The sequence below is a fragment of the Mustela lutreola genome, chromosome 5, assembly GCF_030435805.1.
Source record: "Mustela lutreola isolate mMusLut2 chromosome 5, mMusLut2.pri, whole genome shotgun sequence".
In the NCBI taxonomy this organism is placed as follows: Eukaryota; Metazoa; Chordata; class Mammalia; order Carnivora; family Mustelidae; genus Mustela; species Mustela lutreola.
In genome coordinates this window covers 53768285-53912463 of record NC_081294.1, presented here as the reverse complement: position 1 = coordinate 53912463, position 144179 = coordinate 53768285, and the positions used below count along the sequence as shown (strand labels likewise).

The following is a 144179-nucleotide window of genomic DNA, read 5'->3' as shown; positions in this document are numbered from 1 at the left end:
ATAAGTCTTAGAGAAGAAGGAAGCATGGATTTTAACTGCCACCCCCCCAAACTTATTTTAATTTGTTGGAAGGTGACAGTATTACCATTAAAAATCAACTATGTGTGTGTCTGTGTGTGTGTGTGTGTGCGTGTGTCCACGCGTGCACGCACATAGATCTAAAATAAAATATACATTTTATAATATATAATGATATGTGTGTATACACGAATAAATCAGGAGAATTAGACATCAAAAACTAAAGATTAAGCTTTGGGGGAAGAAAAGAGGGTTATTATTATAGGTATCTTTCATTTTCCTTGTATTTCCATAATGTTTCAGTGTTTGAGATTGAGCACATATAATTTTTATATTTGGGAGAAACCAAGGTGGTTTTAATTTTTTGATCATTTCAAGAAAATGAAAGATCAGCAAAAATGGTAACAGTATTACAGTCATTAAAAAAAGGAAAAGATTTTAAAAGTTTAAAAACAGAAGGGAAGGCATTTGAGCTAAGGAAAAAGAACTAGTGTTTTAATTACCAGTATTCTCATCTTTCATTTTTAGAAAAATAGATAAGGTGCAATGTAAAGGACATAAGAGAAAAGAAAGAAGTCACTTTCTTATTACTTGGAGGAAAAGGATTCAAAAAGAACAAAGATGCTCATTGACAGGTCTAACTGTAGACATGTTATTAGAAGGGGGGGTAGTATTCAGAATCATAGGTATTTGTTTCATCTGCCACACTTCCTTCTTCACAGAGGCACAGTGAATTTGCAAGCCAGCTCCTAAAGAAGAGTGGCCAAGTAAAACAGAGAGAGGAAACAGGAACCAGCTATTCCCCCTAGGAACTCAGTCAATTAAATGCAGCCTGGAAGGGATCTAATCTAATATCAAAGAGGCTGTCAGGGGATTCATTCCCCAGAGTTTAGGGTTAATGATGTAGAGCATGGCAGCCTGGCCAGGAGCAGAGTAAAAGAAACCTCACCAAGATCAGGTGTAACTAGAAAAGATCAAAATAAAATAAAATAAGCATTTCCAGAGTAATGGAGGACACTGAAGACACGTCACAGTATCCTCTGCTTGTAGCAGTCTTCAAGGGGTTGGGTTCTCCATGAGGTAGCATGTTTTACTGTAAATCAAACTTTTTGTACGTAAAATCATATTCAGCATTGACAAGTGACCTCCCTCAATAGCATTCAGAAGTCCTAGTAGACCCAAACTAAGTCCCTTTTCCACCCAGGGATCAGTAAGCATCATATCAATCCTGAAGTTGTCATACAAAAGAGCTCTAAGATGAAGATCATTGGTAAAACTCTACCTAGAAATCTGAGTGTGAATTTATTAATTACCAGAAAATTGACCACTTGTTGAAAATCAGTGACCAACACAAATGGGGGCAAGGTGAACTACTAAGTGCTAGGCCTTCACTAGCTGTGGTCATCACATCTATCCTTTTTTTTTTTAACCTATAATTTATTTTTTTTAAGATTTTATTTATTTATTTATTTGACAGAGAGAGAGATCACAAGTAGGCAGAGAGGCAGGCAGAGAGAAAGGGGAAAGCAGGCTCCCCGCGGAGTAGAGAGCCCAATGTGGGGCTCGATCCCAGGACCCCAAGACCATGACCAGAGCTGAAGGCAGAAGCTTAACCCACTGAGCCACCCAAGCGCCCCACAGCCATCCTTTTAAAGAACTGTAAATTTGTGAAAAGTTTCCCCTATCATTTCACAGGTAAAGTAAGAAAGAAATATTACACATTAAAATAAACAGGCAGACAGACTACAGCCCATGTTTAGAATTTAATCTTCAAAAGTTACTAAAATTCATAAGCAACTTTTCTTTCTGTTTTCCTACATTTCATTGACAGCAATATGGTAGAGTAGATACACTGACAGTTCATTCTACCTGAAGGATGAACTTTCCTTTCTCCCTTCCCCCTTCCTAAGCACAATTCGGGAATTACCCTGAAAACTGGTATTTCTTTTAGCTGGATACACTGGGGAAAACACACACACACACACACACACACACACACACACTCCAACATGCCCCCTAAGCCTCTGACAGATGCTATGCTTTTCATCTTACCTAATTCTTTTATTTAACTATTTTATTAAACACTTTTGTGATGTACATTTTCCATAACCTGTAAATTTTAAGTGAGATAATAGAAAGGCAATATGAGAGACAGAAAGAGGACTTTGTTAGCCTCACTGGAATTAGCCTCTTTGATGAAATCAAAGAACAAACAACAGTGACAGAGCTGTAATAGGCACTTTGGAGGGAAAATAGAAAATATCTTGTATTCCTAAAGCAGGCATGGAAGCCTTACCATTACTTCAAGTTTAATGGGTCTGAAAAATAGTAGTGAGAAAGAAATAAACCATTTTTTCCTTTTGAAAAAAAAGTGTTAACTCTTTTAGGATATCATTCAGAGAAAGCTAAGAGAGCTAGTTTACTCAATGATGCATCCATCGCCTCTAAAAATTAATAGACCTTTCAGGGGTTGCTATTTATTACCTGATGCTGAGGTCTTGACCTAAGCATTTTTGAGTGAAAAAAAAAAAAAAGGTATAGAAACACAAATGCTCACATTGGCAAATTAAAATGACTATGACTTTTGCTATAGCCTATTATCCAATTCTGAGAGTACCAATGGCTTCTGTGGATGACATTTATCTAGCACTTACTAAATGCCACACATCAGGCTCATTCCCTTAAGTACATTAGCATATTTAATCTTCACAACAACACTACGTAGTAGGTATTGCTATTATCATTGCTTTACAGAAAGAAACTGAGCCTTAGATTAAGAAAGTGGCCCAATAAATCCCCACAAAGGAAAATTTATGGGCACAAGGGGGAAAAATTATATACTAAGCATTTCTGTTTCTGGACAGAAATTTCTGAACGGAAGTTTCTGTTTGCTCAGAGGCTAAAAAGCCAGTATGCCTCTCAATATGATACAGAGCAACTCAAAAATCCACCTCAGTGCACAATCTCAGGAACACCATGAAATCTAACCACAGAATTCAGAATAAACCACAAACAGCAATGAAGAATTTAACACTAAGGGAAAAACAGAAGCAATTAATATTAATAATTTCATATGGACATTATAAAACCATATTTATAAGACTCAGAATCACAGACCCTCAGGTGCATGACCCCAGAAGTTTTTGTAATGGCAATAAAACAGGATCTGATTAATGTGAAACTAAATTATCACATTCATACCCTTTTATTTCACAATCCATCATGTAAATGTGACAGAACCAAAACACAAATTTATCAATGTTTATGGTGTTTGGCTTGGAACTTCCCTACAGACCAACACTTAAAAGAGCTGTCTGAAGTTTCTAACAGCTATCAAGCTCCCAAGTTCTTAGCCCAAGTAAAGTTCTGAACAAAAAGGGTAGTCATTACAGTTGATCCATTAGATTTTCACAATCACCAGCAAAGGTCCTTTGAACTCTCCTTGGTTTATCTTTACTAAAACTATCACAGTACCTGCACAAGGGAGATGAAATTACTTTTCAGCAAGTGACTTAAAAACAGGATGGGGACATCTGGGTGGCTCAGTGGGTTAAAACCTCTGTCTTTGGCTCAAGTCATGACCTCAGGGTCCTGGGATCAAGCCCCACATTGGGATGAAATACATAAATCTCATTAAGAAAAACATATCAAGAAATACATATTAAGGAAAATATGATGTCTATTATTCAAGGTTGAGGGGTGCCTAATTGTTTAAGTGTCCAGCTCTTGGTTTTGGCTCAGGTCATAATCTCCAGGTTCTGGGATCAGCCCTGCAATGACGGGTTCTGTGCTCGGCAGGGGATCTGCTTGAGATTCTCTCTCTCCCTCCCTCTGCTTGTGCTCTCTCTCTCTCTTTCAAATAAATAAAAAAATCTTAAAAACAAAAACAAAAAAGGCTCATATAAGTCAAGAACACTAAGTGGGTCCAACCATTCCTTGGGCTCTATTAGCAACACCACTCTAGCCTGTGAAGATTATAATCTGACACAGAACAGATTGGTGGTTGGGAAGTAGGGAACTGGGGTGGGAGAAATAGATAATGTGATCCACAAGGTACAAAATTCCAGTTATAAAATAAATAAGTCATGAGGACATAAGGTACAGCATGACAACTATAGTTAATAACACTGGACTGCACATTTGCAAGTTGTAAAAGAGTAAATCTTAAAACTTCTCATCATAATAAAAATATTCTTAACTCTGTATGACAAGAGATGTAACTAGACTTATTGGTGATCATGCACAATGTATTCAAATATTTAATAAAGGTGCTATATACCTGAAATTAATTTATGTTAAGTATACCTTGATAAACCCATAAAAAAGAATTTTAGATCACTTACTTAATGTTATGAATAAAAATTACTGTTTTGTTAACTATACTACAGGGTGTTTTGAAGTCATTGAGACCTGGATTCAAAACCTGCCTCCATTCCTCTACCCTTCCCCATACCCATTCTTCTTGCAAACAGTAATAAGCACTAATCTCTGCTAAATATTGTGCTGAGCACTGGAGATATAGCTATAAATTAAGACAACTGATAGTTTAGTTGTATGACTAGCTGACTAGCTTTGAGTCTCAGTTTCACCACTGGTGAGATAAGAATAACACCACAAGATGGTTGATAAATAAATTACAAAAAGTCAGATGAAGTAAAGGCTTATTATGTTAACTTATAAAACATACATTAATTGTGAGATTGAAACAAGATGATTATAATTCCTGGTATGTGCTCAACAAATGCTAGTTCTCTTTAATTTCCCTACCTGAATGAAGTCTTAGGAAAGTAAGAGTTGCATTTCCCCTTCCAAATTTATAATACTTCTCTTAGATCCTTTGGTAGGTTAAGAAGAAACAAAAAATGAGAAAAGTTAAATGATTAATCAGAGTTCAGTCAGTAAATAATGACATCACTGAATAAAGAGCCTAGTTTTTCTAAGGTCTACCTCCACCAATACTAACCTATTTTTTCATTACATTTCAGACTATAGTATATGCATTATGAATGAGCTCAGAGTAATTTGAAGAGTATTTATTTATAAGGGTTGATGCAGAAAGATATGGGTATACAGAAGGAGAAAAGTAGTAATCTGAATCTAATAGCAGTGGAGATATTACCACTCTGAGGTCAAAGAAGGACTGGAAGCAGTTACCAAAACCTGGAAGAAAAGAGGTGATATAGCAGAATCCTCCTTGAGTGACCTGTATTTGGGGGACATATCTAGCTAAAAGTAACCTTGCAAGAAGAAAACCAGAACCATTCCTCGGCCTCACCTTCTCCAGCTCTCTAAGAAGACTGTATTAGCTTAATCCAGCTGGAGGCCAGAGAGCAAGGGATCACTACTTCTCTATAGATTAGTCTCCCAGACACAGAGGAGAGAACTTGAAGAATAGATTTAAAGAAACAAATGCAAGATGTCCAGCACAAATTCCAAAGTACTAATTCAAATGTTCACCACGGTTGTTTACAACTCTGAATACAAATTTTTAGTGGTGACTGTTTTTTGTAACTAAGCTACAAAAGTCTATTAAATTCAAACATACCTCAAGAATAAAACTGTAGTGGTAACCCTCTCCTCCAAAGCAGTTGGGATAAATGGTTGATAAATAAATCACAAAAAGTCAGAAAAGGAAAGGATTATTATGTTAATTTATAAACATACATTAATTGTGAATCTTTGGTAAAGGGCCAAGGCCTTTTTTTTGGTGTGAATCTACGAACAACTGAAATTACACATGGTCTTTAATTCATATGGCTCTCATAGCACATCCCCTTCATTTCCTTGTATTTATTTCTTAAAAGTTGTATGAGAACTTAAAAACAATTGTTTAGCATTGCTGGCATAGAACACTTACAGATTTTTAATAAATTTTCCCAATATTCTGTAGTCATCTTGCACACCCCAATTTAATAGACATCTTTTTTTTTAAGATTTTATTTATTTATTTGACAGACAGAGATCACAAGTAGGCAGAGAGGCAGGCAAAAAGAGAGGAAGGGAAGCAACCTCCTTGCTGAGCAGAGAGCCTGATATGGGGCTCGATCCCAGGACTCTGGGATCATGACCTGAGCTGAAGACAGAGGCTTAAGATACTCTCTTGGGATTTTATAAAATAGCCAATGTAGTTTTTAACTTACTGTCTAATTTCATTAATTTGTATAATATTTACTTAAGTGATAATTATAGTTATATTAATATAAGTTATAATTTAATTATAACTATAATATATAATATACAAATCATAACTTTATAACAAAGTTATAATAAACATAAGTTATATTATTATTATAATTATATAATTATATATAATTATATTTTATATATAAAATATATATATGTGAAGTCTTAGGAAAGTAAGAGTTATTAGTTAGTAGTTAGTTAAAAATATATATAATAAAAATTTTATTTTTTATTATATAAAAACATATAATTGTAATTATAATAAAACGAAAAATGTCAGAGAGATACAGAAATAAAAACAAGTGCCTTTCTGATGATTCACAGACTTGTACTCTTGAAGCAAATAATACATTATGTTAATAAAATAAAAAACTAAAAATAAATTTTAAAAATTTAAAAACTGTCTTTTATTATACAAAACTCTAATGGTAGAAGTAAACAGACATAAGTATAATTAAGAACTGCCAGCTTCCTGTGAGTCTTCAGGAAGCAAAAGAAACTTACAGTGAATTTTACAAGAATGGAAGTTAGATTAATCTGGCAAGTCAGCTAATAGAATCAGGTTAAGAAACAGTCTACTATAATAAATAGCACCAGTTTATCCAGATCTACCATTTGCAACACTGCCTCTTAGAGTCAATGTGCTTCACTTAGCTCTACAAATATATATTTACTGGATAAATGGGTAAATGAATGGATGGTGGAATGGATGAAGAAAAGGAAGGAAAGCAGGGAGGCAGGCATTTAGAGATTCAACTCAAACCACCTTCAAATACATGTGCTCTGTGTCAAGAAAACAGGAGAGGGGGAAACAGCAGGGATGATTATTAAACCACCATGCATATATACTAGAATTGAATAATTCAGTAAATAGATGGAACATAGTAGAAGCCAAGTCTGTCACTGCACAAATGGGAGGTTACAAACAAAAAGAGACTAGAATGATCATGTAGTAATGGATTATAGTTGGAGACATCAGTAGTAACATGTTTATCTTGATATAATATTAATAGATATATATGTATAAATATTTACAGATATGTATGCGATTATGGTCAGTATATACAATATTATTTTCTCACTCTATCAGCTAAGAAGGCCTAGAAGCAAGAACATCCCTGTAGCAATGAGTAAATCTAAGGCTCATGTCTTTCTTTCTAATGACATTCTTCAAAAAAAGGAACAAGCTATCCTTGAAGAAATGACAGCCTCAAGAGCTGAAGTAGGGAATATACAAGACAAGCCTGAAGAATTTTACAGTGCCAAAAGATAAAGTGCTAAAACCAAATGAACAAACAAAATAAAAAACAAAGAGAACATAATAATAAGGACAAGTCAAAGGACAGAAGCCAACTGAAGTGGGAAAGAAGACCCCAAACCTCAGGGGAAACCCCAGCCCACCACCTGGTGAGACCCTGAGCAGAGACCCCAGCAAAGTGCACATGGACTTCTGACCTACAGAAACTGTGAAAGAATAAATTTGTCTTGTTTAAAAAAAAAAAAGCCAACTGAAAGGGCTCCAATGGTCAAAGCTGGAACAGTTTCAGCAATAAAATGAAGTCAAATAAATGGGGGAAAAGAACTAAATCTCCCATGCAGAATTCTAAATACTTTATTTATGTATAATATTCTACCCTCAAGAAAGTAAAGTGTAACTCCCAATTCTTAAGTGTAGGCTACTTATAATGACTTCTTTCCAAAAAGGATGGTATGTAAAGGGGGATAACCACACAATGGAGAAACCTGACAAACACTATTTCAGCCAGAAGATAAAAGGTAATAGCAGCAGTGAAAAGTTATATTCAAAGTATGTGCCTTTTCATAATGTGATGAGAATGGCACTGGACATTCTCTGCACTCTTCCTCTCCAGAACCCATAACTCTAGTACAATTATGAGGAAAAACACCAGACAAATTCCACTTGAGGGACAATCTACAAAGTACCTAATCAGTGCCCCTCAAAACTGTCACAATCATCAAAACAAAAAAAGTCTGAGAAACTGTCTAAACCAGAAGGAATTAAAGAAACATAACAATTAAATATAATATGGTATCCTTGACAGGATACTGGAATGAGAAAAAAAAGTATTAAGTAAAAACTAAGAAAATCTGAATCAAGTATGGATTTAATAAATAATGTATCAATATTGATTTATTAATTGTGACAAATTCACCATACCAATGTTTAATACGGTAATAATAGGGAAAAGGGGGTATATGAGGCAGAACTTTGCAAACTTCTACAAATCTAAAGCTACTCTAAAATTTAAAACTTTTCTGAAAATCTTATTAAAAGGGATATGTTTTGGCAACCATGAACCTATAATCTCTACACTTGTCTAAAGCAAGGAAAAATAAAGCTTATCTTACTTCCCAAGCTCATCTCAAACAATTATTTCTCCCTTCTAACCATTTTGGACTACTTTTCAATCTTCAAGGATGACATTTCCTAAAATTCTGGACATGCTGTCCTATTGCCAGAAAAACTCCCCAATTTTCACTTATCTGATACTTTCTTTTCTGTCTGAAGCAATCCACATGACCTATCTCATACACAAAAGCTATCCAGAAAGAGCAGAGTGGCATATGTAATCTTTCTTTGAATTTGGTAGAAAACAGCAGAAAAATAGCCCCCATTCATAATGCAAACAGGTAGTGAGAAATTCAACAAGAGGTAAAGAAGAGGTACTAATGTTATGAAATGCTAACTCCCTATTCCCTTCGCAGTTTCACTTTTGATGCCAACAAGGTTTTCCGCCTACCTAGAGCTCAGAAGTTCATTTGCTCCAGTTTGCAGCTAGAGAAGCAATGGAAATAACAAATTAAGAGGCTAGGGGCCATTTGAGGTGGAAGATTTCAGTCTGCTGAAACTACTAAATTGACCCTAACAACTAACTACAAGTAAGGACTGTTACTGGCAGCATGCACGGCAAAATCTGTATGACCTTTTCTTGTTTAAGTGCCAGCTGGTAGACAGCAATACTTTTTTGCCCACAAGTGCATAAAGAAAACATAATTCAAACTTGTCTAAAGGGATATAATCAAGATTTAAAAAACTACTAAAATTATACCTAGCCACTTGGCAAACCAGGACTTACTAAAAAAAAAAAAAAAAACAGGGATAGTAGTAGAAGAAAGATAGGCATAATTTTACATGGCTTTTCTCCCTTTTAGGACCTGGAATAGGTAAGGGTCAAATTAAAAATTTTGTTGGGGCACCTGCGTGGGGCAGTCAATTAGGCATCTCACTTTTGGTTTCAGCTCAGGTCTGATTGCAGAGTTCTGAGACTGAGCTCCACATCTGGTTTTGCTTGGGTTTCTCTCCCCCTTCCTCTACCCCTCCCCACTGCGCGCACGCTCGCGCACGCGCGCGCGCGCTCTCTCTCACTAAAATAAATGAATCTTTTCTTAAAAAATTTTGTCAATTTCCTTTTCTTCTTTGTAGCACTCATTACTCCTGTAATTATTTAATATCTGTTTCCTGCTATAATATTGCAAGGATCATTCCATTTTGTTAACTAAATCCCCACAATTGCAAGGATCATTCCATTTTGTTAACTAAATCCCCACAACCCCACAACAAAATACCTTAGTGTTGTTACACAGTAAATGCTCAGTTAACAAACCACTTGAGTGATAAAATATTTATGCCTCTTAGCTAGTTTCTGAACTATTTAAATGCAACCAGATGTATTTTTTTTAACTCTACTTCTTGATCCTAATAAAGTACTTAAATCAATTTTCCTTCAGGGGCTCAGCTATCTTACTAATGAAATTAAAAAACTGTTTTAATTATAATTTCTCAGTCTACATTATGCCCAATGACACAAGAGTTTAAGCAGAAATTTATTTATAATTAATTTGTCCTATTTCAAAAAGGCATAGAAAATGTCTGTCACTCACCTTTGAAAGACCTGGCTAAATGGTTCCTTAAACCTTCTGGTTAATCTAGCCTTAGGGAATATTAAATATTTATGAGTGAAGTGGCATCTAGTTTGTCAGAACAGTTCCATTTAAATCATACTCCCTTGTAACCAATTGTAACTGATGATTTAATTAGGTGTATGTAGTGAGTTACAGTGATCATTAATAAGCTGTGTTAATGTCATCAAAATTCCTTTCCTCCAGAGTTGAAAGAACAGAAAGAAAGAAGAAAAAACCTACCTGTAAGGAAGATGGCCTATTTTACAAAATTCACGGGTTTTTTTTGTCTGTCCAATAATTAGCCTTGTTTTGTTTGGCATGTTCCATACTAATTACAGCAACAGCCTTATTTTACTTTGTATAAAAGACTGCTTCACTTTATAACATTTGTAGAAAAAGTATCCATTGTGTAGCTATTCAGCTAAGGTATTCATTCATAAAAGCTGTTCTTTTTATTAAACCTGGGTCAAATAAATAGAGTGTAAGAAAACTAATAGGCATATAAAATCATGTCCTTTTTTTTTTAAGCTTTTATTTTTTTATTTGAGAAAGCAAAGTGAAGTAGATCACAGAGGGAGAGAGAGAAGCAGACTCGCAACTGAGAAGGAAGCTCGATGCAGGGCTAAATCCCAGGACTCTGGGATCATGTCCATGACCTGAGCCGAAGGCAGGAACTTGGAACCACCCAGGTGCCCCCAAAATTATGTCTTTAGAGACTATATACTTCAATACCTTTTAAGACACTTTTTTGGGGGGCCCATATGTACACTCCAAAAAAAAAATTTTTTTTTTCATTCCATCTTCTAAACAAAAAAGACATGGAATAATGTCTGTGAAGAATATACTGTAGGACCCTGGATTTACTTCAGAGGCTAACAAGATCAAGAAAACTTCCTTCAAAAACAAAGCAAAACAAGAACTTCCTTGAATTTTGCTCAGACAGCAGGCAGACAATGATATAGAGTGGGAAGGTGGAAACCTATATCCAGTGTGGCAGGACCCATTATGATGTGCTGATCATACTAATTCCACATGACACCAAAAAATAAAAGAGGCTTTCACTTCTCATTTGTTATGTTGAAAGGGATCTCAGCAATGAAGAAATTCTTTTTCAAATTCCCCAGTTATCTAAACGACAAACCCTATTCCATTTGCTCATAGGAACAAGAGGAAAAATGGAAGTAGGCTTAGTCCCATGAATAAGAACAGCAGCCATGGTGGATCCTTTACTTAAAAAAAAAAAAAAAAAAAAAGTGCTTATATCCAAAGTAACTGCCTTTAAAACTGACAAGAAACCCCCACAAAGGATTCATTATTTATAGGACTCTCTGCACTGAAATGGGTTAAGACTTACTTGTCCTCAAAGAAAGAAAGGTAAGACAACTAATTCAATAGAAAGGATTAGTTTATCTCTTGAACCAATTAAAGCCACTATCATCTAAAAAAGTAAGGTAACCTGAAAAAATGTACCACAAGCCTGCTAGGTTTTATTTGAGAGGAGAAGGGGGCAACATTAAGAAAATCCCAAAGAGGGCGCCTGGGTGGCTCAGTGGGTTAAGCCGCTGCCTTCGGTTCAGGTCATGATCTCAGGGTCCTGGGATTGAGTTCCTCATCGGGCTCTCTGCTCAGCGGGGAGCCTGCTTCCTCCTCTCTCTCTCTCTGCCTGCCTCTCTGCCTACTTGTGATCTCTCTCTATCAAACAAATAAATAAAAAATCTTTAAAAAAAAATAATACTTGCAGAACACATTGGTCAAGTCTACCATTGACAGAAACAATGGGCCTTCATTCACTCTTTCAACATCTTCTACAAAATACGCAATATATTCAAAGTCCTGCACGCATATGAAGTGGGAAGAAAACAGAATGTAGCAATGGATGAATACCACTTAAGTGCCAGCAGCTTTACATGTGTTACCTTATTTCCCTCTCCTTATAGCCCTGTGAAGTAGGTTGTCATCTTCATTTTATAAGAGAGAAACAGACACTACACAGAGCATTAATCAGGTTGCTCAAGATCACATACCTACAAAGTGACAGAAGCAACATCTAAAACTTCTGCTGATACAAATTGCCACACAAGTTCTTGAAGAAGAAATAAAGATATCATCTACCCTCCAAAAATTGATCCCTGAACCAAAGAGAAAGAGCACAGATAAAGACCATGGTAATAAATACATCAGCAACAGTGCTATAAGGAAGAGTACATGTAGCACACTAGGAGTTGAGAAATAAGGGAAGATTTGCAAGAAATTAAATTTAAGTTGGGCGCATGGTAGACTGTAACATGAGACTCATGAAGCATTGCAGAATAAAGAGTGTAAACAAAAGAACAGAAACAAAATTGTATAATGTAGATTTGGAATACAAGAAAAGCTTGATTTTGGCTTCAGAGTAGGGCATAGGTAAGCAAGACGCTTGATTTACAATGCGAAGTGGTGATCTGCAGTATCAGCTCTAGAGGGAGACTATCTGGATTCAAATTATTACAGCTTCACCGCTTGTTAGCTGTCTGAACTTGGGCAAATTATTTAAGTCCTCCAAACTTCAGTGTCCTCATCTATAAAATAAGGATAATGGTACATATCCCTAGATTTGTTCAAAGATTACATGACATGAAATATGTCAAGCTCTTAAGATGACACCAAGCACATAAAAAGTGCATTAACTATTATTAGTAACTATTGTTATTATATGGGGAAGTAGTGGGAGATAAGCTTGAAAATAAAGGTTGGGCCTATACTGAAGACTGGTGTGAATGCCACAGAGAAGAGTTTAAATATGTATTAAAGGAAAGAGAGAAGTAATACTGAAAGTTTTTGAGTCAAGCAATTTTATAATAAGAGCCTACTTCAGAAAGAATGTGTTGGTGGTATTCAGGATGGACTAGAAAAAAGAGAATAGCATTAGTGAATAAATTAAGACAAGTAAGCAAAGGTACAGGAAGATACCCACAATCCAACACTACCATCTAAAGTGGTAGAATGGAAATAAATATAAGTATAGACAACAAAGATAAAATAGACCTGGCCCTCACATCCTACTATAGAAGCAGTCTGGGGTTACTGAGGCAAATATATTGACCCTTTAAACTTATTGAGTCTGCATTAATAAGAGATGCAGTAATAAGATCTTATGGCAATAACTGACTGTAATTCTACAAATATTAATTGACTTTGTCCAGTTTTTTCTGCTCTGCAACAAATGTCTGTGATACAGTACTGAATATTAGCTTACATTATTCCCATCCTCAATGCACTCAGAGTACAGTATGCTATCTAATGAAACATAAATTAGTTGCCCAATAAATAGTGAATGGTAAAATGAAATTTGATCACATCAATGGCATTTCTGAGGTTAAACAAACCAGCATTAAAATCTCAGCCTAAGCACTTACTAAATTTATGATTTGGATGAATTACTTAGTATTCCCGGTCCCAGTTTCCTTATCTAGAAATAAGAATACTGAGAGTTATAGAGTGACATAATCATGGGGAGGATTAAATGAAGTCGTCTTACATTTGAAGACTATCAAGACTAGAATTATATGATCTAAAATGTAAACTGAGAATATTTAGAGGCACTTGGGTGGCCCAGTTGGTTGAGCATCAGACTCTTGATTTTGGTTGAGGTCATGATTCAGGGTCAATCGGATCAAGCCCACATCAGACTCCATACTCATCAGGGAGTCTGCTTGAGATTCTCTCTCTGCCCTTCCCTATCATGCTCCCTCACACATTCTCTTTCTCTCTCTCTCAGATAAATAAATCTTCAAAAATAAAAAAACAATGTGTTTAAGGAAATTAAAAAAGGGAATTGGGAGCACAGAGGGAAAAAATACTATTAAAAATATCAAGAACAAAAAAAATAACAAGAACCCTTGAAAAAGAATCAACGAGAAGTATCAAAAATAGAAAATATAAGTAAAATTTAAAATATATTGGATCAGCTCACCCCTATGAACTAAAAAAGACAGAACAGAAGAACTAACTCAGAATGAAGTACACAGAGTTGAAGAGAAACAAAAAAGAAGAGAAAAGATAAGGTGTAAATTCCAACACAAATTTGGTATTCCAGAAATAATGGGAAAAGCAAAGGAGAGAAAACATTTTGATAAGAACATTTAAGATTGCTTAATACAACAAAGAAAAGAAAAGTCTAAAATCCAAGAAGAAATGTTAAAAAGGAGGGATAATTATGGATAAATATTTACTCTAACAGGCAGTGATGATGATGATGATGTCATCTACTTGTGTGGCTGGAAGTAAAATATTTGATAAATATTAAGAAGTAAAAATTTGATAAATAATATATTAATTAAGAATGGGCAGGGGCGGGGTGCCTGGGTGGCTCAGTAGGTTAAAGCCTCTGCCTTCGGCTCAGATCATAATCCTAGGACCCTGGGATCGAGCCCCGCATCGGGCTCTCTGCTCAGCAGGGAGCCTGCTTCCTCCTCTCTCTCTCTCTCTGCCTACTTGTGATCTCTGTCTGTCAAATAAATAAAAATTTAAAAAAAAAAGAATGGGCAGGGGCACCTGGGTGGCTCAGTGGGTTAAGCCTCTGCCTTCGGCTCAGGTCATGATCTCAGGGTCCTGGGATCAAGTCCCGCAGAGAGCCTGCTTCCTCCTCTCTCTCTCTTTGCCTGACTCTCTGCCTACTTGTGATCTCTCTCTGTCAAATAAATAAATAAAATCTTTTTTAAAATTTTAAAAAATTTAAAAAAAAAGAATGGGCAGTACGTGTTGAAGTATCTTTAAGTCTTTATAATGTTTGGGGCGCCTGGGTAGCTCGGTTAAAGCCTCTGCCTTCAGCTCCGGTCATGATCTCAGGGTCCTGGGATGGAGTCCCACATCAAGCTCTCTGCTCAGCGGTGAGCCTGCTTCCCTCTCTCTCTCTCTCTCTCTGCCTGCCTCTCTGCCTACTTGTGATCTCTCTCAGTCTGTCAAATAAATAAATAAATCTTAAAAAAAAAAGTCTTTATAATGTTTGTAAAATGACAAACTGATTTAAGTTAAATGGCAAAAATAAATCCAGCCTCTTGTTATTCATAATAAATGTAAATGAACTATGATAAAAAGAAACAAAAGGAATAAAGTTGGATATGCCAAGTAACTAATTATAAACTAGCTATAAAACTTATAACTATATAAGTTATATAAACTAACTATATAAAACTAAATAAACTCAGGGAAACAAATTTATGTAAGATAACACACAGCCTGACCACATACCTTAAGCGGAAAAAATATTCTAAACAGACAAAAAAGGGATAGTATAAACACGCTAAAGGAATAAAATAGAGAAACAAGAAAAAAGTCATAAAAGAAGGAAGAACAAAAGGAAGGAACAATAAAGATAAGGACAAAAATCAATGAAACAGAGGGGTGCCTGGCTGGCTCAGCTGGGAGAGCATGCAGCTCTTCATCTCAGGGTTGTGAGTTCAAGCCCCACATTGGGTACAGAGGTTACTTAAAAATAAGTCTTAAAAAAAAATTTTAAATCAATGTAACAGAGATGACTAGCAAAATCAAAGCTGGTAAGTTAACAAACCTTCAGAAAGACAAATCAAGAAAAAGAATTAAAAATGTATGTATCAGAATTAAAGTGGGTAAATTATTACAAAATGACAGAATTTAAAAATTTTTAAATGCTATGGAAAACTATATGATAACAAACTGAAACCTAGACAAAAATATATTTTGGAAATATATAAAATACCAAAATAGCAAAGCTGAGCAGGCCAACAGCCATCATAAAACCTAAAAGTGGTAATTATGGCAGTTTATTTATTTATTTGTTTTTTAAGTAGGAGTCACAACCATGAGGTCAGGAGTTGCAACAGTCTACTGACTGAGCTAGGCAGGCACCCCTATGGCAGTTTATTTTAAGTTAAACTAAAAACGATGTGTTAAGCTAGAAATAAGATTCCCAGAATCCTCTTCCCTGAATAGTTGAGTTAAAGCTGGCCAAAAGAGAAATGTGTAAAAGATTTGGAAGGCAGAAATGAAGCAGCTGCCATTACTCTCTGAAGGTTGTCATAGTCAGATGTGGTGACAGACTAGTGGTATGCTGGAAAGAGCCTGTGCCAGTTCACAGGAGCTCATTATGCATATTTCTTCACAACTTCAAATATGAAGACTTCACATTGGTAGCTTTAAATCAAACATGGTGGCAATATTTACACCAACGAAATTGGCAAATACTTAAATCAGTAAGCTCCCCCCTCCTTTGCTCCAGCCTGTTGTTAAATATTTTCAGCACAACACTGTAACAGATAGAAAAGTGTCAATGGGTTTCTTGCTCATCAAGGGTAACCCCTGGGCCCACTGTCTGATGCTTTGAAAGCAACAATGATCTTATTCAAGAAATTCTAGGAAGTAAATACCCTGCAGCGTGATCATGGGATCATAAAGTAGTTCTATTTTTAACCTTCTAAAGAACCTCCATACAGTCTTCCACAGTGGCTGAAACTAATAGAATACTTAACTATACTGGAATCAAAATAAAAAACTTATTTAAAAAAAAGAAATTCTTGGGACGCCTGGGTGGCTCAGTTGGTTAAGCAGCTGCCTTCGGCTCAGGTCATGATCCCAGCATCCTGGGATCTAGTCCCACATTGGGCTCCTTGCTCTGCAGGGAGCCTGCTTCTCCCTCTGACTCTGCCTTCCACTCTGTCTGCCTGTGCTCGCTCTCACTCGCTCTCTCTGACAAATAAATAAAATCTTTTAAAAAAAATAAAAAATAAAAAAAAGAAATTCTAGAGAGTATAAAAAGAATGTAAACTCCCTGATTATACTGGAAAGCTAAGTATTAACTTTAAACCCAATCTGGATACAAGAAATGACATTATAGGATCATTTCAACATAGAAACATAGATCCTAAAATCCTAAATGAGACATAAACTAACTACTCTAAGTCGATATCATGACCAAAGAGGGTTTATCACAGGAATGTAGCAACTGTAACATCCGAAAATCTAATCACCATAATGTACCACATTAATGAACTAAGCGAGAAAAAAAGACCTGGTCATTTCAATAGATGCAGAAGACATTACACAAATCTCAATAGTTTATAGATTATTACAAAGAAAAAAAAAAAGTTAGAAAACCAGAAACAGAAGAGGACTTTCTTAATTTGATAATTATCTGCCCAAATTCCAAAGCAAATACATAATCAATGGCATAAGTTCAGACATATTCCCTATAATATCAGAAACACTGCCACTCTTAAACATATATTAAAGGCCATAAGCCATTTTTTAAAAAAGCAAGAAGCCAATGTCATAAACCAAAGAAAAGAAACAGAAGTATAAGGATTTTAAAGAAAACCAAAATCTTATTTTTACAAATAATATTATCTCTTGCACAGCCAACCCAAGAAAATCAACAAAATACTTTTTTAACTAAGAGTTGAGAAAGGGTTGCAAATAAAATATTACCATGAAAATACATAGATAGATCTGTAATAATAACAAACTAAATAAATGTAAAGAAAACAAGATATTAACAAAACCCTTACAAAGTACCTATCAAGTATCTAGGAATTACCCTACAGTAAAAGGCCATTTGCAGGGGAAAGAACTCTATTAAAAATGTTTAGAACTGGGGCTCCTGAGTGGCTCAGTGGGTTAAGCCTCTGCCTTTGGCTCAGGTCATGATCTCAAGGTCCTGGGATTGAGCCCCTCAGCAGGGAGCCTGCTTCCCCACCACCACCCTCGCCTGCCTCTCTGCCTACTTGTGATCTCTGTCAAACAAATGAATAAAATCTTTATTTTAAAAAAATGTTTAGAACTGAGTAAAAAGTCATATTATGTTCATGGATGAAACAAATAGTTAAGATACCAATTGTCTCCCAGACTACTATTCAAATTTCATGTCATTCCAAGAAATAATGAATAAAACCGATTGCAATTTAATAGGCACTCTCTATAATTTATAATGAAAACAGAATCATTAAGTAGGTAGACAATTTAGAAAAATAAGAAAAAAACAGAGGACTTGCTCTAGCAAATATTATAAAGCCAAAAAATAAAGATAAGTGGCATAACGATTAGACAGATAGATAAGCAGACAAACAGACAGTAATTAATGAGTTAAAGAACAATTAGGTCAGAGGAAAAGAACTGAGGAGCATTGTAAAAGATATCATAAATCAGTAGGTTTGGGATGCATTCTGGAGGTAACTGTACGGGACAGTGCCTCAACATAAAGAAAAAACAATAATGCAAAAACATAAAGAAAACATAAAGCTAAAGAAAGAATATGTAGAAGAAGGTACTTGAGACCTTCGGGGTAGAAAAGGAAATCATTTCTTAAAATAATCAAAAGTATATACCATAAGAAAAAATTAATTTTCATGTAAATTTCATAAAATGTTCCTGTTCAATGAAGAATTTCACAAATTATGAATGACAGATTGAGGAAGGGATTCAAAGTAAAGAGAGTCAAGGATTAATTATAATAAGGTACATGGAATCCCTATACAAATCATTCCCCCCAAAACTGGAAATCTATAGGTAAAATGTGCAAGACTATGAATAGACAATCTATAAAAAGGAAAACCTTTAATGGCTAATAAGCGTACGATGCTTGACCTCATTAATAATCAGAGAAATGCAAATTAAAAGGACGAGATGACATTTTAGCTACATTAAAATAGCAAAATTTGAAAGATCAGATAATACCAGTTGGTAAAAGCCTCATGAACTGTTGGTGGAAGAACATTTAGTATGAATACATCCTGAACCAAAAAGTTGTCATCAAGGGGACACCTACAGAGATAATTACTGAAGCATTATCTTTCATACCAAGATGACAGAGGCCTCTAAGGTTCCCATCAGTAAAAGAATGGGTAAATGAAATATAGTAAATGTGTGTGATAGAAACAACAAAAAAAAAATCAAATAATATACTGTAGTAACAAAATATTTTTTAAATGTTGAAAGGGAAAATTAGCAGTGCATTGTATAGCATAACACCATCTACATAAATTAGAAACACACATACACAAATAGTGGGTTTGTTAAGGAATGTGAACATAAGAAAGGCAAATGTTAAATTCAGAAAAATGGGTGCTTATAAACACAGTGAAATGACTGTAAGTAATGAAGACAAAGGGGAGGAATCAAAAAGAAGACAAAAGATATCAAGCAGTGAGGAGACTGCCATGAACTGATTAAAACTAACTCAATTCTTAAACTTGAAGTTCACACTAAGAAAAACAAAATGGTCTATGGGCCTCATCCTCAATATCATCACATATTAGAAAAGAAAGACCATCTGTGTCCTGTAACTAAATGCCAACTGACAGATTACATTCCACCCAACTGATTTCTTAGGTCCAAATGATAAACTTGCACATCCAAACAGAAGGGGAGAATGTTTTTTCTCCCTTCTGCCCCACCCACCACATGCAGAGGAAGAACTGATAGTGGCTTAGAAAAAAGCTGCCATCTCTAAATAGTATGCAATTTTTCAAATCATGGTTTTATTATCTCTCTACTTCTGCAAACTCCCAAATCTCCAAAGAGGAATAACTCATAGATACCAAACTCATTCAGGGGATAAGCCTAAAACAGAAATAAAATAAGGCATAGCTTGTCTAGAGACATTTTCCTAGAAAACATAAACTACTCTATGCAATTATGTTGAGAATTAAAAACTGCTACAGATGGCTTACTAAGACTATTAATACTCTAAGACCATTATATGCAATTCTGTCATTAATTGCTAAAATCCCATTGATTTTAATTTACAAAAGTAATAAATCCAACATACCATAACTGCTTGTATTTTTAAACCCGAAGAGATTAGACATTTTAAATCTTGTCTCTGCCCTTAACTAGGGAATTTAAATATCAGAAAATAAATCTGAAGCTTCTGCTTTCAGGATGAAAACATAAATTTTGTCAGGAAAAACATAAAAATAAATGAGTTCAGCGTGCACCACTTGCCTCACTATAGGGTTTCCACAAAAAGAGGGAAAACAAAAAATTAGTACAATTTAACATCCCTGACTCAGAGCAAGATCAAACATGGTTCTCAGGTCAAATAATATTGCAATCTTGTTATACTTTAGAACACATTTTCTTAATTGTGATTATAGTTACATATATCTTATGGTACTTCTGTTTTAAAATATTATTTTCATAAAATTATTCTCAAATATACAGTCACAATAATATAAATACATTTTAGTAGGTTTTATCTTTATAATTTAACACTAGCCAAACAAAAGTCTTAAAAGGGTTCTAGAACACACTGTACACTTAATGTTAAAGAATATAAGAAAGTGGGGATTGAGAAAGAGCTAAAAATTTTTAATCCTAAATTATCTTGAATTATTTTATTTCCATATATTTATATGTACAATTTTGAAAATCAAACAGAGAAACGAAACTGCAGATTATAGTTGTATCTGAGAAGTAAGATTACACGAGATATTTTATTTTCTACTTCATACTTTTATATATTTTTCCAATTCTCTTCCACGGGAATATACTTCTTTTTTACTCAGAGGGAGAAAAAACCTTAAAAGCAAAACAAATAGGGGGCGCCTGGGTGGCTCAGTGGGTTAAAGCCTCTGCCTTCAGCTCAGGTCATGATCCCAGAGTCCTGGAATCGCCTGCATTGGGCTCTCTGTTCAGCGGGGAGCCTGCTTCCCCCATCCCCCTTCTGCCTGCCTCTCTGCCTGCTTGTGATCTCTATCAAATAAATAAATAAAATCTTTAAAAAAAAAAAAAGGGCAAAACAAAAGGACTTTCACTACCAACAATATAGCCAACCAGATATATAGTGTACAAACCACTTAAAATTCTATGTAAAATATTTTTCAATTTTATTTATTTATTTATTTATTTATTTTTATGGACATATAATATATTTTTATCCCCAGGAGTATAGGTCTGTGAATCGTCAGGTTTAACACTTCACAGCACTCACCATAGCAAATACCCTCCCCAATGTCCATAACCCCATCTACCTTCTCCCAACCCCCCTTCCCCCAGCAACCCTCAGTTTGTTTTGTGAAATTAAGAGTCACTTATGGTATGTCTCCCTCCCAATCCCATCTTGTTTCATTTATTCTTCTCCTACCCCCTTAACCCCCCATGTTGCATCTCCACTTCCTCATATCAGGGAGATCATATGATAGTTGTCTTTCTCCGATTGACTTATTTTGCTAAGCATGATACCCTCTAGTTCCATCCACGTTGTCGCAAATGGCAAGATTTCATTTCTTTTGATGGCTGCATAGTATTCCATTGTGTATATATACCACTCCTTCATTATCCATTCATCTGTTGATGGACATCTAGGTTCTTTCCATAGTTTGGCTATTGTAGACATTGCTGCTATAAACATTCGGTTGCACGTGCCCCTTCGGATCACTATGTTTGTATCTTTAGGGTAAATACCCAGTAGTGCAATTGCTGGGTCACAGGGTAGTTCTATTTTCAACAGGTAAAATATTTTTTAAAGAAGATTGCTTTTTAAATCTTTCACCTTTTACTTTAAAAAAAAAAAAGACTTTTTTTTAAATTTATGACTAAGAATTTTTTAAAAAGAAAATAGGGGCACCTGGGTGCTCAGTCAGTTAAACACCTGCCTTTGGCTCAAGTGATACATGATCCCAGTGTCCTGATATCAAGCCCTATGTCCAGCTCTGTCAAATAAATACATAAAATCTAAAAAAAAATTAATAAACACTTGTTCCCATCTAGTTTATCATCGTATCACCAGTCTTACTGATAGTCTTATGATCTCTGTACCTAACTTTGTCAGTCACATTAATTTCTATAAATCTGGTAGATATGAATGTCGTGGCCAGCACAACAAATTGACCAGGAACATGAGGGTAAGAGGATGAAGAAAAGAACTCGAGAAGCAGAGAGATGGGGGCAGGAGGAGCACTTAGGAGGATGTTCAGCAGTGCTAACTTTATTCAAAGCATTAAGGCCATATATATAGTGATAACAGGAGAAGCAATACATCTGTGTCTAGTTAAACAACCACGAGTTCCCATAATAAGTTTCACATTTAACTATAAGCAGACCTCGTGGCGCCAAATGGCTGATGCCAGTACAATGGTTCTGTATTGATACAGCAAACCTGAAAGTAATTTATGGGCTATACCAGGGCAGCAAGGACCAGCAACGAACTTATGACCCCAACCGAATTGTTCTCATTTGTTTAGCAAGCGTGTGGGAAGTCACGTAGGCGAGCGCACAACACATAGCACAGACTCTTTTTCAGTGCTACTCAACTTTTCCCGTCCTAAACCTTTTGTTAGGTTATTTGGACTTTAAAGAAGGCACAAGTCAGGGCCTGGTTTGGTCCTCGTCTCAAGCCTTATTGCAGCTTCCCACATATGAAATGGTATCAAGTTTTTAATTTGAGTATCTCTAAAGAGACTTAACTTCATTTTACATATTTATTGACCCGTCATGTTTGCACTTAAGTAAATTGCTTATTTTTATCTTTGCCCATTGCTTGATTGGGTTGTCCTTTTTGATTCATAGGAGTTTTAAAATATTCTGGATATGCATACTTTGTCATTTTATATCTCAAATGTCTTTCTGTTGGTTATAATTTTTCTTACCACTCTGATATATCTTAGAAAAAAGGGAGCTCATATTCATTCATCTTTTCAATTATAATTTTTATTTCTATGATTGGTTAAAAAAATTCTTTTCTACCCAGAAAACACAGAATTATTTTCTGGTATTTTTCCCCCAGAAGGGGTTTAATGTTTTGTCTTTAACATTTAAGTTTTTAGCGGCGCCTGGGTGGCTCGGTCGGTTAAGAATCTGCCATTGGTGCAGGTCATGATCCTGGGGTCCTGGGATAGAGCCCTGTAGGCATCAGACTCCCTGTGCAGTGGGGAGTCTGCTTTTCCTTCTGCCTCTCCCACCAGCTTGTACACTCTCTCCCTCCTTCTCACCCACTCTCTCTAATAAATAAATGAAATCTTTTAAAAAAATTGAGTTTTTCAGTCATATTAAAATTATATATATACAAACCTATACATTTTATTGTGGTGTAATTCACATAAAAGAAAATATACCCAATTAAAGTATACAGTTTGGGTTTTTTTTTTTAAGATTTTATTTATTTATTTGACAGAGATCACAAGCAGGCAGAGAGGCAGGCAGAGAGGCAGACAGAGAGGGGGGGGGGGGAAGCAGGCTCCCCTTGGAGCAGAGAGCCCGATGTGGGGCTCGATCCCAGGACCCTGAGATCATGACCAGAGCCGAAGGCAGAGGCTTAACCCACCAAGCTACCCAGGCACCCCCACAGTTTGGGCTTTGATAAAAGTGTACACTTACTTCACCACCACCACAATCAAGATGTAGAACATTTTCATCACCTCACAAAATTCCCTTGCATCTCTTTGCTGTTAGTACCTCCAGCTCAACCACTGATCTGTTCTATAACTAGAAAGTAGTTTTATCTTCTCTAGAATCTCCTATAAATAGAACCATACAGTATGTATAATTTTGCATCTGGCTTCTTTCACACAGCAAAATGCACCTGAGTTTTATCCATGTTATTGTACGTAGTAGTAGCTGGTTTCTTTTATCTTTTCTGCTGAGTCCTATTCCTTCAATTATATGTATAGTCTAAAATTTGGGTATCTATTTACCTGTTGATGAACTCTTTCCAGTTTTTTTACCATTGTGAATAAAGCTGCCTTAAACATTTGTATTTAAGTCATTTTGTGGACATAGGTTTATCTTGGGAAAATATCTAGAAGAGGTAAATTTATGTTTAATTGTATAAAAACTGTCGAACTGTTTTCAAAGTAGTTGTATATTTTTGTGTTACCACCAACCAATGTGAGAATTTCAGTTACTTCACATTCTCACCAACACTTGGTATTGCCAGTCTTATTAATTTTATATATTGGAATATGTGCATAGTAACATCTCATTATGGTCTTAGTTTGCATGAAACTGATTTATGTGAAAGATTCAATTTGATTCCTTTTTTCTGACCAACAACAAATGGTCTTGGCACCATTTATTGAGTAAGGTAAAAATTTCCTTTTTAAGGTAAAAAATTTCCTTAGTAAATGCAGTGATAGTTCTGTCATGTTCTGAGATGATACCAAAATATTTAAAATCTGGTGTGAAAATGGGTACTCTGTTTTTTAGAGCTTTCATTATTATATTAAAGTTTAGCATGTATATTTAACTTTATGCTTTGTTAACCAGTATTTTAATAAGCTTCCCTTCGAATTTGGAAGGTGATCAGTTATCCAACCCCACTTTACTGTTCTCTCACCCACAGTCTTGTTTTCTTTTAAAAAAAATATATATATATATATATTTATTTATTTATTTATTTATTTAAGACAGAGAGTACAGGCAGGGGAAGGAGCAGAGAGAGAAGCAGGCTCCCCACTAAGCAGGGAACCCTGTCATGGGGCTTGATCCCAGGACCCCAGGATCATGACCTGAGCCAAAGGCAGATGCCAAACTGACTAAGCCACCCAGGCACCCCAAAAAGTGTTTATAAAACTATTTAGCATACCTAGTAAAGTTGAGTATGTCCATACCCTGTGACTTAGCAATTCTACTCTCTGGAGTAAAATATTTTAAATTAAAACAACCTAGGTAATTTGGCTACACTAAATTTACTTTAAAGCAGTAGTTCTTGATCTTAGCATGCATCAGAATCTCCTAGGGAACTTCTTAAAGTACAGAGAGATCCCTGGGCTCATCCCACAGTTTCTGATCCAGCAGGTCTGGGAAGAAGCCCTAGAATTCACATTTCGAACCAGATTGCAGGTGATGAAGATGTTACTGATCTGAGAACCACACTCTGAAACCACTGCTCTAAAGTAATGTGCTGTCCCAGATTTACACCTTGAACTGGCATACAGAAAAAAAAAAAAAAAAATTCTTCTTTTGCTTGAAAGAGCTCTTGTGATATTTCATGAAGAAGCATTATCTTTAAGAAATTAAAACAAAATTGAAGAAACACGGACACACGTTTACTCCAAAAAAGTAGTGTATCTGAAAGGAACGAGCAGCCTCTTTGATTTTAACACACAATAGATACTCCAGGTTAACTTACCTGCTTTAAAGTCTTAGGATCTGAAAATTCATGACACTAATCAGCCTTAACAAACTAATCCATCACTTTCTAATTGGGAGTTTTTTCTGTCAACATTTCTAGTTTTTTACTAATCCGTATACTGTGTTTTACAGAATATTTAGTTAATTATGCAAGAGATCTAATTATACCTATTTTTCAAGAGACGAGAGGAGTAAACCATGAACTTAAATAGCAAGAAATGAACATCTCATTTTAATTCACTTGCTCTCAATAACAGGAATATGAAGGAAATTCCAATTACAGATTACACTGACAAAATCTAGTACAGACTGACAACCAAACAATTTATTTCAAAACAATTGTTCTGCAATTCCCAAAGATATTTCCCCTGGATTTTCCACCTCAGCTTTAAAATCATAAAATTATATAAAAATTATTCAAGCCATATAATGTGAACCAGATTTGTCATTTTAAGTTATGGCATCATCAAGCAATTTAATAGAACCTAATAACCTTCCATGACTAATAAAACAAGATACAAAATTATTCAAAGAGGTTTGAAATTTTTTTATGAAGAATTATTTTATCATACATATGAGCTTTTTATGTGTCTGAATAGGAACAAACTCATTCATATAGGTTGCTAGTAACTAGTCAATTAAAAATTAATGTAATAATTATCATCTAAACCTAATCTCCACTAAAAAGATAAATATAATTATACTAGGTTCCATGAACAAACAGTAACTGTAATAACTAATAATATAACAACTGAGAAAATTATTATATGTGAATAAATCAATGAGAGAGATAAACCTGAATAAGTATACGAGAATGGGTAAACAGATAACTGGAAGGAAGCAAAACCTGATGAGGAAATACAAGGAATTGTTTAGTCAATGAAGAAACCTACCAAAGTTGTTACTGAATAAAATCCTGTTGTCAAAAGCCAAGATATGCTCCCAGCTATATAACCATGAATAGGCCAATTCACTCCTCAAAGGTAATGTTTTCATATCATAAAATGGGAACAACTGATAAGGCTGCCTCATCCAGATGCAAGGTTGATGGACCCCATAAAGGGGTTCAGTTTAGAGAGGCTTTCTTTTTCTACTTCACACAAAGGCATAATATAGACTAGAAGCAGTCCTGCTGATACAGCCTATCCCATCCTGTTGTTTCACGAATTAAACTATGTATGTCAAATATATATGGAGGTTAAAAACAGTTAAATATGTCAAATAGTGTAGTAACTAGCACATTTAATAAACAGTAACTATTACTATAATGTCAGCTTTCATTAAGATCTCAGGATCAGGACTATGAAAATATCATCATGGACAGAAGGATTTTAATACTACCAGTTAAAAAACTACTCCACCTGGATCCATTAAAAAGAAACATCTCCACTTTTTTGGAATGATGTAAAGATTCTGTGTCATGATTATGGTGTTGATTACATGACTGTACCACTGTCAAAACTTAATTTGCACCCTTAAATTTGCTAAATTGTAAGTCAATAAAGCTGATTTTTAAAAATAAAATAAAATAAGGGGTGCCTCGGTGGCACAGTCAGTTAAGTGTCTGACTCTTGGTTTCAGCTCAGGTCGTGATCCACTACAAGGTGGTAAGATCAAACCTTGCATGGGGCTTCATGTTCAGCATGGAGTCTGCGTGAGACTCTCTCTCCCTCTCCCTCTGTCCTTCCTGCTTGTGCTAATTGTTCGGTGCCTGACAAAAAGCCAGGAGAACATAAGGCGATCTGCCTCCCTTGCCATCCTGGCAGATCTTCTTCTTCCTACCTTGAACCTGGTCATGTCAGGACCAGGTTCTATATATTTGGCAGTCATTTCTATATATTTGGCAGCCATTTGTGACCAGGAGGTAATACACCCCAGAAAGGAAATAGGCAATTGTAGAAAAGATGCAGAAAAGACAAAATGCCCCTTTAGTGACATCACTGAGCTATGAAAGCCTCCGTGTGCGTCTGTTAATGCAATAGGCAATGACGTTAAAATATGAATATTCTGAGACTTGCAGAAAAAAGCATTCCAAACTCAGAAAGAAAAATTATGTAGGGAATATCAGGTGTTGCAATGAACATAGTCTTCAAATACAGAGTAGTGGGTATTTACTGTTGTTTCTTTCTAGTACCTTTCCCTTCTTTCAGAAACAACATGCTTTTGCAGACTTGGTCCTCTTCCACTGGACCAGTGCCCTCACCACTGTGTAAATTAACCATTCAACAAAGTTTTTGTATTGTTTTTACTATACTGTAAGTAAGTTAATAGTTTATCTTAATCCCTCAAAGATAAATAGCATTTTTTTTTTACCTGGAGAAACAAAAGGAACTTCCTTGGGTCATTCCCTCCTAACTAGAGCTGAAGCAGGTCCCCACCATACAAGTCTAACTAAAGCTGCCTCCCCTTGAACTTTTCAGCATTTTACTATCTATGAACTATGTGTGCAGAGATGTATATTGTGAGAAAGTCGGTCTGAATGCTGATACTGGCATGACAGCTGATGATTAAAGTCTGAGCCATAACTTGTTGTAAACATGTAATTTCAAGTTAAAATAAATAATACCACGGACAATTCCTAGTGCAAACTTCATATTTACATTTCCACTTAACTCAAATTCTTCCCATCATTCAGGATGTAGCTTGAGCCTCCTTTTTAAGGGAATTGTCTCAAACTATGACAACCCATATGATTTTCCCTTATCCTAAACACTACATATATATCTGAGCTATGCATATCAGTATTTTGATCATTTCAAATTAATTTTATTTCCCAGTCTCATTTCCAAATATAGCATGAAACGCTTGACATATAGTAGCTTCTTGGTAAATACTTTGAAACTATCAGTCTGTTATCTAACTAGATAATGGATAGCATGGTAAACACCGACTGTTAAGTTTATACTTAGTACTTAAATAAATATACCAAATACTAAATTAACTCCTCCTTTAAAATCTTTCTTTTTAAATTAAAATATCAAATCTTAAAAATAACACAGTTTAAAACTTGTAAAATATTGATCTTCCAAATAAACCAATGGGTTTCTCCAAGGCCTATGAATAACATATTAAAAATAGACCTTTACGCATTTTAAGTATTCAAAGTATTTTTTTTTAATTCTGATTTCTCACATATGCTTTGAGAGACACATTAGATAGAGATTATTAAGCCCTATGACATGAGAAGATACTGAAGCTATATGAATAATAATTGTGCTTTCCTAAATCTCAGCTCTCTACCTATCTCTCTAGAGACAGAGCTATAGAAATAGGATTCTCTCATTATCCTAAAAAGGGTTATATTCTCAATAAAACACAAGGGATACAAAACTACTAGGTGCTAATAAGTTGTAATCAACCTAATGAGTTAGCATGTCCCTTAAAAGCTTCCAGTTTTTAAAAACCCATTTTTCAATGACAAAATATGATTAAAGTAATGTGTGAATAGAAATAGAAAACAAAAAATCAATTCTATATATTTACAATAAAAACAATGATACATTCATAAATAAAGCCACAAATTTCTATACTGGAGGTCCTATTAACAATTAAACTGTTAAAACTTAAGTGTTATAGGACATACATGCCCATCAGCCTTACTGAAGAAAACTGAAATGTAGGTGATGTGTCCTAGTACAAATATCTGCTCTCCTCCTCATCTGGAATAATTACTGTTCAAAAATAAAAGTAACAGCCCCCAAAATGCCTATATCAAATCTTAATTTCTCCTTAAATCCTAAACATTTCATCCACCTCAGCATTTATCCAGATCTAATCTATGTTCTTCCCACTAGTCTTAGAAGAACTACCATTATTTTCTAAAAAGAGACTTGAGCTTTTTCCCCCCTCTCTTCCCACCTGCATATTCTCCTCCACCTGAAGTTGTTTCTTAATCTACCAAGCATCACTCAAGTCTACTTTTCTTTTGCCTCCCTTCCTCTCTTCACCAACCAAAAGCTTAAAGAACAGCTCATACTTGCCCCTACCACTTAATCCCAGCAATGGATGGCAACTGTCATCCCCAAAAGGTTTCTAACGACCACTTCATCACAAAGAATCCTAAATCTATTTCTCAATCCCCCTGCTCTTTGATCCCTAGGCAGCCATTCATAGTCTTGATAACTCTCTTATCTCATGAGACCATTATTTTTCTGTGTGTCTAATTCAACGTAGGTCCTCCAGCAGCTCTTTCACTAAACCCTGATGCTCTTCTCTGTTCTCTCCTCTTCTCCAACTACCCTTTTTCCATTTCTTGATATTTTAATACAGTCTCATAGCTTTAAATACCATCACATGCAGAAAACTCTTTGATCCATATCTCATCTCTCTCTTTCCAGCCCAGACTCTTCTATCAAATTCTAGTCTCTTTCCTGATCTGTTCAAGTTTTAAACACTTCAGTCACTATATACTATAGTAAATAAAACTCTATTTTGAGAAATATATACAATCATGCTTCTGCTTTCAAAAATCTTTATTAACATAACTACTGAATATCTTATTTTGATAAATACTGAATATATCAACTTGGTTAAGTCTAAAGATGAAACCATCTTCCTATTGCCCAGACCTGTCACCTTTCTCTTCTCCCTCCTTCTGGGCTCCTCACTTTGGTTAATGACACTGCTCTTCTTGCTAGTTTAGACTATGTGAAACAATTTCCTCTCCTCTGCTTCCTACTAATACTTAGTTTTGGAATCCACTCCTCCACTCTACTCCCACTAGAACCTGATTCAGGTGATCACTATTTCAGGGAGGAAGTGCAGGACAGACTTTAAAAGTCTAAGTACTGCAATCAAAATGCCCAAATTCCTCACCTTACAGTGGAACAAAGCTGGAAAGCAACAGTAATGAGGAACCCACAAAAAGAGAAGGAGCAACATACATGGCCAGTCTCCTGAAGCTTAGGACAAAGAGAAAAATGATAGGTGGAGATCATTCTTATCAGAATAAGGGCTCTGATGGGCACTAGGAAGATGTTTGGGTTGTTTGTTTGTTTGTTTGTTTTTTTAAGATTTTATTTATTTATCTGACAGAAAGAGAGACAGTGAGAGAACGAACACAAACAGGGGCAGTGTGAGAGGGAGAAGCAGGCTTCCCACTGAACAGGGAGCCCAACTTGGGCTAGATCCCAGAATCCTGGAATCACGTCCTGAGCCAAAGGCAGATGCCTAAAGACTGAGCCACTCAGGCGCCCGGTAAGAGTGTTTCAGTCATCAGAGTACTCACCAGTGAAAAGGCAGGGAGTAGGAGAGAAGGAGATAGAAGGGAGGACACCTACTCCAGTGACTGAGGCTCAGAGTAATACTATTTTCATCAACTTTTTTTATTAGTATGCACAATATCTGCCTTCTACCATAATTTCTCTTCCCAGTACCTAGCCCATATATAATAGGTATTCAAACATCAGTTGAGTGAAAATTAGCAAACAGCACACATTTATTAAGCACTATCAAATTTATTAAGCACTAGTTATCAAACACTAGTCAGAAAAAGTCAATTCACATATATTGGGAATTATGTCATGCTACTTAGATTATAAAAATGAGGTTTCAGTGACTAAAATATTTTGCCCAGCATCCCATATTTTGTAAATGACTGAGTGAGAATTAAAACCCAGTCCTATTCAACATGAAAGTTGTTTTCTTTCCACTGTATCATACTTAATTCTTTGAAGTATTAAAAAGTATTCTGGGGGCGCCTGGGTGGCTCAGTGGGTTAAAGCCTCTGCCTTCAGCTCAGGTCATGATCCCAGGGTCCTGGGATCGAGCCCCACATCGGGCTCTCTGCTCAGCAGGGAGCCTGCTTCCTCCTCTCTCTCTCTCTCTCTGCCTGCCTCTCTGCCTACTTGTGATCTCTGTCTGTCAAATAAATAAATAAATAAATCTTTAAAAAATAATAATAATAAAAAGTATTCTGAACATCCTCTAAGGGCTTTGACCATGATTTAATGTTTGCATGACACTTCATCATAAAAAATAGAATTCCTCTTGAAATACATAAAAGTGGGGCACATGGGTGGCTCAATGGGTAAAAGCCTCTGCCTTCAGCTCAGGTCATGATCCCAGGGTCCTGGGATTGATCCCTACATCAGGCTCTCTGTTCAGCAGGGAGCCTGCTTTCCCCTTTTCTCTACCTGCCTCTCTGCCTGCTTGTGATCTCTGTCTGTCAAATAAATAAATAAAATCTTTTAAAAAATAAATAAATAAAAAGATTGGGCGCCTGGGTGGCTCAGTGGGTTAAGCCTCTGTCTTCAGCTCAGGTCATGATCTCAGGGTCCTGGGATCAAGTCCCACGTTGGGCTCTCTGCTTGGCAGGGAGCCTGCTTCCTCCTCTCTCTCTCTCTGCCTGCCTCTCTGCCTATTTGTGATCTTGTTCTGTCAAATAAATAAATAAAATCTTAAAAAAAAAAAGAAATACATAAAAGTAAAGTTTTTCTGTGAAGGAAAGTGTTAAATTTAAGTCATTTTTATTCCTTTTATTTGTAAGGGGGAAAAAAACAGAGAAAGGGTCATATGAGTAAGTAAAAAGAAGGTGAGAAGATAGAGCAAGACCGAGAATATCTAAGATTCCTACCTCAACATACTTTACAATTTTGCCTAAGGCTGGCCCTCAATTACCATCTCACATATCCTAGAAATAAGACCTAACTCAAAAAACCAGCAGCCTTCATTAAATATAGATGAACAGGAAAAGAGAGTATGTGAGAAAGGACTAACCCAAGTTCTACTTGCCCAAGGCAAAAACTTGGGAGAAAAACAATATGAGACCTTTTTTTTCTCTGACCTGTTAACATAATTCCAGATGCATGCACTTTAGCTCCAAAAAAATTAGGATCAATATGTTGAATCTTGGGACGCCTGGGTGGCTCAGTTGGTTAGGCAGCTGCCTTCGGCTCAGGTCATGATCCCAGCGTCCTGGGATCAAGTCCCGCATCGGGCTCCTTGCTCAGCAGGGAGCCTGCTTCTCCCTCTGCCTCTGCTGCCATTCTGTCTGCCTGTGCTTGCTCTCTCCCTCTCTCTCTCTGACAAATAAATAAAATCTTTAAAAAAAAAAAATATGTTGAATCTTACCATTTTAAGTAGTTATGGTGAATTACTTATACCAGCTACCCCCTTAGTCTCCAATACTTCATGTAGAAAACAACACTAAAGCACAGTGGTTCTCTTTGGACTAAAAGCCCCACCATGTCTTAACTCTACATTCTAGCAAGTAACTTATTCTCTCTATATCTTAATTTTATTCTCTGTAAAATGTGGATAATTATAGGATTACTATTACTGAATGGTTTGTTATCTGTAGTAAAAGAAGAGGGTTTAGCATATGGTAAGCATTCAATAAATATTATTTTCATTATCCCCACCCCGGCAAAGGTTAGTCTCTTTTTTTGTTTTGCTTTGTTTTGTTTTAGGGAAGAGGTGACACAGGAAGAGAGAGAATCTTAACCACGCTCAGTGGCCCATGTGGAGCCCAACATGGGGCTTGATCTCACAACCCTGAGATCATGACCTAAGACAAAAAACAAGAGTTAGACACTTAACCAACTGAGTCACCCAGGTACCCCATGTTAGTCTCTTTTATACAGTGCTATGTGCCTTCAAGCCTGTAAAATATCTGTCATAGGGGACATATCAATAAATTGGTCAGTGAGTGAACTTTAAAATAAATTAAAAAAGAAAAGTGAAAGTTGAATGAACAAGTCAGTCAAGTAATCCTACTATTGCTCTACCAGATTACTGAGTACTGCTTTAAAGTCCTCTGGGGTAACAGTCCTCTGTTTCATAATTAGAAGTATTTTAGGCAACTTCAGCCTTCCTCCTCATTTATCCTTTTGGTACTTAATACCTCCCATCTGTTCATCAAGTTCATCATATCAGCTGTGATCTCTAGGGAAAGAAAATACCTCTTTCATTTGGGGCTCTGACTTTTATGAGGAGAATGCTGCAGGAACTAAGATAATAATAATTAATGGAGATAAGTCATCATCATTACTTGCATTATGAATCCCTTTATCCCTGACTGGCCAGGTGTTTGATGGGCAGTCACTTCACTGCTCAAAACCCCACTGCCTAGAAACTCCTACAATGAATGCAAATATGTCTCTACCCGCCTCCTGGGGCAAAAGGGAAAGCAATTAACAAATGTTCACAAAGTACTTGGAAAGAGATAATAGCACCATATAAATGTTACAGATTATTGCATCATGAAGCTTAAAATCATAATCAACTCTAAGATGGGTTAATTGGAAAGGTAACAAAAAAGTCTCTTGAGCCTCCTTTCAAAGGAATTTCAAAAAGGTATCACCTTCCTGTGGCTGAGAAATCACCTTCTGGCCCTTTGCCCCTCACCCACATCCTTTACAGAAGAATGGTAAGAAAATACCTGGTTATGACTGGGCTTGGTGGCGGGGGCGGGGAGGGGGGGGAGGTGGATTAATAAAACCAAAACTAAACACAGAATCACTTCCAATTCAGAATTAAGCATGAGATAAAATTTGAGAGGCCTGGCTTTAACCTGGGTTACAATTCTAGGGTACTGCAAACACAATTTTTATTCAAGTCACAAACTGCACTTCGCAGAAGACAGTGTGCACAAAAGTGGACAGAACACGCAATTTGGCTCTGATTGCTCCTAAACTTATGCCTCCAACCTGGGCCACCCATTCCCAGTATCTTGATTATCATCTCTATTGGATATCTAATGGGCAAGCACCCCAAACCCTATATATTCAAAACCAAGCTCCTGATCCTCTCCCAAAACCTGCACCCTTGACAGACACCATCCTCCTACTCTCTGCAAATAACAACTTTATCATTCCAGTTGTTCCAGGAAAAACCTTGGACTCATCCACACCTCTTTATATTACCTTACATCTGTCATTCACCCCAGCAGTAAAACCTGTTGGTCTAATTTCAAAATATCAAGATTCAGACAACTTCTCAGTGCCTTTACAGCTACTGCTCTAGTCCAAACTACCATCTCCTCTTGCCTGAATTACTGAACCAATCTCCTAATTGGTCTAAACTCTACTTCCTCCCTTGCTGTCCTTAGTGTGCTCTTATGAAGTCAAATCACAATATTCCTGTGGTCACAATTCTGAAATAACTCCTCCCTTGATTCCGACTAAAAGCCAAAGAGTCTTTATAATGGGTTTTACCAATCTACGTAATCTGGATCTCTAATCTACTCTCAGCATATGATCTGTAACTCTTCCTTTCTCTCCCCTTACTCTAGCTGACAGTTTCCCTACCATTTCTCGACCATGCTAAGTATGCATGAGCCTCAGGGCCTTTGCACTTGCTGCTCCCAGCTACTCAGATATTCACATTGGCTTGCTACCTCACCTCCTTCCCTCTATATTAGAAAGTTAGTGAGATTTTTCCCAAGCCAATTTTTTTAATTTCTAAAATTATAAGCCTCGCCTCCCCCTGATGGTCTCTTTATCCCTTCTCTGCAATTCTTCTTAGTTATCTATCACCATCTGGCATTATTTGTTTATGGATTTTCTAATGTCTCTCTCCATCTGAATGTACTCTACATGATGGTAGTAATTTCTGCCTATTTCTTTTCTCTTTTTATTTACTACTGTTTCTCCATCCCCTAAAACAGTTTCTGACATATAACAATGCTGAATATGTATCTGTTAATTTTTTCCCCTTTTACTTGTCCTTGAATCCCAGATGTCATATTTACCACACTAATAATCTGTGCTAAAGAAATGGTACTATCGGGGCGCCTGGGTGGCTCAGTAGGTTAAAGTCTCTGCCTTTGGCTCAGGTTGTGATCCCAGAGTCCTGGGATAGAGCTCCCACATTGGGCACTCTGCTCCAGGAAGCCTGCTTCCTCCTCTTTCTCTGCCTGCCTCTCTGCCTACTTGTGATCTCTGTCAAATAAATAAATAAAATCTTAAAAAAAAAGAAAAAATAAATGGTACTATCAAGTAAAGATCCCAGGAACATGGTCAACTTTCTCTCAAACTCCTAATTATATAATTTCTGGGCATGGACATACTAAAGAGTAATGCTGGAATTTGATTCTTTCCATAGATATTAATATTGAACACTAGCCCTCTAATCATAAAAACACAAGACTGGTTTTTACTCATGCATCAGGCCGGAGGGGAAGAAATGAAACCAAGATGTGCATTTCATACTCTGGCACCATCCCTTGGTGAAGAGACAGTTTTGTTCAACAACTAAAACAATGTTTTGAATGTGTAAATTCTAAAAGAAAATTAAAACTGGCAGCTACTTGATATTTAGGAGGGGGAAAAAAAAAAGAGCTCCTGTTCAGTAATCATTAAGATCTGGAGCTGCAGTAATTCCCTCGAATGAAAAATAATTTATGATTTTCTTGGAGCTGGAAAAATGATGGCACACCTGAGCCTCTGATTTATAAAAAATGCATTTCCAGCTCTTTTTTTAAACTGCATCTTTATTCCAGTTTTACAGCTCTTCAAAGCAAATCATAATTGTAAAGCCCTCTACAAGAAGGTAAAGGCCACAGAAAGAGGAAAGATACTCCAAACTGCAAAAAAGGAGCAGACTTGCAGAATTATCCTGGAAGTCCCTCTCAAATGTGACAAAGAGGACTTTCCTGACCACTCAATCTGAAATGTGCCTCCCTCCATCTCCCAATCACCAAATTTTAATTGTTGGCAGGGCACTCATCTCTCTCCTGCTATGTATTACCCTTCCCCCAGTTTTAGAAGCTCCCAGAGATAAGGACCTGTCTGCTTTACTAAAGTACTCAACAATGGCAGAAGTGACACCTGCCAAAGATTAGGTGCATAATACAAATTTGCCATATGAATGATTACAGTAAACATCTGAATTTTCTCCCTAGTGCTAGATCCAAGTAGGAGGTATGATTTCAACTCTTGCCAGTTAATGAATTAATCTCAATAGCTAAGATTTGAGAGAAATACATTCTTTTATAAGGTCTAAGTCCTCCCCATAAAATTAGTGCCATATAAAAAAAGGCCCATAAGAAGAAGCCCATCCCTTCTCTCCTCCCCAATTCCCAATACAATAAATGAAATGTACATTTCCATTAGCTTCCATTCACTGGTGACATTTAGTTTTAATCTGAACTAGTCTTCATAAATTCTGGTACTGTGCACACATCTTAAATGGCTCTATTCTTTATTCAAAATCATCCTTCTCATTCCCAGAATTGTAGTAAATAGATCTTCTAAAGGGGAAATAAAACTATTTCAACAACAGGCCTATTTCAGCAGTTTCTCAAAGGCATTTCTTTCATTCCCTTGGCTAGAGTTTTCTTTTTATGCTTGGAAAGTTGTGTTATATATACATGTAGTTTAGCCCAAATGGATGTGGCTTTTTGTTGTTGTTGTTATTGTTGTTGATTTCAGCTTTTCTATTTTCCACTTCAGTATTTTTATAAAAGCAAAACTTCGTATTTCTCTTATTCCTCCATTTGTGAGTCTCCATTATTGAACCATGTTCTCTTTTAAAGAATACTCAAGATGCTCTGTGATTCATATCTTCCCCAATGAAAAAAAATCAAATTTATAGATCAGAATATTTATAGCATATAATAATCTCAAATAACCTTTCATTTTTCTGCATTATTTTTAGGGAGTGACCTATATGCATACGAATCTTTCTCAACTTTTTCGTCCCATATACCCAAAATATCAATTAGGGGTCCTCTGAATTGTAATCTAGCCAGAAATGATTCCCTGCTATCCCCACACAGCTGGGAGAGATTATTAGAAGGGAAGAAAATACTGCAAGAGCCATGACTTCTGCCCTCCTCCAACCAACAGCTTCAATGTCCCCAATCCCAATCTCCAGCCCCATCCCCATGGTGACTTTAAAACTTCAGAGGAAGTTAACATACTCTTAACTCATCCTAAGGAAACAATCAGAGCTGTATAGAAAATGTATGTACAGAAGGGTTTATCACAGCATTATTCTATTACAGTAGTAAAAATAAACACACAAGTACCCATGATGGAAAGAAAAAAAAAAAAAAAAAAAGACTGGAATTAAATAAAACTATTTAACATTGACATATCTCTTAATTGGGGAACTATTGATTACTCTTGCTTTTACTTTATTTGTATTTCTAATTTATTTTCAATCAACATGTACTGCATACAAAATTCAGAGTTTAGAAATCATTTTTTAAAAATTTCAAAAATAAGGAAACAGACTGCACAAACTACAAATAAAATTGATATTTGGGGGAGGGGGGAAATGTTTAAGAAAAATCTTAAAGTCCTCTGACCAAAACTGTAGCGTGTTTTTGTATCTGCCTTAAAATGATCAGATTAAAAAGAACAGGGTGTTGGCCTAAGAGATAGTGAGAGATCCCATACCATACGAAAACATACCCCCAAAGGCCAACTACCACAAACTTGTGGATGCAAACAGAAGGAAGAGGAGGAAAGCTAGAGAACAAAGCATTTTACAACCTTCACTCATTTTTCTTTTCTTTTGTCTTAATAACCCTATGGAACAACCTGAGATTTCTGATTACATTTTAACAGTCAATATGATAGTGCTCGCTTCAGCAGCACATATACTAACAGTCAATATGATAAATGATTACTTTGCAGCCAAATATTTTGATAGATAAGCACCAACTCACAGCTTTTTGGAAGCATTCAAAAAAAGATCTTACCTAAAGCCCTCTTTGCCTCCATTTTAATTTATTCTTTACTAGAAACATGCATCAATTTTACCATCTAACAAATCAACTGCTTTCATTTTTGTTTTTTTCGATCTTCATCAACCGCCATTTCCATCCCATGGGGTTGTAAATATGTTAAAAGATTGTGCATTCTGTTCTCCTCATTTAAATTTATAGAGGAGATTCTTACTTTAAACTACTGTATGTTTTTAATTCAAAGAGAAATAATTCTATGAGATTTTGACTAGAGATAGATTTGACTAGAGGTATCTTCCCGCCAAAGTATAAACCCTAAAAGTAAATACAGCTATTAAAATTAATTACACCAAATTGCTTGAGCAAGGTAAACAGCAAACCCAGGGCCAAGTGCTAAAAACTTGAGAGAGTCAATTATCAAGCCATCTAGTAAAAGCCTCCAAAAATCGATAATCCTCCAGCCTTACTTTTATGAGGACATTAGAAATAACATTTAATTTTTTATATATAAGAAAAGATCTCATGGAAACCAGTCTATGCTAATCTTTTTAAACCTATTACCAACATTTTATGCATCATAATCCTCACTAAACCAGAGTATATGTATCTATTTAGGTTCTCTCAACAACTCCACTTTCTAAAAGGGTCCCTGCCAGGCAGTAACACCATTCATTTACTAACTATTGCCTGGGTACCTAGCCATGCGTGACTCTTATAATGCAGATGGGAGTTTCAGTCATATCCAAGGTCTGTGGAACAAATGGAGTAACCCATTATTGGTTCTTCTCCCCTCATATCTATTTAACATGGATAATAAAAAGAATTTGGTCTGCTATGCCTTACTCAAATACCAAATACCACTAAGTTCATATTTTTAGAGTCAGTTTTCTCTTTGAACCCACGTATCATTTATGAGTCCACAGGGGAAGGAAATTTACACCTAAAGCCATTATCTTAAGAATATTTCTTGATCAGCTTCCTGTTGTTTCTCAATTATCTTATCAGCATAATTACAAGTATAGGACATTTGATAACAGGAATTATTATATAAGATTACATCTGTAGCCTAATAACAGGAAATACTGTATATACTCACACAAAGGAGGATGACTGTTTTATAACAAAGAAGGGTATCAATTTGATTTCCTAACGTTAATATTTACTTACCCAAGTAATAACGTTCATTTAGGGCATACAAACAATTAAATAAATGAAACTTTTTAAGTTTCTAAGCCTTCAACAATAGGATAAAATAAAGTACAGCCTACCTATCCACCAGGACATGTCAAAGCTATCAAATATGACATATAGATCTCTATTGTCCAGGACATATTACCAATGAAAAAATAAGTAACAGGTTATTATGGTATGTGATCCAATCTTATATCTTTACGCATGTGTTAAAATGAATCACAGAAGAGTATACACTAAAATCTTATCAGTGGTTATTTCTGGGTGGTCAGACTGTAGATGAGATGTTTACTTCCTTTTACCTCTCAGTATTTTCTATAATGATAAATATAATTCTATATGCTAAAAGCCTTGGAAAAAGTGCATTAAAGAGGAGAGGTGGGTGGGACCAAGAGACAATCAGTTTGCCCTTCAGTCTAATATCAGACATGTAAATGCTACTTCATATAAATGATAACTTCACAGATTTTGGTTAGGAGTCCAGAATTGAACAATCAGTTTGCAACCACCAGGATACACACAGTTAAACCTCAGAATGCCAGAGTGTCTTTGCCATTCTTTGTCCTGTGCCGCAGACTAGTTCAATTTCCTTACCCACATGTCCTCCATTAATTGCCTTTTCAATGGATTACTAATAAGTTTTTGATGTTAAGCAAACATCAATGCTCCTATTAAAGTGAGACCAAACACTGTGACTATTTGTTTAATAACACAGTCTGAATGAAGGACGAAGTTCAATTAGCACTGGAGCTGATACAGGCTTCATTAGGAAGGAGAGGCAATTAAAAAGTGGAAGGCTGCAGGAGGCACTGATGTGCACATCATGCAGCAAGCAGAAAAGGACAAGCAGCACAGAGTTCCTTTGAAAAAACTGTAACCTGAAGACTTCAGACAGAAAGAAGGATCATTAGCTCAAAATTAAGCACCTTAATAGGGTGATCCTTACCCCACTAGCTCCAGAAGAAATATGAGGCCAAATCACGTAATCTAAATAAACTGCAGGGTGTCAGGACAATTGGAAGGAAGAGGAATTATCTAGCGGGTAGAACTTGATTTAGCACAGAGCTTGGTTCAGAGACACTGTCCAATGGATGCTACTGAGCACTATTTGGGGAGTCAGAAGACCCACCTGTACCATTAACTAGCTGTGTGACCTTGAGTAAATCACCTAAACTCTACAGACTTCTGTTTTCCTTTTTTGTAAAATTAGGGGATTAAACAAATGAGCTCTTCTAATTCAAAAATTACATAATTTTACAATTCCAATTACTCACATTATCCTTGTTATCCTAGTGATACAGGAGACAATGCAAATCACAAATTATTTGACAATTAACAGTATTCATACTATTTTCTTAAAAGGAAAATAGTAAAGATATGCAAAAGTACTTTAATTTTTAAAGATACATGTGGACATGGATTTAATTTTATTTTACTATTAAAATCTTAGGGTATCTCTCTGATTATCCCAATTTCAATGTAATAGAAATTTTGAAGCCATACAATAAATTGATCTTTTTTTGCAACTTTCCTTTGTAGTATTGAGTATTTACAACTTAGTGCCAGACATTTGGGGAAAAATAAATGTGGCTGAAGGATGAAAAGGAAATTCTTTCATCTATTAAATTGTTTAATGACAACTCAGTCATACCCCAAGGTCACTCCTGAAATCACAGCCTTGTGAAGAGGCCCATGGGGATCAGACCAGCTGCCTAGTGCCTGCTTTTCCTCCAGAGCTCCCAGGAGGGAGAGAAAGCAGGCCAGCCTTCCACAGTAGAGATAGCAGCAACAGACCCACAGAACCACTTTGAAGAGAGGCATGAGAATACTAAAACAAACAGGCATGGGTGTGGAGCGGGGAGTCAAAGGATTTTTTAAAAAGAACAAATGCGCTCAGTGCAAAAGTAAGCAATCTCAGTTCTAGAAATTTATTATACACAAGCACTTATTCAAGTGGATAAAGATATGTTCGTATAACACTCATTTGGCAAATATGGTAAGAAAACATTTGAACAGACACCTAAAGGAGAAATGCAGGTGTGAATTAGATAAATATGTGGGAGTGGGGAAAGGCCTGAAGGTTTCTTGGTAGTGAAAACAAATGCAAAAACCCTAAGGAGAAATTGTACTTATTACACTCAAGAGATAGCCAATATTTTAACATGGTTCATGTGTAGAGAATAAGGAGAGTAGTAGAGGTCAGTGTCAGAAAAGTAGTAAGATGCTGGGTCATGGGGCAGCGAGTGGTCTTAAAGACCATAGCAAATACTCTGGATTATAGTGAGTTAGAAAGGGAGTCACTGAAGAACTTTGAACAGAGGGATTTTTACCTGCGTTTTAAAACATTACTCTTAACAAGTAGAGAGACTGCTAGAAGATGATGATAATCATCTTGCCTTAATCCAGATAAAAGGCAATGATGGTTTGGACTGATTAGTGGTGGTTGAGAGGTGCAGTGAAATCACTACTATCTGCATATACTTAAAAAATAAAATCAATATGATTTGCTGATGAATTGAACGTGGGATATTATAAAAAGACAGGGGCGCCTGGGTGGCTCAGTGGGTTAAGCCGCTGCCTTCAGCTCAGGTCATGATCTCAGGGTCCTGGGATCGAGCCCCGCATCGGGCTCTTTGCTCAGCAGGGGGCCTGCTTCCTCCTCTCTCTCTGCCTGTCTCTCTGCCTGCTTGTCATCTCTCTCTGTCAAATAAATAAATAAAATCTTTAAAAAAAAATAAAAAATAAATAAAAAAAAGACAGTATCAAGGACAACATCTAGGTTTGGTGCCTCAACTGAAAAATGAAAAATGAGATGAGTAAGACTAGGATACTCAATTCCATATAGTTTCCTATTTTCCCACAATTACAAATAATTTAAATATCAATGATTTTAAATTATCAAGTAAATTATGGTATATTCATACTACATAGCCAATAAAATAAATTAAGATAGACACATATCCTAGTATGAAAAGACATCCATAACACATAGGTTAGTCACAAGTTACAAAATGTGTTTTTTACTGTGATGTCACTATATATAAATATGTTATCTGAAATAAAATACAACAAACTTTAATGGTACCTGTCTCTATGGAAACTGGTAGATGAGGGGAGACTATCATTATCAATTATATCAATCTTATCATTGTTTGAGGTTCTAACAACTTAATATATTTTTGTTGTCATTAATGACTAGCAGGTATTACTTTTTTATAATTAAAAAAAATTATTTTTTTTTAGGTAAGCATAAAGAAGAGCACCTAGCCAGTGCAGGACTATATCAAAGTCATTACAATGGATTCTGAAGTCACACTCAGAGTTCAAATTCTGACTCTGCAGCTTATTAGCTATGTGACTTAGAGAAAACCACCCAACCTCTCTGTGCCTTGTTTGTTCATCATTAAAAAAGGCGTTACACTAATACCTATCTGAGAAAGCAGTTGTGAGGATTAAATGGGATAATGATTGTATTTTTTTATATTGTTTTTTAAACAGAATTATGAATAAGACTCTACCCTGATGGGGAGGGTATGTGCTTTGGTGACTGCTGTGAAGTGTGTAAACCTGGCGATTCACAGACCTGTACCCCTGAGGATAAAAATATATGTTTATAAAAAATTTTTAAAAAAAGAATAATTAATATAAACTACAAAAAAAAAAAAAAAAGACTCTACCCTGAGATAAATCATCATGAATTTACTAAGGGGTTTTTTTTGTTTTTCTTTTTTCTTTTTTTTTTTTAACACTGTGAAGGGGGATGTGTGTGTATCATTATGTTTGTACTTAACATTGGTGGGTTAAGACGGGAAGAAAAGGAACACTAAGAGTTTTAATTTCAGTCACAGTCTGTGTTTTGAGGAAGATATCATTGTAGACTCTAGTGCCCAAGGAAGATGTGATTTAATAACTTAAAAGGTCAAGAGAATGGGTAATTGTAAATTAAAAGGAAAAAAAAAGTCCTTGTAGGGACAAAAAAAAAAAAAAAACCTGAAAGAACTATTTCAAATTATCAAGTTGATTACTTTAAAAAGATCCAGTCTTTAAAAAAATATATTGTTAGTGATATTATTATGACTTATTTCTTAAAACTTATTACCATATCTATCCAAACAGATGGTGACACCACATAGAATTTTCCCCATTTTCTCAGGAAAAAGATTCATAAAATATTTTTAGCCAATTTGAGTATATAAAGTTTTACGTTAAGACAGAAGACTTAAATATTTACTTCTAATAACTGATTTTCCAAATTTTTATACTCAGGCTTAAAAATCACATCTTATATGAAATATATTAATTCAAAATTACTCCACTTTACTACCTTGATGTTACTTGAAATAATTTTATTCAAGTTCTTCAAATTTATCTTTTTCATCACATCTTTATTAACCATGAATTCACTCTGAGATGCCTTAGTCTTCCCGAGCTCATCATGTTCACTTCTGCCTAAATTGTCTGAATTTGTATATATGCAATCAGTAACAATACTCTATGCCTACAGTATTCATCAGAATTACACTAGGGCACTTACACTTCTCATCATCCTGTAGAAATATATTCCTAATGTCCACAAACCCAAATACAGAATTTTCCTTCCTTCAAGACTCTTCAAAAGTTTTGTTTACAGTGATATACAGTCAAGTTCTGAGGCCAAACCTCTGGGAACAATTCCTATGGCTGTGTTAAATTTTTCTGCTTCTTTTTTAAAGTTATCATGGCAGATGATCTTTCTAAGTAACTAGCATTCACTGAGGTCGTGAGGACTTTCGTGTTTTCCACAAACTTTGACACCGCTTTAGAATGCATTCCTTATGAGAGGCTTCATAAGAACTTTTTATTAAATGCCATTCAATCTTCTAGAGAATAGTATTTGGGGGAAAAGAAAACCTTTCTTGTGTTTAAACATCAATCAGACAGTATGCAAATAATCTTATATGCAGTGTCTTTTTTGTAAAATCCTCAGAATAACCCCGTAGGGTTGGTAACAATTTTGTTGCCATTTTCCAGATAAGAAAATTGAGGCAATTATGTAACTTGCCCAAGGCAGTTACATAACTTGCCCAAGCTCACAGGACTAAAAAGTGATGGGTATTTGAAATTCCAAATCTCGAGCTCTCAGTCACTACTTTGTGTGGCACTCCCAGTCAAGATTACTGGCATAACAAACATTTTGAAGAAAGGCTAAGAAACCTGAAAGGGAAAGAGCCAGAGAAAAGCATGAATCTTTTAATTATAAAAGACCAAGAATTCAACAGGAAAGGAAAATCTGGTCAAAGCTATGATTTTTAAAAATTAATCCTTCATGGAACAAAGAGAGAACAATTTTTCAGAGATAAAGACCCACAACTGTTTCAAGATATTTTTCTCCAGAGGACATTACAGAACCACAAGGGATTAAACTTGAGTGAAATTTTCCTAAAAGTGCAATTTGTTAGAACCTGGAAGCTTTATGTAAGTATGGGAATTTATTCTTTCTAGTTTCTTTTAAAAAGATAAAGGGCAGGACTAGGGAAGTGTGATTTTTCCTATGACTAGAGCTGCTCCATAACAACCGTCTTTGACAGCAGTAAGCAGAAAACTTCATATTGGACAGTCAGCTGTGTAAGAGAAGAAAAGAGGAAGCTGAATTAAACAGGCAAGTCAAGAAAATGTGATTCAGGGGCGCCTGGATGGCTCAGTGGGTTGGGCTGCTGCCTTCGGCTCAGGTCATGATCTCAGGGTCCTGGGATCGAGTCCCGCATCAGGCTCTCTGCTCAACAGGGAGCCTGCTTCCTCCTCTCTCTCTCTCTGCCTGCCTCTCTGCCTACTTGTGATCTCTCTCTGTCAAATAAATAAATAAAATCTTTAAAAAAAAAAAAAGAAAAGAAAATATGATTCAACTCCTTTGTAAGTTTGTTCAACAGTATTTTTGTGGAATGCACTTGACTATTCAGTAAAGGTACCTTCAGTATTTATTACCTGAATAGCACTATAAGTTTATAAAAAAGTGGTCTCTGGCCTCAGTCTATTTAAAATTTAAGAGTATATAATTATGGTTGCATGATAGGATTATGTCTTTATTTTCCCTTTTGGACTTTATTTTCCAGCTATATCAACATAGGCAAATTAATCTCTCTATGGCTCCATTTCCTCATCTATAAAGCATGAATAATAATAGTTGTATCCATCTCATAAAGTTCTTATGAAAAATAGACAAAATAATGACACACAGTAAATGTTTTCAATAAATATTAGCTATTATTTCATTTTTATTGTTATTTTAAATGCTTACTATTTTTTAATGGGACCTCTACAATCCAACTGTGGTTGAGGAACAATATAATACTTATCCAATTCTAAATAGGTCTTATTTAGGTAATTTATTGCTATCACAAAGCAACTGTAATTAAGTACCTAATAAGTGTCAAACAGAACCACGAACTGAGAGGAGAGATCACTTGCCTAGACTGGTCAGAAATAACTTGAAAGACAATTCAAGTTTCTATAAATGAAGAGAAAGCAGGAGAGAACACAAACAACCAACGTCAGAAGCCAGGAAAACACTGACGTTCAAATCATGGAAACTGGAATAGAAGCAACCAAATGTTAAGAAGGAAACAACAAAGAGCATGGAGGCCATTTGTTCGTCCAAATCTAAGATTACCAAAGCCTTTCCCTTCTAAGTTTTTTCCATCCTGATACTGGAACATTCACTTCTTAGTTGAAGAGAAAAACTATCCTCCCTTCTCCAATGGCTCATGCTCTGGGAATTTCCTCTTCATTCTTTTACTAACTGCAAGTCTTCTAAGAACCAGTAAGCTCACCCATATCACTAAGTGTATGAGCAATAGGTAATCACATCCAGCCAGAAACAAATGTAAAGAAGTTTCTCTGTACCAGGTACTACAGTAGAAAGATCATAGGCTGAAAAATCAGCCTTAAGTTCTAGTCCTGGCTTTGCTTATGTTACTTAAATTGCAGTCCTTAGTCCTTCCGTCTGCAAAATGGGGTGGTAACAACATGGTTGTTAAGAATATTAATTTGATAAAGTTGGTAAGGTGCTTAGTAGAGCTAGCATACAATTAGAAGTCAAATAAGAGATCTGATGGTTACAAAAATAAAAGACAAAGAAGAAAAGAATAAGTGAATGTAAGGGAGAAGTTCATTACAGATTTTTTTTTTTTCTGGCAACCCTTGGTTTGAAGAAAGTCAAAAACAAATGGATCACTCGGAAGCTAAAGGAGACAAAAAGTGTTTCAAAATTGATATATCCTGGCTTCTGGTCTATCTGAACATTTTTGGCAGTAGATGCCTACATTATATATCACAGCTTGAAATACAGAATCTGTTAACACCTATACTAATTTAATTGCCCTTATATTTTAGTGAGGCTCCTATACCTAATGATATGAAAAGTGCTTGTACAACCCTTAAATTTTTTTCCTGTATACAAACGTTCATACCACCTTTATTTGTAAAAGCAAAAACTAGAAACAACCTAAATATCCATGAACAGGTGGTATATTCATACAGTGGGATACTACTTACCAATAAAAAGGACAGAACAGTAATACAACACAAACAAATCTCTATAATGTAATGCTAAGTGAAAAAAGTCAAACAAAAGACTACATACAGTAGGTGTCCACTTAGTGCTCTCATTCTAAATAAAATTACAAGGATAAAAATCTGATCAGTGGTTACTTGAGGTTCCGGGTCAGGATCAACTGCAGAGTCCTAATTAAACTAAGGGTGATGAAATGTTCCTGTATCTTAATTGTGGTTGTAGTTACACCATAGTATACAGTTACCAAAATTCTAACTCTACACTAAAATGGGTGAATTGCATTATATGAAAGTTTTTTTAAAAGATTTATTTATTCATTCAACAGAGAGAGAAAGCACGAACGGGGGAGGGGGGGCGGGGGGGGGGGGAGCGGGGAGCGGCAGGCAGAGGAAGAGAGAAGCAGACTCCCTGCTGAGCAGGGAGCCCAAGGCGGGGCTCAGTGGGGCTCATTCCCGGGGATCACGACCTGAGCCAAGACAGCCATTTAACCAACTGAATCACCCAGGCGCCCCTATATTATATGAAATTATAACTCAATAGTCTGGGAACATTAAAAAAAAAAAGTCTATAAGGTAAACTACTGCTTTCCTAACAAGTAAAAAGAACCTTCTCATATACAGTTGTAATAAGCAATGATGCAATTCCAGCGAAACAAAATAAGGCCCTGATACTTTTTTTTTCAGTCATTCCAAAAGTTTATACTCTATTCCAAAAAAAAAAAAAAAAAAAAAAACTTGCATACCTCAAATGTGAGGAAAAACACCCAATTCACCTGTGCCTGGCTTCAAGGGCTTTGAGAGTTTCCAGCATTTGTGTAAGCTCTGCTGCTTTCCATACACTGGTTTTCTTCTTCTCCTAGTACCATTAACTTCGCTGCCTACGTGACCTCAATGAAACGACGAAAGCCCATATGACTAACACCCTCGAACTCTGCCAAAGTTTCCTGAGTAAACTCCTGAAAGAATTTTAGAACTTACTGCAAGCAGCCCAAACAGCCTGATGGGCCTTAGAAGGGTGTCCGTTGACAATCACAATGCTACAGTAAACGGGTCCTGCTCCCCTGCTGACGCAGCAAACCCAGGATCATCTTACAACCTCCAGAGAACTCCTGAAGAGACTCCACAGTCTCGTCGGCCTCCACAGCGGCAGAGACGCTGCAGACACACTGCGACTACGCCAAGGCCACGTGAGGTGGCCGCTTACTGGGCGAGGACCAGGAAGCGGACAGGCCACGCCCACATGCCCCTTCCTGACTCGGGGATTTGGTGTTCCAGAGAACTAAGCCCAGGGAGGAGGAGGAAATTGGGCCCTGGAGCGGTTGTGTGCACGCAGAGCCTGGCTGTGCTGGGAGTAGGGATTCTAAATTCCCACCCTTACCTTCCTCCTACCCCCACCTGACTCCAGGTGTGAGTGCTTCTGATCCGGACCTCAGAGTTGACCCTTAATTTTCATATGAAGAGGTCTAACCTTTGTCTCAGAAAGTCAAGTTTTCCTCACGTTTATAGTGCTATCAGCCAACATATCAAATAAAACTGTCCTTATTCATTCGCTATTTCGCCTTGACCCATTCATATTTGTTTATACACCCAATATTTTTTAGTAAGTTCTGAGCCAGTTGCTAGGACTGCAACAAAGACCCCTGGAGACGCAGGTCCTGCCCCTCCTGGCTTTAGAGTCTAGTGTAATGACACATGGTGCTCTGTCTCCCGGGAGGGCAGGGAAGGGACCATCACTGAACACCTACCATGCACCAGACTACAGGAGGCACTTAACCTGCACCCTCATTTAACCCCACAACAACCAGATGAGATAGGATTCTCACCATTGCCCAAAGATATGAACAAAGACCATGAAGCCAGAGGTTAAGCAATTTTTTTCAATGTATGCGTAGGGTGAGCCCTAGGCAAAAAATAAAGGTGACTGTGATGTGGTACTGCCTTGCCCTCACCTCACCACAAAGAGCCTCTGATTGGCCTTTTTCTATTTTCCTTAAATGACACTGTATGACGGATTATCCACTCAGCCAGATTAGTGCTCATTAAAATTTTAAGCCAGTGAGCAACATTTCCCTCAAGTCCAGTGACTCTCAAACTATTGCAGCACTAAAACTGTTTGAGTGGCTGATTAAAACACAGCTCACTGGGCTCCACCCCAACATTTGATTTAGTAGGTCTAGGGTAAGGCCCAAGAATTGACATTTCTAACAGACTCCTCCAGGGATGCTGATACTGCTGGCTTAGGGACATTTTGAGAATCGCTACTCTAAACTAAAAGAACAAGTGGGGCTTCTAGCCCATATAATCTAAAGAGTTCAAGGTTAACAGCAAGAATAATCGACAAAACTTATCTTGTTACCTACTTAAAACATGGAGAGTGCTGTGAAGTGTGTAAACCTGGTGATTCACAGACCTGGGGATAAAAATATATGTATATAAAAAATATATGTTTATAAAAAATAAAAAATTTAAAAAAAAAAAAAAAAAAAAAAAAAAAAAAAAAAAAACATGGAGACAGGAGAATCCAAGCACATGGGAGAAGTTTTCTCACTTAAACCATTTTACAGTGAAGCAAATGAGGTTCAAAAAAGTTAGATGGGTGTGCCTGGGTGGCTGGCTCAGTCAGTGAAGCATCTGCCTTTGGTACAGGTTATGATCCCGGGTCCTGGGATCCAGCCCCTCAACAGGCTCCCTGCTCACCACCGAGTCTGCTTCTCCCTCTCCCTTTGCCTCTCCCCCTGCTCATGCTCTCTCTCTTTCTCTCTCAAATGAGTACATTTTTTAAAAAATCTTTAAAAAAAGAGTCATGTGGATTCCAAGGTAAACTATGGACTTTCAGTGATAATTAAATGTCGGTACAGGTTCATCTATTGTAATAAATGTACTACTTTGGTGGTAGATGTTGGTAATGGGAGAGGCTGTGCATGTGTCCAGCAAGTCATATGAGAGAAATCTCTGAACCTTCCCCTCAATTTTGCTGTGAAGCTAAAACTGCTCTAACAACAACAACAACAAAAAGTTATGTGGTCCTTGATTATGCAAAAAGTGACAAGGCTGAGGCCTAAAGTCAAAGGCTTCAAAATATATAGACCAAAGAATGTGCTTACTCCCATGCCAGAGTTTTGCACATGGAGAGCAGTAAATACATTACAGTTATTAGCTATGGCTCCCTTTAGTGCCCAGAATGGCAGAGTGGGGGAAACTTAGGATAGCCTAGACCTCATGAACAACTTCTTCCAGACAAAATTCAACTGAATCACCCGAGTTTCTCTTACACCCTGCCTCATACCTGCCATCTGCAATATGTAGATTTGATCTGGAGTTGGACCCAGAAATCTGCATTTTTCCTATTATACTGAATTTTGAGAAAAATTAGACAGGTGTGAATGCCTCCGGGAAATATTAACTATGTCCGAAACATCCCTTCCATTGTCACTTCTTAAAACATTCTAAGTAGGCATTAAATACTGGGGTCAACAACAAACCCCAGCAGGCAGCATCTTGCTTTCCATTGCTCAATTTCCCACATGGTCAATAAGCTCTGCAAATCAGGCTCGTACTGGATCAGTAGATCTTTAATCTCCTAGATGATCTGAACCAGAAAGATGGCCTAGCAGCAAGCCAATACTGAATTAATTTCCCTTAAAATCTATATTCCATATATCTGGTCACCCCTAAATTTCAGTTAATATGACCTAGTTTCTTCAGAGTATCAGCTCTCCCAAAATTATTCTATTACTCAAGGAACCTGAACTTGATTAAGCTTTTAAGTATGTGTGTGAATTTGAACAAGAGAAAAAAGGGAGGTTAATTAGTATGCGTTAGGGGTTAAGAAACCGTTTTCCTACTCATGTCCTCATTAACCAGATGCCTACCCCATGCATGTGCTCTGTACTAGACCCTAAGTCCCAAAGGAGCATGAAATCATGGTGTCTACCCTTGTAGAGCCTACAGTCTAGTGAATAAGAGTCTGCTAGCCAGCAAAGCAGAAGGGGAATAATCCCTGCCTCAATTGCACACATATGGATACCCAAAATAAAACCAAGCTGGGGGAAAAAGTGACAAATTACAGTAATAAAACAGATGGATTTAACAGCTTCCCTTTAGAACAAAGGCACTGTATACTCTTCCTCAGCAACCTCAGCATTTATCCTGAATAAATGGTCCATGTTTTCCATTCTGAATAAGAGTCAGGACAGCCCTAATCGAATCACACCCCATAGTGGCCCCCAAATCTCTCCCCAGCAAAACCTAGGGTCCTTCAGTTACTCATCCGCTCCTTTCGGTTATGTTATTTCCCTTGATGCTTTCATAATGACAGTTACTCTTCAGAGATATATTCCTTAAGCCACGAGTTCTCAGACTTTGGTGAGTGTAAGAGGCCTCTTAAAAGTACATATTCCTGGGCCTTTCCCTCAAGATTCTGAATCAGTTGTCTAGAATAATACTCAGAAAACTTCATTTTTAACAAACACCTTAAATGTTTGACTATTCCAATGCCGGAGCCAGAGCTTTATAAGTGATGTTTCATTTATTGCTCAAAATAGCCCTACTTACAGATGGGGACATGAAATGCATGAAAGTTAAATAATTTGCCCAAATTTACACAAGAAGGAAGTGGCAGAATCGAGATCCAAACAGAGCTCCCAGACCCCCAAACCCAAGGACAGCCCAAAGTTGGTAAGCCAAATGCCAGAGGCAATTAAATTAAAAACCAATAAAGTTTAAGGGGAAGTGGAAAGAAGTTTTAGGTTCAGAGAAGGGAAAAATAAGCAATGAAATAAAAAAGGGCTCAGAAACAGATTTTACCCACCCCTCAATTTTGCCTAGTGCCAGCTCCACTCATGCTAAGGCCACAGTAGTACCCTGACATAAACAAGGCAAAGCACCTTCTATAAATGTGTAAGGAAAAAAAAAAAAAAAACTTGAGATTTTACATGCAATTAATTGCAAAGACATTTCTTAATGGCAGCCTTCTCTTGCCTTTCCAAATTAATGAGTCAGAAAAGCACTGCTCTCAATAGCATCTTTAGAAGTGGGCAAGCCCCCCTCCTGGGCTCCCATTAAAACAGAACACAGGACCTTCAGCTAAATGCTGCAATGTCCTCCAATTCAGAAAGTCATCTCAAAGCTGTAAATGCCTTCACACAGATTCTTCCTCGAACTCTTTTTGGTCCCAGAAGGAAAAAGAGGTGGGGAAATGAAGATGCATAACTTGGATAACATGTCATTTGTGTCACATTTTGGACAACACTAGAGGTAGTTAACTTATGCTGAAAGATGGTTCTTTCTATAAAGGAAAATGTCCTTTTTATTGATAAATAAAAAGTTGTGCACATAAAAAGGGTGGAGATGGAAAAAGCATTTTCAAGTCCTTTCTATTTTCACTATAGGGGTGTGTGTCTGTGTGTGTGTGTGTGTGTGTGTGTGTGTGTGTAACATGTATCAGAAGGAACTAATATTAAACAGATTTTCTTTTTATAACATCCAATCTATGAATAGACCAGGTCTGATGGGTGCCAGCCTATTCCCAAATTAAACTCCAAGTTAAAGGCCTGGGTGGCTACCTGGTGGTTTGCATTCTGCAGAGCCTTGCCTTTTTAATGAACCAACAAGGGCCCACCTGTGTTTGCTACATGTCCCTTGGATAATTAATGCTGGTAATAACACCTAAGTGTTAGCACACAAAGCACCTGGAATGCGCCTCGCTGTACACATTCTAATCACATCAGCCATCGAACTCTCCAAATGACCTTCTTCAAAACAATGACTGTCTTTGAAACCACAGCAGCCAACGTAGGAGAAAGCAGTTTCCCAGGATTTGGCTGCGGCTGAGCAGTTCTTAAAGCTAGAGTGGCACCAAGTGGTCAGGAAGGGAATTGGGCTGTCAGTTTGTATTCGCGTCCTCTGGCCAGCCTGCATGCATGCCAGTCCAATACTGTTTCCAGGCAGCCAGAGGTTGCAGTCCATCTTCTCAGAGAGGTGAACGAGGCTGGGGAGGAAAAAGGAGCCCCACATACCTCTGACATTTCAAAGGTGATTCTGAAATTCACATAAGCCTTGAATTATCCTAATTTTAAGAAGGCTTATGTTTTCATGAACACACAGCCAGGGATGGGTTTGGGGATAGGGAACAGCAATGAGGACCTATTCCTTAACATTGTTTATAATATTTACATAGCATTATATTTTTAGTGAAGTGTGTTTGTATCATTGTGCCCCACAAAGATGGTGAGAAATACTGTCTCATATTACAGATTTAAAAGGAAGGTGACATAACAAGAACAATGGGACAATAATTACTCAGAGAACACATAAGTGTTCCATGACTTTATAGTGGCTTATTTAACCACTAAGATAGTATTTCCTCCTGTAATTAGTTTCTTATAGCCAAAACCAATATTTTTTTCCTTTCTCATACACAGTCTTCTCCTAAACCTTTATTGCTACTACATATTCTGATTTTTCTCTTCTTATATTTGTCTTACATTTTTAAACTTTTTTTCCCCCCTAATGGCTTGAACTCAGATAACTTGGGTAGCTTCAAAGACCATTATCAGAAAGGGTTTCTCCCTCCTGTGGCTTCATATAATTATAGACATACCATTTTCCCATAATGCTGCGGCATCGTTAATCACTTCAAATACAGAGAGAGTCAGGCAAGCTTTCCTGTGAACAGAGAGCTCAGGGTCCCATTTCAATTTGTGATTATATCAATAATCTTGAAACTGTTTTATTTGAACTAACCCATTATTTCTGGAGAAACTGGAAGGAAACTTGAAATCATGTAGGCATACCCTTGCAGAAACACAGAGTATTTGTGTATATGATCCTAAAATTCCAAATGACATTTGTCAGCTGTTTTGTCTTGCATTTCTAAGTGGCAAAAAGACAATTTTGTCTTTTCTGTCAGTACATTCATATAAAGAATTGTGAGAACCTTTATCGTTAAAAGCACAAGTTATCTATGGATCTCTACCACACATAGCAGAGGCTAGTGTGAATTTAAACTGCTTATAGATCAGAACAAAAACAACAACAAATTAATCCCGATGTACTTTTCTAAAATACTCTAGTGTAATTTTCATGCTGCAGTCCCTACACCCTGAGACCACAAGCAAATCTTGTAGCAATTTCACAGATAATCTTACGGCAGATTGGAAAGATTAGAGGAAGCAACATTTCTAAAGAAATTATTTCACAGGGGAAAAAAAAGAGCTGAACACAAATATTGTCATTTGTATTGATCATTTCTCATAAATACATCTTTAAACAGGAAATCTCCAAGTATAGAATAAGTATATAACACATCATCTCCAATCAGAACAACATTTTATTTGGGATAACAAATGGGGAATTACATATACTGCTATGGTCAAACAATAGAACCATGGGGCGCCTGGGTGGCTCAGTGGGTTAAAGCCTCTGCCTTTGGCTCAGGTCATGATCTCAGGGTCCTGGGATCGAGTCCCGCATCAGGCTCTCTGCCAACAGGGAGCCTGCTTCCTCCTCTCTCTCTCCTCTCTCTCTCTGCCTGACTCTCTGCCTGCTTCTGATCTCTGTCAAATAAATAAATAAAAATATTTAAAAAAACAAAATAGAACCACAAGACTGCAGGAGGGAATGTTAAGATATAATTTGCCTTTAAAGAAAATATATTCATTAGTCCAAAAAAAATGTTTACTGAGCACCTGCTATGTGCCAGGTACAATCCTCAGGACAGGAAACAAGGCTCCTGCCCTCATGGACATTACATTCTAGTAGAGGAACTCTGAAAATTGTTCGGTGTAAAAACAAATAATATAAATGTCAGATAGGGATAAATGAAAAAGTATGAAACAAAGTATACCATTTGAGAATTACATCAGGAAAGCTGCCACTGTAGGGTGGTTTAGGAAGGCCTCTCTAGATACATAAATTTGAGGGCAATGAAGATCTACAAACAGATGTGCACTTTAGGATTTAACCTTAGTAGCAGCCAATAGGAAGTACCAACGAGAGAAAAGAGTGGAGACACCCAGTAGCTGGGGCATGCCTTTAATTCCTTTCGGGTCTGGGGTAAAGAATAGTCAGCCATCAGGCATATTAAATGTATATTCCTAAACTTCTTAAAATCTAAGTGTTTATCCAATGTCTTCTACTTTGGCAAGTGAAAGGAACCAGGGTCACACTATAAACAAATCATCCTTGACATTTCACAGTGGATGGAATTAATTGCCATGGGATAATAGCATCAAGACTTAAGCTTATAACAAATGTTACTTTCAAATCAGTTATGCAAATGCAGCTTTAAGAAGCCTAATATATGTAGATTTATGACTAGTTCCTTAAAGGTAATGATCTAAAAAAAATTTTTTTAAACGCCACGAAATTCTAAAAGGAATTTATAATATAAAATAAAAAGAAAAGGAAAACGAACAATGGACCTCTCAAGTTTTTAATAAACAAAGAAATGTAGCCGTAGCCTCTTCTACTAGAAATAATAATATAAACCCACTGATTTCTTTTCTCACATTGCATATTTTACTGAGCTTTCGCATATATCAGAAGGCAAAGGCAGCCAGCAATCTGGAGCTCTGGCACATAGATTTCATCTCATTTTGCATATATAGGGCCTCATGCTGTGGAATTAACAACTTTTAGATTGTTATAGTGTAACCATTGAGCTGTTGCATTTGAATATGATGTATATTTTTTAATTTAAATAAAATACATTTAATATTGATTTTTTTCATCCATATTCAGTATGCTATCCACACTACAAAATATAAATATAAAAAGTCCCTTCCGGAGCTTAAGAAATCTTCTATGATTCTATGATTCTGTATGATGTTTCATTTATACAAATTTGCCACTCCAGAATTCCTCAACCTTCTCTAGTTCAATCAGTAACTGTTGATAGTTTATAATGTGAAAAGTTTTCCTTCACATACTAGCGAATTATAGTACGGAATAGTATAGTGCTTTTAGAGATTCTATAAAGATATAGAAATAATTTATTAGATATGAGGCTATTGAATTAACAAAGCACTGATATACTACCAAAACAGCAATTTTGGGGCGCCTGGGTGTCTCAGTGGGTTAACCCTCTCCCTTCAGCTCAGGTCATGATCTCAGGGTCAGGGCATCAAGCCCTGTATGGGGCTCTCTGCTTGGCAGGGAGTCTGCTTCCCCCCTCTCTTTGCCTGCCTCTCTGCCTACTTGTGATCTCTCTCTCTCTGTCAAATAAGTAAATAAAATATATTTTTTTAAAAACAGCAATTTTTATGAGGAGACACAATAAACATCATGTTAGCCTATACACTAAGCTTAATTAAAGATGAATATGTTCAAGACAGCCTTCCTCTTCACATTAAAACCATGGCATGGCAATTCCCTAGAAATGCCTGAAGGACCTACTACTGTGGAAAGTTTTCCTAACTCCTTCTGAATGATTTGGGAAAGCAACTTAAGAATCTATTAGGAATTAGCAAAATATATTCATTGTTGATGTTTATGGAATTTTACATAATCCCATCGAGATTACAGATGAGCAAACTTGCAGACAACTATATGAACAATACCCCTGTGTCACACAGGTCATGGGTAGGTTTCGTTTGCTTGAGGTGGTGATATTCTATACAACGACCAAGAGAAGATAGATAAATAATTTAACAGTTACAGTTCAGTTGAGACCATCGACCATCTCTATTTTTTTGCACCAGAGATTAAAATTTTTTTCAAGATTTTCAATTTAGTAAAAGTACAAGAAATAATGCACACACTGTTATTTATAACTATAGCTTCTTTCTGGGTTTTATGTGAGCTCAAGTGAAAACTTTTATTAAAATGCAGAAAAGTCAGTTCATATAGCACAGAGAAGCAAAAAACATTTACTTTAAAATGAATCTCACAAAAAATTTATAATTTCCTGATAGATCTTCTCCCGTCATCTTCAAAGACTGTCAGTGAAAGTTTTATTTTCATCATTTTTAAGCAGAAAATCCTTAATCATTATCAAAAGAATTTAAATTTGAGGTACCCATCTGTTGCATTTTTTCGAGGCTCCAAACACCCTTCTCAGAGAGAAACCTTGGTTTTGAACTTCAGTGATTAAACAGTGGTCTCCTTTGTACAATCTGCTTATACTGCTGTTAGATAGCAAGTATTTTAAAGCCAACCTTCAGTCAAGAGCCTCTTGTCCTACAAGACACTCATTATTCAAGGAAAAAATATCTTCTACATTTAAAAAATGAAAGGAGGGAATCTGTGTTCACACAAGTGTTTTATGTTTGGGGTTTGTTTTTTTTTTTTCTTTAATCTCCAATTTCGAGGCTTTGCAATCACCAGAATTGTGACCTTTTTTTCCTCTCTGAAATAATAAAGATACCACTTAATTATCATCTCATGGTCATTTTGCCTGCCATGTGCAGATTGCAAAACTCAATAACAAGTCTAATGAAAAGCATGTCTTCATGGCCACAACCTCTTTATACCTGGACTGAAGCTTTCAGAAGATGATTATATGGTTGCTGCAAGAAAATCACCGCACAAGGCCAGAGGAACAATCCAGATGCCTGAACTCCTCCCAACGTTACTAACACACTGCTGACTGAACGGTTCCAACTGATGGAGTGGCTTATAAAAGAGACCATTTTAAAATATACTAATAAAAATGCTTTGAAAAGACAATTTTAAATAAACATAATAGTACAACAAGGCTAAGATAATGGGCTGGCTTTATTTAAAAAATAACCAGCTTGTCATTTGAATTAAGAGTAAAAGGAGATAAAAACTGATATTTTACAGTAATTTTCATCAGATGAATGAAACAATGCTTGGATAGGAGAATCTAGGAAGAATGCAGAATTCTACCCATCAATTTGTAATAAACGACAGCATATGTTGTGTTTTATTTTGAATTCTCTGATAAATGAAGGTTTATCCTGGGATCAATGGCTCTGGATGAATGGCAGATTGCAGCAGCAATTGCTTTCTTACCAAGAGAATTATCTTAAATCAGATCTCCTTTGTTTGATGAAACCTAAATTACAGGGGGAATATTTAAACATCTAAGGAGAAAATCCATAGATAAGCTAACACACGGCTCCAAGATGCATTTAGCAGAACTAATTGTCTCTATTATTCCTGTATTTTAAATGCTAAGACAGAATGTACAAGTCAAATACAAAATACTGCATCATTATAGGTGCCCTGATAAGGGACCATAGGCCACCAAAACAGTATATTTACTGCAAGTGATATTGGAAGGTTGGAACAAATTAGACAATTATGTGATAGTAAGTCTAGCTTAATGAGTGGATTAAGAACATAAACTCCTTCCCGGTGTTGTCACATATTTTTGTGAGGCAAGTAAAACATGGCAGCTATCTCTTTTGAACAGCATCTGTGGCCACAAATGTGCTCAACATGCCCTGGGACCAAGAAGACTTTCTATTCCAGGGTAACCACATACCCATGGCCCTGATGAAAGTGGTAGAAAAATTAACTGCAGTTAAGAGTTCAGTACTGCAGGGAAGACATTTATATGTTTGAATCCTGTGTCTGCCACTTATTACATGTATAGTCCCATTTAAAGTACTGAACCTTGGGGAGCCTGTGTGGCTCGGCTGGTTAAACGTCTGCCTTCAGCTCAGGTCATGATCCCAGGGTCCTGGGATCCAGTCCCGCATTGGCTCCTTGTTCAGCGGGGAACCTGCTTCTCCCTCTCCCTCTGCCCCTACCTCTGCTTATGCTCTCTCTCTCTCTCTCTCTTAAATAAAGTGCTGAGCTTTTCTGAAGCCCTTTTAACTCAGTTGGTTAGCTATGGGATAATAAGAATATGTAAAGCAGGGGTGCCTGGGTGGCTCAGTGGGTTAAAGCCTCTGCCTTCAGCTGGAGACATAATCTCAGGGTCCTGGGATTGAGCCCCGATCGGGCTCTCTACTCAGCCTGCTTCCTCCTTCTCTCTCTGCCTGCCTCTCTGCCTACTTGTTATCTCTGTCAAATAAATAAATAAATAATCTTTAAAAAAATAATAATATGTAAAGTATCAAATAGTCATCTCACCACCATATGCTTGCTCCTTGCACACTTTTCAACCCACTTCATCATGGCTTATTGCCTCCCCATTCCACTGAAACAGCTCTCCTTAAGGTCACCAAGCCCAAAGGCCACTTATATATCCCTTGTCACTAAGCCCAAAGGCCATTTACACATTCCCTATTGTTGTACTACGATGCCTCAGAAGCATTCTCCATTCTTGAAACACCCCCTTCTCTCTGTAGGGAGAGAGAGACAGGCAGACACACAGAAGAGAAGCCACCATGATCAGAGAGACAGAAGCCACCTGTGCTTCTTGGTGCTCTTGGAACCTGACCTTCCTAAGTTTGAGTTCTATGACACTGCCATGAATTTCCACTGTGAATTTCCTTTGGGGGCACCTTAAAAGACCAAGGACACTATGCAAATGGAAGACAGGATCACCTTTAAATCTTTTTTTAAGCTATTCTCTTCAATATCCAGCACTAGGCACCTTCCCCACCTTGATTTCTGGCAACGGATAAGCATACAACACACGCATTTGACAGGTACTGAGAAGCAGTGAAAAGAAACATGAAGGTCCATGGCTCAATGTGATCCATTCTTAAGCCCCTTCACCAATTAAGTGGTGTCCCTGGAGGGCTCTTCCAGGTCAGGTGTTGGAAAGGTTTCCTTGAATTTAGAAGAAGCTAAGGTAGGACAGCCCCAGGTCTGTGATTTCTCTTTACCCTTAAGAGACTTATTTAAAATAAATAGCCAAGGCTTTGTCTCTTTGCCATACCCTTCCTTGCTATGAGCTGAGGTCAGGACAAATAGCTCATGTCCCTGACTCTCAGCTGAGGATGAAATGGCTCCTTTGAGGAATCACTAAATCACACAATCCTCCTGGCAAAGGACAAATGAAGTTTGCCATTTGCCACCGGCTCAAACAGGTATCAACAGGACTTGGAACCAGGTCTCTTATGTTGCTGCTTTGCTTGAGGCCCTTCTAACTGCCCCTTGAATGGGTCAGTCCATCTCTCCTCCATCCCAGCAACACAAGGGTAGAGAGATTCAGGTAGAGACAGTCAGTGTTCTGTGACTGTCAGCGATGCGTTTGCTAAGACAAAGACTGACAAATTGCACTCCTCACATTAATTTTCAAGTACATTTTTAAAGCACATGCCTCTGATGAAGTATTTTGAATAGTTCTGTGGATGTCAAGGAGACATTTAAAATATCTCACTCATAATTTTTGAAAATCTTCCTCATTCAAAGTTGTCACAGCTTGACAGCTCAGCTCTGTTTTGAGTATATTCTTTTACAATGTACTACAAACTGATTGAAGAGCTGACAAATCTGACTTAACCCAAACAAGAATCTTTAATATATCTGATTGAAAAGAATGTTTAATGAAAATGCATATACAGACATTACATCTAGCATCCTATTTTTAAAAAGTCAAATTACACAATTAAAATCTTTACTGAAAATATGCCTCTACCTCCCCACTAGAAAAAAGAAAATCACTCCACCATCTATTGAGACAAAATGCTGAAATTATTAGAAATCACCGTGATTGAATATTCATTTTTTTTGTCTAAAGAAAATCTAAGATTTTATTTCCTGCATGCACATTTAAACAAAGTTCAATAAAGTTATTTTCCAATTATCCATTCCTTTGGATCCAAGGATTGATCCTGGTTTGCACACACAACCTATAAGAAAGAGAGTAAAATACTGAAATAGGGTTATATAAATATACACACACACACACACACACATATATATATTCTTATATATATATATGTAATGCATATATATGTATAACTATATGTAATTCTTCTTCTCTAATTCAGGCTGGAAAAATTAACTTATGATTATTAAATACAAAAAAGGAAGAGAAGAACAAAAGGGATCTGTTGCTAGATAAAGGGAGAAATTGGTTGTGTAATATAAGAGGCAACCATGAGTTAATATTCTTAGTGCAGTGACGATTCTACCCAAACATCCATAAGCAAGGCAAGTCCATAAAATGCCACTGGCAACAGTAGAATAAGAAACAGCCATAAGATTACCTCCCTAAATATTTTTTTGGTTTTGCTAAAATACACTTGGTTTCCTGCATCCTTTTCTTGCACTGAAATTATGTCACTAATAAGGAGTAGAAAAAGAATATACTACAACATAAGGCAAAAATTCCTGCCAGACAGAAGGATGAAGAAAGAACCTTTTCAGTGCTAAGAAGAGAGGAAGAAATAAAAGAACAAAAGAGAAAGATGGGAACATCCCAGCCACCTACAGTCTTCAGAGTGGAAAAGGCACAGAAATATCCGCCTCGTGTTGTTGGAGTTTAAGAACACTGGGACTGGGTGCCTCATTTCCACAGGTATCGCTGAGGAAGCCAGAAGCATCTCAGAGAAGCCCAAGTAAGTTCACATCACGGCACTACATTCCAGGTGGCATGAAAGTCACAGAGCAACATCACGCCCTCCAAGCCTGGCAGATATTTAAACAGGGTACTTCTGGGGCACCTGGGTGGCTCAGTGGGTTAAGCCGCTGCCTTCGGCTTAGGTCATGATCTCAGGGTCCTGGGATCGAGTCCTGCATCGGGATCTCTGCTCAGCAGGGAGCCTGCTTCCCTCTCTCTCTCTCTGCCTGCCTCTCTGACTACTTGTGATTTCTCTCTGTCAAATAAATAAATAAAATCTTTTAAAAATAAAATAAATAGGGGCGCCTGGGTGGCTCAGTGGGTTGAAGCCTCTGCCTTCGGCTCAGGTCATGATCCCAGGGTTCTGGGATCGGGCCCCACATCGGGCTCTCTGCTCAGCGGGGAGCCTGCTTCCTCCTCTCTCTCTGCCTGCCTTTCTGCCTACTTGTGATCTCTGTCTGTCAAATAAATAAATAAAATCTTTAAAAAAAAAAATAAAATAAAATAAAATAAAATAAATAAATAAACAGGGTACTTCTGTGGGCATTTCAGAGCCTCCTTCCCTTCTGGGCAGTTCCAATGACATGGAAGAGATTTCTGATTCAGTGTGGTTCTCCAGTGGCCGCTCTATATACAGACTTTCACAGCTGGAAGCCCTTTGCCCTCCTCCTGGGTAGAAACGAAAGCAGTTCAGAGATAGGTCTGATCTGGATGTGGCCCACATTCCTCCATGGGAAAGATGCATTATCTGTTTGGTTATTAGTGGACATGTAGTTTTCCCTAAACGCAGGCTTCTAGCTTTTACTTAGGCTTCTATAGCTCTTTCTGACATGAGTTGAGTTCCCAAAGTCCACAGAGGTCCCCACCGTAGCTCTCCTAGCAATCCTCCCAACTGCATGAGACAATTTCTTAAAATAAATCTCTTCACTCACACACACACACACACACACACACACACACACACCCTATTGGTTTTGTTTCCCTGGAGAAACCTGACTAAAACGGGGTTTAGCGTAACATTCTCTAAAGTAAATCTCCTCACCAAATCCTCTCCTGTCAGGATTTTGACCCCTTTCTACAATTTCTATTTGACTGAATGATTCCTGTCCTTTAAGTAGCTGTTTTAATCTGGCACCTTACTTAGTTAAGGAGCATCTATAACATCCTTGAGCCTTCGAAAAATCCCATTGCAGAGTTCTCTTATAGGTATTAATAGGTCTAGCAGAACAGAAGAGCTATGCTCAGGACAAAAAGACTTCACAGAGGAGGGACCTCACAACCAGAGACAAGGATAGGATCCATGGCGATCCAAGGCAGATGTTAGCATTTTGGGGACCAAAGCAGCAATTCAACACCATGGGTATCAAACTGGGACAAACAGCCCTGAGAGGTTAGTGCCAACCCTAAATTGACTGCTTTGTAGCTACAAGAGATGGTTTCAAACTAGAAGAGTCCCAGTTGAAGTGTGAGTGACAGTTTGTGAGGGGTTTTTTCTTCTACTAGAGGGAATAACTAAAAGAATAACATGAGAGCAATATGAAATTGGTTTTGAAAAACAAAAAAAACCTATATGTTTATTCACATCTGAGTCATAATGAGAATTTTGGCTTTTCTGATTTTATTTCAGAGGGAAGGTTGAGTAACTGCAGGCTACTTGATAGTTTTGACTGTCATAAATCAACCACAATATAAGTTATGCATGAGTGTATCATGAATTCGCATAGATTGTGGAAAAGCATGGAACACAAAGATAATCAGCACCCAAAGGTGAAGCAGGACAGAAAATAATAACTACAAAATGATGTGGACTCAGGCATTTCCATTAACTTATTCTTGGATTACCTGGAAATGTCCGAATCTTTGGAGAGGACAAATTGTAAGGAAATCATGGAACAATAACGTAGTTAGAACTGCATTTTTATTGTTGTGTTTGTGTGTGTGTGTGTATGTGTGTGTGTGTGACATGCATAAATGCATATTTATAAAATATTCATTATATATTCCTGAGGTAAGAGAGATAGGTCATAAAATTCATTTATTTCCAGATATTAATAGCCCCAAACAGTGATGGGTCCTGGAAGTTGACATTTTGAACACTTCTGTCTTTCATGCAACCAAGACTGACAGCGTAGTATAATAGTTGAAAGCACATAATCTGGTGTTTCAAATCACAATTCTTTCATTTAATAGTATTGTGACCTTGGGAAAGTTATATAACTTCTCTAAGTCTCCTTTCCTGATGGGTAAAAGAGGAATAACAGTAACTACTTTATAGGGGTGTTACAAGGATTAATGAAGAGACATAATATCCATAGGTATCCTAAAATAGTGCCTGGAATATAGTGAGCTCTACATAAAGATTTGCTAAATAAAACTAGATAGTCACACATATAAAGATCATAATAATAAATTGTGTAAATTGTGTATTTTGTTTTATTTTGATATTTCACTTGCTTTTGCTCTTCTAAACCAATCATTTTTCTTTATCACAGTCAAAAAGGGGGGGGGGGGGATCTCCATTTTAAAGTTGCTTAAATAAAATGTCACAACTATAATTAAAGTTGAGGGTTTAGTACACTTTTAGAAGTTTGGGAACAACACTAACATCAAGGTATTGTAAGACTGGAGATATTAAATTGATATTTAAAAAGAAAATAAGTGAACTGAGAAATGTCAGTCTTTCATAGAGAAAATAAAAAAATATAGTGGGTTTTTGAAATTCAAACTACCAAACTTTCCACTCACTAGTGTTTTCCCATTTGACTGAAAGATTCCTCTCCTTTAAATAGGATGTTTTATTTGGGCACCTTACTTGCTAAGGAGCATTTATCACATGCTTTGAAAAATCCTATTTATAAAGCTGATTTTTTTTTCTTAATTCTAGATATGGTTTGTGATCCAAGGTTTGATCAATCTTCTATCTATAATAATCAAAGAAAATTGATAAATTGGAAGGGTTTACCTAGTACACTATTGGGTTTTTAATTAGAAGTGGGTATCATTAGGTTTAATATACTGTTTTTAATGACAGGGGAGTGAACTCAAACATTATTCAAGATTTCCAGAGTTGGGGGTGGGGGGAAGAAGTTGCCTAACTTTCAGCTAACCAAAACTTTAAAAAAATTTAATTATGCAGGATACCCCATCATTCAAGTTTATCCACGTTTTATTACTATGTCCTGATTTTGTTTTTGCCGTATTGCTTCTCATATCCTCCATTCTAATTTTTTATGCTGGCAAAATCAGTGAAAATGAGTGTAATTCAGTAATGTGCTTGTTAACAAAAACAAGACACATTTCAGCTACTGGTAACACAAAAAATAGCCACTCAAGGGCATACTCATAATAAAAGTTCACCAAGTTGTTCAGTAGCTTAGTTCTTTCTGTGAGGAGAGTGTCTGGTTTTCCATACAAACTAACCCAGAATTGAGAAATGGGAATATAAGGGCCCTCACCAAAAGCATTCAAAATGAGGTAGATCAGGACATGTGTGAAAAGATATCAGGACATCTGCATACCTGGCTTGAGGGACCTGGAGTCTGTGATCATCGCCACTTGTAAACTTTGGGATTTCTCACAGTTATTTATACAAACAGGGCCTCACATCATTATATCCTCATCAGTGCTGCCACTCTCTGCCTCTGGCCACCCAGAATGATAAACAAGGAAATGATGTTTCAGAGCTTCATCTTCAGGAGACTGAGAAGTTATAATTTTCCTTCCTAAGGAACCCTGGCTCGAGGCTGAGAATCTCCTGGAAATTTGTTTTCAGTTTCTCTTGTTTGTCCTTTGTCCGGAAAGGTCATCATCTGCTCCTCAGAAGCATCATGCTAAGCCTCTTCTTTGAAATATATACATACAAATTCTCTTGTGAAACCCGCAAAAGAGGCAACCTTGAGCACAAATGCTTGGAGAATATTCCTGTCTTAGGTTGGTTTCTACAACAGAATACAATAAACCAGGTGGCTTCAACAACAAACAGTACTGGAAGCTGTTCTGGAGGCTGGAAAATCCAAGATCATGGTACAGGCAGGTTTAGTTCCTGGTGAAAGCCCTCTTGCAGATTGCTGTCTTCTTGTTTTGTCTTCACATTGGAGAGAGAAAGAGAGAGAGAGAGAGAAATTACTCTCTTTGGTTTCTTCTTACAGGAGGTCTTAATCTCATGTAAGAATTCTATCCTCCTGGGGGTGCCTGGTGGCTCAGTAGGTTCAAGCCTCTGCTTTCGGCTCAGGTCATGATCTCAAGGTTCTGGGATCGAGCCCCGCATCAGGCTCTCTGCTCAGCAGGGAGCCTGCTTTCCTTCCTCTCTCTCTGCCTACTTGTAATCTCTGTCTGTCAAATAAATTAAAAAAAAAAAAAAAAAAAAAGAATTCTACCCTCCTGATCTCATCTAAACCTAAGCACCTCCCAAAAGCCCTACCTCCTACTATTATCATATCAGGGTTTTGTTTCAACATAGTTCAAATAAAATAGTTTGACAGGACACAAATATTTAGTCCATAACAATTTTTCTATCTGTTCCTACTTCAATATCACTAGATGCTATCCATACTATCACTCTTCTTTTGTATTATACTCTCTGGCCTGGCAAAGGGACAGTTTTGATAACACGGGTAAGTAGCTTCTCTTTAGCATATATGATTCAGAGAAAATCAAAGATTAAAATGGGACAAAATGATTTAAGTAAAAAGATCAGATTTTGAAATCAGTATCTTCTTTATCTTATGTAAGTTGCTTAATCTTGTTTCCTCCTCTGTCAAATGAAGTAACAAGGATATCTACTTCTCAAATTGTGCTTTGGATATTAAATAAGATCCATTTGGTGATTCCTCTCAGTACTTCTTGACTGCCTACTCTGTGCAGATACTGTAATACACACTCAGGATAGCACAGTGAAGAAGACTGTCAAAATCCCCACATCACTGAGCTTCCATTCTAATCAGTGTGAAAAACAAATACATGCACTCCACAGTTAGGTAGTACAGAAATTTTCCCTCTACAGTCCTCAGCTCTACCAACTGAGCTACCGAAGGGCGCGCTAGTACAGAAATTTTGTAGAGAAACAAAAGCAGTGTGGAAGGCTAGAGAGTGACAAAATGTACTATTGAGGATAGGGTGGTCAGGCAAGACCTCTTTTTGGAGACGAATTTAAGTAGAGATCTTAAAATGACAGAATAAGCCATGCACAGACATGAAGCAATTTCTAGACAGAGAATAGGGAGAGCAAATTCCAGAAAGATGGCAACTTCTTGGGGTCTTCAAGGAATAATGAGGAGGTCATTGTGGCTCATGTATAGTGGTCAGTGGGGAGATAAAGGGAAAATGAGGTCTGCAAAATAAAGGGAAAGGAATCGAGACAGATCATAGAGAGTCTGGCACAGAGTGAATAATCAAAGCATAGCTATTCCTGACAGATTTTGTCCCTGTATTATTGATGAAGGTTGGGATTAGATGATTTCCCTTCATATTGTCAATGAGTCCTCTTTCAAAAGAAGAGGTGATGGTCCTGTCACTTTCCCCCAATACTATCAGTACCATATTTGGGTTCTCATTGACCCTGGGCTTTCAGCAAATGATAATTTCTTTTCCTCTATCCAAAGTCATGTTCATCCTAATGAAGATGCATCATTGGCACTTGCTTCCTGCATGGCTGGGAAAGAGCAGTAGAACCAAAAGGCCCCATCCAGATGGAGGAGCTCAGTAGAACATCTGCCTTGCGTGTCTGTCACCTCCCTACCTTCTGCTGCTGTGTTAGCTGCCAGCCATTGCAGCAGTTCCTGAATCAGGGGACCCTCCTCTTCTGGTGTTTTCTTAGAGCTTTGACAGATTATCTGTACTGTTATTCCCAAAAGCATCACGCTATCTTTCTTAAAACTGTAGGAAGATCCTCATGGAAATCTGTGCTTTAAAAAAACTACACTATTTGATCTTTAAAACAGATCCATTAAGCCATAGCCACACCTGCAAATGTCCTATCAGCTGGCGTCAGGCAGTTAATCCATTGCATCAATTACATGGATGACCTATACTGGTCCATATGAGACTGAAGAAACAAAACAGCTATGGAGAACACATTTGTTCCTCTCCAACTCCTTGTGCTTCTCAGCCAGGTCCACCACTCTCTAATCCTTGCTATAGCTCCTTTTACTCTACTTTTGAAGCTCTTCTAATTCGTAGTTACATGTCACTGAGATTGATTATTTTATTAAATATCTATCTCCCTCCACTAAGCTGTACTAACTAGGAAGCCAGGGAAACTTGTTTTTCTTATTTCTTGAATCTTAGCACTTACTATTCCAAAGCTAGTACTTATTCTACTGCTTTCTGGACCAACTTGTCAAAGAGCAGATAACCATTTAAACCTAAACATCTCTTAATATAAAGACTGCCTATATGGGTTTTTTAAACCTATGCCATTTGCTTCTTTTTATATAGAAGAAGTAATAACATCAGTTCTTTCAAGCATGAGTTTGAGCTAAGAACAGAAAGAAGGGCTGAGACACCCATTATACATGTTTTGAGCAACACTTTTCAAAACCAAAAACTTTGATCTTTTCTTCTCATTGAAGGTATATCCAAAAAGCTTGACTGTGGACATAAACAAAAGGTAAAACTGGACCTCGTCAATCTACTGCTTCTATGAGCCTACCTAATTTGTTCAGTGAAAATGAATATCTACTTGTTTACTTATGATAGGTTCTACTTGAGCTCCTTGGTACCAATTCCAAATTTTAAGTGAATAAAAAGGCAAAACCTTGCTGTGTTGCAACATCATCCCTTCCTAAAAAATAAATAAATAAATAAACTATTTTTATAAATGTACTTAATAACACTACCATAAACTCATGAGTTTTTTAAAAAGCATTACTTCAAACTTGAGGAAAAAAATAAAAGAATATCATTAATCTCCCAAAATTATAAATTCCCATGAAAAAATAACAAGAAAGAAGGAAAGACCAAAAGATATAGAAAGCAAAAAGGGAAATAAAAAGAAAAGTGGAAAAGACGTAGAAAGATAAGGCACCATTGAGAAAGCAGAGTACTCAGTCATAAGTCTTAGACTTAGAAGTAGAGATTCTGTGTGAAATCATCACATAGCTCTAATGCAGATACAGGAAAATGTAATAGTATTACCCCCTACAACTAACCTCTAAATTAGTAAGGATTTAAAACACATAAAAGTGATGTTTGATATTCGGATCACAGTGGAAAAATTCTATCAAATGGTGGGCAGCAACTTTATTTCTTTAATAAAAGTAATACTTTTAATATTTATTATATTTAATAATTTTATATTAATATTTAATAATATATAATAATATATTGATATTAATATATTAATATTTAATATTTTAATCCACTGTATATAAGCCACTGAAATCCCTGCCTCCATAAAATTTAGATATTAGCAGAGAAAGGTAATCAACAACTAACAAACATAATCAGTACATTATATAATCTGTTGGAAGATAACAAATGCTTGAAAAAGTAAAACAGAAAGTAGTTAAGACTGCAGGGACAGACAATTGCAATTTAAACATGATGGAGATAGTAACCCTCATTAGGGTGGTGACATTTAGTAAAGTCTGAAAAAGTTGAGAAAGCTAGCATGAATATTTGGGGAAGTACATTTTAGGTAGAAGTCAGGACTGTGTCTGGGATATGTGTGTGGTTTGATGTGAAACAAGTGAGGCAGGAAAACATGGGAGAGGAACTCAGAGAAGTATTAAGGGGCCAGACCACATATTTTCATTTCCCTGCTATTTAATGGTGTTGAACATCTTTTCATGTGCTATTTGTTTATATTATTTGTGAAGTACCTGTCTAAGAATTTCCCAATTTTGAAATTAGCTTGCTTGTTTCTTCACTATGGAGTTTAAAGAGTTTTTTTTTTTTAAGATTTTATTTATGTATTTGAGAGAGAGACAGTGAGAGAGAGCATGAGCGAGGAGAAGATCAGAGAGCGAAGCAGACTCCCCATGGAGCTGGGAGCCTGATGTGGGACTCGATCCCAGGACTCCAGGATCATGACCTGAGCCGAAGGCAGTCGTCCAACCAACTGAGCCACCCAGGCGTCCCAAGAGTTTTTATATTTTTTGGATACAAGTCTTTGTTGGATATGTGGTTTGCAAATATTTTCTCCCAGTCTGTAGTTTGTCTTTTTATTCTCTAATTAGTCTGTTGCAGGGCAAAGGTATTCAATTTTGATGAATTCCAATTTATCAACTTCTTTTATGAATCTGGCTTTTGGAATTCCATCTATAAATACTTTACATAACCCCAGGTCATAAATACTTCCTTCTAGAAGTCTAATCATTTTGAAATTAGATTGGCAATTCATTTTGAGTTGATTTTTATATAAGGTAAAAGGATAATATTGAGTGTCATGTCTTGTAAATGGGTTCAAGTAGTTCCAACTTTGTCAAAATAACTATATTTTTCATATTGAACCACTCAGGTGCCTTTGTAAAAACCAAATGGCAATTATACAATGGAATATTATTTAGGAGAAAAAAAGAAATGAGCTATCAAGTCATGAAAAGACATGGATGAATCATAAATGCATACCTTTTAAGTGAAAGAAACCAGTATGAAAAGACCACATACTATCTGATTACAATTATATGGCAGTCTGGAAAAGGCAAAACTATAGACACAGTAAAAAGTTCAGGGGTTGCCAGGGGTTCAGAAGGGAGAGTTGAAGCATGGGTGATTTTTAGGGAGAAGTGTAACTATGCTGTATGATACATAATTCCTGACATATGACACTATGCATCTGTCAAAGCCATTCAACATAGAAAACTTTATAATGGACCTTAATTTATGCAAAATTTTAAAAATTACTTAGGATGACATGTGATCCCAGGAGAGAATATAGAATGTGATTGTATTACAAATATATAAAACACTTCACTGGAAGAGGAGATGCTGACCTAAGAGGCTTGGAAATTAGTGGAGTTTGTAAAATTAAATGTAAAAGAAACTCTATTGAAATGCTATGCTCAATCACTTCTAAGTGATTTTGGCTAAGATGGTGTGTAAACACTATGCTATGGTTGATAAAGTTTTTCCCATGCCAGAAAAGATTAACAAAGCTAACTCAGCTATGCAAGTATCTTGGAATTAAACAATTAAGTATATAAATGGTGAATGATGGGAGCCAGAGTTCTCATTGTTAGAGTAGGAGTTTACAGATAAGCAAGAGACCTAGCTAGAATGATCCATATGGTAATGGAAATAGAGTTGGAGACATCATTATTAACTTATGTTTAGCTTAAAATAAATTAAAATGACTCAATTTGCTGAAATAATGCTGAAATATCTATAGACAGATGTATAGACACTGAATACACACATATATTTCTCTGATCCATCAACTGAGAAGGCCTAGAGTCAGTGACATCTCAGTAGCACTGAACAAACCTAATGCCCATGTCTTGGTTTCTAATACTATTGTCCAAGAAAAAGAACCAGGTCTTTTTGGAAAATGGGGAAATAGGGGGTTTTAGGACTGGGATAGAAAATACAGAAGAGGTGCCTAACAGGAAATACACGATATGCCAGAAGCATCTTGTAGTGCCAGGAATTAAGGAAATACTTTCAAAAACAAAAAACACCATCAGGGCACATGAAAGTGAAACAGGAGCCAACTGAAAGAGAGCCTGATTATTCCAACTTGAAAGAATTTGAGCAACAAAATAAAATATATTAGATTATAACCCATAAAATAAATATCCATAGGCCCATACTGATCGAAATAAATAAATTAATTAATAAATAAGGAGAAGAGCTAAGTCTTCCACACAGAATAGTTCCAAATGAATTACATACTCTTCCTTTAAGGAGGGGGAACATAACTCCCTGCTCCTTAAGTGTAGACTAAGTATAGTGAGTTGCATCTAAATAGTAAGGTATAGAAAAGAAGGGAAATGAGCTACTTCTCAGTTGAGAAATGACAAAACACAATTTCAGCCAGAGGATCAAAGTCAACAACAACAATGATAAGCCAGTTGGTAGTATGTTCTCTTGATGATGAACATGATGAAAAAGGCACATTACCTCTATGGTCTTCCTCCCCAAAAAACCTAACTCCATTCTACGATAGAAGCATCAGGAAAATCCCAGTTGGGGGGAATCTACGAAAGATCTAATAGTACTCTTCAAGACTGTCAAGGTCAATGAAAACAAGGTAAGTCTGAGAAACTGCCACAGCCAAGAGAACCCAAAGTACACACGACAAATAAATGTAATGTGTATCCTATATGGAACCCAGGAAGAGAAAAAGAACTTCAGGTAAAAGCTGAAGAAAATCTTTTTAAAAAGTTGCGGGGGGTGGACACCTGGCTGGCTCAGTCAGTTAAGCATCTGCCTTGGGCCCAGGTCAGGATCCCGGGATCCTGGGATTGAGTTCTGCATTGGACTTTCTGTTTAGTGAGTAGTTTACTTCTCCCTCTACCCCCATTCTTGCTCATGATCTCTCTCTCTCCCAAATAAATAAAATCTTTTTTTTAAAAAAAAGCATGAACTTTAGTTAATAATTATGTATCAATATTGGAACATTAATTGTAACAAATATACCATATTAATGTGAAATGTTAATAATAGGAGAAACTGTGGGTATGGGGTGTATAGGAACTCCTTTATCAGTTTTTCTGTAGGTCTAAAATTGTCCTGAAAATAATTTATCATTAAAATAAATAAGATGCTCAAGTGCAAATAAAATCAAATGGTCATACTTGTGTTGATCTATTTCTGGACTCTCTTCCAATCCATTGATCTATGTATTTATACTTTGGGCAAAGGAAAAAGAAACTATATAAAATTTATGTTAATTCTTCTTTACATGTTTACTAGTGAAACTACCTGGGCTATAGATTTCTCTTATAGTTTTTTTTTTAAGATTTTATTTATTTATTTGACAGACAGAGCTTACAAGTAGGCAGAGAGGCAGGCAGAGAGAGAGAGAGAGGAGGAAGCAGGCTCCCTGGAGCAGAAAGCCCAATGCGGGGGCTCCATCCCAGGACCTTGGGATCATGACCTGAGCTGAAGGCAGAGGCTTTAACCCACTGAGCCCCCCAGGCGCCCCTCTTTTACAGCTTTTTAACAATGTATTCAGCTTTTTTTTTTTTTTTTTTTTTTTTTTTTTTTTAGATTTTTTATTTATTTATTTGACAGAGAGAAATCACAAGTACACTGAGAGGCAGGCAGAGAGAGAGAAGGAAGCAGGCTCCCTGCCGAGCAGAGAGCCCGATGCGGGACTCGATCCCAGGACCCTGAGATCATGACCTGAGCCGAAGGCAGCGGCTTTACCCACTGAGCCACCCAGGCGCCCCTGTATTCAGCTTTTTAATAGTGAAAGGACTATTCAAGTTACCCATTTCGTCTTCAATGAGTTTGGTAATTTGTATTTTTTAAGGAATTAGTACATTTTACCTCTCTTTGAATATTGAATTTGTGTGCATAGAGTTATATGTAGGATTTCTTTAATGTCCTTTTAATGTCTGAGGGTCTGTAGTGATACCTACTTGTTTTTTTTTTTTTTTTTAGTGCCAGAGGTAGAACTTAGTGATTCATTAGTTGCCTACAACACCCAGTGCTCATCACTTCACAGGCCCTCCTTAATGTTCATCTCCCCATCGGTCTCCCCTCCAGCTACCCTCTTTGTTTCCTATAGTTAAGTCTCTTATGATTTGCCTCCCTCTCTGTTTTCATCTTTTTTTTTTCCTTCCCTTCCCCTATGTCCATCTGTGATACCCACTTATTTTATTCCTAATATTGGTAGTTGGTGTCTTTTCCATATTTTGTTTGGTCAGTCTTACTAACAACATCTGTATACTTTTGACACTTCAGAGATTTCCTACAATAAACATTTGTCATTTTATAATTAGAAAACATACCATTTAAAAATTGCTTGTTTCTTCTTTTAAATTGAAGATAATGTTTACAACATGGGGTTGATACATGAGTTAAAAGTGGTAATGCATATAAAAGTTCTGTGCAATTTATAGACAGATGCTCTTCTAAGTAAAGGAAGAGAGTTGAGTAACTAAATTAGAAGAATATTATTATCCAACTTAGGAATAGATGGCAATATTTATATTATGACTTTATGGGTTTAAGAGAAGAACCTACATTTTCAAACATGGTTTCCCACAACATTTTGAATAAGGTTCTTCACAATTATATGCATGACATTTATTTACTTGAAATTCTTAATCACTTTTGAAAGTGACTAGTCACAACTAATAATTCAAAAATCTATGTAAACAAGTATAAAAGAACAGTAGAAGATAGCCAATTGCCTCATTAATTCTGAAATAGCCAATGTATTTCTTTGAAGACCAGTCACCTAAACTAATCCCTACTACATAGTTAAATAATTTATATTATTTAGGTCCCCAGGTAGATTACCTGTGGACCTAGAGCATGCTGGCTTATTCATCCTATGTTTCAGATTAAAAAATAAAATAAAATAAAACTAATACAATCCTGCCCTGAAAAAAAAAACAACCTAGTTCAAATAATATAATACTACTAAACCTCACCTTTTATATTAGTATAGATTTTAGAGGCAAATAGGAGGGTAGGGCGAGAGGAATTATACCTCCCTTTAAAACATTTAAGGTGAGATGGTACAAATACTCTATTCCCAAAAAAGATTTGCTAAATTCCCCACTCGGCGAAGTCCAGAAACACTCTACCTGACATTTGGAAGATGCCACTCTATGAAGAAGTGATCTCCTAAATACTGAGCTCTCAGAGCCCCATGAATTTGCAGATAAGAATGAGGAGAGAGAAATGACAAGATAAGAAGGATTTCAATTGTAGGAGAAAGAAGAGCATTAGATGAAGCCAACACATTCAGCTATGATTTATGCAATACCCAAGTACTAACTCAAGCCAACAGCATACTTCCAGGCTATATGTAACTACCAAATTACCATAAATTAAGCTCAGGCAAAAATAAGGCCATAAAATGGACATTTTACAGTGGCTATTGACTACGATGTTCTGTTTGCATTAAATCTTCTGAAACATTGTTACTTTGTCAACTGAATTAGTAATTGGTGTCTTCTTGGGAGGGAAATATATAATACTTCAAACTTCGTTTATATTACTCACCACAATTAAAGTCACTCGCTGTAAGAAGCTGCTATCTATATGCATCAGACTAATTATTTTGTGCTTTTTTACTAAGATAATGGGACACTGCTGCCAGTGGGCAAATCCTGATCATACATTATACCACACTTCCTAGCAATTTTTGATGAAAACTACAGGTGGAGACAGATTATAATGGGAACATCTAATTGAAATTCATCTCCATTTTGCTTCAGATGGAAGACATGCTGCTTGAGCCCTGAAACATATTCAATTTCATTCAAATTGGATGCAGATTTTTCCGGCAAAACTAAATTCAAAAAACATATATTTCAAAAGGTCCTGGAAGAGAGAGAGGAGTACCACAAATGTTGACCACTCAGGTTCATTAAGCTACTGCTTTCCAAGGTAGGAATAGAAAACTGAACTTCTGAAAAAAGCTATTATCTTTGTGATACCACATTGCACTAGCAGTTAGGAAGTCCAAGGCTTCACAAAGACCATGAGGAATACTGTCCAACCCTTTAATAAATTTCTCTAACAGTCCAAAGTCAGGTCTCTTCATTCATGTGCAGGGCCTCACTGTCTCCTTTTTCCATGTCCACCTCTGGCACTGACTCCTAGGGTAGAAGACGGAGACTCTCCAGTGAGATATTGAGTAGGAAGACGTCTCTTTCCTGGGCCAAAAAAAATTTATATACAAACAAACTCATACTCATACACATACACATACACATACACACATTCTTCCACACACTCATACATTCATACATATATGAACATACACATTCATATATAACATATACACATGTGTACATATACATGTGGGGGGTGTATGAATAATATGCATATTTCCTTCCTTTGCAGTAAACCAAAACATCTCTCATTGGCAATAAGGCTGATAAGATGCTTATCAGATGAGTACTCAATACAATGTTACTTAAGGTGAAACTCATCTGAGTTGTTTTTGCTAAATGCTAGATCATACTCTTCTTGAGAATAACTGATATACTCACAAATCCATGCATTTACTCCACCAATATTTGATGAGCACCATCTATGTGTCATGTACTAAAACACAGGCCAGAGACAGAGCAGTGAACTCCACAGTCTTGGTCTTTAAGAAGCTTTCATTCTCAAGGGGATGAAACAAGCAGGTAAATACGTCTGATTGTGATATGCACTAAGAGGAAAAATAACGCAGTTAAGAGAGTGATTCAGGTGGGCACTCTATATATGGTAATCAGTGTAGTCTTCTCTTACAGGGTCATATTTTAAGAGATCTGGATGAAATGAGAGAGTAAGCCAGGCAAAAAACTAGAGGGAGAACCCAGTAAGAAGAAGGAATGGCATATTTAAAAACTGGGAAGCAGGAGCATGCTGTTGCTGGAATATAGTGAGTGAAGGGGAGAGTGAAAGCAGATGAGGTCAGAGAGACAGCTGAGGAAAAGCGAGGGTTCAGCCTTATAAAGCTTTGGTAACGTCTTTGCCTTTTCTTCTGAGCGAGATGGGAGCCACTGGAGGACTATAAATAGAGGAACTACATGATAATCTTTACAGGGCTTCCTCTGCTTGCTCTCTAGGAAAAAGACGGAAGGGAGAAGGAAGAGACAGACAAAACATTTAGGATGTGACTAACTAATCCAAGGGAGAGATGATGGTGATTTGAACCAATGCCCTGCACTGCAGGTCGTGAGAAATGACCAGATTCTGAACATATTTTGAACATATTTTGAAAGTAGTGGCTTCTGGAACTGTTGACAGATTTATGTAGATATGTGGCGAGAAAGGACCCAAAGTTTACTCCAAGCTTTCTGCCTAAGCAACTGGAAGGACTAAATGGCATGTAAAGTGCCTAGGATGCAGTAGGTACTTAGAAGATGTTGATGACTGGTATGCATATTATTCCCTTGGTGGGAGACCAAGACGTGCCCAGGTGGCCTAATGAATTGCTGTAATACAAGTTTTTGGTTTTGAGTGGTTAGTTCCCATCAGGAAAGGGGACTCTAAATGCCCAAAACTTCTTCATTGGGGGAAGGGGCTGGAGTCTTAAAACAGAAGCTACAGAAAAAAATCTCCAGGGATTCCACGAAGAGTTTCTATAAAGTTTCTTTCACTGCTGTATTTTAAAATGTGCTCAAATCTTCATAGGCAACATACTAAAATCAAAATTAATCCAATCCTTCTGATGTGGAGTTATAATTACTAATGTGCATTAAATGTATGCTTCAAACACAGTGAAATGAATGTTTAACATAAAACCAAAAGAAAGCGGGGCACCTGGGTGGCTCAGTGGGTTAAGCCGCTGCCTTCGGCTCAGGTCATGATCTCAGGGTCCTGGGATTGAGCCCCGCATCAGGCTCTCTGCTCAGCGGGTAGCCTGCTTCCTCCTATCTCTCTCTGCCTGCCTCTCTGCCTACTTGTGATCTCTGTCAAATAAATAAATAAAATCTTAAAAAAAAAAAAAAAAAGAAAGCAATACCACTGAATTCAATCTTTTACGAAGTATAATAAAGTGGTTTCTTTAAGGAGACATTCAGCATGAAGATCCCGTTGGTTACAAACAACTTCCTCCAGAGTAAAAGTCACCTCAAGAATATAGATGATACAGATCCACAATTACTTAATAAGAGAGAATAGAACATCCTAAAAATATATTACTAAATGTAAAGTTGACAACCAGGTAGACAGTTATGATCTTCCAAAAGATTCTCCTTGAAGCCCTTTCAAAAGAAGGAATATGAACTGCCTGAACCGTGGGCAGAGTACAGGAAGCTAATTCGAAAGATGCCACCTCTATACTTTAAGAGTTTCCAGTCTCTATGATGAAATTGTGGAGGAGGCAATTTTATACCAAGAAAAAAAGCATCTCTGTAAAACAAAACATACCTGCCTATTTGTCATTCACATATTGACACAAATGTGTAACTAGAAAATGTCATCTGTACCAACATGAGCTAGATATTCTTTATTTACCCCTCCAGGTCCACTCTCTAGTTTCTCCATCTTGTTTGGTGTCTCAAGAGTCTGACTTCTATAGACCGCATTGCCAGGACTCTCTGGTCATTTTAGTTTAGACAAAAGCACCAGGAAGAGATCAAGGGGCAAAAGGTGAGAGAGATTTTTTTCTCCCTGCTGGACCATGGATTGACAATGGCTGTCCATTGTTCCCCTCCACCAGCCCTCTTTTACACCTACAGGTTTCACCAGGGTCTGATAACTACTTCTTCCCCTTGCGCCTATTTCCCATGACCACTGGCTATGGATGCCTTGTTATCCCTTAAAAGTTCCTCTTAAACTTGGTCACACACTTGTATTAACATTTCTTTAATAATCCCTTTGAGTTTGTTGTTCCCCTGCTACCCAACTGACATACTGATCTCTAAACTTAATTCACAATTATTTGTAGAGCTAGGAGGAAACACAGATTCCCAGAGCCTATCCAAGACCTAATGAATCAGAATCTCTATGCTTAGAGCTAAAGAGCAAATAGCTTCAATAAACAACGTAGGTGATTTTGATGCAGCCAACTTGGCAACCATCAACAGACCAGCATGTGGGAAACCCTGCTCTGAGAACCCTTCCATGCCAAACTGAGGCATTTGAAAACACATGTGATGCTTCCAGAATACAACCTCAGCCACACTTCCCTCTGACACCAGAGCAATCAGTACACAGAAAAAGTGGATTTTCTGTGGGGACATCAAAAGCCAAGGAAAACAAGTATATGGTCTAAAGTGAAAGGAGATACCCATGAGCACATTCAGTAAATGCTCAACTACTCCCTTCACATTTTATTAGATTCTCAATTGAAAATCACTTTTCAACCATTTTACAGGAAATGAAATGCATTTACACTTCTATCTAGTGCCAAAGTGAACAAAGTGGAAAATGCCTACTAGTTTAGGCCTGCCCAACTGTAGTTTAGAGTGGACACTGGAGCACCTAGAGCCCTTCAGCTTTGGGGAAATGTGACCTGTTTATTCCTGAACACCATGATCCTCTGGTAGGACCAGCAGATAAATAGAATCAAGAGCCTAACCTGCTCTGGGCTCATGAGATCTACTCTCCATTCTAAAGCCAAAGGCACCAGGAGATGGGCTAAACTGACCATCTGTTCTTCTCTCTGATAATATGTAATTAAGTAATTTATTTATTCAGCACTTGAACCCCTTCCTCTCACCTCCCATTAGTCAGGGCTGATTATGCCAGACCCAGCTGTAGGTAACATATTGCACACTCAGACGAGCTCTGTGCTACAAAGCACTCTGCTAGCCTCCTGGCTATCGCCACCTCTCAGACCTGACCATAGGAGTGACTGCATGAGGCTTGCTGCTCTGCTAGCTTTGCTTTCTTCCCCAATGCTTAGGCACCAATTTCCTGCTGTGCAATAAACCATTTACTGTGCATATTTAATTCATTTGTTCAAAGATGAATTTACCCACATCCTCTGATCTCTTCCACCAGGCCAGCTAGGCAACACCAATGGATTTCTCCCATCTGGTAAATTTTATCTAAAATACAAACAAACACAAATGTAGACAGAGCCTGACACACAGCTATAGAGCACTGGGATTGATTCCACAAGCCTCCAGCAAAACATAAACAGCTAAAACTACGATTATATATAGCATATGCAATGTTTTGCATATTACATGATGTTTTACATAGCACATCTGTTTTTGTAGCCTGACCAACAAGTATTTCCTTTTTGCTGATAGTGGCTTTTTAAATATTTCATTGGAGACTCCTTACTCTACGTCCCTGCAATATCATTGGGGCTGGCTCGATTCAAGGTTAGGCCAGCCCACTGAATGCAAATTCTAGAAATTTTTTTAATAGAGCTCTTTCCATGGATGTCTAAGAAGATAGCAAGGTTGCCTAGGTCACTCGTGATCATCCTGTCATCCTAGCATTATCTTACTAAATAAAATCAATTCAACAAAACTGAAATTAAGATATGGAGTGACCAACTTCTAAGCAACCAAGACACCATCTGAGTACCTGGATCCAGCTGAAGCTACACTTATTCTGGGATTTCTCTGGTATATAAGCCAATAAATTCCTATCACCGACTTAATCACACAGTTATTTTTTTTAACACTTGCAAACATAAAGTTTTTATTAATATACTTTCCTTATTTTAAATGTAATAGGTCACATGCTCGCTTCGGCAGCACAAATATTAAATGTAATAGGTCACTATGAAACCTCAATAACTTCTCAGATATGGATTGGGTAAATTCACCTGAACTTAGCACATTATTTTTTTTATATAGATTGCACAAATGGAAAGTAAGCAAACATAAATGAGATTGCAAAAGGAACTTAAAAACAAAAACTTCAAAACCATAGATTCTTAGAAATAGGAAAGGGTTAAAAGTTATTTAAGTACAATCTAAAGGCTGTTGTTATTAGTTCTCTAACACTGACATTACTCAAGAGAGGCTAGAGGACACTTGCCCAAGAAATTGTAGAAAGTGTTCTTAGAGCAAAGAAGATAGTTTTATGTTCACAAAGCTAGCTTTTGTAGGCTGAATAACAGACCTCCAGAGATATCCATGTCTTAATCCCTGGAATCCATGAATATTACCTTATATGGGAAAAAAAATAACATTGCAGGATATGATTACATTAAGGATCTTGAGATAGTGAGATTGTCCTGGATTATCCAGGTGGGTCCTAAATGCAATCACAAGTATCCTTATAAGAGAATGTTTTGCCATGCTAACTGTCCCTCTCATAACACACCACAAGTCTATTATTCTGGAAAGTGATGTATCTAGAACACAATGCCATGTTCTAGTTAGATCTTATCCTCACAGAATAGAAACTATTACCTCTACTAGTTCAGTCTCAAACTCCTTTAGGCCACTTTAAAAATACATTCTTAAACATGAAAAGGCGCTCAATATCACTAATCATCACAGAAATACAAATGAAATACCATCTCACACCTGTTAGAACGGCTATCCTCAAAACAAGACAGAACAAGTGTTGGCAAGGATGTGGAGAAAAGGGAATCTCTGAACACTGTTGATGGAAATGTAAATTGGTGCAACCACTATAGAAAACAATATGAAGATTCCTCAGAAATATTTGAAAATGTAACTACCACGTGATCAAGCAATCTCATTCGAAGTATTTCTCCAAAAGAATTGAAGAGATATATCTGCCCTCCCATGATCAGTGCAGCATTATTCACAATAGGCAAGATATGGAAACATCCTAAATATCTATCAATGAATGAATGGATAAAAAGATGTGGTACATATACAATGGAGTATTATTCACCCATGAGAAAGAAGGAAACCCTGCCTTTTGTAACAACATGAAAGGACCTTTTTATGCTAAGTGTAATAAATCACACAGAAAAATATAAATATTATATATTACTTATATGTGGAGTCTAAAAAAGGTAAACTCACAGAAACAGAGACTACAATGGTGGTTAGCAGAGGCTGGGTGGTAGGCAATGGGGAGATGTTGCTAAAAAGCATAAACTTCAAGTTATAACGGGTGCCCTGGGTGGCTCAGTCATTAAGCGTCTGACTTCAGATCAGGTCATGATCCCAGGATCAAGCCCTTCATCAGGCTCCCTGTTCAGCTTCTACTTCTTCCACTCCCCCTGCTTGTGTTCCCTCTCTCGCTGTGTCTCTCATTGTCAAATAAATTAAATCTTTAAAAAAAAAAAAAAAACTTCAAGTTATAAGGTAAGAAAGTTCTGAGGATCTAATGTCCATCATAGTGATTATAGTTAATAATACATATTATATACCTGAAATTTGCCGAGAGTACACCTTAAATGTTCTCACCACAAAAAGACACAGTAATTATGTGATACAATGGGTGTGTTAGCTAACACTATGGTGGTTGGTGATCATTTTGCAATTTATAAATACATCAATTTGACATGTATGTATCTTAAATTTACACAATGTTATATGTCAGTTATATCCCAATAAAGCTGGAGAAAATAACATTCCTTGACTTAGCAGCGATGTCATGGAAAAAATCACACATACTTTCAAAGTGAGGATAACATTCATGGGGTATACATGAAATAATTCAACAAAAAAAGTTAATTTTAGGAACTGCAGGCAACAATAGCAAATCATTAACACAAAACCTTTCTCTATAAAACATATAGATACTCTGGTTAAAATATCACAAGTATCCTTTTAAATACATATCTGCACTCAAATAAAAGTAAGAGAAATCCCCAAGGGTCAAAAATGAAGACAAAGGAAACTCAGTAATATATTATCATGTTGTCCTGGTTCGGTGATTGGGGAAGGGATTGGTCTGGTTTCAGTTAGCCCACAGGCTTTGATTTTAATAGCTACACACATTGTACATAAGACCTGGAACCTATGAGATGAGGAGAGTTGGAAATGAGACCCTCATGCTTAATCCACAATCTTCGGAGTACTGTTTTTTCAGTGAAATTGTGTTCTATATGCTCACTGGCATAGAAAAGGAACATGGAGGCTGGTGCACTTCTAAATTTCAGGCATGAGGAGTGGGAGGAACCTCCCCTAAAAATTCTTAACCAAAGCTCATCTTCCCATGAGCTTCGGTTTTATTTCACACTCTCTTTGCAGAGTCCTATATTCCCAAGGCATGAAATTAACATAAAAAGACATCGTGGAGCACCTGGCAGAAGAAAATGAGAAACATCTAGATGGAGAAAAACTCAGCCCAAACCACACAGAAATAAATAGATAAAGCCTCCACTTAGATAAAGCCTCCACTAAGGATAGACATGCAAGACAAAATTATAGAGCTGGATAGGAAAATTTTAGTGTTCATGTTAAACCAGCAGATAGATAGAAGGAAGACCTTCAAGAACTTCACATAACAGATTTAAGATAGGTAGATAGATAGATAGATAGATAGATAGATATGCTTAAAATGATTAAACAGGCAGTGTATTGAAAGCATGCATTTAGTGCTGGTTCTTCCCAAAGCCCTACTAAGATGATAGTAAACCTTTTATCTCCCTAAGGCATAAACTCACAGATGTAAAACGGGAAAAAAAAATGAGAACAAAAACAGAAAAAAATGTGGATGATAAAAAGCTAATGGACTAGTGATAACTGATTACCAGACAAGAGAAAGCTAGGAAGAGAAATTAGAAATGAGAAAAGCCAAGAAGTACCCAATTTACCCCACAGATGACAGCCACACAGTCAACAAGCCCCACCCATATGATCAGAATGTTCACAACCCCACTGGTACATAGAAGCAGATAACCCAGGGATGAGCTACTTCAGAAAGAGGAGGTAGAAGTCAAACTATACCTGAATTCCAACTCTGCAATTTTATACTATGTAACTTCAAGGCAAGTTATTTACTTCTTTATAGCCCAGCTTCTCATCTGTAAAACGGAAGAAATGATAGTAGTCACCAGTGATATTTAATGTGAGAAGAATGAAATAAGTTAATATATATTAAATAAGATAATATGTATAATCTATTAGAAGAGTGATGACCACATAGTAGATGCTCAATAAATGTTTGCTACTAAAGTTGCCATTATTGTCTGAAGAGAGTTCTAACATAGAATAGAGGACAAAACAAAGAAGTTAAACCAAATTGGAAGAAACAGAGATAATATAGGGCAAAAAATTTTTTAACTTTTAATAGTATCTTCAGAGAGAGAAAATATCCCAGCTATTATGACCAAGAAACAAGAGCAGACACTTACTTAAAAATAATAATAATAATAATAATAATAACAGAGAATGAATTTTGCCAAAAGAAAGAATGGAAAATAGACTTCAAGAAATCTCTGAAGGCACTTCTGTAATGGTGGAAAAAGGATACCTGATAATCCACTCCCCCATAAAATGGAATACTAGCAAAAATTCTCAAAATGAACTTATTCTGAACTTTGGAAATTAGCCAATGACATAAAACTATTTGAGCGGTGATTATTCAGGAAAAACACTTGAGTTTAATTGGATAATCAGGTCTGTGGTATTCTAACTTGGCCTATTCCCAACATTCTACCTCGTTCTGGAATAGCTTTGAAAACCAGTAGTCTAACAAAGATAGTAACCTTAGGGAGTTCATAATGGTATACTAGGAAATACCTAATTAACACAAAGCAAAACAGCAGTGGAGGAATAGGGAAACAAAAAGACAAAAAACATAACAGATATAAATAGCAAACTTGCAGACATAAATCACTTGGCAGGAATTGCATTAAATGTAAATGTATTAAACACTCCAATCAAAAGTTAGAGAGTGACAGATGAAGAGATACAAGACATACACTTCAGAGTCAAAGACACAAATAGGTGGAAAGTAATAGGACAGTAAAAGATATATCAGGCAAAGAGTAACCAAAAGAAGTTAGAGTGATACTCATATCAAATAAAATAAAACTTAGGACAAAATTGTTGCTAAAGACAAAGACATTTTATAATGATAAAAAGTAAATCTATCAAGAAGACATGATTATAAACATATCAACTAACAAAACCCCCAAATAAATGTAATCAAAACTGACATAATTAAAGTGAGAAATACACAATTAAACAAAAATACTTGTGACTTGAAAACCCCCCTTTAATAATGGATAGGATAACTAAACAAAATATCAACAAGAAAACAGAAGAGGTGAACAACACTATAAACCAGCTAGACCTCCCAGAGATCTATAGAACTCTCCACCAACAAGAGAAAAATATAATTATTGGGGGCACATGGAATATTCTCCAGGATACTCCAGGTGTTAGGCCACAAAACAAGTTTCAGTGTATGTATAAGGATTTATATAATACAAAATATGTTCTCCAGGAACAATGGAATGTAGTTAGAAATCAATAACAGAAGAACATTAAAGAAATTCACAAATATATGGAAATCACACAATAAAGTCCTAAATAACAAATGGGTCAAGAGAAATCACAAGAAAAATTAGAAAATATATTAAAATGAATGAAAACAAAAACACAACTTACTAAAATTTATGGGATGAAGCTAAAATATTCTTAAGAAAAAAATTTATAACTGTAAAAACCTAGACTAAAATGGAAGAAAGATCTTAAGTCAGCAACCTAACTTTCCACTTTAAGAAACTGGAAAATCAAAGAGCAAACTAAACCCAAAGTAGTGATAAGAGAAGAGAAGAGAAGGAGAGAGTAAAGAAGAGACCTCTCAGAATATCAGAATATAAAGATGCAAAAACTGAAAAAAGGAAATTAAAGATAATAACATTAGAGATATAGTCCAAGAGATCCAACATCATAAAATGAATTAGAGAGTGAAGGAAATAGATATAAATGAACCATCCAAACAAGAACCTATATTATTATTATTATATTATTATTACTCAAGAAAATCCCCATAATGGAAGGATATAAGCTCCAAATTTATCTTTTTAAAGAGGTATGTGAATTTTATTTTTTAGTATTGTATTTATTTACCTAGACAGAGCAAGTAAGAGACAGAGAACATGGGCAGGGGGAGGGGAAGAGGAAGAGGGAGAAACAGACTTCCCCCCCTGAGCAGGGAGCCCAACCCCAGTACCCTGAGATCATGACCTGAGCCAAAGGCAGATGTTTAACTGACTGAGCCACCCAGTTGCCCCATAAGCTCCAAATTTAAAAGGCACATGAAGCTACCAGCAAAGTGGATGAAAATAAATGTACACTAAGACACATCAATGTGAAATTTCAGAACAATAGAAAAAATACATTATAGCATAATTCATGACTTGATTGTGAATAGTGATTATAGAGCCATAATAATATAGACATTGACTATAGGAATACCAATCTAACAAATTTCTATTAATTCTACTGAAAAAAAACAGGGAAATGGGAAGATTTTGTTTTGTGGTAGGGATCAAGCATGAAATAGAGCTAAATCCTCTCATTTGAAATTGCATAGATAACACTGAAAATTTAAAAATCAACAAAGTGCAGTGAAAGCATGTTATGTAGAAGCATGCTGTTAAATTCTAAAATAAGTTCAAAGAGTTAAAGTGGTTTCTCTGGCAGAGCAAAACAAGGAGAGAAAAGAGGGAAGCAGGACAGAGTAAAAGAACACACCCCACTTTATTTTTATTTTTTTTTTAAGATTTTATTTATTTATTTGACAGAGAGAGATCACAGTAGACACAGAGGCAGGCAGAGAGAGAGAGAGGGAAGCAGGATCCCTGCTGAGCAGAGAGCCTGATGCGGGACTCGATGTGGGACTCGATCCCAGGGCCCTGAGATCATGACCTGAGCCGAAGGCAGCGGCTTAACCCACTGAGCCACCCAGGTGCCCCAACACACCCCACTTTAAAAGGGCAGGACAGGGCGCCTGGGTGGCTCAGTGGGTTAAGCTGCTGCCTTCGGCTCAGGTCATGATCTCAGGGTCCTGGAATCAAGTCCCGCATCGGGCTCTCTGCTCAGCAGGGAGACTGCTTCCCTCTCTTTCTCTGCCTGCCTCTCTGTCTACTTGTGATCTATCTCTGTCAAATAAATAAAGTCTTAAAAAAAAAAAAAAAAAAAGAATAAAAGGGCAGGACATTTTGAAAAATCCAAGGACAAGAAATATCCTTGCAGTAGGAAAGTCAACATACCCACAATGAAAGGTGAGGCATGATCATTGACGAACCGACATTTAAGCCTTAGCAATATCCTAGAAGACATTCTTTTTTCTACATAGAAATCATGGAAGCTCATTAAATCTGTCTCTCCAAGGGAGCGCCAAATGAGAACATTTAGAGACATTCAAACACTGACAGTGAGGGGGCTTTACCTCCCTACATCACATCCTCAAATAGCTGCTAGGAACAAAAATTGTTAAAACAATAAAAATTCAGCTAAGCTCTGTGCAGATGCAAACTTCAAGAGATGCAGCAGAGTTTTCTGTAATTATCATAACACTTGTGTCAAAAGAGAGACTAGACTACCCTGGCCACTGACAAAGACAACACAGGCTGATGACCTGGATCAGGATAACAATAGATAGGACCAAGAGGAAGAACAATAGACTACTCTAGCTGCTTCTGAATAGGGCACGATCTACATACTCATAATGGGCAACTAGCAATTAACACCAAAGCTATATGTGGTTACATATGTATGTTATTTGTAATTTCTTGTGGGAAAGTGCATATATTTGCATAAGATACTTAGAAATTGTGGATAGTTGAGTATGCAGCATCAGTTCACAGCTCAATAAACGCTTTTGCTCTTTTCATGAAGTTCTAGATTAGAACTTCTTTTCATCTGGAATAAAATAGTAACCGTATTCATTCACTAGCTGGGCTCCACACTGAATAGTAGATTGGTAACTACTTCTTAACAAGTATTATCCATACACATTTTACATACCAACAAAAGAGTGAACTATTAATGATAGCTCTCTAAGTTTTTCTTGACAGGCAGTATTTTACTTCATTTGGGATTACAATACATACTTGGGGAAAAAGAGCTGCTACTTTTTCAAACTATTCTTTAATACAATAGCTAGAAACCTTCCCTTTGTAGCCTAAATTTGGCCTACAGACCTCTATTTACTTTTTAAGTGTTATTATTAAATTGGGTGCCAAAGTATAAAACTTGGAAGATTTTGCAATCCCCTCCAAAAAAAAATCCAAATTTATGGATTCTCTGATTCTAAAAATGTTGTTTAATAGTTAGCTAGAGGTGGGGCACCTGGGTGGCTCAGTGGATTGGGCCACTGCCTTCGGCTCGGGTCATGATCTCAGGGTCCTGAGATCGAGCCCTGCATTGGGCTCTCTGCTCGGCAGGGAGCCTGCTTCCCTCTCTCTCTCTCTCTGCCTGCCTCTCTGCCTACTTGTGATCTCTCTCTGTCAAGTAAATAAATAAAATCTTAAAAAAAAAAAAATAGTTAACTAGAGGTAAGTAGAGGCTGCCCCTTTCTTTACTCCCACCCCCAGCATCCTCCCTTGTCTACCTGGCCCATGGGCATCTAAGATTGGGAGCATGGCTCTAACTGCAGGTACAGCCCATTCTCATGAAATCAGCTTTAGGCCAGACAGATCTTCTTTAGAACCACAGGTCTAGCTGACTCTACTGATGATGGGCAATTCACTTACTACTTTAAGCCTCAGTTAGTCCATTTTTGGCAAAATGGAAATAATTTTGTCTTTATCATAAGACTATTGTGAGGATTAACAGGGAAATTGCAAGTATTTCAAATGGTTGACAAATTTATTCAGTAAGTGATAGTTCTTCCCCTCTAACGGAACTCTTAACCAATTCAAAGACATTCATCATCTTCAATGTTTTGGCACACTTCTGAGTGACTTTACATGCAAGTGAATACACTAGGAGTGGTTGAGGGTAAAAAGCTGTGCATGACCCTTGCCTTCAAGAAGCATGTAAGCTAGAAGAGAAGGTATAACCTAAGAGCAAAATGAGGTGGAACATGATACCACCATACACCTACCTAAGAATGGCCAAAATCCAGAACACTGACAACACCAGATGCTGACAAGGTTGTGAATCAATAGGAACTCTCATTTATTGCTGGTGGGAATGCAAAACGGTACTGCCACTTTGGAAGATAGCTGGTGGTTTCTTACAAAACTAAACACCATTCAGCAATTGCTCTCCTTGGTACTTACCCAAAGGAATTGAAACTTATGTCCACACAAACACCTACACATGAATGGTTATAGAAACTTTATTCATAATTGTCAAGACTTGCAAGCAACCAATATTTTGACCCTCAGTGGACTAAAGGATAAACTATGATATACAGAGGCAATGGGGTATTACACAGTGACAATAAGAAATGAGCTATCAAGCCATGAAAAAACACGGAGATACCTTAAGTACATATTACTAAGTGAAAGAAGCCAATCTGAAAATGCTACATACCTGTAATTCTAACTATATGACATTCTGGAAAAGGCAAAACTACATACACAGTAAAAATATCAGCAGTTATATGTATAGATAGAACACAGATTTTTAGGGCAGTGAAAATATTCTACGTGATACCATAATGAATATTTGTCCAAACCCACAGAACGATACAACATCAAGAGTGAGCCCAAGGTAAACTATGGGCTTTGGGTAGCTATGATGTGTCAATCAGTTAGGTTCATCAATTATAACAAATGTAGCAACTCACAAGAGATGCTGATAATTAGGAGGCTATGCAGGTTTGGGGAAGGAGGTATATGGGAAACCTGTATCTTCCCCCTCTGTTTTGCAGTGAACTTTAACTGCTCTTAAAAAAAAAAAAAAAAAAACAATAAAGGTGACAAGCAAAAGGGAAAATAAAAGGATAGAACATGATGGATGCAGAAGTAAAAAAAAAATGAAATGACTGCGCTGAGATAACATGTGATTAACTAGTGTTACTGTATTTTGTACAAACCTTGGTGGTACCTTTCCTTGTGTTACCACCTTCCTCACCCTCACTTCCATCTCTGCCAGTACAGTGCAGAGAGAGGGTGGAGAATCAAGTCCAGGCTTCACTTAAAAAACTGAACATCACCAGTCTTCACAGATTCATTCACTATATATCCAGCCATGTTCTCTACAAAAAGAAACAGCAGCTACTGCTGCTGTTTTAAGATAGGATGTCATACTTAGCTGTGGAATAACATTTAGAAGACTCTACTTTCGATCTGAGTATACATGGGGGGAAGAAGAAGGAGGCCAATTTTTAAGAACAATCTTACTTGTCTGATGGGACTCACACTTCATCTCAAACACAAATGTGCTATTAAGTGAATCTAAAATAACTGATACAAATCTCTCCACTGAGCCAGTGGGAAATTCCAACCTTTATAAGTTGGGAAGTGCTAAAACAGCAACCTTTTAGAAAAGAGTATCTATCTTTTTGAGCTGTTTCTGGGGAATTGCATATAAAGCATTCTGAAAACAAAAATACTTTCCTATTTTTCCAAGATCTGTTTTGCCAGCTTGATATGAGGCTGCCCAGGACAGATATTGTCATGGCTCAAAGTGTTTTCAGAATTATATTCGCAGTTTAAATGTTTTCCAATATGGTGTTTGAACATCAAAACCAAAACAGGCCTTGAGGAAATGGGGTGGGGGGAAGCATTCCTTAATTCTTTAGTTCCTATAAGATGTCTAAAGGAATTTATTTTCTCTACCAACATTCCTATCACTTAATAACTTGACAGAACTTTCTGAAAAATGTCTTTAGAAGATTTACATTTAGAAGAATGAGACACAACATTTTGATTGACTATAGTAAGCCACAAAGTGACATATTCTGATTGATTTTATACAGAAAAGAAAAACCATATGCTAAATGTTTCTGTCTTCCTATCGATGGAAAGAGTAGTTATTGGTCAAGTCCCAGGACTTTCAGAAATGGTTAAGCATCCAAGCTTCACTTTCTAGTTAAATCTTTGAGTCATTTGTCTGATGATTAATTCAGTTTTGTAAAACGATATTCTGGGGGCAACTAACTTAGAATAAGAAGCCAATGACAAAATTTTAACTTTACTGGGTTTATATTTTGGCATGGCTATCAAAAGATAACATTTAGAAGACTGTACTTTAGATCTGAATATACATGGGGGGAGGGAGAATTAAGAACATTTGAAGGAGGGGCACTTGGGTGGTTCAGTGGGTTCAGCCTCCCCTTCGGCTCAGGTCATGATCTCAAGGTACTGGGATCGAGCCCCACATCGGGCTCTCTGCTCAGCAGGGAGCCAGGGTGCCTGCTTCCCCCTCTCTCTCTGCCTGCCTCTCTGCCTGCTTGGGCTTTCTCTCTCTCTCTCTCTCTGTCAAATAAATAAATCTTTAAAAAAAAAAAAAAGAATGTTTGGTGCATATCCCTAATATTTGGGTCTGTTATGGACTGAATGCTTTTGTCCCTTCTAAATTCATGTGTTGAAGCCCTAACCCCTAATGGTATTTGAAGATGGGGAGGTAATCAGAATTAGATGAGGTCATGAGGGTGGGGCCCTCATGATAGGATTATAAGGAGGAGACATCAGAAAGCAAGCATTTAGAAGACTGTCCTTTAGATCTGAATATACATGGGGGGAGGGAGTCTTCAGGGCACCTGGTGGCTCAGGGGGTTAAAGCCTCTGCCTTTGGCTCAGGTCATGATTTCAGGATCCTGGGATCCAGCCCTGCATTGGGCTCTCTGTTCAGCGGGAAGCCTGCTTCTCTTTCTCTCTCTCTGCCTGCCTCTCTGCCTACTTGTGATCTCTATCAAACAATTAAAAAAAAAAAATCTTAAAAAAGAAAGAAAGAAAGAAAGCACACCTTCTCTGTCTCCCACCCCACCCCCACTCTGTGTGCATTCTCACACAGAAGGAAGACCATGTGAGGACACAGTGAGAAGGCAAAAGCAGTCCTCTGTAAGCCAGGAAGACAGTCTCTCCCAGAATCTGATCATGTTGGCACCCTGATTTCATACTTCTACCTAGCCTATGGTATTTTGCTAGGGCAAATTCCTAACACCGAGTCCCAGAAGAAAGTATCATGCTCTAACATCCTTGAGAGACATCTTTTGTGATGTGCGTGCCTGGCCCACATCCCTACTGATGACAAGGGACTCCTCCACCCACAGAGTACTGATGGGACGCACTTCCCTATTGGTAACTGACTGGCCTACAGGTAGACACCTCGTGAACTGCGCTGCTCTGAGCCATACTGGAGCTTGAGACAAAAGGAAAAATCAGTAATAGTGATCCTGTCTACACTTACAATTTCAGAATTTGTTTACCATGGAATTTTTTGCATTAATTTTTATTTTGTTAGAACATTTGCATTGAAATAGTATTATCTGGATTATTGATCTTTTTAGGCATTGCCTTAAATTTTGCACCTGCAGCTTTATCACCTCACCTTAGTCTCATCCCTGCTGAAAAGCTAGGTGACCCCTAGCTTTGGGAAATGGTCTTAGAAAGACTGGCAAGGGATCTTAAACTGGTAGCCTTAAAACTACATTTGACCATAGCACTGTATGGGTATGTTTAGTTTTGCCATTAATAATGTTTAATTCAAATGTTTTTAAGCCAGAAATGCATTCTGCATATTGGCACTCCCTCACTCACTGTTAATCAAAACGAGGCCCAGCTCCTGAAGGCCTTTGGGCCTAACTCTGGCTAGTGAGTTGGAATGGTTACTGGGATTGAGAATGTGTAGTCTGGGACCCACTGATGCCACCGTATTCTGCACAAGGGCAAAGAGGCAGGAAAAAAGCCAACTACAGAAAGAAAAATGAAGCAGATGTGCAGAGAGGAGCAAAAAAGAGACCTCTAAGAGAGATTGGAGTGTAAGCTTGACTGTGCTGTCTTTGAACTTCCTACTCCCATCGCCCATGGGCAGCTCTAATTCTACCTTTGGTCTGAACCAAAAACCCACGTCCCCTCTCAGTCCCCCACCACTCCCACCTCCTTCCTTCATGATGGCTCCTGGCCTGTGGGAGCTACCAATCCAAATCAAGTCTCCTAATGAGGAGAAAGCATTTTCCTTTCTTACCTACCATATATTTACTCTGAAATGAGTAAATAACCAATTCACCAAGCAAATTCTGACCTGCACAGAGTACCCAACCTGTAAAAACAGCAGCCATTTGGGAGGAGGAATGCTTCTCCACTCCAAGTCTTTGTTGTGCAGTTCATAACCCCGTTGCACAGTGAATATAGTTAACGCTGAAAAACTGGCAAGCACGGAGAGGCTGGATGATGACAGCCTCCAGGAGCTATAAAGAAGGCTGCCCAGGCTCCCGCTGTGAATTACTGTTGTTACAATTATTCAGAATCAATTTTAATCAGGAAACAACACACCCATTTAAATAAAATGAAAATAAAAGCACCAGGAAGAAAACCAAAGTTTGATTCCAAGCAAAACTGAAGACTTCAGCCTCTACAAAGAAAACCTAATTCTGCCAAAATTTCGTACATTTTACATTTAATTTTGCTCTGATTTAAGACTGAATCTCCTGGGTACCAATGGTATGTAAAACACTGTTAACTCTGTGGAGGCAATTGTTAGTTTTTATAATAAAAAATGCATACTGCTTATACCATTATTGCTTAGGAAATTAGGGAACAGAGCTTCTAATGCCCTGAGCGTGGAATACTGTAGCAAACCACTTAACTTGCAATAATAGAGTATTGACTAGGTACAGTGATCTGTGAGACATGGCCACGGTCAGATTAAGCTACTATCACACTGGGCTCAATAGACCTTCTCCTAGAATACATTTATTCCACCTTAGCCAAAGAATTCCCAACAAATTAGCTATGAAAAAGCTTTCCAAATGGCTCTTCCTGTAAACTATATATCATGTTCCCTTTTTCACTTTGTTTTCAAATACTTAATTTAAACACTGACTTCTTTTCCCTCCTACCTACGAAATCTTTCAGACTTTGTAATTCTAAGCCTTTGATTTAAACAATATCTGAATTAAGAGGAGGTGTTTCTAAGGCTAATTTCATGTTTACCAAAGAAAATCACCATAGAAAATGCATGGGTTAGCATTTGCAGGTCTTGAAAGTATGAAAGAATAAGTTTAAGAGCGTTACAAGCCTTTCACGTGAACTATACTAGCCCAGTGGAACACACAAGTGCACAAGCTCTTTCTGAATACGGGCTGCAATCTATACCCCTCTCCCTCTCCGTCTCTTTTCTCCTCTTCCCCTCTCTGCCTCTCCTTTCTTCCCTCTCCTTCTCACACACACATCACATACAGTCACTCACTGACCCGCAGACTCTTCCTTATTCTCCAGTTAGTCGGCTGAAGCAATCTAGCATATTATACAGTGATAGGATATGGAAAGATATCTTCTGGTCCCTGTCGCTACTCTTTAATGGACACTGGAACATTTAATCTGAAGTCTCTCCTTTGCATTCCAATGCTGAAACCTGTTAGTGCTGTGGGCAGATCCTGAGCACCTGTGCCAGACGAGTTTAGGTAACAAGAAAAGAGATATCTCCCTGGAAAATGTGTCCAAGTTACAGGTCACAGGAGGAAAATCGTCAGTGGATATCACAGGAAACAAAAACAGGCTGCTCACCCCATTAGGCATCTGCCTTTGGCTCAGGTCATGATCCCACCTGGGATTGAGACCCATGTCCAGCTCCCTGCTCAGTGGGGAGCCTCCTTCTCCCTCTGCTCCTCCCCCTGCTTATGCTCTCTCACTTGCTCACTCTCTCAAATAAATAAATAAAATCTTTTTTTTAAAGGGAGGGGGACAAAAAACTAGCATGCCCCCAAAACATTCCTGATGTTTTATTCCTTTGACTTCAGGCATTATCTACCTTCAAAAATTATAAAAATGTGAATCTTTGGAACATATTATTTGGGGAGAATTCTTCATGAGTCTCTCACATTCCTGCAAGTTTTCTGAGCAGAGGCACTGACAGTTTTTTCCCTAGACTATTTTGTCAAGGATGTTTGAATAGCAAACAGCCTTGGAAGGTGAACTCCGTTTTCCTCTGGGTCAGAGAACATATTTGTTTCCTGACCACTTTAAGAAAGAACGTCTCCCTCTAAGGCAAAGGTTAGTCAGGTTTCCCAACAGCCCTTTTAAAGAATTGGGGTTTCCTAAGCTTGGCATTCCTCAACTGTGACATAAGCCCAGTGCAAGGATAACATTTCCCTAAGCTATCCTCTGCATCATCCTCTTGGATGTGGGGTCTCCAGGAGCCAATAAGATCCTGGTGCTCTGCCTGCCGAGCTATAAATAATAAAGTCTTTTGTCTCCACCCAGGAGTCTCACATTTTCAGCTAACGTCTATGAAACTGCGATGGGCTGACTTGTTACTTTGCCAAGAGGGTAAAACTTCAGACCATCATAGTCCTTTGTGAATTAACATGTCACTCGAGTATAACCAACTCTACCCTCACAAGATTAACAAATTGCTTGACTCCTAAATTTCAATGGGTCTAAGCTGCTTAAAATACTCCCCAAACACTGTCACCACCAAGGAAATGCCTCACACGTGTCCATGAACCAATCTGTCAACTGCAGCGCTTACAGAGAATTGAAATGTTCTCCCTCTCTGTGCCAAGGTGTTTTGGGCTTCCCATCATCAACTGGTGCCCATATCCACCCTGTGAGTGGCCATGTCCATGCAAGGGCACATCTCCAGAGAATTCTCCAAGATGCCAATTCCAAAGGTGCCACAACGGTGCTTAGAGACTTCCTTCTCTTCTATTCTGTGCCATACTCTGACAGGTAGGCAGGAAGTACCAATGCTGGGCATGGAATCCCTGAAGCCTCTCATCAGGGGAAAAAAATAAAAATCACAGCAACTTCTGACCATTGACCCATTAACCAGTGAACTCAAACACATTCCGTTGTATAAGGCAGAAAGGCAAAACAACACCCTCATCATTTTGCCTCTCCTCCTCTGTGTAACCTTTATTATAGCCAAAATCCTCCCTTCAATCAAACTAACAATCCAATGTTCTTAAATCAAAGGGTAAAGACAGATTCTGGGCAAGTATCTAAATCCTCCATTCATCCTATTAATAGTCTCATTACAAACCCATTTAGTTCATAAAAATACCTGCAGAGAATTATATCATTGAAAATGAGGGTGCCTGGCTGGCTCAGCTAGTAGAGCATGTGACTCTTGATCTCAGGGTCATGAGTTCAAGCATCACGGTCGGTGTGGAACCTACTGAAAAAAAAAAGAAAGAAAGAAAAAGAAAATGGAACACGAGTTGGATAACACTGTAAAAGAAAGCAGAAAGGGGGTGAAAAAGACAAAAAGAAATGGTCCAGACTTTATAGATACATGGAAAGAATGCACCTATGCACTGAATGAGCTCCTGGCAGAAAGGACAACATTGTCAAGGTCATCTTCAGCCTTGAGCACCTATGGAGGGCAATAGTTTTTTGCACGTGTACCCCAAGCTTTGAAACTGATCGTTCTTTTATTTAAGTGGTGATGCTCATTTGTATATTCAAATATGCTAACCAGTGAACATGAAAAGCAGTACATGTGAAACATAGGTGGAATAGAGTAATTGCTCAACATGAAGCTAACCCAAAACTGAGCTTTGTTATCTCTTGTTTTCTGTCTTCTTCCTTAGGTAAAGAAGAAAATGTAGACTTTTGAGGAAATAAGAGAACCATCTGGATCAGAACGCCTCCCAACCTTCACATTCAGTTCTGCCATCCAAACAAGGATTTAGAAGCACTTTTCTTAAGTCAGTAATTGAATGGTGCCTACCAATTTCTCCCAGAACTTGGCTTTTCTTAACCAGCCATTCTCCTACCTTTGTCCCTTTTGTTTTTTCCAATGAGAATAAGAAAAACTGGATGAATTGTACACAATCACCAGGATATCATGGGGGTAAAAGGTGTGTAATGAAGTATAAAAAATTAAAAAATAAAATACTGCTCAAGTCATGGCGTTTTCTGGGAAAAAGCCACAAAAAAAAAAAAAAAAAAAAAAAAAAAACACCATCTAGAAAGCTGACAGTTTTATAAATTGGTCCATAAGACAATAATGCTCATTTTTTCTTACTAGCCTAGAAATTGTTTAATTTTGACAGAAATGACCCAAGTAGCAAGGACTATATTTCTATAAGGAAAGTGATAAATATGGAAAAGTTAGCCAGGATGAATTTTTACCAAAAAAAAATCAAAGGAACTAAGTTACTTCCAGAGAATGAACTGACATCTAACACAACTTAACAGTGATTTCTTGATGGAGATTTCTCAGGAAGGAGGTACCATCACCTAGACTTCTGGATCTTTCCACTACCCTGGTCCATTTCCTTTAACTCCCAGTTTGAGCCTAGAGCAGTCACTGAAACAATGTTCAGAATATACGCTCTTTGAGATTTAAGAATATGAAAATTTCCATCTGAATCTTAATCCTGAAAGAGGAGTTTTGAGAAAATCTCTCATCCTGATAAAATGGATTCTCCCAAGGCTGAATCTTTTGGGGGAGTAAGTTAAACGACTACAGAAATGCTGAGTACTCTGCAGGATTATGTATCATGAAGTCAACAGCATAGTTTGGGAGAGGTCAGTCTCAGATTCAACCCCAGCTCTGCCGTTCCTGCCCAGATGGCCTTGGGAAAGTTGTAAGGTAGCCTTAAAGCCTACTTTTGCTATCTCTGAAGGTATGAATAATAATATTACCAAACATGTTCCCCATGAAATAAAACTGGAATGATCAACCATAATATATAAACTAGAACTTAGCTATATGGCAGAATTGTCACAGGTCTCAAACAACTTTAAGACCAGCAGAAAGACCACCAGCGTGGAATAACAGCTACTTTGTGATGAGATAAAAAAAAAAATCCTTGCAGAAGAAAAAAAGGCGTTAAAGAAGAAAACAATTATTCACAACTACTCCTTCTGGATCTATTTTACTTCTCCAATCTCTAGAAGCTGTTGAGGCTTCAACTCCTACAAACAGGAGCTGACAGGTGATGAAAACAGGCTGAAAGCAGCAGCTGCAGGTCATGTAATCAGCACCGGCTGAGAAGCCCTAAAACCTTGCCCTGGCTCCCTGATGATCGGCTGTGCCTGGGGCACCCACTTAACCTCCCTGAGACCCTGAATCCTCAATTGCAAAATCAGAGATTGAATGGCATAGGTTCTAGGAGGTACTTTGGAGCTGATGAAAAACATTCTCAATTTCCACAATTCTACTAAATTAAACACACAGATGATCCAAAAAAGATTGCAAGTCAGGTTACCTTTCCCCCAGAGAAATTGAGCTTGCGTTGCAGAGAGCTCATGCCTTGTTTGGTAATAAGCATCCAGATCCACTGGGCTAGGCATCCAGGTGACCCACGTTTCTGTATAAATGCTTCTGCTGGTGCCAAGGGCTGCATGCAGCCTGGAACTAGAAAGAAAGAGATTAAACTGAAGGCACAAACACCTGCCTCAAAGCCTATAGGGAGCTCTAACCATCCTGACAGGCCAGTTGTGGTAATTGTCCTGTCTTATCCAATAAACCAGCTATTCAACCACTGAAAGGTTGATGCCTCCTGTCAGTTGACCATAATTCCAATCACCTCCATTGCACATATATGTTTTATTTGCATCACACCTGAGCCACCACAGAACAGGAGAGACCAATTAAACTATGATTAGCACATATGCCACCTAAATCTGACAAAGGGCTGTTCTCAATGAAATCAAAGAACTGTGTTAGGGAAAGCCAGATGATCACTTAGGTGTGAGAGGGTAGTACCAATGACATTGAGAATATGACACATACAGAAATAAATCTAAAAGAAATCAGACTTGTTGGTTATGTTTTCTATTTTAGTTAGTATTTTTAGTATTTTTTCTATTTTCTATTTTAGTTATATTAATTATATATGTTACTCTATTTAGTTGTATTTTCTAATTATGATTGCTATTGATATTGATGAAGAACTTTGATGGTGCATGTTCAGACAAAGGAGAACATTTCATTTTTTAAATTCCTGTTAGTAAATAAAGTGGCAAAGGAAGAGGATCATGTAGTTTCACTTATGTATCAAGTGACAGGTCATCTGGACATTAGTTTCTGGATACAACATCATCTGGACCACCAAAGGCCAAACACAAATATAGGCAAGGTCTTTACCCTGACTGATACATTGTTCCAACTTGTCTCCCCAGCTGTGTTAATTAGGGCAATGCTACTTGTTCTTAAAAATACAACCCTTATATCAGTGAAAGTGTTCCTGCTGAGTAAGACACTCTCCTCCACGTGGAGATTTAGAAATCCAGGGTCTTTTCATCTTGTGACTCCATCAACTTCTAGGCCTCTGGAGTCTCCTGTATCCAGGCAGACAGAGGTAAGGAGATTAAAAGAGATACTGCCATCTTAAAACTCTGGTTCAGGCAATAATACTTCTGCTCCTTTGCCTAAACAGTAACATGGCCACAACTTCATGCAAGGAGGACCAGGAAATGTAAATCCCCTAGGCAGGGAATTTCCTCCCAAGGTTGATCCTGTACCACACAAAGCACAAAACTAAATTTTGGTGGAGAGCTCTTCTCTCCTATAATCACAAATTCTCTTATGTAAACGGTTCTATTTAAGAACTGTTTTTAGATCCCCATTATTTCAGCTTCTACTTTATCATTGACTAGAAGTGTTATATCATAACCTCCTGCTTCCTCATCATCACTTATTTTATGTAGTATCGTGCTGAATGTGTTTTTCCAAGATATTGGGAGTTTATCCAACCAGATAATAAAGATACCTCACAGGTGTACCATTAGGTCCAGGTGTTACTATTAGGAACAGGAATACAGTACCATTGCCTTTCTCATGAGGAAAGAGAAACTACTGATTTGTCTTCACTTTTTTGGTTATCCTAGCTTTACATAGTATGGTGACAGACTGGTTAAAGTGTCTAACTTTGCCTCAGGAGCTTAGATCATCACCAACTGAGTTGGCAAACCAACTCTGCCATCAACACCAAGGGGTGGTCCACTCTCATGCCAAACTCAGGGTTATGGCTCACGGCTACGTTAACTGTGGGGGTATAGATGATACTCAGAGACTGTGGTACAAGATGATAGATGGCATGTGAAAGAAGAAAGAGATGGATTGACAATGCCTTACTCAGCATATCACTTAAAATCTCAAACTCCTGAGGTACGTGGGTGACTCAGTGGGATGAGCATCTGACTCTTGATTTCAGCTCAGGTCATGATCTCAGGGTCCTGAGATCAAGTCCCAGGTCAGGCTCTGAATTTGGTACAAAATCTTCTTGTCCCTCTCCCTTTGCTCCTCACCTTCCACTTCGTGATCTTAATTTCTCCCTTTCTCTCTCTCTGTCTCTCTCAAATAAACAAATAAAATCTAAAAAAATAAAAAATAAAAAAAAGTCAAACACCTGCTGGGCTTACATTTCTTATTCAAAGTCCATCTTTTGTATCACCTTGATGAGTGATGGAGCACCCAGCGATGGCTAGACTTTAAGGGAAAAAGACCACAGACTGATAAATGTAAAAACAAATCCCAGGGGCACCTGGGTGGCTCAGTGGGTTGGGCCTCTGTCTTTGGCTCAGATCATGATCTTAGGGTCCTGGGATGGAGCCCTGCATCAGGCTTTCTGCTCAGTGGGAAGCCTGCTTCCCCCTCCCCTTCTGCCTGCCTCTCTGCCTATTTGTGATCTCTCTCTGTCTCTCTTTCTCTTTCTGTCTCTCTCTCTCTCTGTGTCAAATAAAATAAAATAACTTTTAAAAATATATTTTTTAAAAATCCCGAAACTTGTCTTTCATAGGCACAGCACTGAAGGAAGCAAGAGAATGTTCACAGACTAGGTGCTAAGAACCACCACTCCCCAGTTTATTAACACATTGTAATGGCAGTGTCCCTTTTGACCCTGAGTATAGCTAAGATCACCACGAAGACGCGTCTCGTGAACAGCACACTGAAGGAGCTTATGAAACAGGGAAGCAGGGAAGATGAGACCATATGACATTCAGCAGAGAGGGTGAAAGTCAGATCCTGCAATCATAAGTTATCACAATTTAAAAAAAAAAAACGATTTAAAAGGAGTATTCTGATAATATTTGTTTTGATGAGATCATAATATTTGTGCCATAAAGGACAGACTCTGAGCTGCAGCTTTTGTCCAGGGTAGTAAATCATTAAGGATCTCTGAGCTTAGATTTTTAACTTCTAAAATGCATAATGTAAAGTTCTGTTGATTATAGAGAATCTGATTTTCTAGTCAGCATCCACCAAAAGCAGCAACAGAAAATGCCTCTCTAGCACAGTTCTGCTGACTTATGATCCCTACTTCGCCGACTCTCATCTGCTTCTAGGCACAGCTGTTTCCAAATGGAACAGCACTTTATGCAAACAGTACCAGCCTGGCTTCAGAACAAGAAAGCCCAGAGAATAGGAGTTGGGGAAATTAGTATTTTACAGTTGGAGCCAAGAATCTGGACCATCACCTGCGACTTCAGATACCTGTGATCTTCCATGGCTTGCTCTTTGCTGAAGTGCACTGCCTAAAGTAGATCTTAGAGAGCTGTTACGGTAACTCAGTTCTCTGGACCCTTGCAAACTTCTCTGAGCATGCCAAGGAGAGAAGCAAATCGAAGGATAATGAAGAAGGCTGTGGCATGCACAGCAAGCACTCCTCTATCTTTGCTCAACCTCACGGAGAAAACTACACCCAAGTTGATAATTATAAGATTAGAATCCATGGGAGTTTTGTTTTTCTATAGAGTTCAACAGTGCAACAACAACTAAACTAAGCCCAATGAATCCACTCTGTAGGATACTTGGAAGACAGTAGTAGAATGTCAAAGCCAACAAGATATGAGTCATCAACTGGAGTAGAACCTTTGGAAAACTAAGAGATGCAGACCCGTTAAAGAACAACACTCCCTTTGGGACCCAACAGAATGTTTCACAGTCACCAACCTCCTCCATTCAGCTCCTGGTTGCTGGCTCCAAACTGCCACAATCCTACATCTTCCAAGACTTCCTAACGCCAGGATTTGATCCATAAGGCAAAGTATAAATTGTAATGTTTAAGAGCAAAGGCTTTGGAATAAGTTTGCCTTGTTCCATAACATGGCTTCACTACTTACTGTGTGATTGTCAATAAGTAACCTAATTTCTATTAAGCCTAATTTCATACATGGGAGAAAAAGAGCTGAAGATACACATTTTTTAAAAGATTTTATTTATTTGACAGAGATCACCAGTAGGCAGAGAGGCAGGCAGAGAGAGAGGAAGGGAAGGAGGCTCCCCGCTGAGCAGAGAGTCTGACACGGGGCTCTATCTCAGGGATCCTGCAACCATGACCTGAGCCAAAGGCAGAGGCTTTAACCGACTGAACGATCGAGGCACCCCAAGATATACATATTTTTTAAGTTAACAGTAGTTATCTCTGGATAGAGGGATTAAGCATTAAATTAGCTTTATTTAGGGGCACCAGGGTGGTTCAGTTTATTAAGGGTCTGTCTTTGGTTCAGGTCATGATCCCAAGATCCTGGGATGGAACCCTGCATCGGGCTCCCTGCTTGGTGGGAAGCCTGCTTCTCTCTCTTCCACTCCCTCTGCTTGTGTTCCCTCTCTCACTGTCTCTTTCTCTGCCAAATAAATAAATAAAATCTTTTTAAAAAGTTTTATGTATCTGCATTTTCTAAAAATGTTTGCTATTGAACTTATATTATCTTTATAACAAAAAAAGCAAACATTATATAATAGTAAAGTTAACTAAGGAAATTAGAACTTAAGTGAAGTAATTTTTTTTATTTTGTTCTGTTTTTAATTTTTTTTAATTTTTTTAATAAACATATAATATATTTTTATCCCCAGGAGTACAGGTCTGTGAATTGCCAGGTTTACACACTTCACAGCACTCACCAAAGCACATACCCTCCCCAATGTCCATAACCCCACCCCCCTTCTCCCAGCCCCCTCCCCCCAGCAACCCTCAGTTTGTTTTGTGAGATTAAGAGTCACTTATGGTTTGTCTCCCTCCCAATCCCATCTTGTTTCATTTATTCTTCTCCTACCCCCTTAACACCCCATGTTGCATCTCCACTTCCTCATATCAGGGAGATCATATGATAGAAGTAATAGTTTTAATAGAGTAACTCTCAATGAATCCAAACAACAGTCAGATTCCAATTTTGTTCCTCTAAATGTTATAAAAAATGCCAAAAGTCAATTCAAAAATCAGTAAATAAATGCAAACAAAACCACTGCAACAAAGTAATAAATTAATAATAATTCCCAAAGAAGGGAATCAGCTTAAGTGGGCAATCTCTGGCAGACACAACATATCTTGTGATTGTCCATGAGAAAATTAATTAAGCACTGGAAAACAACTGCATCAGTCCCTGCTTTCAAGGTGACTTCAATATATTTTGAATGACAAGACTCAAATATATCATTCTAAATAAAGTGGAGTATATGCCTCCAAAGACAACTCAACTGAGCATGGGAACAATGGCAGTGTTGCATGAAAATAATACTAATTCAACTAAAGAAAATGTTCCACAGCCAAATGTTGCTCTGTTCTTCTGCCCCACATAGCTGTAGAGCCACTCATCCCATAATCATAACTCAATTATCTACCAGAAGAGTTATTATATTCACTTGTGTTGAAGAAATCCATTCCAACTACTAGTGTTTCTCAACCTAAACTCCAAATTAGGGGCGCTTGGGTGGTTCAGTTGGTTGGGCTTCTGACTCTTGGTTTCAGCTCAGATCATGATCTCAGGTTCGTTGGATCAAGCCCCCTGTCCCTGTCAGACTCCCTGCTGAGTGAGGAGTCTGCTTCTCTCCCTCTGTCCCTTAACCTGCTCATGTGCTTTCTCACTCACTCTCTCTCTCTCTAAAATAAATCATTTTTTAAAAGTTAACTCCAAATTATAAATATAAGCAAGAACACCAAATAACAAAACTTATGAGGAAAATTAACAAATGAAAGAGATACTAGGTTGAAAGTCAAAATAGCCAATCCCTGTAAACAGAGCATATGAACAGTACTGAATAGAAATTTAAATATATAATAATTATCACTAAGAGATTTGATATATCAAAAGAGCTCTGTGAAAAGCAATCATCAGTCTGAAAATTAAAAATATGATTCTTAAGATTTTTTTTAAAACTAAATCAGCCAAATACCAAAATGGAGATCAACTAAAACTGAATTAACAACTGAAAATCTACCAAAGAAACAGAAATTATGAGACAACAAGAGTCATAATAGAATTTAGATCTTACTTCTTTCAAGACAGACTTTAGAAAAATAGGATTTGTCATTCTAGAAGAATGACAAACATGGAGAGGGAATACAATGAAAGAAATAAAAGTCCGTATTCCTTGACCTAAAAAAATCTTCCACAGGACATGGCCCACTGTGGAAAAGATAGCTGGTTGTCTACCAATACCCATTCTCCTTGTCTTCTTTTAATAGAACCCCTGAGAATTTTAGCTAATCACAGAAGACCTGGTGAAATAATTTTTCACCCTCTCTTGCAAACTGGTCTTGTGACAAAATTCTAACCAATAAGATGTGGATTAAAGTGATAATATGCAATTATTAGTCATTCTCTCCCTTTTTTTTTTAAAAGATTTTATTCATTTATTTGACAGAGATCACAAGTAGGCAGAGAGAGAGAGAGGAGGAAGCAGACTCCCCAGGACCCTGGGATCATAACCCAAGCAGAAAGCAGACGTCTTAAACCACTGAGCCACCCAGGTGCCCCTTTAAGTCATTCTCTTAAAGAAAAGAAGAATGCCACTTTGCCATCCCTCTATCTATTAGCTTAAATATAAATATAATGGACATGGTTGTTTTAGACCAAAGATCACCAAAAATAGCCTTGCCCATTTGTTTACTGATTGTCAACAGCTTATTTTTCAGTTCAGTGGTAGAGCTTCAAGGTTGCAATAGAAGCCCTACGGGCAATTAAGTCTAAAATACTTATTATCTGTCCAGTTACAGAAAAAATTTGCCAACACCTGGTTAAAATTCAAAGATTGACAACGTATGTGTTGGTGAAGAACAAGAAACAACTAGAATGCTCAGGCATTGCCCGTTGAAGTGTAAAGTATTACATAACTTTCTAATACTGTTGAAACACAGTTAATAATGTTTTAATGTTAAAGCTATAATATAATAATATATTATATTATATACATATAATAATATATTATATTATATACATATAATATAATATAAAGTTATAATATATAGCTACCTTGGGTTTTTTTTAATATCTTATTTATTTATTTCAGAGAGAGAGTGTGTGTGAGAGAGAGCATGAGAAGGGAGAGGGTCAGAGGGAGAAACAGACTTCCCACTGAGCAGGGAGCCTGATGTGGGACTTGTTACCAAGAGTCTAGGATCATGACCTGAGCCGAAGGCAGTTGCCAACTGAAGTACCCATGTGCCCACAGCAACCTTATTATACAGAAATTCCACACATCTGTATATTTTCAAGATAACTGGGGGAAAAAAAAAAAAAAAATATATATATATATATATATATATATATATATATATCTCCACAAAAGACATGTTCAAGACTGCTCAGAGCAGTTTTATTCATTATAATCAAGAGTGAATAAATAAACTGTGATATATTCATGCAATGAAAAACTACATAGCAATAAAAAGGAAAAAATTACTGCTACACCAATGACATAAATGGACCCTAAAACATACTGATGAGTAGAGGATGGACACCAAACAGAATTTACTGCCTGCTTTCACATATATGAAGTTCAAGAAAAGGAAAAATTAATTCATGAGGCTAAAAATCAGAATGGTCAATATCTGCAGTTTGTGTGTATTGACTGGAAAGGACACAAGGAAGCTTTTTGGGGTGTTAAGAAGCTCTATAACTTGAGCCTGGTGGCGCTTACACGCATCTACATTTGTAAAACTTCAGCGAGCTATGCATTTAAAATTTGTGTACTTTACTGCATACATGTTATAACTGAATAAAAATAAAATTTAAAAAGCTGAGGTAAACAAACAAGAAAGATCAATGTATCTTTTGCTTAATACAAGAGAGTTATTGTTAATGAATTTTTTCAAAGCAACAGACCAAAGCAGTAGATTGAATACATTTTCTGAAAATGCAGACTTAAAAATATAATAGGTCACAGCTACTTCTTTCAAGATATGTCTCCAAAGGCAAAGGAAAAAAAGTAAAAATGAACTTTTGGGACTTCATCAAGATCAAAAGCTTCCGCACAGCAAAGGAAACAGTCAACAAAACAAAGAGGAAACCCACGGAATGGGAGAAGATATTCACAAATGACACTACAGACAAAGGGCTTAAATCCAAGATCTATAAAGAATTCCTCAAACTCAACACACACAAAACAGATAATCATGTCAAAAAATGAGCAGAAGACATGAACAGACACTTCTCCAAAGAAGACATAAAAATGGATAACAGACGCATGAAGAAATGTTCATCATCATTAGCCATCAGGGAGATTCAAATCAAAACCACATTGAGATACCACCTTACACCAGTTAGAATGGCCAAAATCAACAAGACAGTAAACAACAAGTGTTGGAGAGGATGTGGAGAAAGGGGAACCCTCTTACACTGTTGGTGGGAATACAAGTTGGTGCAGCCACTTTGGAAAACAGTGTGGAGATTCCTTAAGAAATTAAAAATAGGGGCACCTGGGTGGCTCAGTGGGTTAAGAAATTTAAAATAGAGCTATCCTATGACCCTGCAATTGCACTACCGGGTATTTACCCCCAAAGACACAGATGTAGTGAAAAAAAGGGCCATCTGTACCTCAGTGTTGATAGCAGCAATGCCCAGTCACCAAACTGTGGAAAGAACCAAGATGCCCTTCAACAGACGGATTGATATAGAAGATATGGTCCATATATACAATGGAGTATTATGCCTCCATCAGAAAGGATGAATACCCAACTTTTATATCATCATGGACAGGACTGGAAGAGATTATGCTCTGTGAAATAAGTCAAGCGGAGACAGTCAAGTATCATATGATTTCACTTACTTGTGGAGCAGAAGGCATTACATGTAAGACATTGGGAGATGGAGAGAAGTGAGTTGGGGGAAATTGGAGGGGGAGACAAACCATGAGAGACTGTGGACTCTAAGAAACAAACTGAGGGTTTTGGAGCAGAGGGGGTGAGGGGTTGGGTGAGCCTGGTGGTGGGTATTATTGAGGGCACGTATTACATGGATCCCTAGGTGTGGTGCATAAACAATGAATTCTGGAACGCTGAAAAGAAATAATATAAAATGAAAAAAAAAAACATTAACAGCCTAGAATAAGAGATGAGCACTTCTAACTTATGAATAAAAATAAATCCACCACAGCAATATTCAACACATATTACAAAGTTTAGTGAGAAGAATAAGACACCAAAAATGCACACAGAAAGTGCCCATTCATGTAACATTCAAGAACAACCAGATTTTAAGTATGGATATCAGGAACGCATGCTTAGATGATAAAGACGTGGGAAAAGAGAGAAGCAAGTCTTATTAATTCAGGAGAGTAATTACCTTAGGCAGTAATAAAATAAAACTTCCCTGTGATAAGGAGGTGATGGAGGAGAGGGGCTTCTGGCATGCTGGTTATGTAATTTCTCAATCTACATGAAGAGGACACCGGTGTTCATGTCATTACTATGTTAAATGGTACATGTATTTAAGCATATCTCTCAATGTATGCTCTATTTCACATAACCAAAGGGTTTAAAACAAAGTAAAGATATAGAGGATTAGAATGGCAAAATGGTTCGTTTGCTATTACTTGCATGTTATTTCTTCATATATAAGTATGAATATTATATTCATAGACACAGTATTAGAGATACGTTACATATGAATTGCATAATACACATTTTATATATATGTATGTATGTGTCTGTGTGTACATACCAAACAGAGAAGATGTAATGTATTCAAACGCCTATAAAACCTGTTTTCAAAAGTCCATCACATACTTGACTAGAAACGATTTCATCTTTGTTGCAGATTAGTGATGGTTGTGAGTGTCCCACGTTTTCAGTTCCCAAGATGAAGTTTGCGTGTGTATGTGGTTATACTGTCATTATTGGGTGTATGGTAAGGGGTGGGGAAGACAAATCAGCTTTTGGTTCATATGTAGCCAGGCATAAGGATTCACATCCATCCACACCCAACATAGGACAGCACATTACCCTGAAAGCCTAGACTTTGACGTGGATTCAGTAAGTGAATGGAACTCTGGATTGTCTTTCTTACAGAACAGTATGAGAAGAAGGGTGCTCTGAACTGTTCGGTAGCCAGTGGATGAAGTAGGGCAAAGATGGCTAGCAGATCACCTTTTTACACGTCCTCCCTAGTGTGGAGTTATCTCAGAGAACCCAGGGACTACATTTCCCAGTTCCTCTTACCCTTAGTGGTAGTCATGCGACTAAGCTCTAGTCAATGAAATGTGAACAAAATTGATCACCATAACTTCCAGACCTGACACATCGAGACCCACACACAGTACTCTATCCATATTCTTTTCACTTCTCAGCTGGCTGGAATGGAGGTGATCCATCAGGGTGACCTTGAAAACTATTTGTTGAAGAGAGCAAAGCTCCCAATAGCCCAGGTCTCTGAATAACTGTATGGATGCAGGTGACCCCTCCTCGAAACTTTTCAGCCACACAGTATTCTTATGCGAGCAAGGATGAACTTCTATAGTATCTGAGCCATTTTGGGTCTATTTGTTAGGCTACACTAATCAACACAGGGAATAGTAATAGTAACAGTATCTACCCCACAGTGTGGTTGTAGAGCTTAGATGAAATCATAAAAAAAAGAAACTTGGCCAGTGCCTCACACGTCGTAAGTGCTGTGTGTGTGTTAGCTTAGTAAGTACCCAGGAAATTATGACAAGGATTTTCGTCTTCGAAATGATTAAGTTTAAGGAGATGTGCTGTTCAAAATAAAGGAAAGTGATGGATGACAGTCTACTCAGCCCATTTCTTCCAGTTAATCACTCCTTCCTCCAAAAAATCCTCTGGGCTTGGACATATGAGTAGCACAGTAGGCAACATTAGCACATTGGAGCAATAAAGCTGTGGAACAAGCTCAATATGCTAACCATCAGGGACAATAAGGAACCAGCTGGAGGCTCCGAGATTAGTCCCTAACATGAGTGAACAGAAAGAAGGGACCCCTATGTATATAGGTGTGCAAAGGTGGAGTTATTTTCTGCATTCTGCTTTCCTGCTTACAGCGAGCACATGGGTGGGTACACATGTGCACACACAAATACACACTGACACACAGACGGCTGCACTGCAAAGAGTATTGGTGATGTTATTGATGGGTCTCTCAAATCATCACTAAAACAAAAATAAGCTGTTCACTTCACAGCTGGAGTCAAATGGAGTGATGACAGTTGTCTCACCCTTCTTTGATGATAAATGAGCCTTCCCCTGCTTACTCGGGTCCTTGACCCAAATTCACAGTTATTCCAGTGACCCAGGCAGACCTTTGAGAAGAAAAAAAGCCACACTCACAAATGCCTAATGAAGCTTGTCCCAACTATTACTATTGTACCCTGTCATTCTAACTATAATTGATTTGCTAAGGTAGCTTTTTTTTTTTTTTTTAATAATCAGGCTAGCAGACAAAAATACCTAATATAAATTAAACACATTTCTCTCTCTCATTCTCATTTCACCAGCCCTACTACCCCATGTTTCTTTTAAACTTTCTATGAGAGTACATTCTCCTCTTTTATCTTGGAGGTAAGCAAATAAGCGTCTGGCCTTTAAGAAGATCTTTGGAAGAATCACGTAAAGAGGACTTCATCCCGTTGACAATCTTTATCTTAAGGCACAAATTTTGGTAGATCGAAGGTGACCATCTAGAAAACGGTTTGGAAACCGCATCAGAGCTTAGTAGGAGAAAACACCATGATCAAGTAGCAATGCCTACACAGAGTGCGGTGGCGTGTAAGACTATATTCCATGCATTTATCCTCCCTAGGAGTTAAAGGAGACTAATACATCAAAAATTTCCAGAAAGCAAGATACCTAGCCTATTGTGTAGGTACAGATACAGCTATAGGCAACAGATATTAAAATCTGAATCCTTTGAGGAAGATAATAGCAACCACATTTCAAAGTACATTCCCTGAAACTGCTTATACTTGTTGGTTGTTCCCCACAACCATCTACTTTAAACTCCTTGTGCTGCAAGACACAGGGATAAAATTCAACAACTTACTCAGGGAAAAAGGGAAAAAGGGCTCTGAGAAGTAAGGGCCCGAGATTTCTATGTTCCTTTCAAGAGCCAAACTCCCTGAGAGATCCTCGAGCCTGAGATTTTCCTGGAAGCCATGTGCTTTGTGGTTGCCTGGATGTCTTTCTTCAACAATGGAAGGGTGTATGTTAACAGCCTGTAGTAACAAGACTCCATTATTGCCAGAACATAACACCTCAAAAGGACTCCCAGCTACCCAGAGGTTGCAGAGAGTTCCATTTAGCACCATCTTTGTGAGGCGTGAACACCTGACACAGGATGAAAGTGGAGGAGCCGGCCCTGGGGAGGAAGGGCTTTTTCCCTTTCAAGTTTCTGAACTCTTCTAGGTCTGTGGAGGTCCAAACCACAGAACCAAGGAAACTCAAAAGCAGAGCAACAAAAGGAGATAAAATCAAAAGCGCCCTCTCCAATGTACAGCTCCCGCTGTTCTGCTTTCATTACACACCAGCATCGTCTGAATGGACAGCAGCACCTCAGCTTCCTCATACAAAGTCAACACACTGTATTGAGGAGTGTGTACAACTTGCAAAGGAGCAGACTGGCTGCTGGCTAAATTCTCCAGTCCTTTTCAATCTCCCTCCAAGCTTTTTTCCCTCTGTGACGCTGGGAGCCAGGGCGTTTTCTTTGTCCGATGACTATTAGGTTCCTTTGGGATCTTTAGGAATACCGTAGACCCAATCGCCACCTCCACCCATCCCCATATGGCCATGCTCTCCCTGAGAACTGTCCTATAATTGGGACCTTTCTTTGCCCACATAGCACACACATCCTCTTCTTTCCTCTGGGTCCCATTCTACCTCTAATTCTTTAAAGGTATTTATGTTAGCCAAAGCTCTCTGGGTTGTAGGAAACAGAAACTCACTCCAGACTAATGGAAAGGAACTTCCAGACATCATGGAACTAAGTTAGCTCACAAAAATAAAGCAAGATCCAGGTTTTCCGGGGCCCACAGATTTAAAAGTAGAGAAAGGATGTCTTTTCAATTTCAAATGCAAAATTAGGCATGAAAGTGAGTATCAAAAAAAGAAATCACAGCAAACTGCAAATTTTTAAATGTTGACAAATGTCACAAATATGACAAAACCCAGAATAATATCCTAATGTTTTTGTTAATTAACCGGCTGATAACACTTCTGTAATAACTTTGTCCTACTCCTTTTATCTCCTTGCTCTTTGATCACCTCTCCATATGACAATAATTTTTTACTATAACTTTCAAGGGAGTTAAAAAGGTAGTTCAGTCTTTCTTCTAGCATAGTGATCAAAATTCATTACTGAAGGGGGGGATGCAGAAAACAAGCAACAACACACACAGGTGTACTCCTGTCTGTCCTGACTCTTTTAAGACAGACACTCTGACAAATCATAGTTTGCATGATTCACAAAAGAAAAAAAATATATGGTGCATTTAAATTGTCTAAATTACATAATCAAACATGTTCCTCCATATTTCCATTTTGATTAAACATCAATAAGTACTGAATCTTCCTTTTATAATTTTCTATTTCTGATCACTAAAATGTACAAAATTCTTTCAAGTCTTCCTTCTTCATTCCCCTCATACATTGGATACTAGGAGCTACCCAGTATGTTTCTGTAATAACCAGATCACATTCCCCCCCACCCTTGTCTTCCCTGCAGGAAATTGTGGACTGAGGGGAGGGAAGGAGAGGTACAGAGTGGAAGCAGAGAGCGCAGCATGGAGGCTCTTGAAACCATCTATGCAGTAGGTGATGTGATTTAGACTGAGGCAGCGGTGGTAGAGACTGTAAATGATCAGACTCAGACTTACTTTGACAGTAGAGTCAGTATGATTTTCCACTCTGATATGGGAGACAAGAAAATGAAGGTGAGGGGCACCAGGCAGACTCAGTCAGTGGAGAATGTGACTTTTGATCTCAGGGTTGTGAATCTGAGGCACACGTATAATGTGCAGAGATTACTTAAAAATAAAATCTCCAGTGGGGTGCCTGGGTAGCTCAGTCTATTGGGCAACCCACTCTTGGTCTTGGCTCGGGTCATGATCTCAGGGTCCTGGGATGGAGCCCCGTGGTGAGTTTCATGCTCAGTGCAGAGTCTGCTTGGGATTTTCTCATTCCCTCTCCTTCTGTGCCTCCCCCTGCTTATGTGTTCTCTCTCTCTCAAATAAATAAATGAATAAAGCCTTTTTAAAAAATAAATAAGTAAGTAAAGTCTTCAAGAAAAGAAAGTGAAGTTTAGGGCAATGCCAAGTAGATACATGACCACTTCCACACAGGGTTATTCTGAGCACTAACTGAATGAAGGCTTGTAATCATGCCTACCATGATGCATGGAACAAAACTGGAGCTCAATAAACATTAGTTAAATCTGAACCTTGTTTAGATTACTTTAAAAAGAAATTTTTTAAAGACCTTGAGGAGAATAAATTGTATAGCAGGCCCTGTATCATTACTAACTTGACTATTAATGATGACAGCAAGGATCTCTGAAAATTTCTCTCACTGACCCCTGCAAATCTGCTTAAGACAAGATAGGATAACAAAGCAGGCAAATATTTAAAATAAGATATTGCCCCAAAAAATCATGTAGAACACAATCCTATATTTACCTAAGTAAACACAACTCACACAGGGGCACCTGGGTGGCTCAGTGGGTTAAAGCTTCTGCCTTCAGCTCAGGTCATGGTCTCAGGGTCCTAGGATCCAGCCCCACATCAGGGTCTCTGCTCAGCAGGGAGCCTGCTTCCTCCTCTCTCTCTCTCTCTCTCTCTCTCTCTCTGCCTACTTGTGATCTGTCAAATAAATAAATAAAAATCTTAAGAAAAAAAAAAGAACACAACTCACATAAAAGAAGATATCTAGGGTGGTCACTTCAATGAAAATGAGGAGCTACCAAAGTCTAATTCCGATGAAACACGCTGGGGATTTTGGATTACCAATCATGGTGACCTCAACCCTCATCCCTACACCTTTTTTAATTCCTATTGGCTATCCAGCTTTGAAATTATACCCTTGTAGACAATAATTTTTAATTTGAGAAATTATCTTTTATTACTTTATTATATTTTCATTCTTTTTTTAAAGTAGGCTTCATGCCAAACATGGGACTTGAACTCATGACCCTGTGATTAAGAGTGTTATGATCTACAGACTGACCCAGTCACTAATTTGAGAAATTCTTATTTCAAATCCAACATTAAATGAAACATTAACGGGGCACCTGGGGGGCATCTGGGTGGCTCAGAGCATTAGGCATCTGCCTCCTGTTCAGGTCATGATCTCAGGATCCTGGATCAAGCCTGGTGCCAGGCTCCCTGATCAGCGGAGAGTCTGCTTCTCCATCTGCTCCTCCCCCACCCCCCGCTCATATTTTCTCTTTTTCCCTCTCAAATAAATAAATAATCTTTCAAAATTAAAATAAATTAATTAATAAATAGGGTGGCACCTCGTTGGCTCAGTCAGTTAAGCATCTGACTTGATCTCAACTCAGGTCATGATCTCAGTGTTGTGAAGTCCAGCCCCACATTGAGCCCCACATCAGGCTCCACACTGGGCATGGAGGCTGCTTAAGATTCTCTCTCTCCCTCTGCCCTTCCCCACTGCCCCCCTCTAAAAAAATAAATAAATAAATCATGCAACATTAATATTTGCGCTGTATCATTTCACCATTTACTTAAATTTGCACAATATAGTATCTTATTATACAAGAAAATATTTCAAGCATGTAAGGATTTGAATATTTTCTCTTTTTTAAATCTGTATTTTGTAAAATTTTTATAATGGCCATACATTACTTTGAGGTAAGAAGAAAGTAAATATTTTTAAAACATTAAGGGAAAAAAAGGCTAAGAAAAACTCAACTGGAAATATTACTTGATAACATCTCAATATAATCGCCTCTTAGTAAATATAAATAAAGTTGAGCCTAAAACTTCAATTAACCAGAATAATTGTGATAATTAAGGACTGGAACATTCTAAAGGTACAGTATAATATTTTTCTTAGTTATATGTAAATAAACACCACTTTTGGTTCCTGCCTTCCACCTCTCTTCCTAATTCTTCCCTTTTCTATTTCTTTCTCCCAAGAATGCAGCATAATTTATCAAGAGTTTCCAATTTGCCATATGCAAGGCTTGTAGAACACTGGGCCTAAGGAAATCTTAAAGGGCTTTTATTCTGGTAGGAAAAATTCATGTCAGTGTTTACTACAAAAGAAGGAAATTTCCTTAAAGAATATGGCAAATATTGTAGGTTGGCTCATGCAATACTTATTCAAATTTCCTTTCTTTTCCTTCTGCTAGAGAGACAAGAGAGATACAAACCCACCTTTCTAGAGGCCCCTGCAACTAAAAGTACCCTTGTGACACATTTATGACCAATGAGAAGTAAGTGAGTGTCTCCTGGGAATTTCTTGGAGATATTACCACTATCTGCTGGCTCCTGTCTAGAATGCGAACAATGGTTGGAGTGGCAGCAGCCATCTTGGAACCTAAGAGAAAAAGTAAAAGAATGACAGAGCCTTTGGCTCTCACATCCTCATACCACTGATCTAAAACACAACATCACATACCTCCAAAAAGAAGTCTTTATTTAAAAAAAAAAAAATTTTTTTTTAATTTATTCAACAGAGATATCACAAGTAGGCAGAGAGGCAGGCAGAGACAGAGGGGGAAGCAGGCTCCCTGCTGAGCAGAGAGCTCACGGGGCTCGATCCCAGGACTCTGAAATCATGACCCGAGCTGAAGGCAGAGGTTTAACGCACTGAGCCACCCAGGTGTCCCAGAAGTCTTTATATATTTATGCCTATTACGAGTCTATTTCTGCCACAGAAAAAGGCAAGTCCTAACGGGTCTGTAGCCCACTTCCTAAAGTAACTTAATGCCTTTAGCTAAATCTCTACTACCTTATGTTCCTAAATTAGCCACTTAATCCTGATACCACAATTTAGGAAAATACCAATCACCTCATGGTTCTAGAAAATTATAATTATTTAACGGGGGGGAAAAAAAAGGATCATATTAGGCTTCTTAGATCCAATGCTCCAGTTCATATATTATGCATTTGTAGAACAGAGAAATGTAAAAGAGGCAAATGAAATAAAATCACAAACCTAAGGAATTTTATAAATATTAATTGGTGGGAGAGTCAATAGTCTTCACATTGTACCAGACTTTTGTTGTCAACAAACCTGAGTCAAGCAACCAGCTTTGCCATAATAGAGGTTACTGAGTGTTTGAAACATGAAAAGGCCACTAATTCCTAACTTAGGGGGTTTTTCATCTAGTCCATGACCAAGAAAGTATCTGTACCTCCCAAAAAAGAAGAGTACAGGAGAGATTGAGCCAATGAAAAGGTAATGGGCAGAAGACAATCTTACCAAGATTACATTCCATAAAACAGAATTGGCAACATCTGCTCAATCTACTGTAGATAAACAGTGAACTATTTTCCATCTCATTAACTAAGAGGATGAGATATTAAATAAACCCCAGGGGCCTCATGCTTTGTTATCACATTTAAGGTTTGGCCCAGACTTGCTGCATTAGCTAATCCTTATAATGGTTCACAATCTAAAATCCTACACAATTTCTCTCTCTCCTTCTCTCACTCACACACACACACACACACAAATTCCCAAATGGCTTAAAACCAAAAGTTCCTGCTTACTCTGACTGTCTAATTACTAGTCACTTAGCTTAAATTATTAACCATGTCTTCAACTGTGATATATGATACCTGTAGGTCTCCAAACAGGATTCTAATAGAATTATCTAATTCTATTAAACTGCAAACAACTGCCCATTAAATATTTATTAGCCAGCTTGCATTCATTGAAGATAGATTGGAGTGTCAGTAAACCTCTGGGTTCCCTCCTCCCAGGTTTGTCACACCGAAGCCTCGGCCAAACCAGCTCATCAGAATCATGCCTATTGATCAACTGCCAATTACCTATTTAATCAAAATCAATAGGGAAAAAAAGCTTAGAAGAACTTACAAGGTATGGTATAGATTTTTTTTTAATACTTGGTTAAATAAGTAAATTGGTTAAAATCTAGCTAACTTGATTGTAAACATTTAAGGGTTATTTTACCATGGGGAAAATGGCTAGCAGTTAAATAATTAGATTTTCTTTTTCAGGCTGGTGAATTGTATTTTTAATAAAGGAGTTGAAGCACTGTCAATTTTAGCCACCCAGGAGAGATGCTTTTTGATGCCATGCTTTCAGGCGAAAATGTCTTCTTTCTTAAAGCCGTATGAAAGATAACCTGACACCTTTGGCAGACAGCACTCCTTCAGATGGTAAGCATGTGGGCAGTTTTAGACAATTAGATTATGCAAGATGGCAAGTGTTCATTCACTAAAAATGCAAGAACCATCTGGATTCTCCCAGAGGATCTGGAGAAAATGAACAAGGAAAGTCATTCCTCTAAACAAACCACTTTAACATGAATTGTTCAAAACCCAACCTGTAAATCAATTCTTAATAGCAAAAGGCCATCATAAAGAATAAGAAAGAAGGAGATGAATGTCATCTGACCCCTTTTCAACTAACTTCTGAATAGAGAAAGTCAAGCCAAAGAAAACAGGACTTGCTATAGCAAATAAGTAGTGGTATATATTTTTGCTTCCTGTTTGCTGTGATTAAGGATTTTTCAGACAACCGACTGTCCAGAAGCAAAATAATTAAGACAGACATGAAAATCAGCACTAGGAACCTCTAGTCATTAAAAACAAAGCAATGGGGAAAAAATAAATTGTGTTATATTCACACACTGGTATAAAGTATTGCAATGCAAATGGACAGACTATAGCAACATAGAAAACGGATTAATTTTGTAGACATCATGTTGAATGAAGAGCCAGACCAAAAAAAAAAAAAGAGGAACAGAGTCTGTATGATTAAATTTACATAAAATTCAAAAACAGGCAACATTAAGCTATGTTTTAAGTAGAATAATAGTTATATTTTGCAGTAGGGAAAGGGGGAGTGATTAGGAAAAATTTTGGAGTGCTTTCTATACTTGATCTACAAGCTAGTTACAGAAATCTAGTCCCTTGGGGAAAATGTTTGCACTTTTCTTAATGTATGTTATTCTTCAACAAAAAGTTTACTTTTGTAAAGTAAAGCAACAGGATAATTTATTTGTATGTCCTTAGGCAAGTCACTTATCTCTGAACCTCCAAGTTTCCGTCACGAGTAAAATAAGAAGTTGGACAAGATAGTCTTCAGATTTCTTTAGATTGCAAAAATGCTTTGATACTACAAAAGATCACTTGTCTCACAAGGACAAACTGGATTGATATATCTATACTGATATCAACCTCATTTTGGCAGTCAGACATATCCCTCCCCCTTTACCCAGTTCTTCAATCCTTACTTAAATAGTAAAAAGCAAGTTTTTTGGTAGCATATGTACATAGAGAATCCTCCCTCCAGATAAGTAGATTGATATATATAATGAGAGAGAATTTTTTTAATAAAATAAAGCCAAACAAAAAGGAGGGATAGGGAACCATCTCACTCTCAAAAACCCCCCTTGAGTTTCTTTCAGATTCTCATTCATAAAGAAATATTCAATCTTTGAGCTATTTTATCCCCAAAGAATCTATAGTTCTGAAATCATACAGGAATGGGCTTCATAGGAATGTAAACAAAACAAAACAAAACGGGGCACCTGGGTGGCTCAGTGGGTTAAGCCTCTGCCTTCGGCTCAGGTCATGATCCCAGGGTCCTGGGATCGAGCCCCACATCGGGCTTTCTGCTCTACAGGTAGCCTGCTTCCTCCTCTCTCTCTGCCTGCCTCTCTGCCTACTTGTGATCTCTGTCAGATAAATAAAGAAAAAATCTTTAAAAAAAAAAAAAACTGCCCTAAAATATGTCTTCAGCACAACTACCTAAGCACCCAATGCTCCCACCATTAGAGGATCTTCTTAGTTGATCAGCCCTTTACCTCACAGAGAACTGGCTTTTGAAGACATGAGGCATAGGAAAATAAGCTTTGTGCACATGGAAGAGAATGGTAGAGATCAAAAGCCTAGTGCATCTCTAGAAGAGGAGGCTGACATTTGGTACCAAGATGGCACCTGATGGTGCTCGCTTCGGCAGCACATATACTAAGATGGCACCTGATGACAAAATGACCAGCCCAGAACCAAAAATCAAGAAAACATTGTAAGGGAATGGGAGCCAGGTATCTTCCCACTACTCATTTTCCAACTAATACCAACTTATTTCTGATTCTCCTCATGTTTCTACACACACACACACACACACACACATCTTTGTGAATTTCACCACATAATAAGAAAATAAAATTCCACGAATGGCATCCTTTCCCTAAACGACCATAAGACAACCAGATGAACTGTTTTCTTTATAAACTATTAGTTATATATCGAAATCTATAGGAGGACAGCTCAAAACTGCCCTCCATTCACTGTAGAAACCAAAGCATAGATCTCTCTGCTTATGGAGCTCTATAAGGAAATACTGGAGATTCATTGGGGAATGAACAAATGTCACCAATTCACAACCCAAATAATGGGCAGAAAAAAAACCTTAACCTCTCATGTATGAAATATTACAACTCTTAAATTCCCTAGTAGTGTATCTCTTAAAAGGACAAAATAAAATACAAATCAAGAATTGTTCTTGGAGGAATATTCCTAGATCATGTTGTCAGGAAACAGATAATATGTCATTTCTCCTTAGCTCTCAGGGAGAATAGAAGTGTTTAGAGAATATGCAATGAGCAAGTTACCTGCTGCTGTCTTTTACAAATTTTAAACAGAGACCAAGAGCAGTTTGGTTGGTTTTTCTTAATAAGGCACATGCATCTCCAGAGAACACATCCTCACTAAGCAAAAGCTGCCTCTAAATGTCTTTTCATGCCTTCCCAGCTGGGACCAGGGTTTTGCTCTCTCCTTTAGAGGCAAAGGGCTCTGCTACACAACTGGGAAAAAGATAGGGCAGAATTACATTTTGAAGGCAGTAGTTTAGGTATCAGTCTACTTCTCCAAACTGTAAAAACATAAGCAATTGTACAAATACTACTTCATTTGTAAAAACAACAACAACAACAATAATCCACTGACCTCAGCCCAGGATACAAAGATGCTGCGGTAAAATGGGCTTTTCCACCCCTACAAGGAAGGGGTAGGTTAGGAGAAGAGACGAGAACACAAAGAAGGAAGTATGAAAGCAGAACCAGAGCTGTGACCACGGCCAGAACCATTCCATAACGAATTCAAAGCTGCCCAGATGCTGGGGCTCACCAAGAAGCCACTCCTGCAGCCATCCCTGAGGACTACTATGCCTGAGATTTCTAGTCTCCCAACTCACATCTATTTTGCTCTAAAAATACAAGTCTTTTCTGCATATATGAATGCCATGTTAAAGACCACATTTCTCCATAAAGTTAGAGATGGCACATAACCAGGTACCAGCCAATGGGAAATACAAATACAAGTGACTTGGCAACTTTCTGGTCACATCCTTTACAAAGAAGACGCATTAAATTCTACTATTCTTTCTTCCTGTTTGCTGGAAATCAGACATAGTGGAGGCACGTGCGAAAAATGGAAGATCTGCAGAAGGTGCTCAGAAGCTGCTGGGTCCCCACACCATGGATCCACTGTGTAAGTTCTTACACTCACTCAGCAGCCATACCAATGTCCTAAAATTCACAACCACCAATTGCTATTGATCAGTTCACCACCACTTTCGGTCCCATCGGAGTGATGATTATCTCTGCTTTCCAGAGGTTGCCCAGTGCCCCATCAAGCATGGATGATCCCCCATGGGGATCTGGCACAATGGCAATCCCACCCCATCGTTACTACCAAGAATGTTGGGTTAGCACAAACAGACAACTTGCAAGGTCATGGTAGTTTGAATCAAGAGCCCGTCCTAATCAAAGTGGGGCCACGATGAACCAGTTTCGAATCAGCAGTGGCTATAATATCTCTGATGACAGCTCAATAGCCTTTTTTCTCCAGCCAGGAAATTTGAGGGGTGAGCCTGAGCAGGGTCACCTAAATAGATTGCACCTGCCAAGACCGGGTGATGGAATAAATGAGTGCATGTGGAATGGAAATTAGGGGGCTAGACCTAAAATAAATTTAACAGATTGTCTCCTCTTTAAGGGCTCCTTTTAATCAGCTGATTTCATGAGACTTTGCTTTGCAGAGGAGATGTGACTCATGAGCTGCTTGCCAGAGACAGATGCTTGTGGGTTTTGTTGTTTTTTGGTTTTTGTTTTTTAAAATTCTATCAGACAGGGATCTGCAAGAAATTTGGATGAAGAGAAAGGCCAATGATAAATATGATTTGAATCAAAGCAGATTTGGGGGTAAGACATGCAAAATTTTTATAGACTCACAGTTCCTGAAACTATGTTCAAAGACATAAAAATAAAAGGTGAATCAGAGTTTTACAAATAAAGGACCTTAGAGATCACCTAGTTCAACTCTGTTTTCCCAAATAAAAACTTAACATAGTATATAACACACAGTTGGCAATCAAATATATTTTTTTCTTGTTGTTGAGTGAATGATTGCCTGACTAGAAAATAAGAGAAAAGAGTGATTCCTCCTAAATTACACAAGAAATATTCAGGTAAACTAAGATGTCTCAACCCCAAGCTCAACACATTTTCTATGCTGCTTTCTCTCATCATGTAGCATAGTCCTTCTCATTTTTTAAATAAACCCCAAATTTCATGCACACAACTTTCCTTTTCCTAGTGTCTCTGTCAATTAGGATGGTTTTAGCTGCAGGTAACAGAAAACTTAGCAAAAATAGTTTAAGCTAGAAGAGTATTTTGCTTTACAGAAACCAGAGGGGGGTTGTCCCAGGGTTGATTTTGATGGCTCCACATCATCAAGGACCTAAGAATGTTTCATATTTCCACTTTCTCATGCTCATGTCTTGCCTTTATTTGGGGTCCTATTTTCTCATGGTTGTCAAATAGTTGTAGCATTTCTTTTTATGTCTATGAAAACATCCAAGCAAAAAACAAGGGACACAGGTAAAAAATGTCTTTTCACACCACTCTATTAATAAAAAGAAAAGTTGTCTCTGGGGCACCTGGGTGGCTCAGTTGCTTAAGCATCTGCCTTCGGCTCAGTCATGATCCCAGGGTCCTAGGATCGAGCCCCACATCGGGCTCCCTGTTCAGTGAAGAACTTACTTCTCCCATTCCCTCTGTTGCTTGCCCTGCCTTGGTGTTCTCTCTCTCTCTCTCTGTCAAATAAATAAATAAAATCTCTAAAAAAAAGAAAGACAGAAAATTATTCTCCAAACCTTCAACATATTTCCCTTTACAACTCACTACCAGAAATGTGTCACACGCTCACCAATCACTGGCAGAAAAAAGTGAGGTAGAGATAACTGGCTTAGGCTAATCATGATTCACCTATGGGAGCTGGGCACATTCTATCCCAAACAAATGTATTCACAAGGAAGAGGAGGAAGAGGCTCTCCAAAGACTTCTATGAGATTCTGCTGCATCCACAGGTTGCCTTAGCAGGCCTACTCAAACCTAAGCCCGAAGGTATTATATCTCACCAATGTTAGATATAGGAGTATGAATTCAACTCAACAAAGACTGGTCAATCACTTTCTATTTACCAGTTTCCACACAGACCCTGCCATTAAAACAGCAAGGGGAACTGATACTTTTCTTACCCTCAGAGAGCCCACTGAACAATGGCAGAAGAAGACCACTAAGTAGGCTATTACAATCCAAAATATGATGTGTGTTCTTATGGGGAGAGTGCCCACACACATGGGATAATAAGGAAGCCATAACTAGCCCACATACGGATGGTCAGGGAAGGCTTCCAAGAGCAGGTGTCATCAACAGAATAAGTAGAAGCTAGCATGGAGATGTTATGGGACAAGCAGAGTGTGTTCCAGATAGAAGTTTCAGCATAAGCCAAGTGCAAGAGACAAGTGAGAATATGATGAATCTGAAAAAACAATTCAGTATGACTAAACCGCTGAACATAAGGCAGGGAGATCAACTGAGACTAAAGAGGTAAGAGCTGGTATTCGAATTAGCCTATTTCAAGTTTTTGCCAGTTTGATAAAGGATTTGCCATGACAGCCGTAGGTGGAGTCACATGTGTGAAAACAACGAAAAGGCAGCAAGCACAGAGGCGACCCCCAGAGGAAATGGATCACGACACTGCTACTTGGTGACTCGCAATTCCCTTTGCCGACTCTCCATCTATTGAGGCTATTACAGACCAGGCTTGAAAATAATGGACCAGTTCAGAGTGTCAACAGCTCCCCAGCAGAAGAACTAGTGTGGTAATGAGTGTGATTTGACAGCCCAAGGTCAGATATTTAACAATATTCCAGAGTTTAAGTATGATACACTGAGCGCTGTTTTAGCTCCTAACTTGAAAGGCTCACAGCTGCTAATATTTACAGAAATAGGAAGCAATTACAGTTCGCTGCCACAGGAGGAACTTAAATAATTTAAGACTCATAATGCCTCTGATTCTTTTCAAGCCATCTTTTCTCCAGAACCAGCTGCTTCTAGCTCTCAGAAAGCCCTCTGTTCAGAAGGCAGAATCGCCCTGATGCACAGCACTGCTTTTGCTCGCCCAGAAACCCAAGCACACAGCTTTTTGGCATCCACAACATTTCTCCCACATTTGTACTTCATCTCTGGAAAGGGCCCCTTTTCTCACCAGCAATGAAACCCCACAGCCATCTGCCCAGGCTAATCTGGGTAAACTGGCATGAGCAGAGAGAACCATAATGTAATTTCACAAATTAAACTAATTTATTTCAGTAGCCATTTTCATGACATGGATGTGGTAGGACAAGAATAGCGAAGAAAGGGGAATAGGGGTGGGGGGGGGGGGATTGATGGTGTTCAATGCCAAACAGAAGAAAATCAAATTTTAAGTGCCTAGAGTTAACATGTGAACTACCCCCAAGAGTCTGTTCTTATGATTCTCTTGTGAATTCAGCACTTTCCCCCAGGGGTCAACAAGCTGACGAGTGGGATAAGAAAATGTAGACAGTTATAAAATTTTTTTAGTTGAAGTTTAAATTTAAGAGCTTCTAATATCAGCCTATAGAACGATCTTTGCAAGAATTAGAGAACACGGAGGTATCTACTCTCATTATAAAGTTCTAAAATATGACCAAGAACATAACTGGTTAAGTTACCTCACCTGGGGATAAACACTTTTTATATGAAAAGTATTCTAGGATCTTTGGGTTCCACTATCTCACATTTATTGTCACAGCTTTTCTTGGGAGGACATCACACTAGAAGGGAAGGAATATGTTTTCTGGCACCCAATATATTAGCTCTTAAATTCCAGCGCTACCCATTTATGGCTCCCAACTCTGGCTGGTTATTCCATGTTTCTGTGCCTCAATTTCTGCATCTGCAACACAGAGATGATCTTGTAAATAAATTTTAATCAGGATTAAATTATGGTAAATGAAATAACTTGGACAAGAACCTAATAGTGTCTAGGCTATAGAAAGTATCCCATGAAGCCTGGCACTATCGCTTCTCTCCCAAGAATTGCTCTTCCATTTTTCTCATCAGGATAATATATATACCTTTCCAGTGTCTGTAGTGTTTGGGAGAAATTTTAATCAGTTGCTCCTGTCTGTTCTTTGAAAAATACTATAAAGAAACACTTTTTTTAATGTGTTGAATTGTGTTCCCCACAAAATTCGTGTGTAAAGTCTCCACCTCAGTACCTCACGATGTGACCTTACTTGGAAGTAGAGTTGTTGCAAATGTACTTAGTTAATATAAGGTCATTCCAGAGTAGGGTAGGCCCCTAACCAATACACCTGGTATCCCTGGTATCCTTCCTTTTTTTTTTTTTTTAAAAGATTTATTTGTTTATTTGAGGGGGGAAGGGGCAGAGGGAGAGAGAATCTTGAAGCAAACTCCCTGCTGAGCATGGACCCGCCTCACCTACCTCGGGGCTTGATCCCAGGACTCTGAGATCATGACCTGAGCTGAAATCAAGATGACACCCCATCCTGTGTCCTTAAAAAAGAGAACACCATGTGAAGAGACAAGAAGCCCCCCAAGGAGACTATCATGTGAAGAGACAGGCAGCCCCCCAAGGAGAACATCATGTGAAGATGTAAGCAGAGATCTCAGTGATGCAGCAAAAGCCAAGAAATGTGAAAGATTTCCAGCAAACTACCAGAAGTTAGGAGAATGGCATGGAATAGATCCTTCCTCATGGTGCTCAGAAGGAATCAGCCCTGCTTTGACCTCCGATTTCTAACCTCTAGAACTGTGAGATAATGAGTTTCTGTCATTTAAGCTGCCCAGTTGGTGGTATTTTTGTTACAACAGCCCTAGTACCAATACAGACCTACAGCTAACGTTATTTTCTGCTCAGTGTACACATTAATAGCTTTCACCACCACATTTTTTTATAGGTTGTCAATGGCTTTAGGTCTTTTTGGTAAACATTCAATTAGATACTGTGCAAATAACATGGCTGACTTGGACAATTCTGGCTGTCGAGAACACAGAGATCCTTAGAACATTGACCCCTTAGTCCTAAAGCACTTTGAATAAGAGGTTTCATTGGCTCTGTCTACCTATTTTTCTTTCCCCTAGATGTCAAGCTCCTTGTAAGCAGAAGCTGTGTCTCATTCACCTTCATATCCACAGCATAAAGATGTGCAAGAGGCATAACATTCACTGAACAACTTACTTTTTGCTAAGTACTAAAAAAAATACCAGAAACTGGTCTGAGTGCCTGCCATGTGCCAGACCACTTACGCAGGAAAGAAAGGCATCAATGTCCCATCTAATAAAAGAAGAAATATAGTTCAGAAAATTAAGTTTAGGGGCACCTGCATGGGCAGTCACTTAGCCTCCAACTCTAGGTTTTGGCTCAGGTTGTGATCTCAGGCTTATGAGACTAAGTCCTGTGTCAGGCTCTGCCCTGAGCAGAGACTCTGCAAAAGTTTCTCTGTCCCTCTCCTCCTCCTGGCCTTGTGCACTCTCTCTCTCTCTCTCTCTAAAATAAATAAGTAAGGGGTGCCTGGGTGGCTCAGTGGGTTAAAGCCTCTGCCTCCGGCTCAGGTCATGATCCCAGAGTCCTGGGATCGAGCACCGCATCAGGGTCTCCGCTCAGCAGGGAGACTGCCTCCTCCTCTCTCTCTGCCTGCCTCTCTGCCTACTTGTGATCTGTCTGTCAAATAAATAAAAATAAAATCTTTAAAATAAATAAGTAAATAAATTCTCAAAAAAGGAAAGAAAATTAAGATTAAAAAAATAGAAAAAATTAAAAATTAAGAGGAAAATAGCAAAACCTTTTTTTCTTTTTTATTGTATTTTGTAACATGATTTCAAAAAATCCAAAATATGAATCCAATGTATATGCTTTCTTGGAGCTGGACTCAGAGAAGGCAAGAAAGAATGAAAGTGTCATCTCCCCAATAAATTTATTGTTGTCATCTCCCCAATAAATTCCCATGAATAAGCCATACATTGTAAATAAAACACAGTGGTGACACAGTCCTGACCCCAAGCAAATGTAAAATCTAAAATATAGTCATTTCTTAGAAGAAAAGTCTAACCCAGAAAGACTCAATCCCCTTCTAAATTATTTAACACTTATTAATTGGTATCCTGTGAACTAAAATGCTAAGTTAAAGTCATGCCCTACTTTCTTTATGTCTTTAACATATTAAGTGTAGCAGATAACTATGCTAAAACCAAACAGCGGGATCAAATTCATATGTGTATGTAGATCAAATCCAGATAGATGATAGAAAGATAAATCAAATCTATATAAGAGGGCACGTATTGCATGGAGCACTGGGTGTGGTGCATAAACAATGAATTCTGGTACACTAAAAATAAATTTTAAAAAATCAAAAATTTAAAAATATAGTACTTACCATGAATTTTGAATTTTAAAAAATCTCCCCCTCCACGCCACCCCCCCACTGCGTGCCTCTCTGCCTACATGTGATCTCTCTTTCTGTCAAATAAATAAATAAAATCTTTTTCTAAAAATCTGAATACTTTCTCTCAAAACAGCAGTATTAAGGGAAAGCATTTTTCTCTCCCATTTTTGACAGGTTTCTGGCACAGATTTTTTCCCTTCTTTTTTAAAATTTGGTGTTCTGATATCTTCCCTATCAAGACAACAAACACACAACAAACATACTTGCTGTAAGAAATAAGAAGCAACCCTGAGTATCACGACTACATGTATCCCCACCCACTATTAATTTCCTGAGCCACAAAGATCCAACCCTTTCTGATAGCTTGGGACCAGTCTGGATTCATGAGTGCCTAATGGCTATGGTGTAAATATTCGTGTCCCCCCAAAATAAGTATGTTGGAGTCTGAACTCCCAAAGATGGTATTGGGAGGTGGAGCTTCCAGAGGGGCTTAAACCATAAGGTTGGAGAACGCATGAATAGGATCAATGCTTTATTAAATAGGCTCCAGAGAGATCCCTGACCCCTTCCATGATACGAGAACAGGAAGAAGACACTGGCGATAAACCAGGAAGCGGGGCTCTCACCAGAGTATGACCATGCTTGGGCTTGGATCTTGAACTTCTCAGCCTCCAGATCTTTAAAAAAATAACTTTCTGTTGTTTATAAGCTACCCAATCTGCATTACTTTGCGATAGCAGCCCAAATGAACTAAAACACTGACAAACCTTGACGAATGCTCTCTGAGTTTGACATTTCTTTTGCTCATTTCCCTGCCTATTAGTTGGTTTTTAATCTCTTCCAAGCTCCTCTTTTAAGGTATTATTCCATGAAGAGAGACAAAAGAACCAACACCACAGGATCCCACAGAAACCTTAAAAAGTCCCTCAATATCAGGCCCTTGAACTAAATCAATCACTTTGGCTCTTGCCTCCAGATTTCTAAATCTATTCTCAAGGAACTCAAAGAAAATCTCAACTTTGAACATTCATGGAGAATTGTTGCTTAATTGGCACCAAAATAGATGTTTAATGATTAACTACATGCCCTTCATAAAATACTCAATCACCGCATCACTTGGCACTCTCAGAAGGGATGGCAAAGCAAAACCAATTTTACGAACTCTCTTTCTCTATTGGAAAATACATGTAACCAATGAAATTCAATATTTATGCTGGATTCTTTTTCAAAGACATGAGCTTCTTGAGGAACCCATTATTTTTTATCCTAAACACCCATCACAAGGTTTAGCACACCACAGACTTCCAACAGATGTTGGCCAAGACTGATTGACAGAGAAGGTACTAAGATAAGACTAATGATGACATCACAGGTAAGCAAAAGTCATCACAAGTATATCTATTTGCATATCAATTCCCAAAGCTAATGGAAGTGTTTTTAATCCTTGCCTTGAATAATAAACTTTAAGAATATGAAAGGAGTGACTTTCCAAGACCAATTACTTCATACCAAGATGTAAGGACCTCAGCCATCACTGCAAAACACAAGCACGGTTTAATTTAAAGCGACAAGGAACTTAAAGCTTAACCATGTCAACTGAATAATTAACTTCTTTATTTGAAACATATAACATATTTGAATTATTTGCTAATCACTCAATCCTCTTGCATTTTAGAAGCTTTTGAGTTATGCCTGCATCATGAATAGTGCCTGTGCTTTTAAACTTTTCTAAATATGAAAAAAATTACACATGTACTAGTAAAGGGAGGAAAGACAAAGTCCTTGTGACCCAGATTATCTCCACAGCTCTCTGATACTTTTTATTTCGTATCTTTTTCATTCAAGATCATATACAACTTGGTTCAAAAATGAGAATCTAGGGGCGCCTGGGTGGCTCAGTGGGTTAAAGCCTCTGCCTTCAGCTCAGGTCATGATCCCAGGGTCCTGGGATCGAGCCCCGCATTGGGCTCTCTGCTCAGCAGGGAGCCTGCTTTCCCCTCTCTCTCTCTCTCCCTGCCTCTCTGTCTGCTTGTGATCTCTCTCTCTCTCTCTGTGTCAAATAAATAAACAAAATCTTAAAAAAAAAAAATGAGAATCTATATACTGTTTTATAGTTTTTCCCCCTTTGTCTTTTTTTAATGCCTATAGTTTTTAAAATCAGATTTAAATGTTAAGTGATTAGCTAGCAAACATATACTGACAATCACATACTACTTATTTTTCATACGGAAGGAACAAATGCATAATTTGTACATTTCAACACCCTAGTCAAGCTAAGACAATGTAAGTAGAGACCAGTCTCTGCTAGGAAATATATCAAAACCTAAAAGTCAGGTATTATACCAGAGCTCAAGAGACTGTCAACAAGAAATTTCTAATATAGACTGACTCTAGGTGGCTCTGATTAACCCAAACCTTTAGCTTACAAGATAAGGAAGAATCTCTATTACCGTATCAGCTCAACCAGTTGGGATGTTGACTATCTGACATCAGGGGTAAGAGTTGGGGGGAGGAATGAAAGAAAACACTACACATTCAGACAATGTTGTATATCACCAGCGGATTCCCAGACATACTACAGCATACAAGCCCATCAATTATATAAACTCCCAGCAAGTTCAAAGAAAACAATAAACAAAGAAAAGGTCATCGTATAACAGCAAAGCAAGTCAGGGAAAACAACCACCAGTGTCAGCCAATGCTTGCTCCAATCTAAGGCAGAAAATATCAGGAGAGGTGAAGACTGCTTACTGGCTTTAAATCTTCAGATGGTGCATTTCCTCTGATAGGTGCAATGCCTAGAAAGACAGTAATCAAAAGCAGTCACACAGTGGCCATTTCAACCATGGTTTTCCCTCCCCAGAATGGGTTGTCAATTCCTATAATGTGGGCTCAGAAGCCTGGAGTTTGTGTTATGGTCTACGAAACATTAGAATGGGCTCCTAAAATACACACTGAACCTAAATCTTGATTTACAAATTCTCCATGCAACCCTCTTTTAGGGTAAAGCAATTTGATCTAAACCTCAGATCCAGAATGAGTCTCTATCTCAGGTGACATGACCTGTCTGAAACTCAGGTAAATGATCAAGGCATTTGCAGATTTCAGTTCCAGGGACCAGTCTAACCTCTACATTAGAAGAGCTTTGACTAGAAGGCTTTAAAAGTTGAAGTTATCACATCTTATAATATTGAGATAAATAATGTATGCTATTAAAATGTTTTTAAGTTGAGGTTGTCAAACTGCTGCTACTAACATATTTTGAGGGTTTAACTCATATCCCTGAAACCTAGACTTTTCCTAATTTCCTGTGTATACCTTAGTGACAAAAAGTGATGGGATCATCTCATTCCCCTATTTAAAATCCTTCAGTGACACCAAGTCTAAACTTACCCTGTCCAAATAGGTCCTTCCTGATCTGGGAGACCCTCCCCAACAACCCTCAATATACAAGGCACATTCAGCCATTTGTTGCTACTTACAAATCCCCAATACATGCCCCCACTGTTTCTCACCTCTTTGACTTGGTATATGCTGTTCCCTTGGCTACGCAAAAACCTTCTGAAGTTCCAAATTTCCCTTTACCCCAATCTGACCTCTTCTGGGCAAACCCTTACTCAGCACTGCTTCAGTAAAACAGAACCACAAAATGGGGTTGGCCTTGAAGCTAGCCAACTTGGATTTGCATTCTCCTTCCTACTATCCAGTAGTCACTTAACTCTCTGTGCCTGAGATCCTCATCACCAAGATGTGAAAAGGAATAATGCCTAGAGATTTTGAGAGGTTTAAATGAAGTAAGACTTTAATCAGGTTGCTTTGAGAACATACTAAGTATTCAAAATTATTTGCAATTATCACCATTATCACTATCCTTTAAGACTCCCATTAAAGCTCTTTTTATTATTAATTTTTTTTTTGTAAAAACCCTTTGCCAAACACAACCTCTCCTCACAAACATATCGATTACTTGCTTTTTTTTGTTTCCACCCATGAAACTTGAACATACAGTAGTCTGCCCTTACCTGTGGGGGCTACATTCCAAGACCTCCAGTGGATGCCTGAAACCACAGATAGTACCAAACCATATATATATACTATGTTTTTTTCCAATACATACATAACTATGACAAAGTTTAATTTATAAGTTAGGCATAGTAAGAAGATTAACAATAATAACTAATAATAAAATAGGACAATTATAACAATATACTGTAATAAAAGTAATGTGAATATGGTGTCTCTCTCAAAGTACTTCTTTGTTCTGTACTCACCCTTCTTCTTGTTGTGATGATAGGAGATGATAAAATCCCGACATGATAAGACGAAGTACAGTGAATGACATAGGCATTGTGATGCAGTGTTCATCTATGACATGTCAGGAGAATCAACTGCTTCCAGACCGTGGCTGAGCACAGGGAACTAAAACCCTGTAAGCAAAACCACAGATGGGGCGCAGGAGGGGCACTACTTTACCTCTAATGTGGCTTTCATACTGGATCAAAAGTATGGGGTTTTTTGCCTATCTGTTCCCTCCCTGAAAGCGTCTCAGGAACAGGAACCACATCTCATTAATCTTGTATTCTCAGTGCCCAGCAGTGCCCGACACACAGGAGATAAGAAAATAAATATTAGCTGAATGAATCAATAATTGAATGAGGTCCTAAAAAACCAAGTGGAAACCAAATACTGATCAATCAAATCATGTTTAACTGCACTATGGAAATCTGATATTCAGAGAAATAAGAAAACTTCAAGAACCAGGTAAAATAATGGAAAGCACGCAGACTTAGCAGCCAGGCCTAGCTGAACCAGAATCACAATGGCTCTTCCTACAAGCTTTATGACACAGGAGAAGTTATTTAACCCCTGAGAGCCTCTGCTTCCTCATCTTGAAGAAAATAATATCAAGGGACACCTGGCTGGTTCACTCAGAAGAGTGTAAGACTCTTCATCTTGAGGTTGTGAGTTATTAATAAAGTTATTAAGGGGCAACTGGGTGGCTCAGTGGGTTAAGCCTCTGCCTTCAACTCAGGTCATGATCCCAGGGTCCTGGGATCGAGTCCCGCATCAGGCTCTCTGCTCAGCAGGGAGCCTACTTCACCTCTCTCTCTCTCTGCTTGCCTCTCTGCCCACTTGTGATCTCTCTCTGTCAAATAAATAAAATCTTTTTTTTAAAAAGAAGTTATTAATATCTACATTATTAGGTAAACATTAAACAAGAAGATATAAAGCAAAGTAGCAGGACCAATAAGCAAGCATTCATTCATTATTTCCCTTGGTCTTTTATGAAGAACTATTATTGTAAATATAATTATTACTCCATTAATCTTTGTGTTAAATGTTTATCTGCTAAAATGCATCACACAATGATACTATCATAGGAGTCAAGCTTTTGTTTTCTTGTTCTATATTATGTTCTTAAACACCTGGACATACATACTCACCAGGGGACCAAGTTCATGTATGCGTATACTATGCGTATACTATGTTCTTTGCTTCATGGCAATTGCTGTATTTGGTTTCTGCTCAAACCATTAATTTTAATCTCACAATTTAAAGGATAAATTAGTTATCATTATCTGAAGTTCTAGGAACACAGGCTTAGTTAGACACAGACCCAAGAGTCCTAATTAATATATTCTTTAACATTGCATTACAAATAAATTTGCCAGCTCCATATATCTAGGAAGATAGAGCTCCAAAAAGAGAAGATGGCGCTAAAGGAAATACACTAGACAAATCTCAACTCTTCTCATTAATTCAAGTAGGTCTGACCATGATGATATAAGCTTTCCAGTCATTCGGTTAAAAAAAAAAAAGTAGGGGCACCTGGGTGGCTCAGTGGGTTGAGTTTCTGCCTTTGGCTCAGGTTAGGATCCTGGGATCCAGCCCTCCATCAGGCTCTCTGCTCAGCAGGGAGCCTGCTTCCCCCTCCCTCTCTCGATCTGCCTGTCTCTCTGCCTGCTTGTGATTTCTGTCTGTCAAATAAATAAATAAAATTTAAAAAAAAAAAAGACTGATCATTTTTCCTTCTAATCAACCTAGAACATTTACATATAAATGTAAAGATCAGCAGATAATCCTATTTATTCCTATAGAAAGAGCATAAATTACTCATGAATTCCAACCAAGTGCATTTGGTGGGAAAGTTTAAAAAAAAAAAGAGAGAGAGGGTATGGTATGAAATAACAGAGTTTCTGATTTCACAAGTCCAGAGCAGCATTCCTAGTTTATCCCTAAGTATTCTCTTATCTTTCATTCTTGGCACAAGAACAAAGGGAGAAAGTAGAAAATGATATCAGTGTTACTATTCATGAGCAGAGAAATTGAATTAAAACCACCCCCAATCTTGAGACCTACTGGACAGACCTGAATCACATGTAGATATCAATCTTCTCTTTTAACCCCTGGAACCAAATTTTAATAGAACTGCGGGGGTAGCAGGTCGGGAGACCATTAAGTTGATAATGGACACAGAGTGTCCTCTACCTTGTGATGTCATGGAGCAGCATCCAATGTGTCCATCACAGATGCAGGTGTCATTAAAATTAGAAAACACACAATCCTCTATTAGCATCCCCAAAACTTAAAAATCCATGATTACTTAGAGTGAACAGCCTATCTTTATGACATTCCAGCTTATGAGGGCACAAAGAGACACACAGGCTAAGATCTGTGTTTGGCTCTTGGGAGGCACAAAAAGGAGGAAAAACAACTTGGCAGAAGTATCTAAAACTAACAGTAGTGTGGCTATTAACAAACACCCCCAAAATAGAACTTAGGTCCAAAGAAATGCAAATTTATTTAAAGCATAAGCCACAAAATAAAAAAGTTGGCATGTCAACACTATAGACTGAAATTTAATCAAACTGAAAAGAACAGTTGATCTGTCTTCAAGAGAAAGGGAGGGAGTAGTGTGTAATATCTTTAATATATGGATGGCTGGGTAGAGTAAATGACTGTCGCACAGAAGGTTTATCTGTAAACACTGCAGCGAGTCTGGGGTTTTTAAGCACAATAAATGGCTGGTTTCAATCAGCTGCTGCTAGCAGGAAATCCATGGCCCATAGGAGCAATTACCCATCTCTTGACTGAAGCACAGGGCAATTACAAGCTACCAAAGTACATTCACAGTACTGGAGCACTTGACTGTTCGGTGCTAATGGAACTGGGACAAGAAACAGTGGTGTGTGGCTACATGTCTCAGCTTTCAGCCCCTCGCCAACCCTTTCATACTTCCCTTATCTCACAACACGGCAGCTGAGACGGAGACTGTGGTCTGCAAAAGCAGTACCATCTATACCCAAAACACAGACATCAGGGTTTGCTCTGCCCTGTATCCCCTATAAGCCCCTCAATTCATTACACTCATCCTGCCTTTTCAAAATGCATCACACCTTCATCCATGGTTTTCTAGATGACGCCTTACCTGAGTCTCCTAGTCAGCATCTGGTGTTCATTACCGACTAGATCAGTTAGCCAAATTAGGACTTCTCATCTCAAGGAAGTAAAGAGGAACCTGTCAGGGAAATAAATGGGAAAATAATTACTCTTTTATTTTGCCGTGTAAAATACATCAACTAGGTATCCTTTAGAGAAGTAACCTCTGTAAGATTAGAGAAAGAAAAATAAAAAGTAGTCTATCAAGATACCTTTCAGTCTCATTAAATTTATTTCTAACAGGTAACATTTACCGAAGACTTAATGCGCCAAGCATTGTATCATGTGCTTTAAGTGCATTGTCACATTTAAGCCTCAAAGTAACCCAAGGTGAATACTATGATCACACTCTCTTACAGAATAAGACAATGGAGACTCAGTTTGAGTAATTTCCTCAAGACATCCTAGTTAAACACAATGTGGAATTAGGACCTGAACCTGGGCTGTAGTGGTCCAAATCTATCTCTTAAATAGCCTATCGTCCCACCCTTGATGCTGGGTGACTCTGGGAGAGAAGGCGAATAATTGTCAAAGCCATCCTATTATGCTCCCCAGATAGACATTAACAATGGATCCCAACATCTTTTCCCACTGAGTGCAGACAAGTCCACGGAATCTCTCTCATCACAGTATTTCAGAATGCCAACTCAGTTTGATGCCAACTCCATTTCAGAGTTTCCCAGCATAGCAGCCTTGTCACAGTGCTTGAACCATCAGTAGACATTCAATAAATTCAATAAATGTTAGATTTTAAGAGATCATTGCGTAAAAGGAATATAGATACTTCCTTTAGCCCCAAACAGAGCAGTATTTAACTTCAGGCTCCACCATTTACTAATTACATGATGTAAGCAACCTACCTAACACTGACTCTTACTTTCCTCAGAGTAAAATAAGGTCATACCAGCCCTCTTGCCAAGCTGAAGAAGGATAAAATGATCTCTGGAGTTGGGAAGTACTAATCCTCCAGGAATACCAGGCCTCTTAATAATCATCATAAGTGGGGCACCTGGGTGGCTCAGTGGGTTAAAGCCTCTGACTTCAGCTCAGGTCATGAGTCCAGTGATCCTGCAATCGAGGCCCCCATCAAATTCTCTGCTCAGTGGGGAGCTGCTTTCTCCTCTCTCTCTCCACCTGCCTCTCTGCCTATTTGTGATCTCTGTCAAATAAAAAATAAAATAAAATAATCATCATTACTTTTGCATAAAACTGCTGGAATCCCCAAAGACTGAAATACATAGGCCCAGGCTCCTCAGAAGGAAAAGTGGGATTACAAGGGGTAATCCTGAAAATGGGACTCAGGATGAAACAGACCCTATATCCCAGAAAGGACAGATAACATGAAATAACAAATTAAGAGAAGTAAAAAAGACAGATGCGGTCCTGAATTAATACAGAAAAGCAAAAAAGACCACACGATGGGAATAGGTGATGGGTTGCGATACCTATATTTTAACAGGACAAGAAACACAGAGGAAGAAACCTAAGGAAAATTATCAGTTTCTTTTTTTTTTTTTTTTTTAAGATTTTATTTATTTATTTAACAGACAGAGATCACAAGTAGGCAGAGAGGCAGGCAGAGAGAGAGGAGGAAGCAGGCTCCCTGCCGAGCAGAGAGCCCGATGCGGGACTCGATCCCAGGTCCCTGGGATCATGACCTGAGCCGAAGGCAGCGGCTTAACCCACTGAGCCACCCAGGCGCCCCGAAAATTATCAGTTTCTTGCTTCTATGTCTTGAACCCAGCTAGCAAAACTGAATCTTTGTCCTTGCCCATTGGGAAACTCTTAAGGAAACATAATAATATATAGCATAAATAATAATAAATAAATAACAGATAGCATAAACTGTGGCTTTAATTTTAAGATACCTCATCTTCCCCAGAATGTTGGTGACTGTGTCTTACTGGGAAATGGGATGTAGGCCCACCACATACTATAAGGAGCATGAAACACAATGCTTGACTCATAGCAATGCTCAATGCAATGTAATGTAATTCTCATCCTTGTTTTCCCTAAGAAAGAAGAAAACTTGGACTTCAGTTTGCTTCTCCAAATGTAGGTTCTTGTCTACATAGAAATGCACTGCTTCCACCCTGGCGCTCAATAGCGAAGTAGCCTCAAGGCAGGTGGAAAGAACAGTGCACCCGATAGTTTCCAAGAAGTACCTAGTACTGCAACAGAGGCTTGGTGTTCCCCTTCTCCCTCTTTTTTATTCATGTATTTTCTATTTTTTCTCAAACAATTAGAAAAGCAGAGAAGAAGCTCTATTAGACAAATCTTCATTCATCCAACAGGTCAAATCTGGACAGAAGGTAGCAGCACAGAGTTGCTTAATCTCATAAACTCTGCCAAGTGCAAGGCATAGTCCTCTTCTGGGCTTTAGCGAACGCAGAGATCCAAAGAAGCCAAAAACATCTATACAATTGAGTCATAAAAGAACTGGTGGACTACGCTTACCTTCACAGAACTCGTTTATGGGGAGAAATGACAGGTATATATAAAAAACAGACACTATAATGTAAGGAGCCTAAAAATATTAGGTTTACTGTGATGGTCAATACCTGTTTCTCTTTCATGTCCTCTTTTCCCTTTACTATCTTTCCTTTTCTCTAGTTTGTGATTCAAAACTTAAATGTGGGTGTTAGAAGGACATACCATCCTACTCTGCAGATACGAATTTTCACAAATGCCTACACTCCCCATCCCACCATTGATGGTCTTCCTTTGCTGAGATCACCTATTTCTACTCCCCATTAAGTTTATTTCATAAATCAGAAATGTTTCCTGCCAAAGAATCCAAAGACAGATTTTACAGAAATTTGAAGACATTCTTACTCCAACAAGATCTGGGATCTTTAAGACACAAAACTGCCAGAAAGGTATTCAACTATGGTATGACTTCACTTGAGTAATATTGAAAACAAAACAAATAAAAATGTGCTCTGGTGGATTTAAAAAGGTCAAATACCTATGATGACACTAGATATTTAACAGTGTAACAGTTAACCTTATTTTTATGAGGCTAGTTTTTTTCCCTTGGTTCACAGAGGCTCTCTTTATCATACCCTCACAAGGCAATGTGTTATGACATTCACTCTGGTCTCCTTTGCCTCCTGGCTTCCTACCCCTTCCCATTTTCTTCCAAAAAAGTAGCCACAAAATGAAGGGAAAATATCCAGCTTAAAGGGCAAAGATTTCTAGTAGAGGAAAAGGAGCGGGAAATGAATTATTTCAGACCAAAAGCAATTATATTTTGAAGGCAGAAGCAGACATCTTCTGGCACAACTGTCAAGATGTTACAAAAAGATTAAAAGAGAGGTTTTTTTGTCATTTAAAATCTGTTTCTGGTTCGCAAGAAAAGGGGGGTCTGCTGTTCAGTTTGTGATTTTTAATAAGATTTCTCAATAGCCTCCCTGCTTTTAAAAAAAAAAAAAAAAAAGCATAAGGGAGAAAGAAGCCAAAAATTGAAGGTAATGTAACAAATACAGCTATGACTTTGATGCAGTATCATTCATTTTCACCATTTTGGTGGATTTAGACAAGATTTTTGTGGGAGGTTATATCGTATACAACAACCTGTCAACAAAATATACTTATTGCAAAGACTTTACAGAATTTAGGCTTCTATTGGGGTTAAAGTAGAAACATCAGATTAATTGCTTTCAAAACTCAGGGAGCTACTGCTCAAGGAGGCAAAGGACGGTATTTTCCACTGCTAACGGAGTGCAAATCTTTCCCTAAGCTTCAAATGTCTGCTCTTATCTTGTCCCTATTCTTCAGGGTATGGGCTCGCTCAATTCTCCATTAAGCAGTGCTTATCAAGTTCCTGCTTGAGCGACACAAGAGATTATGTTGAAGCCCTAACTAAAGTTATTCAGACAAAGGGGTCATGATTTCTAATATATCCTCTACCTTGTTCCCCACCTTTATGACATGGAAGCTGTGTTGGAACTTGTTCACAATCCAAATTCTCACCACGGCAGCTGAGCAATCACCAGTTTTCTTCCATCTCTCACATTCCCTCCATCTGCAATTCATTCTTCATCTCTTTCCATTGTTGGAGTTCAACATACTCATTTCATAGTCTTCTCTTCTGGACTTCATCTCTTCCTCCCTCCTGTACGACCATTTCTGTTGGTGAGCATGGTGGCTCATAGCTCTGGCCTTCACACACTCATAAAGTAAGGGGTACTGCAGGTGGAAGACAGGTTCATGGCTTCATTTTCTCTCATTCTGCCTTCAGTTTGCAAGGATTCCTTTCTTGCTCAACACATATATAGGATAGGGCTAGAAGCTGTGGGAAGCCACATCAAGTACTTGAGGTGATCCAACCCCTCAAATATTCTGCAATATTTGGGGGAAAAAAAAAGACAAAATAAGACTATTACTTGGAAAACAGAGGACAGTGTGTGATGCTAATCAATGAAGGTTAAATCACCTGCCAAATGGTATGATACATGTAATGAAATCTATAGGCTTTCAGGAATCAGGGGGAGGGAAAGGAGTGCCTCTACTCGGTCTAGTCCTTGCATTCATTTCTCATCATATGAACTTATTCAGATGTCAACCTGCTATGACAAATATAACTTTGAAAAGGAATAACTTCCTAACTCTCTTCCTCTGATTTATAACACTGGGGACCTTCTTCTATTTCCCCTTAAAACTTTCTTTTGAGCACTACCGTTGTATTTCATACAGAATCCATTTTAAATATATATCTCAGCTTCCCCTAAAATATTTGCAGACTCGAGAGTGCCTTAACTTCCTACTTTTCACTTTTAAAAAAATGTGGAAGTTAAACCTTCCAAGTTAGGTTAGCAAATTAAAATTTTTAACATGAAATTTTATCAGTATACTTTTTTTATTTTAATCCTTCCCAAATGGAAAAGCTAAAATCTGAAAGAGGTTATTTTTGGTTTGGGGGTTTTTGTTTTTGTTTTTTTAAGATTTTATTTGTTTATTTGACAGAGAGAGTACAAGTAGGCAGAGTGGTAGGCAGAGGGAGAAGGAGAAACAGGCTCCACACTGAGTAGGGAGCCTGACATGGGGCTCGATCCCAGGATCCTGGGATCATGACCTAAGCCGAAGGCAGATGCTCAACTGACTGAGCCACCCAGGCATTCCTGAAAGAGGCTATTTTTGAAGTGATGAAATACAGTGATGCTTCCAGGAATTTAGGATTCAAAAAATATTTACTTTCTCATTTAACTCAATTTATGCCTTTGTCCAGTCACCCTCACCAGATATTGATAGGGGAGGGGAGAGAAAATGAAACTTAAATGGGCATTTACTAATTGCTAGAATGTGTCTATTAAAAAGAAACTTTGTAGGGAAAGAGTTTGAAAGCACTGAGTAATTTCCCTATAATTTTAAAATATTTTACATTTTCTGATATCAGATTACAAAATACAATAAAACAAAGAAAAGGAAAAGGAAGACTGAGATGAGGAAGGGGAGGAACTTAAAAAGGAAAGGAAGGACACAATTGCTGGGCCCCAACGATGGGCCAGATACTCATCTAGGTCCTCGCTATACCTTGTCTTATGTAATCCTCATAATAAAACTCACGCACAGAGTTATTACAATCTATGTTGTGCAGATGAAACACTTGGGGATGAGGGAGGTTAAGTAACTTGGTCAAGACCACACAGCTAAAAGCATTGTTTAGATCTAACCTTAGATCTAAGACAGATTCTTGCTTGCTCTCCACTGCACTGTCCCTGCAGATGACCAGTCATTCTTCTGGGGGTCTTTCCAGAGTAGTCACACCCGACATATTTTGCAGACAATCTTCTAATGGAGAATTTGTAGGCTCAGCTAACCGGGAATGCAATGAACAGAGGGAAATGTATTTGACTTCGCCACCACGTCTCATTGCACATCCACAGGCAAAAGCCTAACTACCTGGAACAACCAGGAAAGTGAAAGCCTAACCCTACAAGGTGGATAGAGACCAGGAGGAAAAGCATAGGCTCATCAATCAATCTCCAATTCGGCACAAACCTATCAGATCCAGTAACCATGTGACAGACAGCATTCCCAGCAGAAGCCTGACCACAAAAACCAAACGGTCATAATTTCCCAGGGCAAACATACCTGCTCAGTTTGAGCAGTTTGAAAGGAAAGGTTGATAAAGGTACTAGCGAGAGAAAAAATGTGCTCAGAGTACTTTGTATTTGTCACTGTGCAGTTGGCATCGGGGTGACCTGCTATATTGAAATGGGACTGGATGGGGGGGTGCGGGGAGCTGCTGAAGAGAGGAGAATGCGGGGGATGAAAATGAGACAGACAACTCAGAATTTTTTCCTTTTGAATTTCAACCTGTTGGATAAAAACAATAGCAAATGAGGCACTGAATATGCATGAGGAAGGGAAGGTATTTTAAGTTTTTCAGGAGACAGCTCGCTGAACGGAATTGCTAATTATGTCTCACATTGCTCTGTCCAATTCAGTTAGCTTGATTATGGCTGAGTTGTCAACTCCCCTGCACTTGAGGTTCCACAGTTGCAGCCCATTCTGAGGCTTAATATAAAATTAGAAGTATCTTTTTCCCAAAAAAAAATGTTTTCCCTCACTGAAGAGCTAGCTTTACCCATTGTGACAACATAACCTTTCTCAACAAAAATAAAATTAAAACCACTGAGGGTTCAGATTCAAGGGTTTTTGGAGTTGGTGGAACATCGGGAATGGAATCGCAGCTGTGACAATTGCAAATTAAGATTGAACAATGAGCCAAATTAAAAGGGTGAGAAAGAGCAGAACACCATATGGAGTATCTCGTTGCTACCCCCACAGGATATCTTTGATTTCTTAGGATAGGGAGGATTTGCCAACTGAGGAACGGACTAAATAGAGCCCTGGAATCTCGCTTTTTCTTCTCCCTAGCCTACAGAGGCTACCTAAGTCAAGGGAGTTGAATTTCTGCTTTCCTTGACTTAGTTTTTTCACCTCTAAAATGGGACAGACCTCATTTGACAATGGTGCTCGTTCAAGAGAGAGATGATGGGCATGGGGGGGGTGGTCCTCGCTGGACAGGAAGATGGCTATCTAGGAAGTCAGGGCCTTGAGAGAATTCACCCTAAAAATAGAAAGAATGGGGCATGATAGACTTAATCAAATAAAATGCCATTAGATTAATTCAGTAATGTGTCCTGTGTCCTTCTTGGGGCCCCTCTAAAATAGTAGCCCAGAGGGGAAAGGAGCAGTGTTCCCACCTCACCCTAGAGAGCCACAGTGCTTTGGGGACACAAGGGTCCAATGCGTGCATGAAGGTATGCAGTAAGAGAAGGATGCAATGGCAACTGGGCCATGCTGAAATGCACACATGGAGGGACAGGCAAAACTGAAGCAGCTGGCAGAGCAGGTCAGTTTCGGTGGAAGGGTCTTTTCTGAAAATGTTTTTGACACATCCCCCAAGAAATACAGGAAATGGTCCGGGGAAGTGGGTGAACTATTTTGTAAAGGGGTTGAGTTTTATGCTACGCAGTTGTGAAGTTGTTAACGCAATGAAGAAGCCCAGGGTATCTTGCTAAGGAGCCATGCAAAGGAGAACCAAGGCCCGCAGCCAATTGCTGGGCATGTCAAAGAGGTAGTGGGAACCATCCAGTTGACCAGAAGAAGCAGAGATCAGCCAGCCCAGCTGAGCCCAACCCAAATGGCAAAAGCAGGAATAAAAGAGCAGGTGTTGTGGAAGCCATTATGTCATAGAGCATTAGATGGCTGATACCATCTGTGTATACCATATAGTTCCTTCTAGTATCCTCCATTTTCAAGAAAGAAACAATTTCTTTATTTCTTCCTCTGTGTCATTTGCCCACAAAAGCTGTCTTAGTTCCCAAGTAATGTCTGCTGCTGACCTTAATCAGAGGCATTAGAGAAGTAACAATTATTCTACTTGCTAAAATTAAGGTTTTAGCTACAGTACATTGTTTTGCAGGAGCAGAAAAATCTTTCACTGACAACAGCTTTGCTGCCCACATCTGCACGCCCTGAACAGTATCAGAACTGGGTGAAGCACATGCACTTCAGCCTCAGCAACACAGTGAGCCCCGAGTGGGTTGGGAGTTCATGAAATCAGTGCAGTACCACTGGCTTGGTTATTTGCCCTACAGAGTTGCTTTCATAACTGTTCCCTTGGTCCTCCAAACACCACCATTAGGAAGAGAGAAGATAAAAACCACGTCTATAAATAAAGCAGCCAAGCTCCAGAGAGAAGGGAAGGCCAGTCAGCTGCAAAAAGGCATGGCGAACAAAAACATATAATATTATTGATCGGGACTACTTTCCAGTGTGGCAGATATCTCCATTATTCACTGGCTTCGAGAACATAAGATTTCCTGACGAACACGTAGGATTAGTTTATATTAGACCTAATCGAGTAGAAAAGTTACGGGGGGAGGTAACATTTTTTTTTTTTTTTTAATGTTTGAAAGGTTCCTTTTTTCTTTCTCATCTCCTATCCTCCTTCCTCCTATACTCAAGTGTCTTTTGGTGGGGCAAAGACTTTCTGAAGCAGAATTTCCTTTCTGATTAAATCTGCTCTGTTCTCTCGCAGCTCCATTGCTTCAGTTCTGATAAGCCTCAGGTCAGTTCTATCTAAGTTTACAATCCAATTTGAACTTTCAGTGATCATGGAAATATAGATATTTCTTATTTTCAGTCATATCAGATCAAGCTGTTATCCTTAAGCAGCCAAGGTGGAGGAATTAAAATCACATCATGAAATGCAGGAACTATTTATTCACTTGGACTCTTTCTCATCGACGTTAGAGAGACAAGTACATCAAACGTGGTTTATAATCAAGGAAAATTACCCCCGAAGTACATCGTGGTGCACATGATTTTTTATGTGCTCCTGATGTCTGTCTTTAAGAAAAAATTGGGTTTATTTCAAAAGATTTGCCTGCTTGCTGTGATGATCTATGCCAGTTGGAAACCTCAGCTCTAAGTTGATGGTGCTTAAATAAGAAGTGTTTTCATGGCTCTAAGTCAAAAGGTTCCACCTTTTTTTTTTTAGCCTCAACAATGCAACACATACAAGGAAGCTAAACTAAATTCCATTTTTCTCATTACGTATTAATATTGGGCTCTATCTGTATGTGACCAGAGTCAGACTAAAGGAGAAAGTCAAGAGTAAGCTAAATCCAAGTCTGAGAAGATGAAAGGTCAAAAATGTAGGGATAACACACTAACCAACAGAAAGGAAAAAAAACAAAAAACAAAAAACAAACAGAGGATCCAGAAATCTCATGGTACTTTAATCATGTTCAAACCTGACTATTTAGGGCACCTGGGTGGCTTAGTGGGTTAAAACTGACTATTTGACTCTGAAGAGAGGCTGGGAATGGCAGTGGAGACTCAAGGCTAGTCTATTCCTACAGGTACCACTGAAAATGAGCACTTATTATGAGGAACCACCCATTAGAAAAGACAGGCTTCTTCCCCCTGCTCTAAGCCCCGGGGCCTTGCCTGGGCTCATTTCTGTGAAGAGTCATGATGGCTACCTTTCCGTTCCCCTCTTATCACATGACCTCCTACATCTCTTTCCTAGATGTTTGCACTAAACCTAGCCAAAGGCGGTTTAACCGCAACAGTTCAGGTGACTGATATCTACAAGATACCTAGAAATAAGCATCCTTCCAGTGAATAATAATACTAGTAAAAGCTGAGTTTTAACTTTTTTTTCTTTTTTCTTCTTCTTTTTTTTTTTTTTTTTTGTGAGCACTTGCTATCAATGGTACAAAAATTTCTATCATTGAATTCTTATAACAGCTCAATGAGGAAACTACTAGACATTGGTTAGTAGATGTCTAGTAGGGTTACTAGACATAACCCCTTTCCTCTTGGTTAGTAGATGTCTAGTAGGGTTACTAGATATAACCCCTTTCCTCTGGGGAACTACTTCTCCCATTCTCCAAACATATGATGACAGTGGGGCTGACAGTCCTAGAACCCTACATGGCCACACCCATAATAGGGCAAGGAAACCAGGTCTAAACAACCAAAGCAACCCCTTCACCAGACCACATGGTGAGTTCAAGGTGAGATTATGACCAAAGTAGAACCAATTAAGACTATTTTATGGGGCACCTGGGTGGCTCAGTTGGTTAAGCCTTCGATTCTTGATTTCAGCTTAGGTCATGATCTCAGGGTTGAAAGATGGAGCCCTGTGTTGGCCCTGTGCTGGGGTCCATGCTGGGCACAGAGCCTCCTTAAGATTCTCTCTCTGCCTCTCCCCCTCTCCCCAGCTTGCATGTGCGCATCCTTTCACTCCCTCTCTCAAAAAAGATTATTTTATTACAATTTTTAAAAATCTGTGAATAGTTTAAATTTCAAGTTGGAGAACTTGATACATTTATTTAATGTTAATTAGGGGCTATGACACCTTCTTCTCTGCTGTGTAGACAAATCCTATTCACAAAAAAAAAAGAAAAAAGAAAAAAGAAGGCTGAGGCTAAAAGAAAAAGCAAATCAAAAGAGGATAACAAGATTGTATCTTAACTAACCACTCCTGGAGAGTATAGCTAGATAGATAGGGACAGAGACACATAAACATACACATGCACATATACATACAGATTAGCTACTGTATTCCCTTTTATTGCTTCAAAAACCATAGTTTGGATTAGTGACATAACCAGAGCCTTAACTTATCAAGACAGGTACTACATTTATCCTCTTTTCAAAGATGGGAAAACTGAAACATAGATTATGTAACTTGCCCAAGGTCACACCAGTACAAATGACAGGACCTGGATTCAAACCAAGCTCAGTAGGACTCTAGTCCGAGCTCTTCATCATTGCAGAGTATGATCTTTAAGGACAGCCGTCATGCCAGGCATTTTCAGAGTGCAGGGAGGAACAAACTTGCTCTTAAAGAAATACTTTTGCAGGAAAAATAGATTGGAACCTAAAGAACAGCAATATAAAACACACTGTGCTATTATCACATACAGCACTCTTCATACAGTACCTGATTTGAACTCCCCAACAACTCTGTGAAGTGGACAGAACAGAGACTTTTGTTATTCACTTTACAGATAAAGAGAATGTCTAAGAAAAAGCTCTCCCCAGTTGACCTAACTATGTGATGGGTAATGAGATACAGCCAGGACTCTCTGCCTTCTAACTGCAGGTGACGGCAGGGCCTTTCTCCACCACACGATTTACTTACCCTGGCTTCATTTGACAGAAATGTTGTGGAGCTCGAAAAAAGGTACTTGGTATTTAGAGACCAAGGTTAGACTCTCCTTCTCAACACTATACAACTTGGGAGATCTCTGATCAAAATTTCTAGCCAAAACTTTTTTTTTTTTTTTTTTTTTTTTTTTTAAAGATTTTATTTATTTATTTGACAGAGAGAGATCACAAGTAGGTAGAGAGGCAGGCAGAGAGAGAGAGGAGGAGGAAACAGGCTCCCTGCTGAGCAGAGAGCCCGACGCGGGACTCGATCCCAGGACCCCGAGATCATGACCTGAGCCGAAGGCAGCGGCTTAACCCACTGAGCCACCCAGGCGCCCTCTAGCCAAAACTTTTAACAAGAAATTATTTTTCATCCAAAGTAATTCTTATACCCTGACAAATTTGAGTACTCAAATAAGACAGATAAGTGGTACTCACCACTATTTTCTTCCAATTATTTTATAATTTTAAAAATTGATTTGAATCCATCTGGAGAATACTTTCATATAAGATGTTAAATGAGACTAACTTTTTCCCTTCTGTATAACTGATCAATTCAGCAGCTTCATTTATAGATTAATCCAGTCCTCTCCCTCTATATACTCACATATACACATATCTTGTTTTTTTCACAGCTATTATTTCTCTAATCTGAGTGTAGAGAAAGCTTTATAAGGATAAAAAACAAAAACAACAAAGGGAAAAGATGGAAAGTTTTGCATCTGTGGAAATAAACACACATCAATTGATAGATTAAAAAAAATTTATATCAACAGACAGAATATGTGATAGATGGCCAAGAATCTTAATTCACAGGATTGTTATAAATATAGAAAGATAGATATCCAAGTA

The 144179-nt window shown here is 37.9% G+C and overlaps 1 long non-coding RNA gene across 5 annotated transcripts; it reads right to left on the bottom strand.

Annotated features, from left to right (window-relative positions):
• Nucleotides 1-59963: 59963 nt before the first annotated feature.
• On the bottom strand, nucleotides 59964-131511 carry LOC131831875 (uncharacterized). Of its 5 annotated transcripts, none has more exons than XR_009353846.1 (8): nucleotides 131076-131260; nucleotides 128978-129133; nucleotides 127458-127504; nucleotides 96756-96904; nucleotides 82412-82488; nucleotides 78550-78622; nucleotides 64526-65091; nucleotides 59964-60294 (listed from the first exon to the last, which is right to left on the bottom strand). It is a non-coding gene; the product is annotated as an uncharacterized LOC131831875 (long non-coding RNA). The 5 variants fall into 5 exon arrangements; XR_009353847.1 differs by having other exon boundaries at nucleotides 78554-78622; XR_009353845.1 differs by lacking the exons at nucleotides 78550-78622; nucleotides 82412-82488 and adding an exon at nucleotides 94601-94714 and having other exon boundaries at nucleotides 131196-131511.
• Between the last annotated feature and the right edge of the window lie 12668 nt (nucleotides 131512-144179).